The following is a 124,405-nucleotide window of genomic DNA, read 5'->3' as shown; positions in this document are numbered from 1 at the left end:
GCTTATGGTGAGTTTTGAACTAATGGTGGTCTGTGGATGACACTACTATGGGGGATCTGTGGATGACACTTATGGAGGGAATCTGTGGATAACGCACTGTTATGGGGGATCTGTGGATTACACTGTTATGAGGATCTGTGGAGAGCACTGTTATGAGGGGATCTGTTGATAGCACTGTTTTGGGGGGATCTGTGGATGGCACTGTTATGGGGCATCTGTGGATGGCACTGTTATGGGGGCATCTGTGGATGGCACTGTTATGGGGGCATCTGTGGATGGCACTGTTATGGGGGCATCTGTGGACTTATTTATTTATTTTATGCACTTATATAACGCTACTATATTCCGCAGCGCTTTACAGACATTAGCATCCAACTGTCCCCAATGGGGCTCACAATCTGTGGGAGGAAACCGGAGAACCCGGAGGATTCAAACCTAGGACCCCAGTGTTGCAAGGCACCAATGCTAACTATTGAGCCACCGTGCTGACACTGTTATTGGGGGGGTTTGTGGATTAGACTGTTATGGGAGAATCTGTTAATGACAATATTATGGGGGGATCTATGGATGACACATTTAGCATCTTATGCTATAGTGTCATCCACAGATCCCCCCCATACCAGTGTACCTGTGTAAATAGTGACCCCAGTACAAGGGGTGGAGGCCGGCAACTGGTGCTGAAATTGCGGCGGGGCCCGGTGCAGTCACTGTACTCTATTACACAGGGCCCCGCTCACACCAGTATTCATATGTAAAGTGTGGCCAATCCATATGTAAAGTGTAGGCAAGGTAGCGCAATCCAATACTCACTATGAAACTCCCATACTAGCAGGCATTGCAGACTGCCCGGTAACTCACTTCCTCACGCACATGCTCCTCCCATTTCATTAATGGCCACACTTTACAAATGGATTGGCCACACTTTACATATGAATACTGGAGTGAGCGGGGCCCGGTGTAATAGAGTACAGAGATTGCACTGGGCCCCGCCACGAGTTGCCAGCCTCCAGCCCCTCCTCCCTCCCCGCTGATACATCGCAGGCCGCACTGTGCAGCATCGCGGCTGGCGATGTATCAGTGTTAGCAGAGTAAAAATGGCAGCATTCGCCCCATAAGGCGTACTGCCATTTCCCCCCCCCCCCACACTTTTGGGGGGGGGGGAGTGCATCTTATGGGGTAAAAAATACGGTAATTTAGCATAGTTTGCAGAGCTAGTCTGTTCTCAAGGAGGTTCTGCACTACTAGCACAAATGCATCCCAAGCTACAAGACACACTCGCTTTGTCAGATTCTTGTGCTGATCATAAGTAGTGTATTTTCCACATATGTAGCAAAAATTGTCTGGATCGTTAACACGTTTGCATTTATCCATCTTAAGTTTCAAAACTGATAGCACTATAACAGATCACTTTATCTAAATCTGTCCAGCTTGCCTTATATACACTACGTGCAGAATTATTAGGCAAATGAGTATTTTGACCACATCATCCTCTTTATGCATGTTGTCTTACTCCAAGCTGTATAGGCTCGAAAGCCTACTACCAATTAAGCATATTAGGTGATGTGCATCTCTGTAATGAGAAGGGGTGTGGTCTAATGACATCAACACCCTATATCAGGTGTGCATAATTATTAGGCAACTTCCTTTCCTTTGGCAAAATGGGTCAAAAGAAGGACTTGACAGGCTCAGAAAAGTCAAAAATAGTGAGATATCTTGCAGAGGGATGCAGAACTCTTAAAATTGCAAAGCTTCTGAAGCGTTATCATCGAACAATCAAGCGTTTCATTCAAAATAGTCAACAGGGTCGCAAGAAGCGCGTGGAAAAACCAAGGCGCAAAATAACTGCCCATGAACTGAGAAAAGTCAAGCGTGCAGCTGCCAAGATGCCACTTGCCACCAGTTTGGCCATATTTCAGAGCTGCAACATCACTGGAGTGCCCAAAAGCACAAGGTGTGCAATACTCAGAGACATGGCCAAGGTAAGAAAGCTGAAAGACGACCACCACTGAACAAGACACACAAGCTGAAACGTCAAGACTGGGCCAAGAAATATCTCAAGACTGATTTTTCTAAGGTTTTATGGACTGATGAAATGAGAGTGAGTCTTGATGGGCCAGATGGCTGGATTGGTAAAGGGCAGAGAGCTCCAGTCCGACTCAGACGCCAGCAAGGTGGAGGTGGAGTACTGGTTTGGGCTGGTATCATCAAAGATGAGCTTGTGGGGCCTTTTTGGGTTGAGGATGGAGTCAAGCTCAACTCCCAGTCCTACTGCCAGTTTCTGGAAGACACCTTCTTCAAGCAGTGGTACAGGAAGAAGTCTGCAAGGTAAGAAAAACATGATTTTCATGCAGGACAATGCTCCATCACACGCGTCCAAGTACTCCACAACGTGGCTGGCAAGAAAGGGTATAAAAGAAGAAAATCTAATGACATGGCCTCCTTGTTCACCTGATCTGAACCCCATTGGGAACCTGTGGTCCATCATCAAATGTGAGATTTACAAGGAGGGAAAACAGTACACCTCTCTGAACAGTGTCTGGGAGGCTGTGGTTGCTGCTGCACGCAATGTTGATGGTGAACAGATCAAAACACTGACAGAATCCATGGATGGCAGGCTTTTGAGTATCCTTGCAAAGAAAGGTGGCTATATTGGTCACTGATTTGTTTTTGTTTTGTTTTTGAATGTCAGAAATGTATATTTGTGAATGTTGAGATGTTATATTGGTTTCACTGGTAAAAATAAATAATTTAAATGGGTATATATTTGTTTTTTGTTAAGTTGCCTAATAATTATGTACAGTAATAGTCACCTGCACACACAGATATCCCCCTAAAATAGCTAAAACTAAAAACAAACTAAAAACTACTTCCAAAAATATTCAGCTTTGATATTAATGAGTTTTTTGGGTTCATTGAGAACATGGTTGTTGTTCAATAATAAAATTAATCCTCAAAAATACAACTTGCCTAATAATTCTGCACTCCCTGTACTTACTGCTGACATCAGCCTGAGTGCGTCCGAACAGGTCTGGACATGTCCATTGGAATATCTCCAATATAATGCATTAATATTATAACTGATTAGGCTTTGCATGTACTTAACCCTTTAAGGACCTCGACCGTACATGTCCCCAAACATTGCGCCCGCTCGCATCTGCAGCGGGCGCCATAGGCGCCGGGTTTCTAATATTTTAAATAGCAGAGACCCGCGGCACATGTGTGCGGTCAGCCATAAGGCTGATTGCATACATTTTCCCTTTCAGATGCCGTGGTCAAATGTGACCACGGCATCTGCGCAGTCCAGAAGCAGAAGTCGCGCACTTCTGCTCCAGTAACAGCGTTCCCCGGCTGAGATCGGGGAACCTGTTATATTGATCTAATAGGCTGAAGCCTCAAGCAGGCTTCGGTGCCTATTAGATGACTATAACAATACAGGCCACTAGGTGGCAGCATTGTATTGGTATAGTGCAAATTAAGTGTTCAATGGTGTCTATATATAGACATCAATAAACACAATAGGAAATCTAATAATTGCCAGTTATTGTCACCCAAGGTGACTTAAAAAAAGTAAAAAAAAGTTTTTGCAAATATAAAAAAATAAAAGTTCAAATCACCCCCCTTTCCTTAAAATAAAAATACTTAAACAATAAAAAAATAAACACCATGGGCACTGCCCCGTGCGAAAATCCCCAAACTATAAAAATATAATAATATTAATGGCATACTGCAAATGGTGTAACAGGAAAAAAAATAAAAACAGCCAATTTGCCATTTGTTGTCACTTCAACTACCCAATCATTTTAGTAATAAAAAGTGATAAAAAAGTTGCACACACTTCAAATTGGTATCACTGAAAAGAACAGATCCTCCAGCAAAACATGAGCCCGTACACATAACTACAAAAATATTATAGGGGTCAGAATATGGTTATAAAAAAAAAAAAAAATCCTCAAAGGTTTTAATATTATTTTCATTATTAAAACGCAAGAAAAATTATATAAGTGTGGTATCGTTGTATCCGTACTGACCTGGGGAATGAAGATAACAGGTCAATTTTACCGCATAGTGTACAGTGTAAAAAAAAAAAAAAAAAAAAACTTTATCAGAATTGCGTTTTTTTCCAATTCTACCCCATTTGGATTTTTTTTACCGCTTCCTACTACATGGTATGCAAATGTAAATGATGACATTAGAAAGTAAAACTTGTCCCGCAAAAAATAAGCCCTCATAAGGCTATGTAAATGGAAAAATAAAAAAAGTTAGGACTATGGGAAGGCGGGGAGTAAAAAACGAAAATGCAAAAATGGAAAATCCCAGGGTCCTTAAAGGTTTAAAATCTAGACGTGTCAGGCAAATTCCGAGTTCATATTTGGAATCAGTGCGCTCATTTTAGTATAAATCACATGTTTTTCTCTCGGTGGCAAAATCATTGTTGCGCAGTGTATCTAATCAGTGGGGTTGCGACACCCCACCCCCTTGCTGATCAGCTGTTCCCGAGTAGCTCCGGCACTTTTGTTAATATAATTACATAGATGGCACGATGCCTGCCTCTACCCAGCTGGCAATGACTTCCAGTATTGGAGACTACACTCTTTATCCATCTTACAGACAAAATTCTGTGGTCATCAGTAGTGCCAGTTGGATCAGTAGTTGGATTATTTCCTATACATACTCCCACATAAGGCTCCATTCACACGTCCGTATCCGCAAAACATGGACAGCGGCAATGTGCGTTCCACATTTTGCGGCCCGCACATTGCCGGCACTAATAGAATATGCCTATTCTTGTCCGCAGTCGCAGACATGTTCTATTTTTTTTCAAGAACGGAAATGCGGACCTGGAAGTGCAGGTCTGCATTTCCGGAGCCGGGCCAAACATTGTGCAGCCCCATAGAAATGAATGGGTCCGCAAATTCCGTTCCGCAAAATTCGGAACAAAATTGCGGACGTGTGAATGGGGCCTAACTCTTATGTTATCATGGCCAGCTCGGGCTTCCTTCTATAGCCTTGGTTGAGGGGGATCTACAGAATGGCACTGTTCAGGTGGCCACAACTTTGGGGTCAAAGAAATCTCTAGAAACCATGCCAAAGCTGCAATCTTTCATGGTGTCTGGAGTCCAGACTTTAGTTTTAGTGATTTTTAATAGTCATTTCAGCGTCAAGAGGAAAATAAGTAATTACAGATACGGTCCTACAAGTAGACAGAACCCTTTAGTTGTTGACCAAGCCACAAAAATGTCACAGTAGGTGAAACATCTGGTCCACACACTGTAGTGTAGAGATGCGCTTTAGGACTCATTAACCACAGCAGAGCCATTTATAACAATTAGAATAGATATTATTTCTTAAAAGGACACTATCATCAGAAAGTGCAAACTAAAACACATTTCTCAGGAGCAACTGGAGAAATTAAGTTGATTACATTAAATTATATAAGGATCTTCTTTCCCTGAGATAATAAAAAAAATAATTATAATAATAGTTTTCATGCATTTTTAAGGTTTTGTCATATTTTATGTAGTTTAAAAAAAAAAAATTTGTACATTTAGGCAGCTAAACATTTAAGTTCATGTTTTCGAAGTGTTTACATTGAATTAAAATCAACTTACCTTGTAAATTCTAGTCCATTAGCTGTAAAGTAAATTTGCTTATACCTATATATATATATATATATATATATATTTACAGTACAGACCAAAAGTTTGGACACACCTTCTCATTCAAAGGGTTTTCTTTATTTTCATGACTATGAAAATTGTAGATTCACACTGAAGGCATCGAAACTATGAATTAACACATGTGGAATTATATACATAACAAAGAAGTGTGAAACAACTGAAAATATGTCATATTCTAGGTTCTTCAAAGTAGCCACTTTTTGCTTTGATTACTGCTTTGCACACGCTTGGCATTCACTTGATGAGCTTCAAGAGGTAGTCACCTGAAATGGTTTTCACTTCACAGGTGTGCCCTGTCAGGTTTAAGAAGTGGGATTTCTATAGAGCAGGCCAGGAAAATACAACTCAGATGGTACTTAACCCCAAATAGGTTAGCCCACTGTTCACCCGGCTACTCCCCGTTATGTTGGAGGAAATGTGGATCAGTTGGTACTCCCTTACACATGTGGTGGGACTGCCCTTACACCCGTAAATTCTGGCACGCGATGGAAGCTTTAGTTCAGCAGGTCACGGATTCAACAATCACTTTGACCCCCGCCCTTTCCATCCTGGGAATAGGCTTGGAAGGCATTTATTTCAAAATTAGATGGGTAACGGCCCATCTGATAAGCGCGGCGGTGGAAGTTACCTTGCACTCCGTCAATATCGGAAGTAGCTGAGTCCGTTAACCATCACATGCATTGTGAATTGATGTTTGCCTCCTCTGCTTCCATACGCATTCGCTGTCTTAATAACTGGATGCCTTGGTTATCTAGTCCTACGCCTTTGCCGGAATGTCTTTGGTGACTTGGGTACATTTGGAGGGTTTGGAGTGGGATTGGGGAAGGTGGGATGGGGACTTAGGTGGGGATTTCTATGCAATGTTACAATATTTGCTTCACCATGGGCAATTTTAACGTGAGCTTTGATGGGATCTCATTTGTTCCTTGTTATGTACTATATGTATGTTTTCTTTTCCTGAAAAATGTACTTTGCTATACCTCGCATTGTGATGTCACGTCATGATAGGCATGTATTGACTATATTATGCAAAGTATTCAATAAAAAATTATTGAAGATTAATAAGTGGGATTTCTTGCCTTATAAATGGGGTTGGGACCATCAGTTGCGTTGTGGAGAAGTCAGGTGGATACACAGCTGATAGTCCTACTTAATAGACTGTTAGAATTTGTATTATGGCAAGAAAAAAGCAGCTAAGTAAAAAAAAACGAGTGGCCATCATTACTTTAAGAAGTGAAGGTCAGTCAGTCCGAAAAATTGGGAAAACTTTGAAAGTGTCCCCAAGTGCAGTCACAAAAACCATCAAGCGCTACAAAGAAAATGACTCACATGTGGACCGCCCCAGGAAAGGAAGACCAAGAGTCACCTCTGCTGCGGAGGATAAGTTCATCCGAGTCACCAGCCTCAGAAATCGCAGGTTAACAGCAGCTCAGATTAGAGACCAGGTCAATGCCACACAGGGTTCTAGCAGCAGACACATCTCTAGAACAACTGTTAAGAGGAGACTGTGTGAATCAGGCCTTCATGGTAGAATATCTGCTAGGAAACCACTGCTTAGGACAGGCAACAAGCATAAGAGACTTGTTTGGGCTAAAGAACACAAGGAATGGACATTAGACCAGTGGAAATCTGTGCTTTGGTCTGATGAGTCCAAATTTGAGATCTTTGGTTCCAACCACTGTGTCTTTGTGCGGCGCAGAAAAGGTGAACGGATGGACTCTACATGCCTGGTTCTCACCGTGAAGCATGGAGGAGGAGGTGTGATGGTGTGGGGGTGCTTTGCTGGTGACACTGTTGGGGATTTTTTCAAAATTGAAGGCATACTGAACCAGCATGGCTACCACAGCATCTTGCAGCGGCATGCTATTCCATCCGGTTTGCGTTTAGTTGGACCATCATTTATTTTTCAACAGGACAATGACCCCAAACACACCTCCAGGCTGTGTAAGGGCTATTTGACCATGAAGGAGAGTGATGGGGTACTGCCCCAGATGACCTGGCCTCCACAGTCACCGGACCTGAACCCAATCGAGATGGTTTGGGGTGAAATGGATTGCAGAGTGAAGGCAAAAGGGCCAACAAGTGCTAAGCATCTCTGGGAACTCCTTCAAGACTGTGGGAAGACCATTTCAGGTGACTACCTCTTGAAGCTCATCAAGAGAATGCCCAGAGTGTGCAAAGCAGTAATCAAAGCAAAAGGTAGCTACTTTGAAGAACCTAGAAAATGACATCTTTTCAGTTGTTTCACACTTTTTGTTATGTATATAATTCCACGTGTTAATTCATAGTTTTGATGCCTTCAGTGTGAATCTACAATTTTCATAGTCATGAAAATAAAGAAAACTCTTTGAATGAGAAGGTGTGTCCAAACTTTTGGTCTGTACTGTATATATATATATATATATATATATATATATATATATATATTTATATATATTTAAAGCTTCAAGATATTTGATGATAGTGTTATTTTAACAGAACATTTATGAACATAACAGAAACATATAAATATAAATATTGCCTCAGTCTTTAAATACAAAACCAGTAATGTTCTGGTGTCATTGAGTCTAGTCTTCAATCCATAACATAGGGAGACAGAAAGTTCTTTTTGGCAATTATAAAATCTATTTTGCTTTCAATGTCAATGAGTTTAGAGAAAACCTCTGCATTACTTGGTTCCTGGCCTATCGATGGCTGTGGACTACAAGGGCCAGGAGTTTCTTCATGACACGCTGTGCTTACATCTTGTTCCAGTTCCTGTTTTTAAAGATATTACATTAGTATAAAAATGAAAAGTGGGTCAATCATCAGGAGCATGGCCACAAGCAAATTTTCTTGGCTCACCTGAAGAAAACGCTGTCTTTATATAGTACATTGGGGCCTCCGTTCTGCAGAAATTAAAGTTTTGACGTTTATGCAAATTAGTAGTCCTACTGACCGAGAGAGTTCGGTGCACATAAGAGCCACCCCTTCACCCCCAACCCTTCCCTATGAATGTTAATTGACAGGCTCAAGCATTGCATATGTCATCTTGCCTTTCCCTGTCTTTTTGTGCGAGCACCCTGGTGGAGATTTATCATACTGGTGTAAAGAAGAACAATACTCGGAGCAGATTGATAGGTCCAATCAAGACGTCTGGACCCTTCAATCAAAGGTGAGGGAGGAGTCTCTTAAGCAGCGGGAACATCACCTCAGTGCTTCAGGAAGCGGATTTTGAACACATTTGATAAGTTGAAATCTATTCACCCTATTCCCTCATCCCCTAACTGTTTCTCAGTTCTCCTGAGGATTGGCCATCAATGTCCTGATGCCTGAAAGCCTCATTAACTATCTAATCTTGTAGTGGGTGCATGATTGCCATTTATTACCACTTTTTTCTCTAATAATTATTCACTTGATGACACAAATTGATAGGCTAGCCTTAGGATAGACCATCAATATTAGATTGGTGGGGGTCTGACTCTCAGATCCCACCTTTCATTTTTAACATCTCCTTTGGAAAATGAAAGGTGGAATCTGGTTGCTATGGGCAACTAAGTCAGTTCTATTTTACTCCAGTAAGATAAATCTCCCCCCCCCCCCCTTGTTCACACAACGGCTCATACGCAGTACTGCCCAGAGGCTCTGATGGGATGGAAACAAGACTTGTATTTGCATCATTTTCTGAAGTCACTCCATGTATTCTACTTCCTGCCCTGGCTCTTCCTCGCACAGCAAACAGCCTTGCTTGACTTTCCCAGTCAGACCATTGAACTAAAGAGCGTTCGTAGGAATGCTCAATAGGCTGGGTTCACACCAGTTATTTGCATTAGTTATTGTGAGCCAATACCAGATACGGGTCAAAAACACAGCACAGATGCAGATCTTTACATTAGGCCTCTTTCACACGAGCGTGACGGATTAGGTCCGGATGCATTCAGTGAAACTCGCACTATTTTGCAAGCAAATTCAGTCAGTTTTGTCTGCGATTGCATTCTGTTTTTTCCGCCCGGGTGTAATGCGTTTTGATGCGTTTTTCACGCACGTGATAAAAAACAAACAACATCTTTTAGCAATGATCAATGAAAAACGCATTGTATCCGCACTTGCTTCCGGATGCAATGCATTTTTCAATGAAGCCCCATTCACTTCTATGGGGCCAGGGCTGCGTGAAAAACATAGAATATAGAACATGCTGTGTTTTTCACGCAATGCAGAACTGATGCGTGAAAAAAAACGTTCATGTACTCAGACCCATTGAAGTGAATGGATCAGGATTCAGTGCGGATGCTATGCGTTCACGTCATGCATTGCAACCGCGTGGAAAACTCGCTCGTGTCAAAGGGGTCTTACACCTGGTCTCTGAGGAGGCGTCACTACTGGTTTTGGCTTTGGCTCACAATAACTGATGGAAATAACTGACGAAATAACTGAAGTGCGAATTCAGCTTCAGCGATGATCTGGCAGTGTAATACTACTGCCTATTACCTGATAAACAAGCAAACGCTTGTCCATCGGGCAAATGGAATCTGTCAACAGGTTTAAAAATCATTGTTTGCTGGCAGCAGATCGTGCTGTGTAATCACTATCTCAGGGGTACTCAACTGGCGGTTGCTAGCTGTCCGGACCCCTGCATGCACCCGGGTTCCAGCTCTCAGGGGGTGCCACAGCCCAGAAGCAATGAGCGCTTCCATCAATACAGACGGAAGCGCTCATTGCTGGAACGCTGGGAGCTGCGGTCCTGTCACTTACCACTCTGCTCCCCGCGCTCCTCCCCTCCTTCAGGCCAGCGGCTCTCTGAATGGTGAAGCAGGAAGACTTTTTCCTGCTTCCTCATTCAGCCCGCAAGCACAGATCTGGCGGTTGGCGTGTGTGGGCGGAGCCTGAAGTCCGGAAATCTGCATAAGCCCCGCCCACACCATGCTGCAGAGTGATCTGTGTCTGCAGGGGAGAGAGGACTGTGAGCTTCAGGAACGGGACAAGGTGAGTAGGTACTGTGTTTTGTTTTTTTGTTTTTCAACACAGAGGGGGCAAAATAGGCATTTCTACTCTGAAGGGGGCACAATGGGCATTGTGAATGTGAAGGGGGCACAATGGGCATTTCTACTCTGGGGGGCACAATGGGCATTTCTACTCTGGGGGGCGCAATGGGTATTTCTACTCTGGAGGGGGCACAATGGGCAATTCTACTCTGGAGGGGGCATAATGGGCATTGCTAATGTGAAGAGGGCACAATGGGCATTTCTACTATGGTGGGGGCATAATGGGCATTTTTTACTCTGGAGGGGGCACACTGGGCATTGCTAATGTGAAGGGGGCACAATGGGCATTTCTACTATGGAGGGGGCACAGTGCACAGAGGGCATTACTACTCTAAAGGGGGCACAGAGGGCATTACTACTATGAAGGGGGCACAGAGGGCATTATTACTGTGAAGGGGGCACAATGGGCATCACTAGCACAGAGGGCATTACTACTATTAAGGGGCACAATGGGCATTATTACTTTGAAGGGGGTACAATGGGCGTTACTAGCACTGAGGGCATTACTACTATTAAGGGGGCACAATGGGGATTTCTCTTATGGAGGGGGCACAGAGGGCATTATTACTGTGAAGGGGCACAGATAGGGCATTACTACTGTGAAAGGGGCAAAGAGAGGGCATTACTACTATGAGGGGGTACTTAGGGTATTCATACTCTGTGGGGAGGAACTAAGGAGGCATTGCAAAGTGTCAGAGGCACTAAGGAGCATCGTAATGTGTGGGGGCACCAAGGGATCACCCTGCTGTGAAGGTGCACTTAGAGGTATCACACTCTGTGGAGCACTAAAGAGATATCATACTGTCTAAGGGGCATTCAAGGGGCATAATTATTGTTAGGGGGCACTGAAAGGACATTCCTACTGTTTGGTCGGCAGAAAGAAGATTAGGTGGGCTTGGAGGTGTGGATTATTGTAAAAAAAATTATAATAATGCAGCGCTACACGCCAATGGTGTTTTCCCTCCTTGTATTTTTTTTTGTTTTGCGGCTCGGACCTTCATCCTACGGCAGACTCGGCTATGTGGACCTTTACAAAAAGTACTTGAGTACCCCTGCACTATCTGTTGCTGGCAATCAGTGATCACTATGGGGAACAAAGATGGCATTAGCGATCACTCCTCCCTATGCTGAGGAGGAGATCGCTGCACGTAATAGCAGCGGTTTCCTCTGCTAACGAGCAGGCAATTGTCAGGAAAGAACGCTTCCCTTACCGACAATCACCTGCCCTATCTACAGGTGTAATACAGCCTTTACTGTCACCAGAGAGGGAAGTGGGTGAGTGGCTCAATTAAAGCATCACACATTACACTGATGGCATCTTTATTCAGGCCTATCAAAAGGACAAACAAGCTCATACTGTTATCTCAATTCTAATCATCTACAATTTTATGGCAGACGGGAGGCTTGTATCATTGCATTAACCTTCTTTAATGCTCAAATAGCAATATTAATATACAACTATAATAGGACACTTCAAAAGAGAAAAAAATATGTATGTGTACATCAGATTCTGCATAGAAACAGATATTCAAATGAGGAGCTGAGGCATCCAATCACGGTTTGATCCTTAGTCTATATAAACTTCTGTGCTGCGTAGCTCCACCTCTTTCTTTATTGCTCTTTAGAAGACAGATAAGTACAAAACTGTGTCCTCTCATATATGTATAATTGTACTCCTTTCTCTCCTGTCAGATGCCGAACATTCTGACAGGAGATACATAACTATCTAGCTCTATCCTATCCTAGCCTGCCACCTACAGCACCCAAATAGTAATACTCCTACTATAACTACTATTTAGTGTTCAATACAACATAAGGGTTGATTTTTAACTCTTATTAGATTAGGGTTCTTAATTTACCTCATTAATATATATATATATATATATATATATATATAACACTATATATACCTCTTCAGAACATGTCTGATGAGTGTGTGGAAACGAGGATGGAGCAGGAAATACATACACCTGCATTTGAAGGAATTTCAGTTAACGCTATTAAAGAGTTAGTTGACAAGTCTATAAAACAGGCCCTTGGATCGGCTATATAATCGCTTAAGGATAATATCAATAAATCTGTGGCCAGGGCGATGTCAAAAGCTAAACAGGTCTCTGAACCCAACACCCATCTTTCGACGCCTTCCGACCAATTTTGGTCAGCAAACAATTCGACCACACACAGACCTGGGAAGTCCACCCGGAAGCGTCAAATTACGGACAATGATGACTCTCCTACTAAATATATGGCAGGAGAAAGTATAAATATTTCTAAGACCCTGTCTCACCACGGTGGTCCAACCAAACAATCTCTCCCCTCACGTTCTAGACCCTCGGTTCCAAAGAAAGAATGTCTTAAGCGGGCACATACATCTTCTAGATGCAATAAACCGGATTCATATGTTGATTACTCTAGCTAGGAATCATCCGCAGCGTCTAATTCCTCAGATACGGAATATGCTTAGTGAGGAGGCTAAATATGATTGTTTGGATGAAGAATCCCCTATACCAGAAAATTCTGGTTCAGTTATATTATATAGATATATATAACTATGGGTTTACCCTTTTTTTTACACCAAGCCAAATAAAACACCCCAGATCAGGGGATTGGGCTCCGCTACCCCAATGTCATGGTCTTACCTTCTTGCTGCTCTCCTTCGTTTGACATGTGCTGGCGGCCATCTTGGTTTCTGGGTTTCTTGTAGCCTTCCACCCTGCAGCTTCTCCTTCCCACTGGGAGGAGCTGGATGCCTAGCTCATATATATAGGAGGTCTGTGGCTTCAGTTCCTTGCTTGGTCCTCCTGTGTTCACATGCTTCTAAGACTGCTGCTGCTTCTGGTTCCTGATCCTGGCCTCGTCTGACTACCCTGCTGGTTCCTGATCCAGGCTTCGTCTGACTACCCTTCTGGTTCCTGATCCTGGCCTCGTCTGACTACCCTGCTGGTTCCTGATCCAGGCTTCGTCTGACTACCCTTCTGGTTCCTGACCTCTGGCTTCGCAAGACCCTGCTTCGGTTTTGCCATCCGTTTGGACTTTTGCCTTACAGCTTGATTTTCAATAAAGCCTTCTTATTTCCACTTACCTCTTGTTGTACGTCTGGTTCATGGTACCTTGACATTAGGACCAAGCCATGAATTCTGACGGTACAGGGCCATCCTCGCTACCTACGCTGGTTGCCAGACTTGATCAGCAGGATCACCTGTTGGGTCGGTTCGCTGTGGCGTTGCAAACCCTGCTTGAACGCACGGCTCATTTAGCTTCCGTTGCCGATGGGTCGGTTGTCGCTCCTGGGCCCGCTCCTACTGCCGCTCCGGTTGTTGCGCCAGAGTCTACCCCGACACCTGTTGCTGCGCCTGCGCTGTTTCGGGGTATGACCGGTTCTGCCCCCCTTCCAGAGCGCTTTGGGGGAGAGCCAACTCAGTGCCGAGGTTTCCTTAACCAGGTGGGCATTTATTTCGAGTTGCTGCCACATGCCTTTCCTACTGAGAGATCAAAGGTGGGCTTCTTGATCTCGCTGCTCTCGGACAAGGCCTTGGCCTGGGCCAGCCCTTTATAGGAGAACAACAATCCGGTGGTTGCCGAGTTTTCCGGTTTTGTTGCTTCTCTTCGGAAGGTATTCGATGTGCCGGCTCGTGCTGCCTCTGCTGCGAAGCTCCTTATGTCCATCAGACAGGGTTCACGATCCGTAGCTGAATACGCCATTGAGTTTCGTACCCTGGCAGCAGAGGTGGGCTGGAATAATGAGGCTCTGGTCGCTGCTTTCTCTCATGGTCTCTCGGATGCCTTGAAGGATGAGGTTGCAGCTAAGGACCTACCAGTGGAGCTCGAGTCTCTTATTTCTTTCCTGATTTTGATTGACACCAGACTCAGGGAGAGACCTTCCTTTAAGGAGAGCCTGCGGAGGTCTTCTAACAGATTGGCGCCTACGTTTGCTGTCCCACCCGTGCCTCCCTCTCCTCCCACGCCTCCTGGGGATGACTTGTCTGGGGGTGAACCCATGCAGCTGGGGTTTGCTCGCCTGTCCGAGGGGGAGAGGGTACTCCGGAGACGCGAGGGCCGATGCATGTACTGTGGTCTCGGTGGGCATTTTCGGTTGGCATGCCCGAACCGTCCGGGAAACGCTCGCACCTGAGATCCTGTCGGGGGCAGATCTTGGGTGGAGTCTCCTCGTCCCCGGTTTCCCGTGTTGACAAACCACTGATTACTGTTGTCCTCTCCTGGGTCGGGGGCTCGGTGACGACCCAGGCGTTGGTGGACTCTGGTGCTGGTGGTTTGTTCATTGATAGTGTGTTCGCTGCCGCCAATTCCATTCCTCTGCAGCCTCGAGGTTCCCCACTGGCTCTTGAGGCGATAGACGGCAGACCCCTTCTGCCGCCACACGTGACTCATGAGACCCTTCCAGTGGGGATGGCCATTGGTGCCGTTCACAGAGAGTCGGTCTGTCTCCAGGTTATTTCGTCTCCACACTACTCGGTGGTCTTGGGGTACCCCTGGCTCCAGAAGCATAATCCGACTTTCGATTGGAGATCGGCCGAGATCCTCTCGTGGTCACCGCAGTGTGGGGCTAGTTGCATCCATGGGCCTGTCAAGTTGCTGTGTACTTCCTCGGACTCTCTGTTGCCTCCTGAATACGAGGAGTACCGGGATGTATTCGATAAGGTGCGTGCGGTTGCCCTACCTCCGCACCGCCCATACGATTGTGCCATAGAGTTACAATCTGGTGCCGTTCCTCCTCGTGGCAAAGTCTATCCACTGTCGGTAGCGGAGAATGAGGCCATGGAGGAGTACGTGAGGGAGGCGCTTTCACGCGGACACATTCGCAAATCCTCGTCCCCGGCAGGGGCTGGATTTTTCTTTGTGAAAAAGAAGGGCGGTGAGTTGAGGCCTTGCATCGATTACAGGGGTCTCAATCGCATCACGATCAAGAACGCTTACCCGATACCCTTGATTTCCGAGCTGTTCGATCGCCTCAAAGGGGCCACGGTCTTTACCAAACTCGACCTGAGGGCGGCATATAACCTGGTAAGGATCAAGGCGGGCGATGAGTGGAAGACCGCGTTTAACACCAGGACCGGTCATTATGAATCCTTGGTTATGCCCTTTGGGTTGTGCAATGCGCCCGCAGTCTTCCAGGAATTCATCAACGATGTTTTCCGTGACCTGTTGCAGCAGTGTGTGGTGGTCTATTTGGATGACATCTTGGTATATTCTGAATCCATGGAGGCCCACATTCTGGATGTCAGACGAGTGTTGCAACGGTTACGGGAGAACAGGCTGTTCGGTAAGCTTGAGAAATGCGAATTTCACCGATCCCAGGTAACCTTCTTAGGTTACATCATTTCCGCTGAGGGGTTCTCCATGGATCCTGAGAAGGTTTCGGCTGTCTTACAGTGGCCCCAGCCCAGTGGTCTTCGTGCCCTGCAGCGCTTTTTGGGCTTCGCCAATTATTATCGGAAGTTCATCAGGGACTTTTCCAGACTAGCCAAGCCTCTCACGGATCTGACCAGGAAGGGCAGTAATCCCCAGGTCTGGCCGCTCGAGGCCATCCGAGCTTTTGAGGCTCTAAAGTCCGCCTTTGTGTCGGCTCCGATTCTGTCGCATCCCAACCCTGGGTTGCCTTTTGTCCTCGAGGTGGACGCGTCTGAGACGGGAGTAGGCGCCCTTCTGTCTCAGCGTAGAACACCAGAGGGTCCTCTGCTTCCTTGTGGGTTTTACTCCCGGAAACTGTCTTCCGCGGAGTGCAACTATCAGATTGGTGACAGGGAGTTATTGGCCATCGTACAGGCCCTTAAAGAATGGAGGCACTTGCTCGAGGGCTCGGTGGTTCCGGTTCTCATCCTGACGGACCACAAGAATCTGACCTACCTCTCTGAGGCCAAGAGATTGACACCACGTCAGGCCAGATGGGCTCTGTTCTTGTCACGTTTTAATTACGTGGTCTCCTACCTATCCGGTTCCAAGAACATCAGAGCGGATGCCTTATCACGGCAGTACTCCGAGCTGTCCGGGGAGGAGTCGATTCCGACTTCGGTCATACCTCCGAATCAGATCCTGGCCGCCATTCGCACCAGCCTGACCTCTCCCCTGGGTGAGCAGATTTTGGCGGCTCAATCTGGTGCTCCCTCTGGGAGACCCAACGGCAGGTGTTTTGTGCCTGAGGAGTTGCGCACTCGGTTGTTGCGAACCTACCATAACTCCAAGGCCGCGGGGCATCCTGGAAAGAATCAGCTGTCCTGGGCTGTTTCACGTCTGTTCTGGTGGCCTTCTCTACGTTCCGACATCGCCGCATATGTAGCGGCATGCTCCGTTTGTGCCCAGAGTAAGTCCCCTCGGCACCGTCCGTTGGGCCTTTTGCAACCCATAGCCACCGGGGAGCGTCCATGGTCACACCTGGGGATGGATTTCATTGTGGACCTCCCTGCATCCCAAGGCCATACGGTCATTCTCATGATTGTGGATCGGTTTTCCAAAATGTGCCACTGTGTTCCTCTCAAGAAGTTACCCTCTGCACAAGAGTTGGCCACGATTTTTGCCAGGGAGGTCTTCTGGTTGCACGGTTTGCCCAAGGAGATTGTGTCGGATCGGGGGAGTCAGTTTGTGTCCAGGTTCTGGCGCTCCTTTTGCTCCCAGTTGGGGATTCATCTCTCTTTCTCCTCGGCCTACCACCCTCAGTCCAATGGGGCCGCAGAACGATCCAATCAGGCCTTGGAGCAATTCCTTCGTTGCTATGTCTCCGATCACCAAGACAATTGGGTTGACCTCCTGCCTTGGGCTGAGTTTGCCAGGAACATGGCGGTGAACTCTTCCTCTGGGACGTCTCCCTTCATGGCCAATTATGGGTTCCAACCTGCCGTGTTACCGGAGGTATTCTCTCCCCAGGATATTCCGGCTGTGGAGGATCACCTTTCCGTCCTACGTGCTTCTTGGGTACAGATCCAGAGGTCCCTTGAGGTCTCTGCGCAGCGCCAGAGACTCCAGGCTGATCGCAGACGAGCGCCCGCTCCTTCCTACCAGGTCGGAGACCGCGTATGGTTGTCCACCCGCAACCTCAACCTTCGAGTGCCCACTCCCAAGCTGGCGCCTCGCTTTGTTGGTCCCTTCCGAGTGCTTCGCAGGGTAAACCCGGTAGCCTATGCCCTTGCGCTTCCTCCTGGCATGCGGATCTCCAACGTGTTTCATGTCTCCCTGTTGAAGCCACTGGTGTGTAATCGTTTCACTTCCTCGGTTCCTCGGCCTCGTCCGGTCCAAGTGGGCAATCGTGAGGAGTATGAGGTGAGCAATATCCTGGACTCACGCCTGGTCCGCGGTCGGGTGCAGTTTTTGGTCCATTGGCGTGGTTATGGTCCAGAGGAGCGTTCCTGGGTTCCCTCCGCAGATGTCCATGCTCCTGCCTTGCTCCGAGCCTTCCACGCACGCTTCCCTCAGAAACCGTTCTGTACTCCGCGGAGGAGGGGCCCTTGAGGGGGAGGTACTGTCATGGTCTTACCTTCTTGCTGCTCTCCTTCGTTTGACATGTGCTGGCGGCCATCTTGGTTTCTGGGTTTCTTGTAGCCTTCCACCCTGCGGCTTCTCCTTCCCACTGGGAGGAGCTGGATGCCTAGCTCATATATATAGGAGGTCTGTGGCTTCAGTTCCTTGCTTGGTCCTCCTGTGTTCACATGCTTCTAAGACTGCTGCTGCTTCTGGTTCCTGATCCTGGCCTCGTCTGACTACCCTGCAGGTTCCTGATCCAGGCTTCGTCTGACTACCCTTCTGGTTCCTGATCCTGGCCTCGTCTGACTACCCTGCTGGTTCCTGATCCAGGCTTCGTCTGACTACCCTTCTGGTTCCTGACCTCTGGCTTCGCAAGACCCTGCTTCGGTTTTGCCATCCGTTTGGACCTTTGCCTTACAGCTTGATTTTCAATAAAGCCTTCTTATTTCCACTTACCTCTTGTTGTACGTCTGGTTCATGGTTCCTTGACACCCAAGTAGCAAAGTATATTGCATCCCTAGCAAATAAACCTCTGGATAAGGTTGATCGCAACAAACTTAGGGCGGAGTGCCCTTGCCTGACTTTACCTTCTAAAGCAGCCGTTACGCCAGATATTGATCCGGCCCTCTCTAAGTATTTATTGAAAACAGGAAATCACCCAAAAAAGGGGATAGATAGATCTTTCAAATATATCCCAGATAAATTATTGGATTTATTAGGTCCACTGACCAAAATAATGAATATGGCAGAACAATCTACATCTACTGGTGAACCAGTTAACACAGAAGTGTTATGTAGCTGGGCACAGAGCGCTATGTGTATTCTATGGAATACCAATGCAGTAATATGCTCTGAAAGGTGTAATTCTGTATTAATGCGCCTAGATCCACAGCTAGTCCACCTGGCACATAATGACCCAGATCCTTCAAGTGAGGGTGTTTTGTTTAGAGATCCTTTTTTAAAAGATCTCAATAAATATGTAGGACTTTTTAATTCCCTTGACAAAGCCGAGACATCTCTTAAAAGGATTTTTAATCCTTGTGTTTTTAGAAAGGATGGTAGAGAAAAGGACCGCTTTCCCGGCCGGACTCAAGTCCCCCATTCATACAACAAAGGCCCCAACACCCCTCAAGAGAGGGTTCAATACCAAACAACACCCTACCAGCCTCCCCCATTCTTCCCAACCAGAGGAAGACCTTGGAGAGCACGTGGTAACAGAGGATATCCCAGATCTCGCCCTCCCACAGGTAGGCCTTAAAGGTTTCTCATCTATCTAAGATAACACTAGGGGGCAGGATCCAATATTTTTCCCACGTCTGGTCCAAGATAACATCCGATCACTGGGTACTCAATACTGTAATGAGATATCAACTGGATTTCATTACAAATCCAATACACATACATCTGCCTCACCAGATACGTTTTTCCAAAATAGACAAACAACTGGTTCAAACAGAAATAGAGGAATTATTTAAAAAACAAGCAATAATTCCTGTCCCATACCGAACACCAGGTTTTATAAGCAACATATTCCTGGTTAAGAAAAAAGATGGCGGTCACAGACCGGTGATAAATTTACGAAATCTCAACAATTTCCTTACATTTCAACATTTCAAGACGGAAGGTATCCATCTTCTATGGGACCTTCTACTTTACAACGACTGGTTAGTGAAGATAGCTTTAAAAGATGCATATCTTACTGTCTCTATTCACATTCTTTCCACCATTTTCTCCAGTTTCTATGGAAGGACCAAAAACGGCAATTTACTTGCCTCCCTTTCGGCCTTTCTTGGGCCCCATTGTGCTTCACCAAAATGATGAAGCCTGTGGTGGCACTTCTCAGAAGTCGAGGGGTTTGACTGATCATATATCTGGACGATATATTGATCATGGCCTCTTCCCTCGAAATCATTTAACAACAGCTACATAGGACCATAACTCTCCTTACAGATTTGGGATTCCTTATCAACCACAAGAAATCAGTTTTGATTCCTTCAAAAGAACTGGAATTCTTAGGATTCCTTATAAATACTCGATTAGACCTATTAAGCCAATAAATTAGTACTATACTGTCCAAAGAACTAATATCTTTAGGAAAACTCACTCGCATCGTAGGGTTACTTTCTGCCTAAATCCAAGCAATTTTCCCTGCACCTCTCCACTACAGAGGTCTCCAGAGACTAAAGTCTCAACATCTCAGAGAAGGCCTGAATTATTCGAATCAGATTCTGTTATCTGCAGAGGCCAAGTAAGAATTAACTTGGTGGCTCCATCATGTTCAAGAATGGAACTGGAAAGCGATTTTCGCTTCCAATCCAGACTTGGTGATAGAATTGGACGCGAGTCTTCTCGGCTGGGGTGCTCGTTACGGCCCATTATCCACAGGAGGGAGATGGTCAGAAACCGAATCTTCACTCCATATCAATTGCCTACAGCAGGGGTCAGCAACCGGCACTCCAGCTGTTGCAAAACTACAATTCCCAGCATGCTCCATTCATTTCTGTGAGAGTTCTGAGATGAGCAGAGGAAGTATGCATGCTGGGAGTTGTAGTTTTACAACATCTGGAGTGCTGGAGGTTACCTACCCCTGGCCTAGAGCTTTTAGCCAGCTCTTTTGCCTTGAAGAGTTTCACAAAACACAAATCCAACGGTTGTGTTCTTCTCAGATTGGACAACATATCGGCGGTTCAATACATCAACCATCTGGGGGTTCCAAATCCAAAACCTTAGCGGATATTACCAGAGACTTTTGGCATTTTTGTTTGGACAAGAACATTGTCCTAAGGGCGGAATATATTCCAGGAATTTCCTATTCAGTGGTGGATTGGAAATCCCATTATCTATCCAACTCCAGCGATTGGAGATTAGATCCACTGATTTTGAGAGAGATAGACGCTCTTTGGGGTCCTCTCCAAATAGATATTTGCGTTCCGACTCAATTGCCAGATCCCTAATTTCTTCAGTTGGCGTCCAGATCCGGACACTCTGGGGGTGGATGCATTTCGTCAATCATAGCCTCAAGGAATTCTGTATGCTTTCCCTCCTTTTTCTCTCATACCGAGAGTTCTTCTTCAGGTCCTACACCAGGAGGCTACAGTGGCTCTCATTACTCCGTGGTGGACTACTCAATCATGGTTTCCTCAATTACTGGGAATGACGATAGACATTCCGAGGATCCTTCCATCCCACCAATTCACTTTTACAGACCCATCAGGGAATTACCACCCTCTCCTTCTTTCGGCTTTTCTTTCTCTAGTGGTTTGGTTGATATCCGGCCAACAACATCTAGTTCAGAACTTTCACAATCCGCTAAAGATCTCCTCACAGAAGCCAGGATCAGGAACCAGAAGCAGCAGCAGTCTTAGAAGCATGTGAACACAGGAGGACCAAGCAAGGAACTGAAGCCACAGACCTCCTATATATATGAGCTAGGCATCCAGCTCCTCCCAGTGGGAAGGAGAAGCCGCAGGGTGGGAGGCTACAAGAACCCAGAAACCAAGATGGCCGCCAGCACATGTCAAACGAAGGAGAACAGCAAGAAGGTAAGACCATGACAGTACCTCCCCCTCAAGGGCCCCTCCTCCGCGGAGTAAAGAACGGTTTCTGAGGGAAGCGTGCGTGGAAGGCTCGGAGCAAGGCAGGAGCATGGACATCTGCGGAGGGAACCCAGGAACGCTCCTCTGGACCATAACCACGCCAATGGACCAAAAACTGCACCCGACCGCGGACCAGGCGTGAGTCCAGGATATTGCTCATCTCATACTCCTCACGATTGCCCACTTGGACCGGACGAGGCCGAGGAACCGAGGAAGTGAAACGATTACACACCAGTGGCTTCAACAGGGAGACATGAAACACGTTGGAGATCCGCATGCCAGGAGGAAGCGCAAGGGCATAGGCTACCGGGTTTACCCTGCGAAGCACTCGGAAGGGACCAACAAAGCGAGGCGCCAGCTTGGGAGTGGGCACTCGAAGGTTGAGGTTGCGGGTGGACAACCATACGCGGTCTCCGACCTGGTAGGAAGGAGCGGGCGCTCGTCTGCGATCAGCCTGGAGTCTCTGGCGCTGCGCAGAGACCTCAAGGGACCTCTGGATCTGTACCCAAGAAGCACGTAGGACGGAAAGGTGACACAATCTCCTTGGGCAAACCGTGCAACCAGAAGACCTCCCTGGCAAAAATCGTGGCCAACTCTTGTGCAGAGGGTAACTTCTTGAGAGGAACACAGTGGCACATTTTGGAAAACCGATCCACAATCATGAGAATGACCGTATGGCCTCGGGATGCAGGGAGGTCCACAATGAAATCCATCCCCAGGTGTGACCATGGACGCTCCCCGGTGGCTATGGGTTGCAAAAGGCCCAACGGACGGTGCCGAGGGGACTTACTCTGGGCACAAACGGAGCATGCCGCTACATATGCGGCGATGTCGGAACGTAGAGAAGGCCACCAGAACAGACGTGAAACAGCCCAGGACAGCTGATTCTTTCCAGGATGCCCCGCGGCCTTGGAGTTATGGTAGGTTCGCAACAACCGAGTGCGCAACTCCTCAGGCACAAAACATCTGCCGTTGGGTCTCCCAGAGGGAGCACCAGATTGAGCCGCCAAAATTTGCTCACCCAGGGGAGAGGTCAGGCTGGTGCGAATGGCGGCCAGGATCTGATTCGGAGGTATGACCGAAGTCGGGATCGACTCCTCCCCGGACAGCTCGGAGTACTGCCGTGATAAGGCATCCGCTCTGATGTTCTTGGAACCGGGTAGGTAGGAGACCACGTAATTAAAATGTGACAAGAACAGAGCCCATCTGGCCTGACGTGGTGTCAATCTCTTGGCCTCAGAGAGGTAGGTCAGATTCTTGTGGTCCGTCAGCATGAGAACCGGAACCACCGAGCCCTCGAGCAAGTGCCTCCATTCTTTAAGGGCCTGCACGATGGCCAATAACTCCCTGTCACCAATCTGATAGTTGCACTCCGCGGAAGACAGTTTCCGGGAGTAAAACCCACAAGGAAGCAGAGGACCCTCTGGTGTTCTACGCTGAGACAGAAGGGCGCCTACTCCCGTCTCAGACGCGTCCACCTCGAGGACAAAAGGCGACCCAGGGTTGGGATGCGACAGAATCGGAGCCGACACAAAGGCGGACTTTAGAGCCTCAAAAGCTCGGATGGCCTCGAGCGGCCAGACCTGGGGATTACTGCCCTTCCTGGTCAGATCCGTGAGAGGCTTGGCTAGCATGGAAAAGTCCCTGATGAACTTCCGATAATAATTGGCGAAGCCCAAAAAGCGCTGCAGGGCACGAAGACCACTGGGCTGGGGCCACTGTAAGACAGCCGAAACCTTCTCAGGATCCATGGAGAACCCCTCAGCGGAAATGATGTAACCTAAGAAGGTTACCTGGGATCGGTGAAATTCGCATTTCTCAAGCTTACCGAACAGCTTGTTCTCTCGTAACCGTTGCAACACTCGTCTGACATCCAGAATGTGGGCCTCCATGGATTCAGAATATACCAAGATGTCATCCAAATAGACCACCACACACTGCTGCAACAGGTCACGGAAAACATCGTTGATGAATTCCTGGAAGACTGCGGGCGCATTGCACAACCCAAAGGGCATAACCAAGGATTCATAATGACCGGTCCTGGTGTTAAACGCGGTCTTCCACTCATCGCCCGCCTTGATCCTTACCAGGTTATATGCCGCCCTCAGGTCGAGTTTGGTAAAGACCGTGGCCCCTTTGAGGCGATCGAACAGCTCGGAAATCAAGGGTATCGGGTAAGCGTTCTTGATCGTGATGCGATTGAGACCCCTGTAATCGATGCAAGGCCTCAACTCACCGCCCTTCTTTTTCACAAAGAAAAATCCAGCCCCTGCCGGGGACGAGGATTTGCGAATGTGTCCGCGTGAAAGCGCCTCCCTCACGTACTCCTCCATGGCCTCATTCTCCGCTACCGACAGTGGATAGACTTTGCCACGAGGAGGAACGGCACCAGATTGTAACTCTATGGCACAATCGTATGGGCGGTGCGGAGGTAGGGCAACCGCACGCACCTTATCGAATACATCCCGGTACTCCTCGTATTCAGGAGGCAACAGAGAGTCCGAGGAAGTACACAGCAACTTGACAGACCCATGGATGCAACTAGCCCCACACTGCGGTGACCACGAGAGGATCTCGGCCGATCTCCAATCGAAAGTCGGATTATGCTTCTGGAGCCAGGGGTACCCCAAGACCACCGAGTAGTGTGGAGACGAAATAACCTGGAGACAGACCGACTCTCTGTGAACGGCACCAATGGCCATCCCCACTGGAAGGGTCTCATGAGTCACGTGTGGCGGCAGAAGGGGTCTGCCGTCTATCGCCTCAAGAGCCAGTGGGGAACCTCGAGGCTGCAGAGGAATGGAATTGGCGGCAGCGAACACACTATCAATGAACAAACCACCAGCACCAGAGTCCACCAACGCCTGGGTCGTCACCGAGCCCCCGACCCAGGAGAGGACAACAGTAATCAGTGGTTTGTCAACACGGGAAACCGGGGACGAGGAGACTCCACCCAAGATCTGCCCCCGACAGGATCTCAGGTGCGAGCGTTTCCCGGACGGTTCGGGCATGCCAACCGAAAATGCCCACCGAGACCACAGTACATGCACCGGCCCTCACGTCTCCGGAGTGCCCTCTCCCCCTCGGACAGGCGAGCAAACCCCAGCTGCATGGGTTCACCCCCAGACAAGTCATCCCCAGGAGGTGTGGGAGGAGAGGGAGGCACGGGTGGGACAGCAAACGTAGGCGCCAATCTGTTAGAAGGCCTCCGCAGGCTCTCCTTAAAGGAAGGTCTCTCCCTGAGTCTGGTGTCAATCAAAATCAGGAAAGAAATAAGAGACTCGAGCTCCACTGGTAGGTCCTTAGCTGCAACCTCATCCTTCAAGGCATCCGAGAGACCATGAGAGAAAGCAGCGACCAGAGCCTCATTATTCCAGCCCACCTCTGCTGCCAGGGTACGAAACTCAATGGCGTATACAGCTACGGATCGTGAACCCTGTCTGATGGACATAAGGAGCTTCGCAGCAGAGGCAGCACGAGCCGGCACATCGAATACCTTCCGAAGAGAAGCAACAAAACCGGAAAACTCGGCAACCACCGGATTGTTGTTCTCCCATAAAGGGCTGGCCCAGGCCAAGGCCTTGTCCGAGAGCAGCGAGATCAAGAAGCCCACCTTTGATCTCTCAGTAGGAAAGGCATGTGGCAGCAACTCGAAATAAATGCCCACCTGGTTAAGGAAACCTCGGCACTGAGTTGGCTCTCCCCCAAAGCGCTGTGGAAGGGGGGCAGAACCGGTCATACCCCGAAACACCGCAGGCGCAGCAACAGGTGTCGGGGTAGAATCTGGCGCAACAACCGGAGCGGCAGTAGGAGCGGGCCCAGGAGCGACAACCGACCCATCGGCAACGGAAGCTAAATGAGCCGTGCGTTCAAGCAGGGTTTGCAACGCCACAGCGAACCGACCCAACAGGTGATCCTGCTGATCAAGTCTGGCAACCAGCGTAGGTAGCGAGGATGGCCCTGTACCGTCAGAATTCATGGCTTGGTCCTAATGTCATGGAACCATGAACCAGACGTACAAGAGATAAGTGGAAATAAGAAGGCTTTATTGAAAATCAAGCTGTAAGGCCAAAGTCCAAACGGATGGCTAAACCGAAGCAGGGTCTTGCGAAGCCAGAGGTCAGGAACCAGAAGGGTAGTCAGACGAAGCCTGGATCAGGAACCAGCAGGGTAGTCAGACGAAGCCTGGATCAGGAACCAGCAGGGTAGTCAGACGAAGCCAGGATCAGGAACCAGAAGCAGCAGCAGTCTTAGAAGCATGTGAACACAGGAGGACCAAGCAAGGAACTGAAGCCACAGACCTCCTATATATATGAGCTAGGCATCCAGCTCCTCCCAGTGGGAAGGAGAAGCCGCAGGGTGGGAGGCTACAAGAACCCCAGAAACCAAGATGGCCGCCAGCACATGTCAAACGAAGGAGAACAGCAAGAAGGTAAGACCATGACAGCTTGCCAATCAATGGTGGGGTTATGTTTAGTGAGCCAGGGTAGCCCCAACACTAGAGAAGTAGGCAAACCGCTAAGGACGAAACATGACACATCCTCAACATGAGCATCACTCACAATTAAACGGATATTGTGAACTATGCCCTTTAATGATTTCTGAGAAAGTGGAGCGGAATCAATAGCAAAAACAGGAATATCCTTTCCCAAAGTGCGCACCTGGAAACCATGAGTTATTGCAAATTGATTATCAATGAGATTGACAGCTGCTCCACTATCCACAAAAATCTCACAAAAAATGCTCTTGCTTTCTAGCGCCACCCTAGCAGGCAGGACAAAACGGGAACTACAAGCAAACGGAAAACCTTCAATTTCCGCCTCAACCCTGCCAATAGTAACGGAACATTTTTAAAAGATTTTTTCCTGTTTGTTTCTTTATTACTCCCAGAAAACTGCCTGAATCTCCTAGAGGGACAAACATTTGCCAAATGATTTATACCTCCACAACAAAAACAAACCCTCCCATGCAAGCTGAATCTTCTATTGTCAGAAGCAATCAACCCCAGCTGCATGGGCTTCTGCTCAGAAGGGGCTGACAGCGACCGAGACCCCTGCGCACAGAATGAGACCGCTGCACTGTCCTGGGACTGAGTATGACAGGAAGGAGATATCTCTCCTCTCTCTCTTAGACGCCTGTCAATACGAACGGCCTGAGACATAGCAGAGTCCAAGGAAATAGGCCTCTCTCTGAAAGACCATGGCAAAATTGACTTCGGAGTGCAGCATCATTCCAACCAGTATCAGCTGCCCATCTCCGAAATTCTGAGCAGTATATCTCTGCGGATTGTTTACCCTGGCATAATAGACGTAGTCTAGACTCAGCCAGAGCAATACGATCCAGATCATCATATATCTGACCCAGGGCTAAAAAGAATTCATCCACTGAACGGAGAGGCCGTGCCCCCTCCGGCAGCGAAAAGGCCCAAGACTGAGCGTTACCCCTGAGCAGCGATATAATGATCCCCACCCTCCGTTCCTCATCACCAGAGGAATGGGGAAGAAGGCGAAAATGGAGTTTGCAAGCCTCTCTAAAACGCACAAAATTCTCACTACCCCCGAAGAACGTATCCGGGAGCGAGATCTTAGGCTCAGAACAAACTCCATGAACGCAAGCTGAACCGGTCACTTGAAGCTGAGAAAAAGTCTTACGGAGATCAGCTACCTCCAATGAAAGACCCTGGAAGCGTTCAGCCAAAAGTGAAACCGGATCCATGCTTGAGACGGTTTTGGCGGCTTATAATGTCACGGACGGTGTACACGAAACAAGACAATGCAACTTGCATATATGACTCACTGGATCCAAAGCTAAGGAACCAAAAGGGAGACCCCTGCACAAGAGCTGGCACTTTCCCTGGCTGCTCAGCCTATGCAAAAATCCCAAAGGTGGATGTTTGCATATCCACGTACCTCGACTATATAACACCTGAACACCCTACAATAGTGAGGGGACACGACCACCGGCTCCCTACACCAGACACGGAGGGAGTCAGGGTCACCTGGGATCCAGCAAACAGAAAATATACGGATAAATGTACAGCACTTAACTTAGTAGCAAAGTGGGAAAAAGGATCAGCATGCACACACACTCCAGAAAAGAAGTATAAGCCGCCCAGTAAAGCATTATGGGGAGGAATTTAAAGGGAAGCAATCAGTCCAACTACATGACAGCTGACAGAGGCTAACGAGATGAGGAACTGAATACCACAACAAAGAAAACTCAAGGAGGAGGTTCTGAAAGGCCTCTGTCAGAGCTTCTCAGCTGTCTGGTTGTGACACCAGGTACCAGATCTGCTTACAGATCAGCCTGGAAAATTTGGGTTCATTGGCGCTCACAACGGCATATGGATCCCATATCTGCCGCTTTATCCCACATCTTAAATTTCCTTTCTGAGTCTTTTGAATCCGGCAAGGCTTATCGAACAATAAACGTTTATCGTTCAGCCATCTCTTCTACCCACTTACCCATTGATTATCCCTGTGAGTAAACACCCATTAATATGCTGTCTCATGAAGGGTATTCGTTTCAAAAGACCTCCTTTGCCCAGATATCAGACTACATGGGATGTGTCTGTTTTAGTTAACTTTATTTCATCTTGGGATGATAATAACGATCTTTCTCTCAAATTTCTTTCTTTTAAACTGACTGTCCTTTTATGTCCGATATTCGGGTATTAGATATATCACAGAGACAATACTCACCGCAAGGAGTTCTTTTTTCCATTTTTCGCCGTACCAAAACTGGTCTTCACTCAATTTTTTACCCAGCTTTTCCCCTTCAACCAAAATGATGTAGTCAGATGTCTGAAAGCTTACAAACTAATGACTGAACCTTACCGTTCTTCTTCTTCTCAACTCCTGATTTCCTTTTGCCACCATTATTTGCCAGTATCCTCAGCCACTCTGGCCAGATGGGTTAAACAAACCATGTCACTAGCTGGCATTGACACTTCTATATTTGGCGCCCACTCTACTCGGAGCGCAATGACAACTAAAGCAGCCCAATCAGGAGGTTCTTTAACCGAAATACTTAAGACAGCAGACTGGTCGTCTGACACTGCTTTTAAAACTTTCTATTATAGACCTCAATCTCACATTTCTATGTCGGTGATATGATAATAATATTTAACTTGTCTTATATATTGTCTTGTAGCTTTAAAATTGCAATGGTGCGAGCCTCCTGTCTGCTATAAAATTAGTGATTTTTATAAAGATGGGAGGCGAGTATCATCCCTCCCAATTACCCCACCCTACACTTCTTTTTTCTATCATTACAGGATACTAAAGATTTACATTTCAAAGGAGATTCCTATTTATTTCCTATGATCGACCGATCATGGTTTCCAGTTCCTAAAGTTCTCCTCAATTGGATTATTATCTCCAAGTTTTTGTGTTCTTTCTGATTCGACACAGAAGTTTATATAGACTAAGGATCAAACCGTGATTGGATGCCTCAGCTCCTCATTTGAATATCTGTTTCTATGCAGAATCTGATATGTACACATACATTTTTTTGTTCTCTTTAAAGTGTCCTATTATAGTTGTATATTAATATTGCTATTTGAGCATTAAAGAAGGTTAATGCAATGATACTTGCCTCTTTATAAAATCAATATTTTCCGTCATAAGACTAGGACAATCACTAATTATACTAGCAGATAACATATTTCCCTCGCAGTAGCAGTAAACGAACAATGGGTTTGTTATTTATATAGGAATTTTATCTCCGTTTGCTGACTGAAGTGTAATAATATTACAGGTTATAGTTATTAGATTTCTGGAGAGGTCATTGATGCAGAGAGTTATTCTGACTGCCTGGTTGGAGTTAGGGAGGATTTTTTTCCCCTAAAATGAGGAAAATTGGCTTCTACTTCATGTTTTTTTTTTTTTACCTTCCTCTGGATCAACTTAATAGACGTATGTATTCTTTCAGCTTTACAAACTATGGGGGAGATTTATCAAACTGGTGTAAAGTAGAACTGGTTTAGTTCCCCATAGCAACCAATCAGATTCCACCTTTCATTTTTCACAGATCCTTTGGTGGAGTCTGATTGGTTGCCATGGTTTGCCATGGGACAGTTTGATAAATCTCCCCCTATTTTACTATGAAAATTAAATTTTTACAGCATCATATTGCTGAAATAAAAAAGAAACAAAGCCAATAATTCTTAAAATTGGTTCCCAAGAGTTGAGTCCCTTTTCTGACAGAAGTGTCCCTATAATTTTGATAAATTCACTATTTTACCAATTATTAAGGCCACACATATAGACACAATTCTGATGCATTAATGATACAGACCTGTATGAGGAAAACAATAAAAGGAAAACTGACTACTGAGAAGATTGTGCTGTACCTTTGAAGCGATAGTGTCTGTCTTAATGGTCCTGCTCTCTGTATCTGCGTTGTCCTCAGTAGGTGCAGCAGGAAGCATTTCTGATTCACTTGTCAACATCTTCACTAAAAAGTGTAAAAAAAAAAAAAGTAATTTAAAAAGTAGACCGTGTATAGCAATGTACACGTCCATCTACTGAGCCGAGTCCTGCAGGTCACACATGTTCATTCCCCCACACAGTCAGTTCTCTGCATAATGATCCCCGTTCACTGCAGAGCAGCTTTCTGCTGGGAAGAGAGCCAGTGAGCATGTGTAGGAAAGCAATGGCATGTAATGGAGGGACAGTCCTTTCAAAGGAACCGTACCTCAGCTCATTGAAAAACTGAACTATATCTATCAATTCATTCTTAGGTCCCATTCACACAACTGTATTTTTGGTCCACATCTGATCCGCATTATTTCCCGATAGGATATGGACCCATTTATTTCAATGGGGCCGCAAAAAATTCGGACAGCAAACTGTGTGTTGTCCGCATCTAAATATCCGTTCCGCATTCCCGTAAAAAAAGATAGAACATGTCCTATTCTTGTCAGTTTTGTAGACAAAAACAGGTATTGTTACAATCGGTCTGAAAATAAAAACGGATGCAACACGGACCTCAAAATACATAAGGTCGTGTGAATGTACCCTTACTAAAAGGTTTGAACTGTAACTTTTTTTGATTCTTTTTGGAGAGAGTAAAGGGATAAGGTGTGACCAATTTTAAAGCATTACAGTATATTTAACTTTTTCACTGCTGGGGCTACAGGACATTTTAAACCTCTGCTAGCTGAACATAGAAAATACAGAGAATGAAAAAGAAAAAAATATTCCAGCAATTCAACCCTTAAAGGGAATGTATCAGAAGATTTTTGACGTTTTCATGTTAAACACATTTCTTTATAAATTTTTGATTATGTCATTTTTAATTTTCTATGTCATTATTTATAGGTAAACAAAAACCATGACATCCTGCAGTTTTCGCACCGGGCCTAATTATAGGCGCCACTTCCCGGTCTGCACAGATCACTTTACTGCAGTTATCTCCTTATCATTATAGGCAAGTTTAGAATGACAGATAGCACCTCTGTGTATAAGATAACACAAGAACCACCATACACAATAGTGGATGGTCACATTACATGCCTAGAAAACTCTCCCACAGAAGTCAGTGAGGTCAGCTGCTGTCCACTGTTCCTATGGCCCACGTGGCTGCTGTAAATGCTATGTTAACAACAGCTCAGGCAAGATGGACGCCCCCAACAAATATTTGGTGACATATTCCCTTTAAAAGATTATATTCCCATCTCAGACATTATGTATATATACAGCTCCCCCAATCAGCCTGGTGTGGTGGGCGCTGCCTACAGGTGGACAGTGAAGCAAAGTTCTCAACATTCATTCTTTCTATACCTGGAACAGGAGGGCGGGAGGTTGAGGGAATCTGTGTATCTACGGAGATCAGTCATTTCCCCTCCTGATCCTTACACCCTATAGACATTTTAATGCAGCAGGAACCTCCCTCCACTGCTCTTGTCTGCGGCTGACAATGGAAGCTATCAGTAAGAAGTTAACCCCTGTCTTTCCAGCAGAATTTCTACAAGACTGCTTCAGAAAAATGTTAAACAAAAATAATTAAAAGAATAATAAATAAAATATAAATTACATGGATTTAACACACTTATTAGCAATCAATATACCCCTAAGTATTTTCCTCCTAATTGAGGCAAGGCGCCATTGTTCCCTTGTCTTCAGGTCAGAATAACGCTTCTGGATCTGCCGCTTGCTGTGCATGGTTCCATATTTTTCGTACAGCAGATTAGACAGCTGATTCAGGACTCCGGTCTTCTTCTGATGTACATGGCCCGCTGTTGTTTGTTCGTATCCCTGTTCATCCAAAAACTGGACCATATCTATCAATTCATTCTTACTAAAAGGTTTGGCCCGTAATTTTTTGGATTCTGTTTGGAGAAAAAAAATATGTTTGACCAGTTTAAAAGCATTAAGGTATAGTTAACCCTTATACTGCTTGGGGTTTCTAGATATCTTGTCCCTCTGCTAACCATATGCACTTTTCACATGTACAAATAAAACCTAAATTACAAAATAAAACATTTCTCTAAACTCGCATATGTATATATTTTCTCAAAGTATACACCTTGCACATTGTCAAAATCCTACTCAGTACTTTAGACATACAGGGACCTTCATGCAATTTTGCATAAAAGTGCACTTTTTCCTAAAAAAATACATAAAAGTTGATACTGGTGGGTAAAAGTGTGAACTAACCAGTAAGTAATATGCGCCATGACTCCTAAAAATAAAAGTTAAACGTGCAGTGTTCATACATATCACCTAAGCTTAAATTGACATGCATATATCTTCATAAAATCTCCAGAACTGGAAAGACCAAAAATCTGGTTTTAAGTTGGAATAAGAGCAACCTATAAAATAGAGGGATTTTGAAAACTAAGTGCACCCACAAAATCTATGTATTTCCTGAATGCAGGCAAGCTGATTATTGCACTTATCTTGAATCAACATTTGAAACAAACATTGCGCCTAAAACGCGCCAAAGTTTACAATAGCAATGTAAAAATAATATAAGGAGGTGGTGTATAGGGATTATCAGGAGATATTGCTTCACCAAATGTTGAGGATGTACTACACTAGTTTAAATGATGGTCTGCTGCTGAAGTCTGTGATGGAGGGCCTCAAGGGGTTGTGCAAGAATGGTATTTTACATGCAGATAAAAATCTGCACATTGTGGATTCATATATTTCCCTTTTGGCTTTTGATATTAAACTGCTGGCTATTGGGTCCATGGTTCACATTTGTGGCCAAGAGTAGGACATGTTCAATCACAACGGACACACGGATGCGGAAAGCACACAGAAGACAAAGTTACAGAAGCATCAGAGCTTGTTGAGAACGTTGCTCCCATTCACTACAAAGGGAGTTACGGAAACAGTGGAGTGGCAGCCCGCACAGGTGTTTCTGTACATCTGGCAACCTAGAACCGGAGCTTGGTTCCATCTCGCCATGGAAACTGTAAGATGGGACAAACCCTGTGATTTTGTAGTTCATAACGTCCAATGTGGGTTCATGCCAGGGAAAAGTGTAAGTGATAATTTAAGGCATCTTTTTCTACATTTTCACATGGTCAACTGGCCCCTTGTAATGATAATATTACATGCCTCCAAAGCACAATAGAGTGGAAATACCTTTGGCAAGTGCTAGGTAGGTTTGGCTTTGGTGCTAGGTGACTACAAATAAGGAGATACCACCATCTTTTAATCTGCATAGTGGGACCCGTCGGGGTTGCCCTTCATCACCTCTTTTGTTCGCCATGGCAATTAAATTCTCTTGAAGCAGATATTATTCTATATTTTGGTAATATCACAGTCGCACTTCCCAAGATTACAGATATTTTTTTTTTACAAAATTTGGCCATTCTTCCTCCTCTTGACGCTGGCGGTCTTCCTCTGGTCACTTCCCTAAAGGGGCTCTGACTTTTTTAACTGATAACCTATCCTCTGGCTAGGTCATCCATATCTGATAGTTGGGGTTCTGACACCTGGGACCCCCACCGATAAGCTGATTGATAAGGATGAGCTTGCTCGCAGCTTAGCTAAGGCCCGTTCATCGGTCATGTGGCCTAAAGACAGGTATCATTCAAAAAACCCATGGACATGGAGGATGACAAGTGAGTATATTTAGTTCATTGACAGCAGCGCATTTGGGGCCTTTATTAGCACAGCTGGGGGACAGTATATAGTCATGTGTGCTTACATGGAGCATACATGAGTGTTTCTGGCATTTTGACAAATGCTATGGGCAATCTCTTTAAAGGGGTTGTCTCTCCTCAGACATTGGGGGCATATCGCTAGGATATGCCCCCAATGTCTGATAGGTGTGGGTCCCACACCTATACTTAGAACGGAGCCTGCAAAGTAAAGAAGGGCACATCACGCATGCATGCCCGCACTCCATTCATTTCTATGGGAACCGAAAATGACCGAGCAGGCACTCGGCTATTTCCGTAAGCCCCATAGAACTGAATGGAGCGGTGGCTGCATTAGTGCGGTGAACTTCTCATTCATTTCAATGGGACTGCTCCCATTTTCCAACATAACATATTTCAAAAATTGCAAAGTATACATGGGCCAGGCCTTGGATTTTTAAAGTTGGGCAGGTTATAGAAAGAAATGGGTTAAAAACATATTAGCATTTAAAAATGTATTGTGGTTTAGCTAATTTTTCATTGTACAGATACTTTCACCTGAGACATGCTGTGGGACACAGCATAAAGATATTGGAGTTCTATCACAAGAAGAATGGAGTAGAATTTTGACTAGTATTAGTAATTTCACTTATGTTGGCTTCATTGAAAATTTCCCATTAGTTTGTTGTACATGGACTACACTATACGACATCATTATCCAATATCTGGTTGGTTTTAGATGTTGCCCCAAATCCCTACCAATCGATTCTGGAAGAAGATTTTAAATCAAATAATCTTTAAAGGGAAGTATTTACAAAAAAGGGAAATGGAAAAATTCCTTGACTAATGGAATATGTGGATAAGGGTGCATTCATATGACCATATGTATTTTGTATATGTATGTATTTTGCGGTCCCAAAAATGCAAAGCTGCAAAATACATATGACGTGTTGCATGTTTTCTTTTTTTTTTTTTGCAGACCAATTCACTTCCATGGTCCGCGTTTGCAGCCAAGACTAGGACATGTTCTATCTTTTGTGGAACGGACATACAGATGTGGAAAGCACACGGAAGAGATCTGCTGCCCAGAAACTATGAGTCTGTACAGATGAGAAGACTGCTACATGTTAATGCAGCTCTCATCTCCTCTGGCAGGCAGGCAATCAGGAACAAATGGCTCATTCCTGATAAGTGCCTGCACAGTCGGCCTTCCACTCAAACATAAGATGCAGTTAGTGATGACTATTGCAGACAGAAGGTGGTAAAGAAAGCTGAATACAATCCCATTCTGTGTTTTACTATGGTGCTCGATTGTCACTGCCTGCCCTGTGAGAAATCTGAGAAGATCGGATAGACTTGCAGCAAGTGAGTCTATCTAACAGACCTTTCTGTGTTTCCCTTCTGTTTGTTGTTGTGGGCAGGATCCCACTCTCTCCACAGGTTCTGCTCGTTTAACCCTTTGAGGACCATAAGATTACCGTCATCAATATAAAAATAATATATTTTTTTCCATTTAAGAATGTATTTGAACAATAAATAAAACCATTTCCACACTTGTGTCATTTTTGGGGGAGGAGTTATGACATGGGACAAATGTGACTTTTTACATTACTTTCAATGGAAGGTCAAAAGAAGCAAAATGTTTTTGTTACAGCAACTGAAGTTCGTACACTTCAGTTGCTGTAACTAAGCCATTTCATGAAATAACTGGCAAAAAGCTAGATCCATTTGTTGATAAGAACTAATATTTTGACTCAAACAAAAAAAATAGTATTTTAAGTTGTTAATCAGACAATACAGGCAATTAAAAACATGGGACAAATACGTCCCTTGGTCCTCAAAGGGTTAAGAGGCTCTATTTAAGTCCGCCTCTTACTGCTGACTTTGCGGTCGATATTTTCTTCTGGAGTTCTATACTGGTTGTTTGTGGATCCTCTACTTTCCGCTCGTCTCAAGCTAAGTCCTCCTGTTCACCCCTTTGTACATATTTTGCTTCTAGGTCTCAGGGAGACGCTGGTCTCTTCACGGTGGAAGGTACTGGCTGTCTCATTCCCTGCTCCCTAAGTTAGGGTTTGCTTCAATATCAGCAGGGCTTAGGTTCCAGAGTATGAGTTCGTTCACCATCGGAACTTGCTCATACTGTCAGCAGTCAGGGAGAGGCGTTCCTCTTATCCCCACTTGCCGTGACATTGATGGTTACCCCTGCCCTGTACTGGGACATCCTCTGTGCATTATAGCTGCGTGGCACATCATTATACAGTGGAGGAAATAATTATTTGACCCCTCACTGATTTTGTAAGTTTGTCCAATGACAAAGAAATGAAAAGTCTCAGAACAGTATCATTTCAATGGTAGGTTTATTGTAACAGTGGCAGATAGCACATCAAAAGGAAAATTGAAAAAAAAACTTTAAATAAAAGATAGCAACTGATTTGCATTTCATTGAGTGAAATAAGTATTTGAACCCTCTAACAAAAAAAGACTTAATACTTGGTGGAAAAACCCTTGTTTGCAAGCACAGAGGTCAAACGTTTCTTGTAATTGATGACCAAGTTTGCGCACATTTTAGGAGGAATGTTGGTCCACTCCTCTTTGCAGATCATCTCTAAATCCCTAAGGTTTCGAGGCTGTCTCTGTGCAACTCTGAGCTTGAGCTCCCTCCATAGGTTTTCGATTGGATTAAGGTCCGGAGACTGACTAGGCCACTCCATGACCTTAATGTGCTTCTTCTTGAGCCACTCCTTTGTTGCCTTTGCTGTATGTTTTGGGTCATTGTCGTGCTGGAACACCCATCCACGACCCATTTTCAGTTTCCTGGCAGAGGGAAGGAGGTTGTCGCTCAGGATTTCACGATACATGGCTCCGTCCATTTTCCCGTTTATGCGAATAAGTTGTCCTGTGCCCTTAGCAGAAAAACACCCCCAAAGCAAAATGTTTCCACCCCCATGCTTGACGGTGGGGACGGTGTTTTGGGGGTCATAGGCAGCATTTTTCTTCCTCCAAACACAGCAAGTTGAGTTAATGCCAAAGAGCTCTATTTTGGTCTCATCAGACCACAGCACCTTCTCCCAGTCACTCTCTGAATCATTCAGGTGTTCATTGGCAAACTTCAGACGGGCCTGCACATGTGCCTTCCTGAGCAGGGGGACCTTGCGAGCCCTGCAGGATTTTAATCCATTGCGGTGTAATGTGTTTCCAATGGTTTTCTTGGTGACTGTGGTCCCTGCTAATTTGAGGTCATTAACTAACTCCTCCCATGTAGTTCTAGGATGCTTTTTCACCTTTCTCAGAACCATTGACACCCCACGAGGTGAGATCTTGCGTGGAGCCCCAGAGCAAGGTCGATTGATGGTCATTTTGTGCTCCTTCCATTTTCGAACAATCGCACCAACAGTTGTCACCTTCTCTCCCAGCTTCTTGCTAATGGTTTTGTAGCCCATTCCAGCCTTGTGCAGGTCTACAATTTTGTCTCTGACATCCTTGGACAGCTCTTTGGTCTTTCCCATGTTGGAGAGTTTGGAGTCTGCTTGATTGATTGATTCTGTGGACAGGTGTCTTTTATACAGGTGACTAGTTAAGACAGGTGTCCTTAATGAGGGTGACTAATTGAGTAGAAGTGTCTAACCACTCTGTGGGAGCCAGAACTCTTAATGGTTGGTAGGGGTTCAAATACTTATTTCACTCAATGAAATGCAAATCAGTTGCTATCTTTTATTTAAAGTTATTTTTTCGATTTTCCTTTTGATGTGCTATCTGCCACTGTTACAATAAACCTACCATTGAAATGATACTGTTCTGAGACTTTTCATTTCTTTGTCATTGGACAAACTTACAAAATCAGTGAGGGGTCAAATAATTATTTCCGCCACTGTATGTTATAATCATCATTATATGGATAAATCAGAACCTTCACAGACATTATATGTTGTTGTATTTTTTTTTTACACTATGTTGTATACAATACTTATTTTTATGCTATGGTGACTTTTTTTTTGCGCGCATCATTGTTTATATTATACGTGTCCTCTTGTCATAGAATAGATTATCCATGTACTGTGACATAACTGTTTATTTTATTTCTGTGCTCTCATCCTAGAACAGATTATCCCTGTACTATGACATCATTGTTTATATTATTCCTGTGCGCTTGTCATATAATACATTATCCCTGTACTGTGACATCATTGTTTATATTATCCCTGTGCTCTTGTCATAGAATAGATTATCCCTGTACTGTGACATCATTGTTTATATTATTTTCCTGTACTCTCATCATAGAATAGATTATCCCTTTACTGTGACATCACTGTTTATATTATTCCTGTGCTCTTGTCATATTATAGATTATCCATGCACTGTGACATCACTGTTTATTTTATTCCTGTGCTCTTACATAGTAACATAGTATATAAGGCCGAAAAAATACATTTGTCCTTCCAGTTCGGCCTGTTATCCTGAAAGTTGATCCAGAGGAAGGCAAAAAAAAAAAAACTGTGAGGTAGAAGCCAATTTTCCCCACGTAAAGGTTTTTTTTCATCTCAGACAATGGGGGCATATCGCTAGGATATGCCCCCATTGTCTTATAGGTGCGGGTCCCACCGATGGGACCCGCACCTATATCGAGAATGGAGCCCCGAAAGTGAAGGAAAGCGCACTGCGCATGCTGGCTCGGCTATTGCAGTATGCCCCATAGAAATGAATGGGAGCATGGGCCGTGCATGCGCGGCATGCTCCCATTCACTTCTATGGGAGAGGCGAGGATTAGCGCTTGGTGATGGACGGACCCCGGCAAATCTGTGGTCCTTCAGCCATAGCGCTCCCAGCTCATTCTCAATATAGGTGCAGGTCCCACCTGCACATATGAGACAATGGAGGCATATCCTAGCAATATGCCACCATTGTCTAAGATGGGAATAGCCCTTTAAGGAGAAAAAAAATTCCTTCCCGACTCCAATTAGTCAATCAGAATAACTCCCTGGATCAACAACCCATCTCTAGTAGCTATAGCCTGTAATACTATTACACTCCAGAAATACATCCAGGCCCCTCTTGAACTCTTTTAGTGAACTTACCATCACCACCTCCTCAGGCAGAGAGTTCCATAGTCTCACTACTCTTACCGTAAAGAATCCTCTTCTATGTTTGTATACAAACCTTCTTTCCTCCAGACGTAGAGGATGTCCCCTTGTCACAGTTACAGTCCTGGGGATAAATAGATGATGGGAGAGATCTCTGTACTGACACCTGATATATTTATACATAGAAATTAGATCTCCCCTCAGGCGTCTTTTTTCTAAAGTGAATAACCCTAATGTTGATAATCTATGTTGATAAGCTCTGCTATGTCTGCCTTGTTCACAGGAGCCCAGAACTGTACACAGTACTCCATGTGTGGTCTGACTAGTGATTTGTAAAGTGGTAGGACTATGTTCTCATCACGGGCATCTTTGCCCCTTTTGATGCAGCTGCCCGACGCTGGATTTTACAGCTTAGTTTGCTGTTCACTAAAATTCCAAGGTCCTTTTCCATGTCAGTGTTTTACCATTTAGTATGTACGGGTGACTTGCATTATTCCTTCCTATGTGCATAACCGTACATATGTCAGTGTTAAACCTCATCTGCCACTTATCTGCCCAAGCCTCCAATCTATCCAGATCCATCTGTAGCTGTATACTGTCCTCTTCCGTGTCAATTACTTTACACAGTTTAGGGTACTTTCACACTAGCGTTTTTCTTTTCCGGTATTGATTTATCCTAATGCATTCTGAATAGAGGGCATTCCGTTCAGTATGCATCAGTTCAGTCCCTCTTATGTTTTTTGGCCGGAGAAAATACTGCAGGATGCTGTATTTTTCTCTCCGGCCAAAAATTCTGAACACTTGCCGGAATGCCGGATTCGGCATTAATTTCCATTGATTTTTTTTTATATTTTACTATGCAAGCCTTCTACAAGATCATTAATACATATATTGAAGAGAATAGGGCCCAATACTGACCCCTGAGGTACTCCACTAGTGAAAGTGACCCAATCTGAGTGTGTACCGTTAATAACCACCCTCTGTTTTCTATCACTCAGCCAGTTACTTACCCACATACACACATCTTCTCCAGTCCAAGCATTCTCATTTTATATACTAACCTTTTATGCGGTACAGTGTCAAATGCTTTGGAAAAGTCCAGATATACGACATCCATTGATTCGCCTCTGTCAAGTCTAGAACTTACCTCCTCATAGAAACTGATTAAATTAGTTTGACATGACCGATCCCTCATGAAGCCATGCTGATATGGCGTTATTTGCTTATTTTCCTTGAGGTACTCCAAGATAGCATCTCTAAGAAAACCTTCAAACTGTTTTCCCACGACAGATGTTAAACTTACCGGCCTGTAGTTTCCTGGCTCTGTTTTTGGACCCTTTTTGAATATTGGCACCACATTTGCTATGCACCAATCCTGTGCAACACTCCCTGTCAGTATAGAGTCCTTAAATATCAGAAATAAGGGTCTGGCTATGACATTACTTAATTCTCTTATGATACGAGGGTGTATGCCATCTGGTCCTGGCGATTTTAATCTATTTTAATCTTTTTTAGAGGCCGCTGTACTTGTTCCTGGGTCAGACAGGGCACTTTTAATGGGGAATTAACTTTTATATTCTGCATTTCATCTGACAGTTTTCCTCCACTGTATTCACTGAGGAAAATAAAAATATTTAATAACTTTGCTTTCTCCTCATCGCTCTCTGCAACCCCCGCTCATTACTCTGTAGAGGGCCAACACCTTCAGATTTATACTTTTTACCATTTATATAATTGAAAAACATTTTAGGGTTAGTTTTGCTCTCTTTGGCAATGTCTCGGTCTTTAGTTTGGCTGCCTTTATTTGTTTTTTACATATTCTATTTTTTTCCTTATAGTTTTTCAGTGCTTCCTCGCTGCCCTCCTGTTTTAGTGATTTAAATGCTTTCTTTTTGTAATTTATTGCTTTCTTTACAGTTCTATTTATCCACATAGTTTTTTTCTTGTTCCTTAACCTTTTATTCCCATAAGGTATGTACCTCTCACAATTAGATTTTAGGATGATTTTAAAATATCCTATTTTGTGGCTGTATTTTTATTTTTGAGGACTTTGTCCCAGTTAGTTAGGCCTATGGCCTCTTTTAGTTGGCTAAATTTAGCTTTTTTGAAGTTTGCTATTTTTGTTCCTCCCTGAAGAAACACTCTTGTCATAGAATAGATTATTTCTGTACTGTGACATCACTGTTTATATTATTCCTGTGTACCAATGTCATAGAATAGATTATTCCTGCTTTTACCACCAAATGAAGAGAAAACTAATTTCATTACATGAAATTTGCTCGTCCCTAATCACTGTTTATATTATTCCTGTGCTCTAATGTCATAGAACAGATTATCCCTGTACTGTGACATCACTGTTTATATTATTCCTGTGCTCTCGTCATAAGATGTATTATCCATGTACTGTGACATCACTGTTTATATCATTCCTGTGTTCTAATGTCATAGAACAGTTTATCCCTGTATTGTGACATCACAGTTTATATTATTCCTGTGCTCTAATGTCATATAATATATTATTCCTGTAATGTGACATCACTGTTTACATTATTCCTGTGCTCTAATGTCATTTAATAGATTATCACTGTACTGCAACATCACTGTTTATATTCTTCCTATGCTCTAATATTATCGAATAGATTATCACTGTACTGTGACATCACTGTTTATATTCTTCCTGTGCTCTAATATCATAGAATAGATTATTACTGTGACATCATTGTTTATATAATTCATGTGCTGTAATGTCATAGAATAGATCACCACTGTACTGTCCTAGCAATATGCCCTCATTGTCTGAGATGAGACAACCCCTTTAAGGTCTGATGATGATTGGGGGATCTGATCTGACATCTGATAAACTTTTTTCCCTTATTTTCCTCCTCTAAAAACTAGTTGCGTCTTATGGTCAGGTGCATTTTATAGAGTGAAAAATATGGTACTTTAAAAACCCCACTTACAGTGCTGAATGGATAAATAAGTACACATTAGTGGTGACAATATGTCTAATTGTGTACAGGGAGTGCAGAATTATTAGGCAAGTTGTATTTTTGAGGATTAATTTTATTATTGAACAACAACCATGTTCTCAATGAACCCAAAAAACTCATTAATATCAAAGCTGAATATTTTTGGAAGTAGTTTTTAGTTTGTTTTTAGTTTTAGCTATTTTAGGGGGATTTCTGTGTGTGCAGGTGACTATTACTGTGCATAATTATTAGGCAACTTAACAAAAAACAAATATATACCCATTTCAATTATTTATTTTTACCAGTGAAACCAATATAACATCTCAACATTCACAAATATACATTTCTGACATTCAAAAACAAAACAAAAACAAATCAGTGACCAATATAGCCACCTTTCTTTGCAAGGACACTCAAAAGCCTGCCATCCATGGATTCTGTCAGTGTTTTGATCTGTTCACCATCAACATTGCGTGCAGCAGCAACCACAGCTTCCCAGACACTGTTCAGAGAGGTGTACTGTTTTCCCTCCTTGTAAATCTCACATTTGATGATGGACCAAGGTTCTCAATGGGGTTCAGATCAGGTGAACAAGGAGGCCATGTCATTAGATTTTCTTCTTTTATACCCTTTCTTGCCAGCCACGCTGTGGAGTACTTGGACGCGTGTGATGGAGCATTGTCCTGCATGAAAATCATGTTTTTCTTGAAGGATGCAGACTTCTTCCTGTACCACTGCTTGAAGAAGGTGTCCTCCAGAAACTGGCAGTAGGACTGGGAGTTGAGCTTGACTCCATCTTCAACCTGAAAAGGCCCCACAAGCTCATCTTTGATGATACCAGCCCATGTCTCTGAGTATTGCACACCTTGTGCTTTTGGGCACTCCAGTGATGTTGCAGCTCTGAAATATGGCCAAACTGGTGGCAAGTGGCATCTTGGCAGCTGCACGCTTGACTTTTCTCAGTTCATGGGCAGTTATTTTGCGCCTTGGTTTTTCCACACGCTTCTTGCGACCCTGTTGACTATTTTGAATGAAACGCTTGATTGTTCGATGATCACGCTTCCGAAGCTTTGCAATTTTAAGAGTGCTGCATCCCTCTGCAAGATATCTCACTATTTTAGACTTTTCTGAGCCTGTCAAGTCCTTCTTTTGACCCATTTTGCCAAAGGAAAGGAAGTTGCCTAATAATTATGCACACCTGATATAGGGTGTTGATGTCATTAGACCACACACCTTCTCATTACAGAGATGCACATCACCTAATATGCTTAATTGGTAGTAGGCTTTTGAGCCTATACAGCTTGGAGTAAGACAACGTGTATAAAGAGGATGATGTGGTCAAAATACTCATTTGCCTAATAATTCTGCACGTAGTGTATATGTAGAAAGTTAAACTTACTTGGAATTTTATTTAAAAAATCAGAGCCGTAAATACTCACGTTTAATGCGCTTGTCAGATGAAGATGGCCCTGCATCCTTGAAAAATATACATATAAACAATTATTTAGAACCACAGGTAGGGGAAAACATGCACTCTGTCTGGAATATCTGTACTTACTGACATCCGCCTGCTTGTCTGCTTACTCTGCTGCAGTTCTTGTAAGTACTGATCAAATTGTTCTGCCCAAAGGAAAAAAGCAAAAGACCAAAATATACACGAAATATACAAGTTATTACATTTAACCAATAATAGCACATTGCATTAATCTGGTGGATATTCTGAGGTTTATATTTGCAACTTACATGTGCCATTTTTCATACCTGTACCATAGATGTTACATAAGACCCATTATTTTGCTTATTCACTCACCAGAGGTGATTTCTGTGGGAACATTTTCCTCTTTAATTTTAACCAAAAGCCAGTCCTCTTCTTCTTCCTCTTCTTCATCTTCTGATCCATCATGTGAATGGTCTTCAGGTTTCTGAAAATAAAACTGTTGTAAAGGAGGAACCCTTTCTGGCCAGTCCATATTCACACATATACCGATAATGATTTATTACTGACATCAAATATGATTTTATATGCACAGAACGGCACAATAAAAATTCTGAAACTGTTTCCTGCTACACAAGCAATGGCACTATTAGGGTATGTTCACAAGGCAGATTTTGGTATGTATTTTGTGGAGTAGAATTTGATTAAAATCCATGCTGTAGTATAGGATTTAAATCCAAGTTGCATAAAAAAGTGGCATGCTTCTGTGGGGTAGGCACGAGCAGATTAGCTCCACTGAACCTGCATATGGATCAGTAGCATGTACAGCTGGAAATCTATGGCAGAATGTAGAAGGTCAGCATCGGATTTCTGCCGTGAATTTCGTTGCTGATTTTAGAGAAGTTTACTGTGTTAACATACCTATGGTGTATTGTTTGCCTAATGGTAAATTAACAGGTGTTATAGAGCATCAGAATGCAAACTTTAGAGGCTATGTACACCTTCTGAGGCAATTTTTGTATTATTGCATTTTACTCATTTTGGGCTAAAAATATTTTTTTCAATTGATCTTTATTAAAAATATTGAGCCACTCTGTCACAAAGGGTAACTGTTTGTCTAGCTGTGTGAATCCTACTTTTTACATTCACTTTGTGCTGGTCATCTTATAACCCTCAACTCTAATTTACTTTATAATGTCAGTGCAGAAATGAGTCCGTCTGACAAGGTGGCTGATGGAGCAGAGAGAAAATTCAGATCCCTCTATTTAGAGCATCTCAGCTCTGTACAGAAAAAAGGGGTCCATATTTGTAATAAAGACCAATAAAAAAATTATATTTAGCTCAAATCAGTACAATGCATGTCACCACCAGACATCTGAGAAGCTCTGACAGACGTCCTTCAGAACCTCCTCCTTGAGGTTCCTTTTGTTTTGCTTTCATTTTCTCATCTCATTAGCCTCTCTCAGCTGTCATGTAGTTGCACTGATTGCATCCCTTTAAATCCCTCCCCATACTGCATCACTTTGCGGTTTATATTCCTTCCTGGAGTGTGTGCATGCTGATCCTATTACTGAGTCTTCTACAGATAAGTTTTGTTCGTTCATTTGTGTTTTCCTGTTTGCTGGATCCCAGGTGACCCTGACTCCCTCCGTATCAAGTGTAGGGAGCCGGTGGTCGTGTCCCCTCACTATTATAGGGTGTTCAGGTGTTATACAGTTGAGGTACGAGGATATGCGATCATCTACCATTGGGATTTTCGCATAGGCTGAGCAGTTAGGGAGAGAGCCAGGTCTGATGCAGGGCTCTCCCTTTTGTTCCTTAGTTTTGGATCCAGTCAGTCGGATCTTCATTTTGTGTCTTCTAGTTTTCTGTACACCTTCCGTGACATTATAAACTGACAAAACCGTCTCAAGCATGGATCCGGTTTCACTTTTGACTGAACGCATGCAGGGTCTTTCATTGGAGGTAGCAGATCTCCGTAAGACACTTTCTCAGTTTCAGGTGACCGGTTCAGCTTGCGTTCATGGAGTTTGTTCTGAGCCTAAGATCTCGCTCCCGGATACGTTCTCCGGGGGTAGTGAGAATTTTGTTTGTTTTAGAGAGGCTTGCAAACTCCATTTTCGCCTACTTCCCCATTCCTCTGGTGATGAGGAGCGGAGGGTGGGGATCATTATCTCGCTGCTCAGGGATAACGTTCAGTCCTGGGCCTTTTCGCTGCCGGTGGGGGCACGGCCCCTCTGTTCAGTGGATGAATTATTTTTAGCCCTGGGTCAGATATATGATGATCCGGATCGTATTGCTCTGGCTGAGTCTAGACTACGTCTTTTATGTCAGGGTAAACAATCCGCAGAGATATACTGCTCAGAATTTCGGAGATGGGCAGCTGATACTGGTTGGAATGATGCTGCACTCCAAAGTAAATTTTGCCATGGTCTTTCAGAGGGATTGAAAGATGCATTTGCCTTTCATGAGAGACCTACCTCCTTGGACTCTGCCATGTCTCGGGCCGTTAGTATTGACAGGCGTCTTAGAGAGAGAGGAGAGATCACTCCTTCCTGTCATACTCAGTCCAAAGACAGTGTGGCGGTCTCATTCAGTGCACAGGGGTCTCAGTCGCTCTCAATCCCTTCTGAGCAGGGGCCCATGCAGCTGGGTTTGCTTGCCTCTGACAATAGAGGATTCAGCTCTCATAGGAAGGTTTGTTTCTGTTGTGGAGGTATAAATCATTTGGCAAATGTTTGTCCCTCTAGGAGATTCAGTCAGTTTTTTGAGAGTAATAAAGAAACAAAAAGAAAAAAATCCTCTAAAAATGTTCCATCTGTTACTATTGGCAAGGTTGATGCGGAAATTGAAGGTTTTCTGTTTGCTTGTAGTTCCCGTTTTGTCCTACCTGCCAGGGTGGCGCTAGAGAGCAGGAACATTTTTTGTGAGATGTTTGTAGATAGTGGAGCAGATGTCAATCTCATTGATAGTCAATTTGCTATAACTCATGGTTTCCAGGTATGCGCTTTGGAAAAGGATATACCTGTTTTTGCTATTGATTCCGTTCCACTTTCTAAGAAATCGTTACACAATATCGTTCACAATATCCGTTTGATTGTGAGTGATACTCATGTTGAGGATGTGTCATGTTTCGTCCTAAGCGGGTTGCCTACTCCTCTAGTGTTGGGGTTACCCTGGCTCACTAAACATAACCCCACCATTGATTGGCAAGCGAGGCAAATAAATGGTTGGAGTGACTTTTGCAGAGAGAATTGCCTCACGACATCTGTTTCTGAGGTTTCTACTAAGACTGTACCATCTTTTCTCTTTGAATTTTCGGATGTGTTCTCCGAGAGTGGTGTTCAGGACTTGCCCCCGCACAGGGAGTACGATTGCCCTATTAATCTCACCCCAGGCTGCCAAGCTGCCTAAATCTAATTTATACAATCTCTCCCAACCTGAAAGGGTCGCTATGCGTGCTTATATCTCTGAGAGTCTGAGAAAGGGACACATACGACCCTCGAAGTCACCTGTTGCCGCTGTTTTTTTCTTTGTTAAGAAAAAAGATGGTTCTTTAAGACCATGTCTGGATTTCAGGGAGCTGAACAGTATCACAATTCGCGACCCTTATCCGCTTCCTCTGATCCCGGACCTGTTTAACCAGATTGTTGGGGCTAAAGTTTTTTCCAAGTTGGATCTAAGAGGGGCATACAACCTGGTCAGGGTCAGAGAAGGAGACGAATGGAAGACGGCCTTCAATACCCCTGAGGGCCATTTTGAGAATTTGGTTATGCCTTTTGGTTTGATGAATGCTCCAGCCGTCTTTCAGCATTTTGTGAACAGCATTTTTTATCATTTAATGGGGAAATTTGTATTAGTGTATCTAGATGACATTTAGATTTTTTCTCCTGATTACAAAACTCATAAGGAACACTTACGTCAGGTCTTGCTCATCCTGCGGGAGAATAAATTGTACGCTAAACTGGAAAAATGTGTGTTTGCGGTTCCAGAAATTCAATTTCTGGGGTTTCTTCTCTCCGCTTCTGGTTTTCGCATGGACCCCGAGAAGGTCCGTGCTGTGCTTGAGTGGGAGCTTCCTGAGAATCAGAAGGCGCTGATGCGTTTTTTGGGTTTTGCCAATTATTACAGGAAGTTTATTTTGAATTATTCCTCTGTTGTTAAACCACTCACTGATATGACCAGAAAGGGGGTAGATTTTCCCCCCTGGTCGGTAGAGGCGCGTAAGGCCTTTTCTTATATCAAGGAGAGTTTTGCTTCCGCTCCCATTTTGGTACAACCTGATATTTTCCACCCTTCATAGTTGAGGTTGATGCTTCTGAGGTGGGTGTGGGGGCGGTCTTGTCTCAGGGTCCCTCTCCTGCCAAATGGCGACCATGTGCCTTTTTCTCGAAGAAACTCTCCTCCGCAGAGAGAAATTACGATGTGGGAGATAGGGAGTTGTTGGCCATCAAGTTGGCTTTTGAAGAATGGCGCCATTGGCTAGAGGGAGCCAGACACCCTATTACCGTGTTTACTGACCATAAGAATCTGGCCTACTTGGACTCAGCCAAGCGTCTGAACCCGAGACAGGCCAGATGGTTTTTGTTCTTTTCAAGGTTTAATTTTGTTGTCACGTTCCGCCCTGGGGCTAAGAATGTGAAGGTGGATGCCCTGTCACGTTGTTTTCCGGGAGGTGGGAATTTTGAAGACCCGGGTCCCATTTTGGCTGAAGGTGTGGTGGTCTCTGCTCTTTATCCTGAATTGGAGGCAGAGGTTCAGGTAGCCCAGTCAGAGGCTCCTGATCTTTGTCCTCCTGGGAGGTTGTTTGTGCCTCTCGCTTTAAGACACAAGATTTTTAAGGAACACCACAATACTGTCCTTGCTGGGCACCCGGGGGCAAGAGCCACAGTGGATCTCATCGCTCGGAGATTCTAGTGGCCGGCGCTTCGTAAGTCGGTTGAGGGTTTTGTGGCAGCCTGCGAGACCTGCGCTTGTGCCAAAGTCCCTCATTCACGGCCATCAGGTCCTCTCCTTCCGTTACCCATTCCTTCCCGTCCTTGGACACATCTGTCCATGGACTTCATTACGGACCTGCCTCGTTCCTCAGGGAAGACTGTGATTCTGGTGGTGTCGGACCGTTTTAGCAAAATGGTGCATTTCATTCCTTTTCCTGGCTTGCCCAATGCTAAGACGCTGCCGCAGGCATTTATTGATCACATTGTCAAATTGCATGGTATTCCTTCAGACATAGTCTCTGATAGGGGCACACAGTTTGTTTCCAGATTCTGGAAGGCTTTCTGTTCTCGCTTGGGGGTTCGGTTGTCATTTTCTTCTGCTTTCCACCCGCAGTCAAATGGTCAGACAGAGCGCGTCAATCAGAATCTGGAGACATATCTGCACTGTTTTGTGGTGGAGAATCAGGAGGATTGGTGTTCTTTTTTGTCCCTTGCTGAATTTGCTTTAAATAACCGTCGTCAGGAGTCCTCTGATAAGTCACTATTTTTTGGTGCATATGGGTTTCATCCGCAGTTTGGGACATTCTCTGGAGAGGGGTCTTCTGGTTTACCTGATGAGGACAGATTCTCCTCGTCTTTGTCATCTATTTGGCAAAAGATTCAGGATAATCTAAAGAGCACGAGTGAGAGATATAAACGTGTGGCGGATAAGAGACGTGTGCCTGGTCCGGACCTGAATGTTGGTGATCTGGTGTGGTTGTCTACTAAGAATATCAAATTGATGGTTCCTTCCTGGAAGTTGGGTCCTAAGTTTATTGGGCCTTACAAAATCTTGTCCGTCATCAATCCTGTTGCCTACCGTCTTGATCTTCCTCAGACTTAGAAGATCCATAATGTTTTTCATAAGTCCTTATTAAAACCTTATGTCCAACCCATTGTACCCTCGTCTTGGCCTCCTACTCCGATTGTGGTTGATGGTAATCTTGAATTTCAGGTCTCTAGGATTGTGGATTCTCGTGTTGTCCGCGGTTCTCTCCAGTACCTCGTTCATTGGGAGGGTTATGGTCCTGAGGAGAGGATGTGGGTCCCAGTGACGGACATTAAGGCCACTCGTCTCATCAGGGCTTTCCATAAGTCCCATCCTGAGAAGGTGGGCTCTGAGTATCCGGAGTCCACTCGTAGAAGGAGGGGTACTGTCACCACCAGACATCTGAGAAGCTCTGACAAACGTCCTTCAGAACCTCCTCCTTGAGGTTCCTTTTGTTTTGCTTTCATTTTCTCATCTCGTTAGCCTCTCTCAGCTGTCATGTAGTTGCACTGATTGCATCCCTTTAAATCCCTCCCCATACTGCATCACTTTGCGGTTTATATTACTTCCTGGAGTGTGTGCATGCTGATCCTACTACTGAGTCTTCTACAGATAGGTTTTGTTCGTTCATTTGTGTTTTCCTGTTTGCTGGATCCCAGGTGACCCTGACTCCCTCCGTATCAAGTGTAGGGAGCCGGTGGTCGTGTCCCCTCACTATTATAGGGTGTTCAGGTGTTATACAGTCGAGGTACGAGGATATGCGATCATCTACCATTGGGATTTTCGCATAGGCTGAGCAGTTAGGGAGAGAGCCAGGTCTGATGCAGGGCTCTCCATTTTGTTCCTTAGTTTTGGATCCAGTCAGTCGGATCTTCATTTTGTGTCTTCTAGTTTTCTGTACACCTTCCGTGACAATGCGATCATAAAAAATTGCCCCCATAAGGTGTACATAGCCTTTAACGCTATTTTTACTTAAGCTTTTGTAGGAAAAAAAACAACTCCCATAAGTGCTTAAGTCCATGTCCAATATTCACTAAAGTCAACCTACCAAGATATCCATGTCATAATAAGGAGGTTCTCTGGTTAATAGGATGTCTTCTGGAGGCCTATACCCACTGTTATTTCCTTTTGTTTCTGCATCTGAAACGTATCAGAAAGTGTTTTGTATCTGCATCAAATTTCCAAGGTCTATAGATGCCATGTGAACAGGTCTTTACACAACCAAATTGCTGAAATTATATTCTGGATCAGTCTATAGAACACTAATGGTTAATATCTAGCGAAGACTACAAACCGGATTCCAAAAAGGTTCGGGACACTAAACAAATTGTGAATAAAAACTGAATGCAATGATGTGGAGATGGCAAATGTCAGTATTTTATTTGTAATAGAACGTAGATGACAGATCAAATGTTTAATCCGAGTAAATGTATCATCTTAAAGGAAAAATACTTTGATTCAAATTTTCACGGTGTCAACAAATCCCCAAAAAGTTGGGACAAGTAGCAATAAGAGGCTGGAAAAAGTAAATTTGGGCATAACGAAGAGCTGGAAGACCAATTAACACTAATTAGGTCAATTGGCAACATGACTGGGTATAAAAAGAGCTTCTCAGAGTGGCAGTGTCTCTCAGAAGCCAAGATCGGTAGAGGATCACCAATTCCCACAATGTTGCGCAGAAAGATAGTGGAGCAATATCAGAAAGGTGTTACCCAGCGAAAAATTGCAAAGACTTTGCATCTATCATCATCAACTGTGCATAACATCATCCGAAGATTCAGAGAATCTGGAACAATCTCTGTGCGTAAGGGTCAAGGCCGTAAAACCATACTAGATGCCCGTGATCTCCGGGCCCTTAAACGACACTGCACCACAAACAGGAATGCTACTGTAAAGGAAATCACAGAATGGGCTCAGGAATACTTCCAGAAACCATTGTCAGTGAACACAATCCGCCGTTGCCAGCTGAAACTCTACAGTGCAAAGAAGAAGCCATTTCTAAGCAAGATCCACAAGCTCAGGCGTTTTCACTGGGCCAGGGATCATTTAAAATGGAGTGTGGCAAAATGGAAGACTGTTCTGTGGTCAGACGAGTCACGATTCAAAGTTCTTTTTGGAAATCTGGGACGCTATGTCATCCGGACCAAAGAGGACAAGGACAACCCAAGTTGTTATCAACGCTCAGTTCAGAAGCTTGCATCTCTGATGGTATGGGGTTGCATGAGTGCGTGTGGCATGGGCAGCTTGCATGTCTGGAAAGGCACCATCAATGCAGAAAAATATATTCAGGTTCTAGAACAACATATGCTCCCATCCAGACGTCATCTCTTTCAGGGAAGACCCTGCATTTTTCAACAAGATAATGCCAGACCACATTCTGCATCAATCACAACATCATGGCTGCGTAGGAGAAGGATCCGGGTACTGAAATGGCCAGTCTGCAGTCCAGATCTTTCACCTATAGAGAACATTTGGCGCATCATAAAGAGGAAGGTGCAACAAAGAAGGCCCAAGATGATTGAACAGTTAGAGGCCTGTATTAGACAAGAATGGGAGAGCATTCCTATTTCTAAACTTGAGAAACTGGTCTCCTCGGTCCCTAGACGTCTGTTGAGTGTTGTAAGAAGAAGGGGAGATGCGACTCAGTGGTGAAAATGGCCTTGTCCCAACTTTTTGGGGATTTGTTGACACCATAAAATTCTGATTCAACATATTTTTCCCTTAAAATGGTACATTTTTTCAGTTTAAACTTTTGTTCCGTGATTTATGTTCTATTCTGAATAAAATATTAGAAGTTGGCACCTCCACATCATTGCATTCAGTTTTTATTCACGATTTGTATAGTGTCCCAACTTTTTGGGAATCCGGTTTGTACAAAGCAAACATAGTAATGACATAAAAGGCAGGTTATTCTAAATCTATAAGATGATATGTGGATTTACCCATCATGTTCAATCCCAACCTTAGAGAAAACAGAAGCAACTGAACATCTCTACACAGGTTATTCCTCACCTGGACTAATAACTGTAGGTGTTTCCTCTTCCTTAATCTTCACCCTGAGTAATTTATTCTCCTGCTTTGTCTTCAAACTGCTGGTGGCAATTTCCTATATAACACACCAACACTTGAAAATTCGATTCTACAACTTCCAAGCCCATTGTTATTTTGGGTGTGAGTATAAATAAAAGGTGTGGTTTAAGATATTTTAGTGATGTGATAATATAAAGGAGATTTCACAGTTTATGGATCTTTTCTACAAACTTACTCTTTCAGTCTGGCTATTTTCTACTTTGCAATCCCATGACAAAGTTTCACTTTGGAGTTCCTTTCTACCACGAAACTGTAACGAAGAAAGTGCCGTAAACGATTTTGGACCGCGAGGTCCCTCTGTAGAAGAAAAATAATGCATTTCAGTGATCTTCCTTAGTAATGGCATGAACTGCCTTCTCTTGTGGGGCTTCATAATCCTTGCCTCCATAAAGGTTCCTTCACAAACGCTTATTTTCCTGAGTTATAAAATACATGTAAAAATCCCATATAAGCATGCAAGAGCTTTTAATTGAATTTTTCTTTAAAAGGCGTTTTGGTAATTTTTTTATTTTATGTTTGACATTTTGCAAGACGTTTTTGAACTGTTGTGAAAAATGTCAGGTAAAAAAAGGTCATACGTAAGTGCATAGAGAATGCTGCATGTTGATATGTGCCACTGACCCCAAAAGGCTACAAACTATTAAAAAATCAAAACACTCTTTGTGTGGACTTTACAATATTTATTACAGACTTTAAAAGGAATATATGCCTACTGTTTTTTGATGAAAAAAAGGCGATTACTCACTGTAAGATCTTTTTCTTGCCATGTTCATTGGGGAACATAGGCACCTTGGGTACTAGAGTGTTTCCACCAAGAGGTTGGCAGCAAGCACAAAATAATTCTAGCTCCTCCTACCGGGTTACACCTACCCTATCGTCACTGCGCTAACTCAGTGTGTGTTAGGAGAGGCAGACACAGAAAAATAACAGTTCAGAATCTAATCTAGAGCAGGGGTGCACAACCTGTGGCTCACAGAGCCAAGGTTTGCGGCCACCACCCTGCTGGACAGAAACACAGCAGATCGCATGTTTATTCCTGGTGCACTGCATGATGCTGGATTACAGTTCCTGCTCCTGCATTCTGGCAGGAGCAGGTCGGGTCCCTGGCTGTCAGTGACAGCAGGGATCGGGGAGAAGATAGAAACAATTTATTACCGCTTCTGCCCTTCCTCAGATAGATGCAGTGAACGGGAAGCGGCACTGGACCCAGCAATCATGTAATCGCAGGGTGTCTTAGGAGCAGAGCACAGCAGTAGACCCTAACCAGCTCTGCCTTGTACAAAGCCCCCACAGGAGCGGCTGTAACTGGGCCTCCTGTGGGGGCCACAATGGTCTTTTAGTGACCTTTTGGGACGAAAAATATATATAAAACAAAATTTGAAGAAATAATAAAATTAAAAAGTCCATGTCCCCGAGAGATCTTTTAATGACCTCTTGGGGGGCATATTATGTGGCAAAAAATAAATAAATGAATGTAAATAAATAAATATATACAGTACAGACCAAAAGTTTAGACACACCTTCTCATTCAGAGTTTTCTTTATTTTCATGACTATGAAAATTGTAGATTCACACTGAAGGCATCAAAACTATGAATTAGCACATGTGGAATTATATACATAACAAAAAAGTGTGAAACAACTGAAAATATTCAACAACTGAATCATATTCTAGGTTCTTCAAAGTAACCACCCTTTGCTTTGATTACTGCTTTGCACACTCTTGGCATTCTCTTGATGAGCTTCAAGAGATAGTCACCTGAAATGCCTTTCACTTCACAGGTGTGCCCTGTCAGGTTTAATAAGTGGGATTTCTTGCCTTATTAATGGGGTTGGGACCATCAGTTGCATTGTGGAGGTCAGGTGGATACACAGCTGATAGTCCTACTGAATAGACTGTTAGAATTTGTATTATGGCAAGAAAAAAGCAGCTAAGTAAAGAAAAACGAGTGGCCATCATTACTTTAAGAAATGAAGGTCAGTCAGTCCGAAAAATTGGGAAAACTTTGAAAGTGTCCCCAAGTGCAGTCACAAAAACCATCAAGCGCTACAAAGAAACTGGCTCACATGCGGAACGCCCCAGGAAAGGAAGACCAAGAGTCACCTCTGCTGCGGAGGATAAGTTAATCCGAGTCACCAGCCTCAGAAATCGCAGGTTAACAGCAGCTTAGATTAGAGACCAGGTCAATGCCACACAGAGTTCTAGCAGCAGACACATCTCTAGAACAACTGTTAAGAGGAGACTGTGTGAATCAGGCCTTCATGGTAGAATATCTGCTAGGAAACCACTGCTAAGGACAGGCAACAAGCAGAATAGACTTGTTTGGGCTAAATAACACAAGGAATGGACATTAGACCAGTGGAAATCTGTGCTTTGGTCTGATGAGTCCAAATTTGAGATCTTTGGTTCCAACCACTGTGTCTTTGTGCGACGCAGAAAAGGTGAACGGATGGACTCTACATGCCTGGTTCCCACCGTGAAACATGGAGGAGAAGATGTGATGGTGTGGGGGTGCTTTGCTGGTGACACTGTTGGGGATTTATTCAAAATTGAAGGCATACTGAACCAGCATGGCTACCACAGCATCGTGCAGCGGCATGCTATTCCATCCGGTTTGCATTTAGTTGGACCATCATTTATTTTTCAACAGGACAATGACCCCAAACACACCTCCAGGCTGTGTAAGGGCTATTTGACCATGAAGGAGAGTGATGGGGTGCTGCGCCAGATGACCTGGCCTCCACAGTCACCAGACCTGAACCCAATCAAGATGGTTTGGGGTGACCTGGACCGCAGAGTGAAGGCAAAAGGGCCAACAAGTGCTAAGCATCTCTGGGAACTCCTTCAAGACTGTTGGAAGACCATTTCAGGTGACTACCTCTTGAAGCTCATCAAGAGAATGCCAAGAGTGTGCAAAGCAGTAATCAAAGAAAAAGGTGGCTACTTTGAAGAACCTAGAATATGACATATTTTCAGTTGTTTCAAACTTTTTTGTTATGTATATAATTCCACATGTGCTAATTCATAGTTTTGATGCCTTAAGTGTGAATCTACAATTTTCTTAGTCATGAAAATAAAGAAAACTCTTTGAATGAGAAGGTGTGTCCAAACTTTTGGTCTGTACTATATATATATATATATATATATATATATATATAGATACAAAAAATTGGACTGCACTTCCAGCAATTCGTGAAGAAAATCTGAGTTTATTCACCCATCTTGTGGCAAAGCAACGTTTCGGCTCCAACTGAGCCTTTCTCAAGGCTTGAGAAAGGCTCAGTTGGAGCCGAAACGTTGCTTTGCCACAAGATGGGTGAATAAACTCAGATTTTCTTCACGAATTGCTGGAAGTGCAGTCCAATTTTTTGTATCTACAAACGTGGGGTAAGCACCTGCTGCCGTCCTTGGATTTTGCACCCACATACTAAGGGTGGTGCCGCCTGTATTTTTCTTTTTATATATATATATATATATATATACACACACAGAGGTGAAACTCGAAAAATTAGAATATTGTGCAAAGTTCCTTTATTTGAATAATGGAACTTAAAAGGTGAAACTAACATATGAGATAGACTCATTACATGCAAAGCGAGATATTTCAAGCCTTTATTTGTTATAATTTGGATGATTATGGCTTATAGCTTCTGAAACCCCAAAGTCACAATTTTGAGGTACCCTTTGCTCAGGGGCTATGGATTAATTAGCTGACTAGAGTGTGACACTTTGAGCCTAGAATATTGAACCTTTTCACAAAATTCTAATTTTAAGCTGCATTAATGCAATTCCTTTTAATTTGCAGTACTAAAATAAATGGCCTTTTGCACGATATTCTAATTTTTCGAGTTTCACCTGTATATATATATATATATATATATATATATATATTTAATAAAAAAATAAAAATAAATATATATATATATATATATATAAAATACAAATAAAATAAAAATTTAAAAAGGAAACACTGCAAAATAAAAATAAAAAAGTGTCAGTGTCCCTTTATGGCTGTTGGGGGGACATATTATGTTCCACCAGAAATGTGAAATATGTTTTAAAAAAACTATAAAAAATGATATATATATATATATATATATATATATATATATACAGACGTGGACAAAATTGTTGGTACCCTTTGGTCAATGAAAGAAAAAGTCACAATGGTCACAGAAATAACTTTAATCTGACAAAAGTAATAATAAATTAAAATTCTATAAATGTTAACCAATGAAAGTCAGACATTGTTTTTCAACCATGCTTCAACAGAATTATGTAAAAAAATAAACTCATGAAACAGGCATGGACAAAAATGATGGTACCCCTAACTTAATATTTTGTTGCGCAACCTTTTGAGGCAATCACTGCAATCAAACGCTTCCTGTAACTGTCAATGAGACATCTGCACCTCTCAGCAGGTATTTTGGCCCACTCCTCATGAGCAAACTGCTCCAGTTGTGTCCGGTTTGAAGGGTGCCTTTTCCAGACTGCATGTTTCAGCTCCTTCCAAAGATGCTCAATAGGATTGAGGTCAGGGCTCATAGAAGGCCACTTTAGAATAGTCCAATTTTTTCCTCTTAGCCATTCTTGGGTGTTTTTAGCGGTGTGTTTTGGGTCATTGTCCTGTTGCAAGACCCATGACCTGCGACTGAGACCAAGCTTTCTGACACTGGCTAGTACATTTCTCTCTAGAATTCCTTGATAGTCTTGAGATTTCATTGTACCCTGCACAGATTCAAGACACCCTGTGCCAGACGCAGCAAAGCAGCCCCAGAACATAACAGAGCCTCCTCCATGTTTCACAGTAGGGACAGTGTTCTTTTCTTGATATGCTTCATTTTTTCGTCTGTGAACATACAGCTGATGTGCCTTGGCAAAAACTTCGATTTTTGTCTCATCTGTCCACAGGACATTCTCCCAGAAGCTTTGTGGCTTGTCAACATGTAGTTTGGCATATTCCAGTCTTGCTTTTTTATGATTCGTTTTCAACAATGGTGTCCTCCTTGGTCGTCTCCCATGTAGTCCACTTTGGCTCAAACAACGACGGATGGTGCGATCTGACACTGATGTTCCTTGAGCATGAAGTTCACCTTGAATCTCTTTAGAAGTCTTTCTAGGCTCTTTTGTTACCATTCGGATTATCCGTCTCTTAGATTTGTCATCAATTTTCCTCCTGCGGCCACGTCCAGGGAGGTTGGCTACAGTCCCATGGATCTTAAACTTATGAATAATATGTGCAACTGTACTCACAGGAACATCTAGTTGCTTGGAGATGGTCTTATAGCCTTTACCTTTAACATGCTTGTCTATAATTTTCTTTCTGATCTCTTGAGACAGCTCTTTCCTTTGCTTCCTCTGGTCCATGTCGAGTGTGGTACACACCATATCACCAAACAACACAGTGATTACCTGGAGCCATATATATAGGCCCAATGGCTGATTACAAGGTTGTAGACACCTGTGATGCTAATTAGTGGACACACCTTGAATTAACATGTCCCTTTGGTCACATTATGTTCTGTGTTTTCTAGGGGTACCATCATTTTTGTCCATGCCTGTTTCATGAGTTTATTTTTTTACATAATTCTGTTGAAGCATGGTTGAAAAACAATGTCTGACTTTCATTGGTTAACATTTATAGAATTTTAATTTATTATTACTTTTGTCAGATTAAAGTTATTTCTGTGACCATTGTGACTTTTTCTTTCATTGACCAAAGGGTACCAACAATTTTGTCCACGTCTGTATATATATATATATATTTATATATATACACACACACACAAAGTTGAGAACTCATTTTGATCATTTATTTTGCTAATTGCATATTTAAAGAATAAGGAGCTTTAGCTTGAAAAAATGACTTTTTAAAATGTGTTGCACCAAACAAAACTAAAAAAGAAAACTTCAAAAATTTCAACAAATAAAAAAGTTACAACCGTCTGAACCACCATGTTGCTAAATCACACTAAAAGTGTCTAGCCATTAAGGCCTTTTCAGGACTGGTCATTAAGGGGTTAGGCTACTTCCCCACAAGCAGTAGTTTGTCTGGCAGGGGAACAGCCTGCCGGATCTGTACTAATGCTGCACTCGTGTGCTGCGGGAAGTCCGGCCCGGCCCCATTCACTATAATGGGGACGGGCGGGAGTTGTGGCCGCAGCGCGGCAAACATGCTGAGAGGCGGGCGGACAAAAACCGTAGCATCAATCTCCATTGTAAAAAGTCCTATTCCTGTCTGCAAAACAGACAAGAATAGGACACGTTCTATAATTTGTGGCATGGCCGCATGGATGACATCCGTGTGGACACATAGAAATCAATGGATTTGAGTGCAATCCACAGAAAAATGCAGATAGGAAGTAGACCGAAAATACGGTTGTGTGAATGAGGCCTTATGGACTTATTCTTCCTTCACTCTGGATTATACTAAAATAACAGCTTGAGGGAAAATTAAAACATGAGACAGGGTCCAGAGACAAGTGGACCATCAAATGACACCAGGCTAACTAGAAAAAAGTAAAGCAGGAAAGCAAAGTTTTGGGTGGCAGCTGTGTCCCCCAATGACCTCACTAAGAAAATAAATTTATGTTGAGTACCCTGATAGCGTCATTGGGGAGCACAGGCACTTTGGGATGTCCCAAACAGTCCCAGGGAAGGGACAAGAACCAATATATCAACTGAGGTAGCCTAATACACCACTGACTGTAACTCCCTGCAAGAATGTCAATAAAGATTAGGGGTTCACTGCTTTTGACACAGTACGCCTCACCAGTGGCCAACTGAATCCATCAGTAAATGGCAGCTTTGGAGGATGACCCTCTGGAACAATGAAAAGGGAGATTTAACAGCAGAAGGAGAAAGTGAGGGACGGGCAGGTTTGTAGGGCCTGAACATATTGAGCTGGTAAAGGCAACATTACTATTTTAGAACTTATAATATAATAGAAATCTGTCACCATATACCTCAATAGTAAACCAAGTCAAGTGTTAGATGTGTTATGGTCTACTGATTCCAACATATTTGTCCCCATCCAGATCAATGCCTGCATTCCAGAGAAATCTTAGATTTTCTCATATGCAAATAAGCTGTTTGGTGCAAAGAAGGCATCACTGTTGCACCAAAAGCTCCGCTTCTTATCCCTGCTTGCCCCGCCCAGCTGAGTAAAGAGTCAGTCAGTGGAGATGTAATCTCGCCTTACCAAGTGTTCTTGCGCATGTGTTCTTGCTTTGGCAGTCGGCACACGAGCAGTACAGTCATAATGCTTGCCAGTGCTCAAGTCGTCTGTACTTGGCTGCCCTGGAAAGCATCGAGGCTGTACTGCGCATGCTCAGACAGCCGCAGCAACATCACATGCACGAGAACACAGGGCCAGACAAGATTACATCACCACTGTCTGGCCCTGTCACTCAAAGCTGCGGGGCAGGGCATGTACTGATAAAGAGAATAGCTTTTGATGCAACAGTAACATGGTACCATAGTAATATAGTTTAGAAGGCTGGAAAAAGACATCTGTCCATGCAGTTCAGCCTGTTATGCTGCAAATTTATCCAGAGGAAGGCAAAAACAAACCCCATGAGGTGGAAGACAATTTTCCTCATTTTAGGCAAATAAAATCCTTCCCCACTCCAATCAGGCAATCAGAATAACTCACATAGTCTCACTGCTCTTACAGTAAGGCCCCTTTCACACGGCGAGTATTCCGCGCGGGTGCAATTCATGATGTGAACGCATTGCACCCGCACTGAATCCGGACCCATTCATTTCTATGGGGCTATGCACATGAGCTGTGATTTTATTATTTTCCCTTATAACATGGTTATAAGGGAAAATAATAGCGTTCTGAATACAGAATGCAAAGTAAAATAGTGATCGAGGGGTTAAAAATAAAAACAATTAACTCACCGAGTCCACTTGATTGCGTAGTTGCGGATCTCTGTCTTCTTCTGTAATGTTGAGCTGCTGGCTAAGGACCTGTGGTGACGTCACATTACATGGTCCAATCACATGGCCCCTCACCATGGTGATGAACCATGTGATTGGACCATGTGATGAGCACAGTGACGTCACCACAGGTCTTTTGTCAGGCCTGAAGATAGAACAGAGACCGGCAGCTATGGAGCAGGTAAGTTAACTTTTGTATTTATTTTTTAACCCCTCCATCCCTTATTTACTTTGCATTCTGTATTAAGAATGCTATTATTTTCCCTTATAACCATGTTATAAGGGAAAATAATAAAATCTACACAACACCTAACCCTAACCTGAACTTCAGTGATGAAGTCCAGGTTTGGGTCTGTGTAACAAACATGGCGATTTTTCTCACGCGCGTGCAAAACGCATTAAAACTCTTTGCACTCGCGCTGAAAAATCACGCATTTTACCGCAACGCACCCACATCTTATCAGGCCCTCACACGCCACGCTTGTGTGAAAGTAGCCCAAACAATCCTCTTCTATGTTTGTGTACAAACCTTCTTTCCTCCAGGCGCAGAGGATGTCCCCTCGTCACAGTCACAGTCCTGGGGATAAATAGATGATGGGAGTGATCTCTGTACTGACCCCTGATATATTTATACATAGTTATTAGATCTCCACTCAGTCTTCTTTCTAAAGTAAATAACCCTAATTTTGATAATCTTTCAGGGTACTGTAGTCCCTCCATTCCAGTTATTACTTTAGTTGCCCTCCTCTGAACCCTCTCCAGCTCTGCTATGTCGGCCTTATTCACAGGAGCCCAGAACTGTACACAGTACTCCATGTGGTCTAACTATTGATTTGTAAAGTGGTAGGACTATGTTCTCATCACAGGCATCTATGCCCCTTTTGATGCAACCCATTCTCTTTTGGCCTTGGCAGCAGCTGCCTGACACTGGTTTCTACGGCTTAGTTTGCTGTTCACAAAAATTCCTAGGTCCTTTTCCATGTCAGTGTTACCCAATGTTTTACCATTTAGTATGTACGGGTGACTTGCATTATTCCTTCCCATGTGCATAACCTTACATTTGTCAGTGTAAAGCTACTTTCACACTCACGTTTTGGGCAGATCCGTCATGGATCAGCAAAAACGGATCTGTTACAATAATACAACCGCATGCATCCGTCATGAACGGATCCATTTGTATTATCTGTAACATAGCCAAGACGGATCCGTCATGAACTCCATTGAAAGTCAATGGGAGACGGATCAGTTTTCTATTGTGCCAGATTGTGTCAGAGAAAACGGATCCATCCCCTTTGACTTACATTGTGTGCCAGGACGTTTGGCTAAGTTTCATAAAGCGGACAGCAAAACGCTGCAGGTAGCGTTTTGGTGTACGCCTCCAGAACGGAATGGAGATGGAATGGAGGCAAACTGATGCATTCTGAGCAGATCCTTTTCCATTCAAAATGCATTAGGGCAAAACTGATCCATTTTGGACCGCTTGTGAGAACCCATGATGGATATCACAAACGGAAAGCCAAAATGCTAGTGTGAAAGTAGCCTAAATCATCATCTGCCACTTATCTGCCCAAGCCTCCAATCTATCCAGATCGCTCTGTAGCTGTATATTGTCCTCTTCTGTGTCAATTACTTTACACAGTTTAGTGTCATCTGCAAAAATTGATATTTTACTATGCAAGCCTTCTACAAGATCATTAATAAATATATTGAAGAGAATAGGGCCCAATACTGACCCCTGAGGTACTCCGTTAGTGACAGTGACCCAATCTGAGTGTGTACCACTAATAACCACCCTCTGTTTTCTATCATTGAGCCAGTTACTTACCCACTTACAGACGTTTTCTCCCAGTCCGAGCATTCTCATTTTATATACTAACCTTTTATGTGGTACAGTGTCAAATGCTTTGGAGAAGTCCAGATATACGACAGCCATTGACTCGCTGCTGTCAAGTCTAGAACTTACCTCCTCATAGAAACAGATTAAATTAGTCTGACGTGACTGATCCCTCATGATGCCATGCTGATATGCATTATACGCTTATTCAAACAGTTTACCCACGACAGGTGTTAAACTTACCGGCCTATAGTTTCCGGGCTCTGTTTTTGGACCCTTTTTGAATATTGGCACCACATTTGCTAAACGCCAATCCTGTGGAACACTCCCTGTCAGTATAAAGTCCTTAAATATCAGAAAAAAAGGTGACATTACTTAATTCTCTTAGGATACAGGGGTGTATGCCATGGACTTGGTGATTTGTCTATTTTAATCTTTTTAACAGGGCGTTGCACTTCTTCCTGGGTCAGACAGGGCACTTTTAATGGGGAGTTTATTTTCACACTTTGCATTTTATCTGACAGTTCATTTTCCTCAGTGAATACATTGGAGAAAAAAAAATGTAATGTGCACCATGACTACTGGGTCTTTGCCAGCCCCTCCCAGTAATCTGTCAACCCGATCCGTGATATGTCAAACTCGAGCACCAGGAAGACAACACACCATTCGATGATCCCGGTCTGTACCCCTAATTTCTCCCACTACCAGCACCTGTCTGGCCTCCTTGCTCCCCTGCTTACTGGAGCTGACATTCCCTGGCCTTGCAGAGGAATTATCTTGTTGCAGCAGTGTTATCCCTGAACTGATATCCCCCTCATCTGCCAACCTTGAAAACTTGTTGTGGTGTGTCAGGTCCGGACTCATCTCCCTGGCACTCTTCCCTCTACCCTGCTTTCTGTCATCCAGCTACCTACCTCACTTTCTTGAGCCTCCATGCTTCCACCCTCCCCAGCATCTACCCACAGTTGTGTCTGCTTACAGTGAGCAGCAAACTCCTTTCCATATTGCCAAGGTATCTCAATGCTGAAATTCGCTTGTATAAATACATGATGTGCGAGGGGCAATTTGCTCACATATTGAACAAATATATGCACCCTCAAACGGCTGTTCCAGGACTGCATACATTAGTCGAGATGCTAATGAGGATTACGCAAGAAAAGGGAAAGATAAAATACAATAATACAGTGCAATGAATAACAAATGACTTACTGTAGTTCCCTCCTAAAGTCCCTGAATCTAAAGTCACACACTCAAACACACGAACAGTTACAAACTCGCGTTCTTAGTCTTCTTATACAGGTGCTGCTCTCAGACAACTTCTGGACACAAAAAAAAAACAGTGACACCCTTGTTGCACCAAGCAGCTCATTTTCTTATCACAGAACCTAAGATTTCTCTGGAATGCAGACACTGATCTGAATGGGGACAAAAATTTGGGAATCAGGAGAACATAATGTATCTAACAGTTCACTTAGTTTACTATTGAGGCATGTGGTGACAGATTCCCTTTCAGAAGAACCTTAACCTAAAATTGAGCCTCTATAATATATCCTCCCTTTGGAACCATCATAATCATCAGCAGTTTTTTCAGAATAGGTTCTTCTTCCTCTCAAGAAAAAAAACATCATCTTTGGCTGCACAGAAAGTATGAAATGTGAGATATGTCAGAAAATTGTGTCTTAAATCGGTAATTCCAGGTTATTGTTACCGATGGCCATCTGCATCTGATCAGCAGGGGTACGACATTCTGCACCCCTACTGATCAGATGTTTCAGTGTAGCTCGGGCACTGGAAGTCATCGCCGGAAATACACAGCTCCATCCATTGTGTAGTGGACAGAACTGGTTACTGCAGCGCTGCTTACATTAAGCTCATGGCTTCTGGTGCAGGAGCTACATTGAAACAGCTGATTTGTGTGGGTGTGGGGTGTCAGACCCCAGATGATCAGAGGACTGAGGATAGGCCATCAAGAACAAGATCCTGGATTACTCCTCACAAAATGAACTGCACATTTACTGACCTGCAAAAGCATTTGCATGAATTCTCCCTCCTGGTGGATGCTCACAATAATTGGCAGATGGGTTCAGACCTCTTTTATATTCTGAGACCATTTTTCGATTTTCATCCCCACCTATATGCAAAATGATTGTATTATAAACACTGGATCATCTAAACATCTTACATTCTTCAGTCTGTCCCTCACAAATTGACTTTATTACATTTCTAATGTGAAATAAATCATTTCTCCAATAAAACACTGCTGTCTTCCTAGAAATAAACTAACCTTCACATTTAATGCCTTGTACTTTCCTAATTCTCAGTCTTTTCTCACATGTAAAGGTCGGTTTACTAGTCCAGATATAATAGACGATTGTCGGGAAGGAAACGTTCCTTCCTGAGAGTCGGCTGCTCGCTCAGTGAAGGAGATTGCTGTATTTACATACAGCGACCTCCTTCACAGTATGAGGACAAGGGATGGCTATAGCGATCCCTACTCCCCATACAGAATCATTGTTTCTGGGCGGCACGATGATCGGTGTGCCTGCATGAACGAGCGTTCCCAGGAACATTCATTCCCAACAATCAGCCTGAAAATTGGGCAGTGTAAATCCACCATTAAGCACTAGGAAGGGTACGTTTAGTTCTAGCTCTCATCATTTTTGTCTTTTTGATATGTATCCCAAAAAGCATTGTTCTGTTAACTCCTTTAAGGGGCTGTTTACATAACTTTTCTTATCTAAGTGTAGTGTGTATGTCAGGAAACCTCCCAATGTACATGTTTAACGTGTCCATCGACTTCCATTGCTATTCAAAATATCGTCCTTTTAGCCTCCGCCTGGCAAGCATACATCGGTACACCACTAGTATGCTGATCTGCAGTAGCATAGCAGACTGAGCTTTCCATCCCCTGGACGGGTAAAAAAAGGAAGCATACGTTTTTTTTGTTTACAGTGGCAGCCTATCGGTGACGGATGTCACTGTATGGCATCTGTCGCTGGCCTCCGCTTAACAGACCCCCATCAAGGAGTTCCAGTGGACAGCCTTTCAAGGAGCTCCCAAAGCAGAGAAGGCCCAAACAGTGTACGGTTGCCTGGGGGGTAAACCATTATGCTATCTTTATACTGATCAGGGCCGTCTTTACCAAGAGGCAAAAGGGGCAGCCAGTTGCTCCTGGGGGGCCCAAGGCAGCTGCCTCTTGAGTCCTGCTAGCTACTGCCCCAGGTGTCAGGCTGTCGGCTACACAGGCATCATGATCGTACTGTGTTAATGATCTTAATTCTAGGACCTTAATGAGTTTTGATCTAGGACCTTAATGACATCATTACCATGTGACCAGTAACCTAGCAATTACTGGTCACATGGCTATGAGGTCATCACAGGTCCTGTGGAGTGTTGCAAAAGTTAACTGTGGAGCTTTTTGGTGTAAAGATTACATCAGAAAAAGGTGACAGGGGCTGTTATGTTAATATACTGTAAACTACTGTATAGTGGGGTGCTGTATACTGTGTGGTGGGCTGTATACTGTGTGGTGGGCTGTATATTGTGTGGTGGGCTATATATTGTGTAGTGGGCTGTATACTGGGGGGGGGGGGGTGGCCTGTATACTGTGTGGGGGCCTGTATACTGTGTGGTGGCCTGTATACTGTGTGGTGGGCTGTATACTGTGGGGGGCCTGTATAGTGTGGGGGGGAGTGCTATACTGCTGTACTGTATAGTGTGGGGGGCTGTATACTGTGGGTGCGGTATAGTGTGGAGTGCTATACTGCTGTACTGTATAGTGTGGGGGGCTGTATCGTGTATAGTTTGGGGTGCTGTATACAGTGAGGTGTTGTATACCGTGAGGTGCTGTATACTGTGGGCTGCTATACTGCTCTACTATATACTGTGGGGTACTGTATAGTGTGGGGTGCTAAACTGCATACTGTGTGGTGCTGTATACTATAGGGTGCTATACTGCATACTGTGGGGTGCTGGGGTGCACTGTAACACTAGGGTGAGCCGAGCCCTGGTCTACTTCCTGAAGAGCGGTGCCCACTTCCAGCCTGAGCCCAGCTGCCCAGAGCACTGATCCTGAGCCGCTGGACTCTTCAGAACTGGAAGTATTTACAGTCATTCACTGGACTCTACCAGATGTGTGGATTTTTTGTGTGTGTGTTGTGGTGGAGGGCGTGATTGCCTGCTAAGGTGTGGGAAGGCGGGATCCAGGGGGCCCAAGTAAATTTTTGCCCAGGGTCCAATCAATATTAAAGACGGCCCGATGCGTGCATGGTTTAGCCTTTCCCCTCACATCTCTCATTTGCAGCCTATTTTATGTGCAGTATGTGGTAATGATTTAGCAACTGGGGAGGAGGTAAGTGTGTGTTCTGTAGGAGGGCCTGAGCAGGAGAAGTATCCCATTGTACTGGCATAGTTGCAGTCTTCCATCAGAGGCATATGTTAGGACTTCTGACATATAGCTCTGACGTTAGCTCCAAGTTTGATGTGAACAGCCCTTAACTCCCTGCAAAGCTCAATGTAACTGTCCGCTTATCATTGTGGATCTTGTTCAGCACTTACTGCTGGGTGGAACCTTTCTGCCTCCCTTTGGTTCCCTGGGGAATGTTTTGATCAGCAGGATTACAAGACCTCTCCTTCTTCCTGTCCTAAAAGAAAAGCCTTTTCCTGTATCTCAGATGCCACATGTTAGCTGTCTGCATAGGATTTCATGGAAGATGTCCGCAGAAAATCCCTAAAGCTTAAAGTTTGTACCCCCCTTGGCAAGTGGATCGAGGTATGCAGAAAAGTGTGCATTGTTATAAAAGGTGTATATGTTCTAGAGATAAACCCTGTTCATGCTGTTTGGTTTTAAATACGCTATACTGTATAATCCAAGGCACTTTGCATGTAACCATGTTTCTTTGAATGTTCAATGTAATTAGATGTGTGTGCAGACAACTGTAATTAACCCTGTAACCCCCTTTTTGGTGACAACCGTAAATAAGTGTGTTGTATGTCATTTACAGTTTTCACGGTGCTATGGTACTATGGTGCTTACGATATTCATGTTTACGGTGCTCAAGGAAATAAAGAAAATAATATTCAACCCTGCTGCGCACCTTTGTTCCGAAAGAATAAAACTACTGCACCCGTCAGAATCTCTCCTCTTGTTATTTATTCGATGCCAAAGGGGCCGTAACAGTGAAAACTCGTCGCTGCGGTGGAGACTCGACATCACCAGCTGCGTCGCTGTCTTCATCGAACTGTGAGTAAAGGCTTCCCAACGCCTCGCAAGACGCGTGCGGACGCCATCTTGGCAACAGAGACTTGGCTAAAAAAGTAAACGTGTCACGTGGACTTTTAAATATAGCGGGTTCTTTATATGTGATCCGGAAGCCGCCCTTAACTACTATGCGAGCCAAATAGTTAATATTTTGCTAAACCAGTAATCAAGTTATTATATTCGTGTTTAGAGGCCTAGTGTCAGATTTAAAGCAACGCTATCTTCCAAGTTCCTAATCCACTAAACTGCAGTTATTTACAGAAAGGGTTAATTGTCTGGTTAGAAAGTGTCAGCAGTATATTCGTTTAAAACTTTTTGTAGTACTGTATGCATTGTTTGCTAATCTTTAGTTACAAGTGTGAACACCTGTTATCTGTCGTAGCCCTTAGTAGCAAGTTTGAGCCAACACTCATTCAAGTTAGGTTTCAGGCACACTCACACTTGAAAGGCAAAGGCACACTAGAACAACATGTTGTCACCTGCTGAAGAAACAGACAAACCCACAGAGTCACAACAGGTACGATCCAGCTCTAGAGAGCGAAGCCTAACAGAAAAGGGCAAAGAAATGCACGAAGAAACAGTTAAGAAAAATGAAAAGGCATTCAACAAGGTGTACAACTCTTGGAAGGAGCTAGCAAAGGAATGTAGGACAAAGTTAAAAGGTTTCTGCTCAACCGAAGACCTTAATACAAGATTGAAAGAGATTAAAGCCAAAGAAGCGTTAGTGCACCAACAGTATGAGTCCATGTGCCGAAATAATTCCACTACCCCGTACGTTGTTAAGAAAATGGATGCATGCACCGCGTAAACGGCTGAAATCTGCAACCTCATCAGCAAGCGGCTAGAGAATGTAGATGAAATCTTTAACGATCAACTTGAGAAGGAAAGGGTGAGGATGGTGCTTAATAAAGAAGAGCATGAGTCAGTCTTTGGAAACTCAGAAACAGAAACTGTCCTCTCAGAGCCATCACCAGACTCCAACGCAAGCTCAAGAGCTACTTCCAGATCTAGCAAACGCGCTGACGCAGAAGCAGATCTTGCAGCCAAAATAGAACAGGCAAAGGTGACGCAACAGATGCGCGAGGAGCAAGCTAAGCTGAACAAACTAGAGGCAGAAATTAAACTGAAGTTGGATGAGGAAAAGACAAGACTACAACAGCTACAAGCAGAAAATGAAGTCAAGGTAGCTGCAGCAAGAGTGAAAGCCTACAACGCTTATGATAGTCTCGAAATTTACGAACAGGAGACAGACCACAATGTGCAATACCTCTGCCAAAATAATGAACCACGAAACTCATTGAATCCAAAGGCTGTGCCATTTCAACCTTCAAATACACCACTTGGGGTGTCAAGACCAAATGAAGAAGTTAGTCTAACCCCAGGACTTGCAAGTCTGCTTATCTCCAACCGTCTCCCTATACCTGAACCAACTGTATTCACAGGTGATCCTTTGAAGTTCATAGATTGGAAGATATCCTTTATGGCGCTGATTGATCAGAAACTACTCCCTGTGTGCGAAAAAATGCTGTACTTGAAGAGGTATCTCGGTGGTGAAGCTCGTAAAGCAGTGGAAGGGTTCTTCTACCGAAATTCAGAAGATGCCTATCTAGGTGCTTGGGGAATCCTACAGGACAGGTATGGAGGTCCATTCATAGTGCAAAGAGCCTTCAGAGAAAGGTTGGCTAAATGGCCAAAGATATCAGCAAATGACCCTGTAGCATTAAGAGAGTTTGCAGATTTCCTTCAAGGTTGTGTGGAGGCCATTCCTCATGTTAAAGGCCTGGCTATTCTAAATGATTGTGAAGAAAACCACAAGCTTCTCAAGAAACTGCCTGAATGGATCGTGCGCAGATGGAGTCGCATCGCCGTGGACGAGCTGGACAAGTCCCAAGAATACCCAACCTTCGCTCGTTTCACAGAGTTCCTGCAAAGGGAAGCTAAGATTGCATGCAACCCCATTGCCTCTCCTTTTCTCCTCAGTACCAAGACGACAGATGAGAGAATTCCCAAGAGAGCCAAGGCCCTCAACACAAGCACTCAAATGAAGCCCTCTACCTTCAACGTTCCAAATATCTCAGCTTCAAGACCGAAACCACCTTGCCTAGTCTGCAAAGACGAAACACACGGTGTCGCTAAATGTCAGATTTTTGCGGTAAAGACCATCGATGAAAAGAAGGCTTTTATTCACGAAAACCATCTCTGTTTTGGTTGCTTAAGAAAGGGCCACACTACAAAAGACTGCAAGGGAAGACACACGTGTAGCATATGCAGTCGACGTCATCCAACCTGTTTGCACATACAGAGAGACACTGAGCCTGTCAAGGCATCAAACGATGATTCAGTAGGCATGAGAAATAAGGCAAACGACAACGTTCCCAAAGTTATGTCCCATACTTTGACAAGACATACGTCTGCCACATCCTGCATTGTTCCAGTTCTGTTGTCAGCTACTACGGAGCTTCAGAAGGAAATCCTCACTTATGCCTTACCTGACACACAGAGTGATTCAACCTTTATTCTGGCAGACCTGGTATCGAAGTTAAGTGTGAGCACCAAGCCATTACAGCTAAGGCTCAGCACAATGACAGCGGTTGACACAGTTATTTCAAGTCAAATTGCTCATGGTCTGCAAGTGCGTGGCTTCAACTCCGAAGTTCAAGTCCAACTCCGTCAAGCCTATACAAGAGATTTCATTCCAGTAGATAAGTCTCACATCCCCACTAAGGAGACTGCACTCCAGTGGTCACACCTCAAACACTTGGCAAACAAGTTACAGCCACTTCAAGATTGCGAAGTAGGACTACTGATCGGTTATGACTGCCCATCAGCACTGGCTCCCTTGGAGGTTGTTATCGGCTCCGAAAATGAACCCTTCGCTCAAAAAACTATGCTCGGCTGGAGCATTGTAGGATCAGCAAATCCACATCTTGATAGACAGGGTAGCCAGAGCTTCGTACACAGAGTCGCAGTGAAGGAAATGCCAATGCCGCCGGTCGCTGATGTGTTAAAGGCTTTAGAAATGGACTTCATTGAAAGAAATTATGAAGATAAGTACGTGTCTCAAGATGATGTTCGCTTCGTGCAGTTTCTCTCGGAAACTATAATGAAAAGGAAAGATGGACACTACGAGATGCCGTTACCCTTCAAAGACAACAGTCAACTGGCACTACCAAACAATAAGAGGCTGGCCCTTATTCGACTTCATCATCTAAAGAAAAGATTAAAGGGAAATAGACAGTACCATGAACACTACACTGCATTCATGGAAGAAACAATCAGAAAAGGTGATGCAGAACTAGCCCCTTCATTATCAGAGGAAGAGACAGTGTGGTACATCCCACATCACGGGGTTTATCACCCCAAGAAGCCAGACAAGTTAAGAGTTGTCTTTGATTGTTCGGCAAAGTTCAAAGGCATCTCCCTAAACGATACCTTGCTGACAGGTCCCGACCTGATAAACTCTCTAGTGGGAGTCCTCTGTCGCTTCAGGAAGGAAGCAGTTGCTGTGACATGCGACATTGAAAAGATGTTCCATCAGTTCTATATCCCCTCAGAAATGCGCAATTACTTAAGGTTCCTTTGGTGGGAGAACGGTCAGTTGGAAACAGAACCGAAAGAATACAGAATGGCAGTTCACCTTTTCGGTGCCAGCTCCTCTCCAGGATGTGCCAATTTCGGCCTTAAGTATCTTGCACGACAACACAAGTCAGAACATCCCTCAGCATCAGCCTTCATCGAGAAGAACTTTTATGTCGACGACGGCCTAACTAGCGTTCCAACAGTCAGCGAAGCTTCGAATCTAATCCTCGAAACTCAAGGATTATGTAAAAATGCCGGCCTACGACTGCATAAGTTCAACTCTAATAAAAGGGACGTCCTGTCCTGTATTGCTCCGTCAGAAAGAGCAACAACTAGTGTACCTGTCAAACTTAGCCCAGACTCAACAACAGAAGGACAAGTACTTGGCATTCAGTGGTCAATTGAAAACGACACCTTCAGTTTCAGTGCTGACATAAAGCATCAACCCTCAACTCGTCGTGGTATCCTGTCAGTCGTAGCCTCCCTTTATGATCCTCTAGGCTTCATAGCCCCCTTCATACTGAGTGGCAAGTGCGTTCTCCAAGAGCTTTGCCGCAGAGGCATCAGTTGGGATGAAGCACTTCCTGAGAGCTTATGTCCACGGTGGGAGGCTTGGAAGAGTAGTCTGCAAGCTTTAAGGGAAATCAAGATACCCAGATGTTACCATCCCCCAGACTTTGGTAACAGAATGAAAGTGGAACTACACCACTTTTCCGATGCCAGCAACATAGGATATGGTGCCTGTTCGTACCTTAGGTACAAAAATGACAGAGATCAAGTCCATTGCAGCTTCGTAATGGCCAAGGCAAGAGTTGCACCAACGAAGATTGTGAGCATCCCAAGGCTTGAACTCTCAGCTGCCGTCACTGCAGCAAGGTTGAGTGTCATGTTGAAGGCAGAACTTGAAATAGAAGTTGACAAAGAGTTCTTCTGGACAGACTCCCAAGTAGTCTTAGCCTATATCAATAACGAAGCAAGAAGGTTTCACGTGTTTGTAGCCAATCGTGTTCAACTCATAAGAGAGATTACAGATCCAACCCAGTGGCATTATGTGGATACGACACAAAACCCAGCCGACCATGCATCCAGGGGTCTACATGTAGCGGATATCTCCACCTCAAGTTGGTTATCTGGGCCTAGTTTCCTTTGGAGATCTGAAGTGCACGCATCTTCAAGCTCTTCAGCAGAACTAATTGTAGGCGACCCTGAAGTCAAACCTGTTACAACCCTTGCATCACAAGCCAATGAACAAACTGATACTCTAAATCGTCTGAGCAGGTTCTCCAGTTGGTCAATGCTCATTAAGGTGATTGCAAGAATCAGGAGAATAAAAACGAAGACGTATCACTGCAGCAATCTTGTGTCTGTGGAGGAACGTAAGGAGGCCGGGGAGGTAGTGATAGGTCTAGTTCAACAGCAAGTTTTCCCCCAAGAGCTAAAACTCCTTCAAAGAGGAGATAGTCTCCCAAGTTCAAGCCCTCTTAGCTGCCTTGACCCCATTCTGGTTCAAGGACTTCTTCGTGTTGGTGGAAGGCTGTCAAGATCAACTCTTAGTCAAGAAACAAAGCACCCAGTCATCCTCCCAAAAGAAGGGCACATTACCCAATTAATCCTGTCCCACTATCATGCAGCCATTCATCACCAGGGCCGCAGCCAAACTCTAACAGAACTCAGAGCAAATGGATTTTGGGTGCTTGGTGGAAGCAAGTCAGTTGCCAAGTTAATACATAAATGTGTACAGTGTCGAAAGCTCCGGCGTCCCACAGAGGAGCAGCGTATGTCAGAGCTCCCCGAAGAACGCATAGAAGTTTCAGATCCCTTTACATACTGTGGTATGGACTGTTTTGGTCCCTTTATCACCAAACAAGGTCGAAAGGAATACAAGAGGTATGGTCTAATCTTCACATGCTTCTCCTCACGTGCAGTCCACATCGAAATGCTTGAAGATTTATCTACAGATTCCTTCATCAATGCCTTAAGGTGTTTCATCAGTTTAAGAGGAGCCGTTTGCCAACTTCACTGTGACCAAGGCACAAACTTCACAGGAGCAAAGAACGAACTTAAAGAAGCCCTGAAGCAATGTGACACAAAGGCACTAGAAACTTTTCTAGCTGATAAACAGTGTGAGTTTATCTTCAATGCTCCTTCCGCAAGTCATGCAGGTGGAGTCTGGGAACGTCAAATTAGAACCATTCTTAATGTGCTAAATGCTACAACAGTCCAATGTTCAAGTAGACTAGACGATGCTTCTCTTAGAACGCTATTTTATGAAGCCATGGCCATTGTTAACAGCCGTCCTTTAACTGTCGATGGAATCAATGACCCCAAGGCGCCAGAACCTCTAACTCCAAACCACCTCATCCTGATGAAATCCAAGGTTGCATTACCTCCACCTGGGAAATTCGTAAAGGAAGACGTATATGCAGCTAAACGGTGGCGTAGAGTGCAATATTTAGCCGAACAATTCTGGAGTCGGTGGAAAAGAGAATACCTCATGAGTGTTTCCACAAGACAGAAATGGCACACACCTCGACGTAACCTCAAAGTAAATGACATTGTCATAATCAAAGATGATATGTCTCCCAGATGCCAGTGGCAACTAGGACGTGTAATTGAAACTACAATAGAAAAGGATGATCTAGTTCGTCGAGTCAAGGTGTTAGTAGGTGACAGAAGATTGCAAGATAAGAAGGACTATGTATCAAAACCTTCAATTATTGAACGTCCTATTCAAAAGCTAGTAGTCCTCATAGAAAGCAAATAAGTTCAGTTTTAGTGATACACTAGCATACCACCACAAGACAGTAGCCAGTTACAGAGGTACCTATAAGCTAAATTGTGTATGATGTACCATGTTTTATAGCGGCCAAGGTTATGTTCTGTAAATTATGTATGACTTTTAGGTTATGTTCATTCATAACATAATTTGGTGGGAGTGTAACTGTCCGCTTATCATTGTGGATCTTGTTCAGCACTTACTGCTGGGTGGAACCTTTCTGCCTCCCTTTGGTTCCCTGGGGAATGTTTTGATCAGCAGGATTACAAGACCTCTCCTTCTTCCTGTCCTAAAAGAAAAGCCTTTTCCTGTATCTCAGATGCCACATGTTAGCTGTCTGCATAGGATTTCATGGAAGATGTCCGCAGAAAATCCCTAAAGCTTAAAGTTTGTACCCCCCTTGGCAAGTGGATCGAGGTATGCAGAAAAGTGTGCATTGTTATAAAAGGTGTATATGTTCTAGAGATAAACCCTGTTCATGCTGTTTGGTTTTAAATACGCTATACTGTATAATCCAAGGCACTTTGCATGTAACCATGTTTCTTTGAATGTTCAATGTAATTAGATGTGTGTGCAGACAACTGTAATTAACCCTGTAACCCCCTTTTTGGTGACAACCGTAAATAAGTGTGTTGTATGTCATTTACAGTTTTCACGGTGCTATGGTACTATGGTGCTTACGATATTCATGTTTACGGTGCTCAAGGAAATAAAGAAAATAATATTCAACCCTGCTGCGCACCTTTGTTCCGAAAGAATAAAACTACTGCACCCGTCAGAATCTCTCCTCTTGTTATTTATTCGATGCCAAAGGGGCCGTAACACTCAATATTCTCCTTGATATTTGTTAATCAAGATTCACTGTCTCCCAGACAGCCAAAACTCATGGGCCATTGTTTACGGAGGACCTATCAGAGGCCCACTGTACTTACCCAAAAGCTTGGTTCCTACCACCAAATGAAGCAGGGGTCATTCCATAAACACCGCTGATCACCTATCCATTCAATAGGTGATAAATGTGGATTGCTTGGACTATGACTGCTGAGACTCCCAGTGACCCCAAAAACGGTGGCCCAGAGTTACCTGTCTGAATCGAGCCGTAGTGCGCATGTTGGTCAGTCCCGCAGAATCAATTGAAGTAAGCTGACAGGCACATACTAAGGGTAGTAAAATATAGGGTGCACTAACATGCATACAGTGGATATAAAAAGTCTACACACCCCTGTTAAAATGTCAGGTTTCTGTGATGTAAAAAAATGAGACAAAGATAAATCATTTCAGAACTTTTTCCACCTTTAATGTGACCTATAAACTGTACCACTCAATTGAAAAACAAACTGAAGGTTAGGGGGGGCGGAGCCTGACTGCGCTAGATGGTGGAAGCTTGTGTGTAGCGCTCCCGCCACCAAGCCATTCTAAAGCCTTTATTCAGCACACTAACCCATCGGGATGGTCAAGATCCAACCGAAGAACTCCCAGGGTCTCACTGTGTCCCTTTCAGAGGGTTCCCCTCATCAGAAAGACATGGAGAAGTTTGTAAGCCGGCAGTCGCTTTCACAGACCGGGCGTGCTAACAAAATGGCGCCGCAACTAAAAGACTCAGCACACTCTCTCCCTGACACCCAAGCGCCAGATACTGGCGAAGCGGAGGACACGTCTCCTGAGAGACAAGAGGTGAGCGTCTCTACCACTATTACCAGATGTTATCTGGACGAGGCTCTTAAAAGGGCTCTGGCCCCGATAGCCGCTGACCTAACGGTCATCAAAACGGAGGTCCGCCATATTGGAGAGAGAGTAGAGTCTTTCGAGCAGAACCAGGAAGCACTGCTCACATTCAGTTCGGCAGTCAGAGTCACTTTGGACACTCATCGCACGGCAGTTAATAATTCTCTGCTGCTTCTTGAGGACCAGGAGAATAGGAGTCGCAGGAAAAACCTGCGAATCAGGAACCTGCCTGAGGCTGCGGATAAAGAAGACCTATTCGCAGTCATGAATGAGCTGTTTGGGCTATTGTTGGGTCCGGAGCGGGCGGCACAAGTGGTAGTTGAAAGAGTACATCGAGCATTGCGCCCTAGACCTCCCTCCTCTGATAACCCCAGGGACATAATATGTGGCTTGTTAAGCTTTCGGGACACTGATGCTATATTACAGAAATCCAGATCCATGTTGGATATACAGCTCCTGGATTCCAAAGGACTAATCTTCCAGGACATTGCATCCTCTACTCTGCAGAAAAGGAGAATGTTAAAACCTCTCACTGATGCATTACGTGCTTCCAGGATAATTTACCGTTGGCTGTTCCCCTTTGGCCTCCTCATCACACATGGGAATAAAAGGTACACTATCCGTACACCAGAGGACTTAAGGCAAATATGGGAACCCCTGCGTCTAGAACCTATGGCTCTATCTTCCTGGATGCCGATCCCTTTGGAAGTGGACTTACCTCCATTTCAAATATCTACCAAGTGGTCCACTGTGAAGAGACAGAAGAACAGGAGACACAGCGGTCCCTCCCAGGTGGACTCAAATGATTGAAATGGATTATGTCCCGCACCAGATGGCTTCATTTCTTTTCTCTTAACAGAAAGTATACTGATTATAACTTGTGATGTCTGTCCTTCATAACGCCCCCCCCCCCCCTTACTTCTCCTAATGTACCTGGTAGTATTTGCAAACTCCCTTAATATAATAGTAATCAGATGTTAGACCTCCCTGGTTAGTCCATATGCTATGTTATTACTTTTATGGGCCTAGGAACAGAGGCTTGGGCAGATCAGGCTATCTGATGTTGTTACTCCCCCTATCCATGTGTTCCTACATACATTCAGAACGCATACTTGTGGAGCTTTAAGTTTTACATTGCTCCTTCTTGTTTATGTTAAGTTATTACTATTGGATCACAGATCGTATGATACACTAATTTCTGGGGCCTTTGTACAGATATGATGGCTGCACTAAAATTGAATGTCACCTCGTTTAATGTAAAAGGGTGTAACAATCCTATCAAGAGGAGTCGCGTTTTTCAGATTCTATGGTCAAGCAATTCTCAGATAGCGATGTTACAAGAAACACATTTTAAAAAAGATAGGGTCCCTAACCTGGCTCGCTCTTCTTTCCAGACGTGGTTTCACTCTTGCTATGATTCTGCTTCTTCTAGAGGAGTTAATAATGGTCTGCATAAAAATGTTCCTTTCTGTGTGCAGGCGGAGATGTCTGACCCCGAGGGGAGGCATTTGCTTCTGAAGGGTAAGATGAGTGGTGTAGAGGTTACCTTGTGCAACCTTTATGCCCCTAACAGAAACACTGTTAAATGGCTGAAAAGGATCTTGCAAAAAAATTCTATATTTTCCTCTGGGTTACTGGTTATTGGGGGAGATCTCAACCTCACACTCAACCCTGTATTGGATGCCTTCTCTCGCAGGTCCGCGGTCTCTCAGGGTGCACTGAGGGGTATTCTTAGCAAATTAAGCGACATGGGTGTATGTGATGCTTGGCGATCCCTGCATGCGGATAGAAGGGATTATTCTTACTATTCTCATCCGCATAAATCCTATCAGCGCCTCGATTTGCTCATTTCCGAAAGGATATTGCAACAAGTCCACATGGCTGAAATCCACAGCATCACTATTTCAGATCATGCTCCTGTTTCCCTATCTTTTAATGTTCCAGGGGTGGCTGGTAGGGAATGGGTTTGGTCACTAAATCCTACACTCCTTGATACCCAGGCTGAGTCCAAGGCTTTTAATGACATTTTGACAAACTACTTCTCTTCGAATATGGGCTCTGAAGCCTCCCCGGCTTCGATCTGGGGATCTCATAAAGCTGTAGTTCGTGGTGAGTTTATAGCTCTGGGTTCCCACTTAAAGAAATCGCGTGAAAAACGTTTACACTCCTTACTGTCCCAAATTGCAGTGTCGGAGCAGGCTCATAAAAGATCCATGGCCACCAAGGATCTGGATACTTTATCGACTCTTAGACAGGAACTTAAGGATTTACTAAATGTAAAAGCAGCCAAGGCACATGTAAAAATCAGGCACAAACAATATGCCCATGGGAATAAAGGGAATAGAATGATGACGGCCCTTATCAAAAAACATAAAAATCAGTCCCATATTGCCAAAATGCGCAGTGACAAAGGGGAACTAGTTTCTGATGCTCAGGGTAATGCTCAAACTTTTAATGCATATTATGCCTCTTTATATAATATACGTGCGGACGAGCCCTCTGACTCTAATCAGAAAAGGTCTGACCTTACTAATAGGTTCCTGAGGTCTCTCAATTTACCAACACTTTCACAGGTGGATAGAGATTCCCTATCTTCTCCTATAACACTTCTGGAAGTTCAAAAAATACTAAATTCTACCCCCTCTGGGAAAAGCCCAGGACCTGATGGTCTACCGATCACATATTATAAAAAGTTTTTCCATCTACTAGGTCCACATTTGGTAACATATTTTAACTCTTTATTGAATGGTTCTCCAATGGCAAGACAAGCGTTAGAGGCCCATATAGTAGTCCTCCCTAAGCCTGACAAGAATCCTGAACTTCCGTCTAACTATAGGCCTATATCCCTTCTAAACGCGGATACCAAGTTTAGGGCCAAGTTGTTAGCACATAGGTTCACTCCATTCCTGCGGACCCTCATTTTCCCTGAGCAGACTGGCTTTGTTGGGGGGAGGGAGTGCAGGGACAGCACCTTCAGAGTCCAAATGTTAATACAGCATGCTATGCGAAAGAGAAGGGGCCTGACTCTATTGAGTACAGATGCAGAAAAGGCTTTCGATCGGGTGGATTGGAAATTTATGGAAGCTACTTTACACAGATTTGGTTTTTATCCTAATTTTATTGGAACGGTGCTGTCCCTGTACTCGGCTCCTCATGCGAGAGTGCGGGTTAACGGTATACTCTCCCCACATTTTGATATTTCCAATGGAACTCGCCAGGGTTGCCCTTTGTCCCCTACTATTTTTATACAATGCCTGGAGACCCTTATTCAGGCCATTAGGCAGAATGATAATATTAAAGGGGTAAAAATTGGTTCTATTACTCACTCAGTGGCAGCTTTTGCAGATGATATGCTGCTGATCTTGGCAGACCCTGTCACCGCCTTCCCAGAAATATTAAAATTACTACAGGAATTTGGCCAGATGTCCAATTTTAAAATAAATCTCCCAAAATGCTCAGCCATGGGTATCAACGTTCCTCCTAATATAATTTCCTCGCTGTCTTCCTCCTTTCAATTTAAATGGGCAACGTTGCATATTAAGTACCTAGGAGTCAACTTGACTACGGATCCTAATCAGCTTTTTCACTCAAACTACTCAACCCTGTTATCTGAAATTCAGGCACAACTGGTAGGCTTAAAAATCCCATATATGTCTTGGATAGGCAGGAAAAATCTGTTGAAAACCTATGTTCTCCCCAGACAGCTCTATCTTTTTCAGACCCTGCCGATCCCCCTTCCCAAATCATATCTGCTTCAGATATGTAGACTTTTCTCTTCTTTTATTTGGAAGAAGACTAGGCCTATATTAGCATACACTATCCTATCTCAACCAGTCTCTAGAGGTGGTTTCGGTCTTCCGGATGTGCAGGTATACTATCTAGCTAACCTATTGAGGTTACATACAGAATTATTGAATCCCTTTTCTAGTAAGCTGGGATGTCACGTAGTTAACGCTACCTGGGACCCTTCTGAATTAGCAGGACTTTGGGCATCCCCGCTACCTGGGGACAATGTGAGCCATAAATCAAACTCTATATTTTTAGGTATCAGTAAGGCCTGGAACACGGCTTCCCCTCTCCTGAAACTGCCCAGAGGTCCACCCCCCTTCATGCCTATCCGTTTAGTTCCTTATTATCTAAAGCACAGCTATAGAGACGACCTTAATGTGTGGCCTTGTTTCAATAGTGCAGTTGTTGGAGATGTGTTAAAAGGTGGTGTGATTCCGGAGCTGCATAGGTTAAAAGAATCTTACAATGTGAAAAATTGGACACCCTTGCACTATTGTCACTTTAGTAACATTTGTAAGGATTATCTCGCCAGGGTTCAAAAAGATTATATCCCCTCTTGGTATGATATTCTCCTTTAATCCCCTGTCCCCAGGCGTAAACTGCTCTCCAGTCTTTATAACAAGTTAATTGATTCTAAGGCGTTAGAGAGGCCTTCCTATATCAAACAGTGGGAAGTAGACTTGGGAGAAAGTCTCACAGACTCCGAGGTCGATAGGATACTCAGCCACTCACATGGATATTCTCGCTCTATAACTATACAGGAGAATTCCTTTAAGGTGGTCACTAAGTGGTACCGCACCCCAGATGTATTGCATAAAATGTTTCCCTCAGTGCCTGAGACTTGCTGGAGGTGCCATGTAGCCAAGGGAACAGCTTTGCATGTTTGGTGGTCGTGCCCTGGGATTCGTCCTTTCTGGGAAAATGTGGCTAATGAGATTAAACGGCTATGTCCGGGAGGCGTGGTTTTGTCGCCCAAAGCTGTTCTCCTAAACTTACCAGAATTGCATTGCCCTCTCAGCAAACACTCGCTTCTTTCGCAACTAATAGCTGCGGCAAAACTGTTGATCCCTCTCAAATGGCTATCTGATGAGGCCCCTACAATACAGATGTGGAAGGATAAAGTTCGGGAGATTTGCAGGTTTGAGGAGTTATCCAGCTGGGAGACCCTGTCCCACGAAAAGTACTTAGTTACCTGGTCACCATGGCTTAAAAGCCAGACGGGTGCTTCCTCTTGATAGGTCCTTGGCCTTTGTCTCATCCCTTCATTTGCTATTTTGGGTTTACGACTGTATGAGTTTACTACCCATTCACCGTAATATTGGATTACCATAAATTCTAGTAACTTATTTTCTGATTGTATCAAGCAGCCTAGTGTGCAATTTCAAAGGCTTTTATCGACAATTAACAATTACATGACATTTATGCAAAGAGTCAGTATTTGCAGTGTTGGCCCTTCTTTTTAAGGACCTCTGCAATTCGACTAGGCATGCTCTCAATCAACTTCTGGGCCAATTCCTGACTGATAGCAACCCATTCTTTCATAATCACTTCTTGGAGTTTGGCAGAATTAGTGGGTTTTTGTTTGTCCACCCGCCTCTTGAGGATTGACCACAAGTTCTCAATGGTATTAAGATCTGGGGAGTTTCCTGGCCATGGACCCAAAATGTCAACGTTTTGGTCCCCGAGCCACTTAGTTATCACTTTTGCTTTATGGCATGGTGCTCCATCGTGCTGGAAAATGCATTGTTCTTCACCAAACTGTTGTTGGCTTGTTGGAAGAAGTTGCTGTTGGAGGGTGTTTTGGTACCATTCTTTATTCATGGCTGTGTTTTGGGGCAAAATTGTGAGTGTGCCCACTCCCTTGGATGAGAAGCAACTCCACACATGAATGGTCTTAGGATGCTTTACTGTTGGCATGACACAGGACTGATGGTAGCGCTCACCTTTTCTTCTCCGGACAAGCCTTTTTCCTGATACCCCAAACAATCGGAAAGAGGCTTCATTGGAGAATATGACTTTGCCCCAGTCCTCAGCAGTCCATTCACCATATTTTCAGCAGAAGAGCAATCTGTCCCTGATGTTTTTTTTTTTTAGAGAAGTGGCTTCTTTGCTGCCCTTCTTGACACCAGGCCATCTTTGAAAAGTCTTCGCCTCACTGTGCATGCAGATGCGCTCACACCTGCCTGCTGCCATTCCTGAGCAAGCTCTGCACTAGTGGCACTCCGATCCCGCAGCTGAATCCTCTTTAGGAGATGATCCTGGCGCTTGCTGGACTTTCTTGGATGCCCTGAAGCCTTCTTAACAAGAATTGAACCTCTTTCCTTGAAGTTCTTGATGATCCTATAAATTGTTGATTGAGGTGCAATCTTAGTAGCCACAATATCCTTGCCTGTGAAGCCATTTTCATGCAACGCAATGATGGCTGCACGCGTTTCTTTGCAGGTCACCATGGTTAACAATGGAAGAACAATGATTTCAAGCATCACCCTCCTTTTAACAGGTCAAGTCTGCCATTTTAACCCAGTCAGCCTGACATAATGATCTCCAGCCTTGTGCTCGTCAACATTCTCACCTGAGTTAACAAGACGATTACTGAAATTATCTCAGCAGGTCCTTTAATGACAGCAATGAAATGCAGTGGAAAGTTTTTATTGGGATTAAGTTATTTTCAAGGCAAATAAGGACCATGCAATTCATCTGATCACTCTTCATAACATTCTGGAGTATATGCAAATTGCTATTATAAAAACTTAAGCAGCAACTTTTCCAATTTCCAATATTTATGTAATTCTCAAAACTTTTGGCCACGACTGTGTTGAAGCACCTTTTGATTTTATTACAGCACTCAGTCTTTTTAGGTATAAGTCTATCAGCATGGCACATTTTGACTTGGCAAGATTTGCCCACTCTTCTTTGCAAAAACACTCTAAATTTGTCAGATTGCGAGGGCATCTCCTGTGCACAGGACTCTTCAGATTACCCCACAGATTTTCAATCGGATTCAGGTCTGGGCTCAGGCTGGGCCATTCCAAAACTTTAATCTTCTTCTGATGAAGCCATTCCTTTGTTGATTTGGATGTATGCTTTGGGTCGTTGTCATGCTGAAAGATGAAGTTCCTCTTCATATTCAGCTTTCTAGCAGAAGCCTGAAGGTTTTGTGCCAATATTGACTGGTATTTGGAACTGTTCATAATTCCCTCTAGCTTAACTAAGGCCCCAGTTCCAGCTGAAGAAAAACAGCCCCAAAGCATGATGCTGCCACCACCATGCTTCACTGTGTGTATGGTGTATTTTTGGCAATGTGCAGTGTTGTTTTTGCGCCAAATATATCTTTTGGAATTATGGCCAAAAAGTTCAACCTTCGTTTCATCAGACCATAACACCTTTTCCCACATGCTTTTGGGAGACTTCAGATGTGTTTTTGAAAAATGTAGCCTGGCTTGGATGTTTTTCTTCATAAGAAAAGATTTTCGTTTTGCCGCTCTACCCCATAGCCCACACATATGAAGAATATGGGAGATTGTTGTCACATATACCACACAGCCAGTACTTGCCAGATATTCCTGCAGCTCCTTTAATGTTGCTGTAGGCCTCTTGGTCGCCTCCCAGACCAGTTTCTTCTCGTCTTTTCATTAATTTGGAGGGACGTCCAGTTCTTGGACATTACACTGTTGTGCCATATTTTCTCCACTTGATGATGACTGTCTTCACTGTGTTCCATGGTATATCTAATGTCTTGGAAATTCTTTTGTACCCTTCTCCTGACTGATACCTTTTAACAATGAGATCCCTCTGATGCTTTGGAAGCTCTCTGTGGACCATGGCTTTTGCTGTGGGATGCGACTAAGAAAATTTCAGGAACGACCAACTAGAGTAACATCCCCAGTTATAAGAGGGTGTGCAGACATATGCAACCACATTATTTTAGTTTTCTTCACCTAAAAGATTTCAGTTTGTTTTTGAATTGAGTGGTACAGTTTATAGGTCACATTACAGCACAGAAACCTAACATTTTAATTTGATCAGAGCAAAAAAGACACATGCAAAGACAATTTGAACACCTAAAATATGCATAAAAATATCCATCTTTATTAAAGAATCTTATCATAAAACAGTTAAATCAGTTACATAAGGGGCCGACGTGAATACAATAATGTTGCCTACCACAATATAAGCCCGTCATACAGCTAGATAGCGAAAGACTGAGAATGCAAAATATATATATTCAAATAAAAATGCAGTGCCGAGAAACACATCTAATATTAGTGCATAAATAAGTGGGTCTGATGATACAAAAAGTAAGCAAAAGCACTAGTGCAAAAATGAAAGGGACATAAATCCCTAATACACATCTATGAATATGAATAATTCACAATAATTAACAGGAAAATAAAACTCCATACAAAACCCAAGGACAGTTGCAACAGAGGCCCAGGATACCACTTAGCACTTCACCACGCAGATCACTGCTAAGCATGCAGCCTCATCAGGGGCTGTGTGAGAAGTAAGTGGCTACTTGTGCTCGGATCGGATCATGTAAGAACACACCCTACCTAACTCTACCTAATAGCATCAGGATTATGCCGGAACTGCTGTAGAAGGGCACCCTAAAGGGGCCAAAAATAACAGACCATAGATATAGCAAAAGGTATCTTTATGACATATAATTACATAACCAAATCTCGAAAGGCAAGTGACAGTAATAGACAAAGAGTTAACCCCTGAACTGTCCAACAATATGCGGATGAACTTAAGGAACGTATTAATATTCAAGGGAGCATCTCCCAACTCGAGCAAGGGGGAATCAGCTGGCTCAGCTTTGATAAACTGCAACCATTGATGTAATATACTCACCGGACACCGCTCCTTACCGGTGGCAAAGTACTTGACCGCTACTGGTTCCCCTGGCCGGGTTGTCTAAGGTAAGGACATAGCAAGAGCTACTCCAGCACAACCGACCCTTGCGTAAGTAATTTAAAGATGTGTTGGCACAGGAAAACTCACCCGGCCTGAGGAACCCATAGAAAGCCGGGTGAGTTTTAAAACGGTTTATTCTGCAACATGTCTGATAAAGACCTAAACATGCTGACAGAAAAAGGCTGTCGAGTGGGTTGTTTCTTAACGGACACCTTCTGAATACCCTTTAACAGGGCCTTAACTGGGTGGGCTGAGAATAGAGACGGTTGATCGGGATACTGGCAATACCAATAATGTTGAATACCAGCTAGGTATAGTTTAATAGTGCTATGGGCCAAGTGTAGAGGAGAGTGGCAAAAAGCAACAAATGCAAGTATGTAAGTTATAGGCCCCTCTCCCGCAGGGGGGTAGGTATGTTTAAATCTACTAAATAAATGCCAGACCGTCTTATATGTCCTAAGGGTATTAGTGGACAATGATTTGGCTATAAGGCTTCTGGCTACCGCGATATATGCTACTAATCCATCAGCAACTGGAAATGATGAGGAGTTGGCGTCGGCAAACCATCGGCGCCCGGAAAAGCTGAAAAAGAGTTGAAGATTAAACCGGGACAGAGCATCCGCTGCAACATTACACTGCCCACTAATGTGTGTGCAAATAAAGTGAAAATTATGTTGTAAAGACAGCCAAACGAACCTCCTCACAAATGACATTATCTATTTTGACCCAGATCTACCCTACATAAGGATGTCAGCCACTGCCGCATTATCAGTCAGAAATAACACTGTATGATTCCTCCACTGTTTAGCCCAACCTAGCGCCGCCCCCCACTATAGGATAAATTTCAAACAACAGGGGAACACTGAGAGAAGCCTGGAATAATGGCAATCTCTGGGGGCCAAGAACCAGCAAACCAAAGCTTATCATAGATGGCGGCAAAACCTACTGCCGGAGATACATCTGTGTACACCATCGGAGATTGATTAGCAATCACTGCAATAAAGAGCGAGACTCCATTCCATTGTGACAGAAAGCTATCCCACATTAATAAATCAGCAAGGCCTCTTGATCCAAATAAACTGGACTGTCCTGACTTGGGGCACAAGGGAGGAGTCTAGAAATATACCAGGAGTCTAGAAATAAAGGACGTTCCTTGGGGAATGATGCGCATAGCGAAATTGAGCATACCTAAAAGAGACTGGAGATCCGCCTTGGTAGTAACGCAAACCTGTGCCAATCTATGTACTACCTCCCTGATGCTATCTAGCAGTAGACTAGGAAGGTTCCGTTGTGTGGTTAATATTGGAACAACAGCCAGCAGTATGGGTATATGAGTTACAAACCGTTCAGGTTGGGGCTTTAAGACCCGCAAAATGGCGACAAAATAGCTCTGTATCAATGATGAACCAATCAACCGTATGCTGACTCTGTGCAAGAGCGGCTGTTGCCCTAGCCAAAAATGAGCGGTGATAGTCGTAGAATGCACTATATCCATATTTGTACCCCAAGTTTACGACTTTACACATATAGAGGTCTAACTCCTCCCTCCTAGGTCAGCTAAGCGTACAAACCAAGTTCCAAAACAAGCTAAATGCCAACACAAACTCTGCAATATTGAGCTGCCTATTCAATCTAGCGTCCCTAGACTTTAATATCACCGAGATCTCACCGCAGGTTATGGTTTTGTTATCTGGGACCTCATGAGTAGCTATGAGAAGAGATGCCAGATTAACATCTCTCCCTGCAAGCATGTCTTGTCGTATGTTAGCGGGTATGAAATGAGAAGGTGCAATAGTGGAGTAAGACTCGACCCACCAGGAGCACTAAACTGTGGAACAGTGGCTAACGCCGGTGTATGCCCCATCAAGCCAGAAGCAGTACTGGCTTCGACTGTGTCCAGTCTATCCTGAATGTCAGACATTGAAGAAGCCATCGTATAAATGAGCGTGTAGCTGAGTTAGTGACGTCTGGGTGGTATTCATGGAAACCATTTCCTGGCTTGGTGAAGCTGAATCTGTAGAGAGAAGATGGTAAAGCATTGCCTTTCTAGCTGAGGCTGAGAACGGAATTCCTCTTTTAACAATACTGCAGTCAATTCCGAGATGGTCCATGACCTCAACAATGGTACAGTGTCTCGTACTGATTGCAGATCACCACTGAGGGCTCGTCGCGAGAGGAGGACGAGCCCTCAGCGAGAAACTCTTGAGACATCTCCCTACTAAAAGAGATAGCTAAATCAAGAGACCAACTACCACCCTAAACAACAAACATAGTGCAAACCCTGAAAAACCGTATACCAATACCTTAGTATTAATGAAGTATAGACAACCGCCAACTACAGCCGTAAGTAACACTTGAACCTACCGTTGTGCAACACTATACCCCGATCCTGTAGTCGTGACAGGACTAGTAATCGAGTCTGCAGTCGTGACAGACATTGCCCCGTTGCCTGTAGTCGTGACAGGACTTGAAATCGAGTCTGTAGTCGTGACAGACATTGCCCCGTTGCCTGTAGTCGTGACAGGACTTGAAATCGAGTCTGTAGTCGTGACAGACCTTGCTTTGCAAAAAATATAATTTTTATTTTTCTTCCTTCCTTCTTTTTTTTTTTTTTTTTTAACACTATACCTTAATCGTAATGCCATAACAGTGGGCCCGACTGCAGGTCCAATGACCCCGATACGTGAAATGTGAAACTACTAGTAGGGCCAACAGGAAGTCTAGGCCTGTGGATGAGGTGTAAAAATGATGCATTCATGACGAAAAAGGAAAGAACTGCAGCGCACACCTAGTGTAGCTGACTGTACTACGAAAATGAAGGAGAAAAAGGCAACTTACTATCCAATAAGTAGAACCCAACTAACACCCCAATTATAGGCATGACAGAAAATGCACCCTTATATTATACACAAATTATTTATTAATTTATTTATTATTACATTTTTAAAAAAAATGTTTTTTTTACTAAAAGAGGACTTATGGGCCCCAACCCCCCCTAGCAACATCAAGCCTTACATGGACAACACAACTGGCAGCACTTGGATGTGCTGGCGATGCTGCTGAGCTACACTGCCAAGAATGCCCAGCAGATGGCGCCTCCCCCCCCCCCCCCGACAGCTGCAACGCGCACGGAGAAGGGCCGAACACGCTGGCTGTGACCCCACTGCGCAACGCTCGAGATAGGTAAGAAATGAATGTAGCTACCGCCAACCCTTGCCCCCGGATACCAACCCCCGATCAAAATATGCCCCAGGCTGCCTACTAGCCCCAGCAGCCTCCATCCTACCATGAGTAGCAGCTCCTTGCTGTTGAAAAAATGCCTCACTGCCGCTAGCGCACAGTGTCTGAAGGTGACCCAGCCGACCCGGAAGTGCTGTAACGCCGACGAACCGTACCTGTGGCTGTGTGCCTGCAGGTATAAATAGGCAGTGGGGCCCCGCCTCCCCTCTCACAAATACGGCAATCACATTGCCTAATACTATTATACACAACTGTCTCTTCTACACAGTAAATCAATAGCTACTATATTTTACAATACATTGGTAGTGTTACCGGCAGCATGCTCTATGATGTGGAATGGGTTGTGCATCTTCAAATTGGTACAGCACAGATTCTCCAAAAAGGGAAAAGTTCCTTCACAGCGAAGTAGAAGACTCATTGCAGGTTATAGCAAACATGGATGGCCCAACCAGTCATTAGGTTTAGGAAATTACTTTTGGATATAGGTAATTAATAAATATTCGATAATTAGATTTATTTATACATACATTTGGGCCACAATGGAAGTGCTCATCTCCCTGTGCCCCACCGCCGCCGCCCGCCGCCAGCTCGGGGGGGACAATTGCCCCGTTGCCCCCCCCCCTGGATCCGCCATTGCGTCAACCTGAGAAGAGTCATGGTTATTCATGAATTCTTGCTCTCCCTGCCCACCTGCTGATGATTGAAAAGCTTCTACCTAATTTTCTCTCTTTCTCTCTAGGAGAGAACTGCCAATGATCAGTAGATGGGTGGGGAGAGCAGGAGATTAGGAATAACCATGACTCTTCTCAGGTAGATTTGACTCTTTTCAAGGCCTGTGCCGTATTGATTATGATGCTGGTTCTCAGCAACCACTTACTATTAGCTCATGAGTGACACACCGCTGAAATCTGCATAATGGTGATGACAGGTTCCCTTTAACCCCTTAAGGACTGGGCTCATTTTCACCTTAACCACCCCAGGACCGCCGTACGCAGTATTGCGTCCTGGCGACGGCCCTGTTATTCCGAGTGGACGCGCTGGCGTGTTCTCTCGCGAGAGGCGAGATTTCCTGTGAACGCGCGCACACAGGCGTGCACGTTCACAGGATCGGCCGGTAAGCGAGTGGATCTACAGCCTGCCAACGGCGATCGTTTGCTGGCAGGCTGTAGATGCGATTTTTTAACCCCTAACAGGGATATTAGACGCTGTTTTGATAACAGCGTCTAATATACCTGCTACCTGGTCCTCTGGTGGTCCCTTTTGCTTGGATCGACCACCAGAGGACACAGGCAGCTCTGTAATAAGTAGCACCAAGCACCACACTACACTACACCCCCCCCCCCCCCCCCGGGTCACTTATTAACCCCTTATTAACCCCTGATCACCCCATATAGACTCCCTGATCACCCACCTGTCATTGATCACCCCCCTGTAAGGCTCTATTCAGACGTCTGTATGTGTTTTACGGATCCACGCATCCATGGATCGGATCCGCAAAACACATACAGACGTCTGAATGGAGCCTTACAGGGGGGTGATCAGGGAGTCTATATGGGATGATCACCCCCCTGTAAGGCTCCATATAGACGTCCGTATGTGTTTTACGGATCCACGCATCCATGGATCGGATCCTCAAAACACATACGGACGTCTGAATGGAGCCTTACAGGGGGGTGATCAATGACAGGGGGGTGATCACCCCATATACACTCCCTGATCACCCCCTGTCATTGATCACCCCCCTCTCATTGATCACCCCCCTGTAAGGCCCCATTCAGATGTCCGTATGTGTTTTACGGATCCACGCATCCATGGATCGGATCCTCAAAACACATAAGGACGTCTGAATGGAGCCTTACAGGGGGGGTGATCAGGGAGTCTATATGGGATGATCACCCCCCCTGTAAGGCTCCATTCAGACGTCCGTATGTGTTTTACGGATCCACGCATCCATGGATCGGATCCTCAAAACACATACGGACGTCTGAATGGAGCCTTACAGGGAGGTGATCAATGACAGGGGGGTGATCACCCCATATACACTCCCTGATCACCCCCTGTCATTGATCACCCCCCTCTCATTGATCACCCCCCTGTAAGGCTCCATTCAGACGTCCGTATGTGTTTTACGGATCCACGCATCTATGAATCGGATCGACATACGGACGTCTGAATGGAGCCTTACAGGGGGGTGATCAATGACAGGGTGGTGATCACCCCATATAGACTCCTTGATCACCCCCCTGTCATTGATCACCCCCCTGTAAGGCTCCATTCAGACATTTTTTTGGCACAAGTTAGCGGAAATTGATTTATTTTTTTTTATTATTTTTTTCTTACAAAGTCTCATATTCCACTAACTTGTGTCAAAAAATAAAATCTCACATGAACTCACCATACCCCTCACGGAATCCAAATGCGTAAATTTTTTTAGACATTTATATTCCAGACTTCTTCTCACGCTTTAGGGCCCCTAAAATGCCAGGGCAGTATAAATACCCCACATGTGACCCCATTTCGGAAAGAAGACACCCCAAGGTATTCCGTGAGGGGCATATTGAGTCCATGAAAGATTGAAATTTTTGTCCCAAGTTAGCGGAAAGGGAGACTTTGTGAGAAAAAACAAAAAAAATCAATTTCCGCTAACTTGTGCCAAAAAAAAATGCTTTTTGGAATGTCGGCCCCTTTGCCCACCTAGGCTGCAAAAAAGTGTCACACATGTGGTATCGCCGTACTCAGGAGAAGTTGGGGAATGTGTTTTGGGGTGTCATTTTACATATACCCATGCTGGGCGAGATAAATATCTCGGCAAAAGACAACTTTTCCCATTTTTTTTATACAAAGTTGGTATTTGAATGAGATATTTCTCTCACCCAGCATGGGTATATGTAAAATGACACCCCAAAACACATTCCCCAACTTCTCCTGAGTACGGCGATACCACATGTGTGACACTTTTTTGCAGCCTAGGTGGGCAAAGGGGCCCACATTCCAAAGAGAACCTTTAGGATTTCACAGGCCATTTTTTACACATTTTGATTTCAAACTACTTTGCACGCATTTGGGCCCCTAAAATGCCAGGGCAGTATAACTACCCCACAAGTGACCCCATTTTGGAAAGAAGACACCGCAAGGTATTTCATGATGGGCATAGCGAGTTCATGGAAGTTTTTACTTTTTGGCACAAGTTAGTGGAATATGAGACTTTGTAAGAAAAAAAAGAAAAATTCATCATTTTCCGCTAACTTGTGACAAACTTTTATAAACGGCGTTCATCCTTTAGGTGTTCCACAAGAATTAATGGAAAATAGAGATACAATTTCAAAATGTCACTTTTTTGGCAGATTTTGCATTTTAATATTTTTTTTCCAATTACAAAACAAGGGTTAACAGCCAAACAAAACTCATTATTTATGGCCCTGATCCTGTAGTTTACAGAAACACCCCATATGTGGTCGTAAACTGCTGTACTGGCACACGGCAGGGCGCAGAACGAAAGGAATGCCATACGGTTTTTGGAAGGCAGATTTTGCTAGACTGGTTTTTTGGACACCATGTCCCATTTGAAGCCCCCCTGATGCACCCCTAGAGTAGAAACTCCATAAAAGTGACCCCATCTAAGAAACTACACCCCTCAAGGTATTCAAAACTGATTTTACAAACGCTGTTAACCCTTTAGGTGTTCCACAAGAGTTATTGGCAAATAGAGATGACATTTCAGAATTTAAATTTTTGGGCAAATTTTCCATTTTAATCCATTTTTTCCAGTAACAAAGCAAGGGTTAACAGCCAAACAAAACTCAATATTTATGGCCCTGATTCTGTAGTTTACAGAAACACTCCATATGTGGCAGTAAACTGCTGTACGGGCACACGGCAGGGTGCAGAAGGAAAGGAATGCCATACGTTTAGTTTTTTTTACACCATGTCCCATTTGAAGCCCCTCTGATAGAAACTCCCAAAAAGTGACCCCATTTTAGAAACTACAGAATAGGGTGGAAGTTTTGTTGGTACTCGTTTAGGATAAATAGGATTTTTGGTTGCTCTATATTACACTTTTTGTGAGGCAAGGTAACAAGAAATAGCTTTTTTGGCACAGTTTTTTTTTGTTTGTTATTTACAACATTCATCTGACAGGTTAGATCATGTGGTATTTTCATAGAGCAGGTTGTCACAGACGCGGCGATACCTGATATGTATACAATGTTTTTATTTATGTAAGTTTTACACAATGATTTCATTTTTGAAATGAAAAAAATCATGTTTTAGTGTCTCCATAGTCTGAGAGCCATAGTTTTTTTCAGTTTTGGGGCGATTATCTTGGGTAGCGTATGATTTTTGCGGGATGAGATGACGGTTTGATTGCCACTATTTTGGGGTGCATATGACTTTCTGATCGCTTGCTATTACACTTTTTGTGATGTAAGGTGACCAAAAATGGTTTAATTAGCACAGTTTTTATTTTTTATTTTTTACTGTGTTCACCTGAGGGGTTAGGTCATGTGATATTTTTATAGAGCCGGTCGATACGGACGCGGTGATACCTAATATGTATACTTTTATTTATTTATGTAAATTGTACACAATAACAGCTTTTTTTAAACAAAAAAAATGATGTTTTAGTGTCTCCATATTCTGAGCCATTGTTTTTTTTTTTGGGCAATTATCTCAAGTAGGGGCTCATTTTTTGCGGGATGAGGTGACGGTTAGATTGGTACTATTTTGGTGGGCATACACCTTTTTGATCGCTTGCTGTTGTACTTTTTGTGATGTAAGGTGACAAAAAAATTGTTCATTTAGCACAGTTTTTTTTTTTTTTTTACGGTGTTCATCTGAGGGGTTAGGTCATGTGATATTTTTATAGAGTTGCTCGATACGGACGCAACGATACCTAATATGTCTATATGTCTTTTCCCAAAAGATTTTTATTCACTTATTTTTGGAAAAGGATGGGGGTTTTTTTACATGAAAATTAGAATTTTTTTTGTAAAAATTTAATTTTATAAACTATTTTTTTCACTTTAGTTTTTGTCCCACTATGGGACAGGGTCTGATCCTTGTTTCAATACAGCACAATACATCTGTATTGTGCTGTATTGAACTGTTAGTGTCTTACACTGTAAGACGCTAACAGTTGGCTAGGAGACCCAGCCTGGGGGCTGGGCCTCTTAGGCTTCCGTAGATAACAGGCCCCAAGCCTCAGAATGGCTTGGGGCTGCCATGGCAACGATCGAGTCCCTGCCACAGCACAGCGGGGACCCGATGCATCAGGTGAGGGAGCGCAAACCTCCCATATGCCACGGTCAGCGCTGACCGCGGCATATGAGGGGTTAATCCACCAGCATCGGTGGATGCAGCAGGGATCAGGCGGTCAGTAACCGCCGGGTCTCTGCTGCTGACCGGGGAGACCGCACACGGGGGGAGGAACGACTGCAGGACGAGAGTGCTCGTCCTCAAGCTCTAAGTGCCGGCATTTGAGGATGAGCATTCTCGTCCTGGGTCGTTAAGGTGTTAAGCCACACTGTTATCAGAACGGAGCTATAATGATTGTTTATAATGTCAGAGAGAAGAGATAAATTATTTTTATCTGCAATAATAAAAAATAGCCTTTAAAGGCGTAGCCTTTGTATTGCTTTATCCTATTTTACATGAGTTGGCTCTGAAAAATTAAAAGGGGTTGTCCAGGTTTGTTTTTATTTATTTATAAAAAAAAAATCAAATTTCCCCCTCACCCATTGGTACCTGTGAAGAAACTCATACTTGCCTGCTCCCCTCAGCTCCATGCTGGTGACATGACGCTCTGACTTCCAGTCCCCATCTGTCAGCATCTGCATTGACAGTGCCACATGGGCCGCTGCAGCCATTGATGGGCCTCAGTAGTGGCATGTCCCCAAGTGGCACATCACTGCTGGGTCACATGTGATTTGGGTTCACATCACTGATGAGTTCATTGGCTGCAGTAAAACACGTGAACTCTCCTCTACAGAAACTGTCAGACGGAGAGTGGAAGTCAAGTGAAGAGAGCCCTGGAGCCACAGAGCTGGAACAGAGCGCTGGGGAGAGTATTGGTACCGATGGTTTGGGGAAAATAAAAAAATTAAGGAACAGACAATGAAATAATGGTAGTGCCAAAGCAGTCATATGATGGTAATGAATGGCGCCCAACAGATCCCATTGACTATAATGGGATGTGCTGGGCTGCATTATAAAACCTGGCATTTTACTAGAAAAAATGGTGCAGCATGCTTTGCTATTTAGTCCCATATTTTTTAAATGAATCTGCGACAAAGGCCGACAAAATCTAAATGTCACAAATCAGCATAAATAGAAGAAATCAGGTGTGGGCATATACTTTTTGACAGCTCTGTATACTGTATCTGAATTTGCAAACGTTGACCCTTTTGCTATCTAGCCATATCAAGGGTTGAACTGTGGTAGGGAACATAATTGTGCTTACAATGGTAACTAGTGTGACTGTTTTCATTGTTTTATTCTATGGCTCTTTCAATAAAGGTGGATATTTTTGAGTAATACACTGCCTGTCCCAAAAAAGTCACCACCTGGATTTAACTAAGCAAATAGTTATGAGCCTCCTATTGGATAATTACTGCATGGACAATTATCTTTCAGCTGGCAATAAGTTATTTAACCCCAACTGGTGCAACGAGTTGCTTCTCATTTCTTAAACAACCATGTCAAAAGATACATCTAGTGGTCGTGGAAAAGATGTTAGTCTGTTTGAGAAGGGTCAAGTCATTGGCATGCATCAAGCAGAGAAAACATCTAAGGAGATTGCAGAAACTACTAAAATTGGGTTAAGAACTGTCCAACGCATTATTAAAAACTGGAAGGATAGTGGGGACCCATCGTATTCGAGGAAGAAATGTGGCGGGAAAAAAATCCTGAATGATTGTGATCGGCGATCACTTAAACGTTTGGTGAAATGAAATAGAAGAAAAACAACAGTAGAACTCAGGGCTATGTTTAATAGTGAAAGTAAGAGCATTTCTACAGGCACAATGCGAAGGGAACTCAAGGGATTGGGACTGAACAGCTGTGTAGCCATAAGAAAACCACTAATCAGTGAGGCAAACCATAAAAAAAGGCTTAAATTTGCTTGGGAGCATAAAGATTGGACTCTGGAGCAATGGAAGAAGATCCTGTGGTCTGATGAGTCAAGATTTACCCAGTTCCAGAGTGATGGGCGCATCGGGGTAAGAAGAGAGGCAGATGAAGTGATGCACCCATCATGCCTAGTGCCTACTGTACAAGCCTGTGGGGGCAGTGCTATGATCTGGGGTTGCTGCAGTTGGTCAGGTCTAGGTTCAGCAACAGTATGTGCTCCAAAAATGAGGTCAGCCGACTACCTGAACATACTGAATGACCAGGTTACTCCATCGATGGATTTTTTCTTCCCTGATGGCATGGGCATATTCCAAGATGACAATGCCAGGATTCACCGGGCTCAAATTGTGAAAGAATGGTTCATGGAGCATGAGACATCATTTTCACACATGGATTGGAGAGACCTTAACCCTATTGAGAATCTTTATTTTTATTTTTTTGGTGGCAACTTTTTTTTTGGACAGGCAGTGTATTTTAGGTGTACAGTTTCTTGGCATGTGTCTTTTTTCTGGCCAGTCCCTCAAAAGTGAATTGAGCAGTGGACCTATATGCACACTACTGCTCCATTCAAAGAGAGATTCGGGGACCCCTGTTCTCTGGATCACTGGGGATTTCAGTAGTCAGACCCACAATGGTTTGATATTTATCACCTATCCTATGGATTGGGATAATCCCTTTAAATAATATTTGCTATGGAATAACAAATTACTTACTGGGGTACTGATGATTCTTCAACGTTTCATTGTGATGATCCTCAAAATTATCCTGTGTGGAGAAATAGAGACCTTATAGACCCTGAAATAATGATACAGTCGTCATACAACTCACATGGTGTTAGTATAGTATCCCCCAGCATTCTCAGCAGCACCCACCTCTTCAGCCAGCAGATGAATGATCATATTGGTGAGTTCCAGGATCTTCTGATCATTTTTTCGATCATGTATCAGTGAGTGAAATGGAGGCACCGCAATAGGGTCCCGAGTTATGCTCCATCCCTCGGACATACGCTCCCTTGACTTCTTAATCAGTATATAATCCTGCATTTGTGGAAATACAAGGAAAGTAATCAAGTAGATGAATACACGTCCAATTCTTGTCCGCAATATGGACAAGGATAGGACTGTTCTATTAGGGGCGGCTGTCCCATTCCGCAAAATGCAGAATGCACATGGCCAGTATGCATGTTTTGCAGATTCGCAATTAGCAGACGCAAATCATCCAACGGTCATGTACATGAGCCCGAAGAGAGAGTTTGGGAGCAAAATCTGCCGTCTCCGTGTCTATTCTATGGGCAGGCGCGATGAGCAGCTAGCTACTGAGAATTAGACATGCAGCACGCAAACATGCGAACTGCCAGATACAAGTCATAATGGCCAAATATAATGCTATCACTCAAATATACACACAACGGCTCATTCTGAAAAGTTATCTGAAAATTTAAGTACGCTTTAAAGAAGCATTCTAAAAAAAAAACACGTATTCTATGGTCTGTTAGAAAGGTGCATGATGTAAATTGGAGTAAAGGCAATCTTTTTACCAATGGCTGTAGTTGTGAGTTGCTGTTTACACTGCCTGGCCCTGTTAATCAAAGTGCAGAAGGCACAGCATTTGCAGAGAGAGCTGAGCCTCTAGGTGTAACGACAATGCCCCCATTGCTCCTAGAGGCTCATTTGCATATATCAAAACATCATTTTTCTCAGCAATGTGGACACATTTGAACCAACACAGAAGCCTTCAGCTGCCAAGCACATATGTAACAGGTCATCTGGGCAGACTAGATGGGCCAAATGGTTCTTATCTGCCGACACATTCTATGTTTCTATAGTAATATCAGGAAGTATTACTTTACTGAGTGAGTAGTGGATGCATGGAATAGCCTTCCTGCAGAAGTGGTAGCTGCAAATACAGTGAAGGAGTTTAAGCATGCATGGGATAGGCATAAGGCCATCCTTCATATAATATAGGGCCAGGGGCTATTCATAGTATTCAGTATATTGGGCAGACTAGATGGGCCAAATGGTTCTTATCTGCCGACACATTCTATGTTTCTATAGTAATATCAGGAAGTATTACTTTACTGAGAGAGTAGTGGATGCATGGAATAGCCTTCCTGCAGAAGTGGTAGCTGCAAATACAGTGGAGGAGTTTAAGCATGCTTGGGATAGACATAAGGCCATCCTTCATATAAGATAGGGCCAGGGGCTATCCATAGTATTTAGTATATTGGGCAGACTAGATGGGCCAAATGGTTCTTATCTGCCGACACATTCTATATTTCTATGTCACCCAGTTTCATAGATACAAATCTTCTGACAGGTGCCCTTTAAAAAGAACCTGTCACCATGAAAGCATGTTATAGAACAGGAAGAGCAGAGAGGATTACCGTAATATATCGTTTTGTGAGAACAGATTTAGTATAACTTGTATTTCATTTATAAAGATGTAGTTTGTAAGCTCAGTAGCCACATGGGCAGTCCTACTAGTGACTGACAGCTATCTATGTATACCCAGTCATACCAGGAAGGCTGTCATTCTCTGGTAAGGTGAGTCTGCTCAGCTCCTCCTGCTCTATAACACGCTGCCTGCAGACTGCACTGCATTCCATGGTGACAGGACCTCTTTAAGACGCTGTGTCAGTTGTAGGTTTATCATAGCAAACAATCGGATTCCACCTTTCATTTTTCACAGCTCCTTTGGAAAACTAAATGTAGAATCTGATTGGTTGCTATAGGCAATTAAGCTAATTTTCCTTTACACCAGTTTTGATAAATCTCCCTCAAAATGTTGGTCACATGACACAGGTGAAGATCAGCGGTCTCTACGGAGTCTACCCTAAAATTTACCAAAGCATTTTCTCTGTTTTATGCAGTGTCATCAATATGTTTTGCATGATCTAAGAATATGGGTTAAAGGGGTTGTCTCACTTTAGCAAATGGCATTTATCATGTAGATAAAGTTAATACAAGGCACTTTTGTATCCAGGGTCCATGGCCACCGCTGCCTACACATGCTCCCACAGTCCTGGCCACAGAGAGGCTTATTCCTACAGTGTGCAAGCATCGTAGGGTGGTCATAACCCCTGGAAATGAGCAGTATATGATGTGATGGAAAAATGATTCAAGCCATAAAAAGGAGGCAATATGGACAATCACTAATGACTAATGGACTAATAACTGCCATTAGCTGGAGTGAGAAAACCCGGTGAGGGAGAGTTATCAAAACTGGCTTAGTTGCCCAAAGCAATCAATCAGATTCTACCTTTTGTTTTTCAGAGCTCCTTTGGAAAATGAAAGGTGGAATCTGATTGGTTGCTTTGGGCTACTAAGCCAGTTCTACTTTACACCAGTTTTGATAAATCTCCCCAATAAAACGCAATACTGGATGTTTCTAAACACAAGTGAAAACCCGGTAGCCATTGCAACCAACCCAATACCAACTAAGGCTTTGCTAGAAAACAGAAGACTATGGGCCAGATTTATCATGATCTCAAGTCAGAATAATGAAGTGAAAAAGTCGCAAATTATTGTGCAATCGCTTAAACTGCGCACAAATTTGCAACTTTTATTGGCTCTGCACTATGCTCGCCAGTTTTCTTAAAGTGGGCCTGTTTTCTTATGTAAATGAATCTCTAGACAGATTTACTATTGCAACTATTTAAAAAGTTGCAAAAAAGTCGCAATAAAATGCACAATTTCACTCCAGTGAGCACATGCTTAACTTATGCGACTATTTAATAGAACGTGCAACTTTTTCGTAAAGACATGCGACTTTTGCAAAGCTTCTTACTGACGGATAAACTGCTACCGTCAAACCACATTTATTACAGTCTTAAAGGGACGATCATAAATCTGACTTGGCTAAAACTGACTTTAGCCTTATGTGAAAGTGGAGTGAGCTGTCAGTCATGATAAATCTGGCCCAATCTTTCTATGCAAATTTAACCCAAGTACTGTAAAGGTGAAATAATGAGAAAAGTCTCTGGAGACAACAAAGCTATGTCAATCACAGAGAAGAAAAACTATTCCACAAAAACATTATTCACATTTGAAAATATATTCCATTTCATTTTCCAGAGTCCCTCACCTCGCCGGTCAGCAGGTAGATGATCTCTAAAGTGAGGTTCAGTATCCTCTTAGTTATCTTTTCCTTCTCCATCCGGAAGTTGTATTATGGCCTCTGGCCCACTAGAAAGGCACTGGCTGAGAGGTGACCACTGTAAGAAGAAATAAATACCGTATTTTTCGCTTTATAAGACGCACTTTTTCCCAAAAAAAGTGGGGGGAATGGCTGTGCGTCTTATAAAGCGTATACTTCGCTGGCTGCTATGCGGAACAGCATGGCCAGCGAAGTATCAGTGTGGAGGGAGGAGGCGGCGACACTCATGGCGGGGCAGGTGCAGTTGTAGTGTCCCACTAGGTATGGGTGGGCACTACACAAGGGTCAATTGGTGTGCGCGTTACTCCTACTCACAAGGAACAGAAATGTCATATTTAATTCTGCATTTAATGTATGTTTTAATGTGTTGTTATATGCAATGTACCCCTGTCTAATGCAGCAGCAGGCCTAGTTGGGTGTAGTTAGACATCCCAGACACTAGAGGGAGATAGGGAGCCCCTAGTATAAATGTCCAGGCCCAGATAGGGAGTGTTAGTGCAGAGTCAGGAGTCTGAGAAGACAGAGGCCAGTAAGCCTGCTCCTGACATGCAGCTGGATAGCCCTGGCTGCTAGTGATGTCCAGGAGGCTGTTGAGAAGCTCCAGCCTGCCTGAGAACAAGAGAGCCTAAGTTAGCTCTGAAGAGATACCCCAGTTGCAGGATTCAACCTCCTGGGAGAAACCAACAGTTACCCACCTGATAGGAGGAGGCGACCCAGGGTAAGCAAAGTGACCCTGATGGGCAGAGGAACTTAGGAATCATAGCAAGCAGTATAATACCTGAGGAAGGAAGTAACCAAGGATATAAGCCACCCTTTTAGGCATCCGGGCCTTGGGAGATATAAAGCCAGAGCAGGAGTTCTATAGAGGACATGGTACAGTGATTCTGGGAAAAGTACAACCTGCTGCTGAGTGCTTGTGGAATTTACCCTCAGTGTAACTTGCATGACTATTGCCTGCCATATTTGTGAATAAGCCCCTTTTGTGGAACTGTAATACAGAGACTATACTACTCCCTGCTGTACAAAGTTGGATTGTCCAGTAAAGTTTCCGTTTGGTTCACTGCATACTTGTGTACCTTCATCTTTCCAACCATCAACCGGCGTGCCACCGGCCAAAGGCACTGGCGTCACGAATACCACAGGGACCTTGCCCCAGGCACACAAAATACCTGTAACATCCAGGGCACCTCAACTACCATCAGGCCTGGTCCCTATCTACAGAGCGTGCCCCAGAGGAACTGTGTCTACCTCTCCTTCACTGCCACGCGCCTGCCCAGGGTTCTTCAAATATAGTGAGTACCCTCGATTGCCCATAACTGTGACCTCACTTCGGCATACCCTGCAGGTCTGGCGTGTTGCACAGTGACTCTACTCTAATACACCAGGCCCCGCAACTGTTAAATACATTCAATCCGATCTATATCTAAATGTATACGCTGTTCGGTACTTACTGCACATTAAGACGGCGCAGACCAGCAGCTCCCTCGGTCATGCGCCGCCTGCCCCGCCTGCCACAGCTCCCTCCTCATGCGCCGCCTGCCCCAGCTCCCTCGGTCATGCGCCGCCTGCCCCAGCTCCCTCCTCATGCGCCGCCTGCCCCGTCTGCCTGTTCATTCATAAAGTGAGATGGGCAGGCGGCGCATGAGGAGGGAGCTGCAGCAGGCGGCGCATGACCGAGGGAGCTGCTGGTCTGTGCCGTCTTAATGCTATACTTACGGTACTACAGTAAGTACCGAACAGTGCGTATACATTTAGATATAGATCGGATTGAATGTACCGGCATTTAACAGTTGTGGGGCCTGGTGTATTAGAGTAGAGTCACTGCACCGGGCCCCACCATGAGTGTCTCCGCCTCCTTCCTCCACACTGATGCATCTGATGGGGGAATCTGTAGATGACCCTTATGGGGGATCTGTGGATGACATAAGTGTCATCCACAGAGCCCCATAAGTGTCATCCACAGATCCCCCATCAGTGTCATCCACAGATCCCCCATCAGTGTCATCCACAGATCCCCCATCAGTGTCATCCACAGATCCCCCATCAGTGTCATCCACAAATCCCCCATAACAGTGCATCATCCACAGATCCCCCCATAACAGTGCGTCATCCACAGATCCCCCATAACAGTGCGTCATCCACAGATCCCCCATAACAGTGCGTCATCCACAGATCCCCCTATAACAGTGCGTCATCCACAGATCCCCCCATAACAGTGCGTCATCCACAGACCACCATTAGTTCAAAACCTACCAAAAGCACACCTTTTGGTTAAAAATATTTTTTTCTTATTTCCCTCCTCAAAAACCTAGGTGTGTCTTATAAAATGAAAAATACAGTACATTTTACTTCTATGAATACTGCAAGGTATAAATGTCACCAACTGTGGTCATACAGTGGGCTATGAGCCTCCTCAGCCATAAACGAATCAAGAGCAGCCACGTACCCAGCTTCTAGAACTTCATAAAGGACTGATGGAGGATCAGACTACTTCTGGTCCCATGACCATTCAAGAGATTTATTTAGTGTTGGAATGGTCCTTGCTAGTACTCCATGACTACCCTCTGACGAGACATTTTGCTGTTAAAGGGGTTGTCTAGCCTTGGAGATGGAAAACCCTATTCTACGAACCAGTGCCCCTAAACCTAGAAAAGAAGATTCACTTAGCCGCTTCTGGTGTTTAGGTTGTTGTGACCACTGAGGACTATGACTGGCTGCAGCATTGACGGGTGGGGAATGAAGCAGCAGTGGGACCAAAGACAGGAGAGTCTATGTGGCATAGGGGTTGTCAGCTGAAATGACTGGCTTTAGCCAATCCTACATGACTGATCAGCCATATTCTGTCCGATTATCATCTTATGTACATGGCCTCTGTACACGCACAGTGCTGTACAGAGATTGTCACCAGTTACATCTGTCCCCTTCCCATCCCAGATACACACCAGGGTTAATGTGACAGGAAGCCAATAGCTCATCAGTGTGCTTTTGAATTGTGAGTAACCCCACACAAACACAGGGAGAACATACAAATTCCATGCCAATGTTGCCCTTGGTCAGATTGGGATCCAGCATCCCAGCGTAAAGCATGTTAGTAGGGATGCACAATACGGGGTCATTCAGACGGTCGTATGAATGAGTCCGCATCCGTTCCGCCATTTTGCAAAACGGATGCAGACCCATTCATTTCAATGGGGCCACAAAAGATGCGGACAACATGTATCTGTGGTTCTGTTCCGCGGTTCCGCTGAAAAGATAGAGCTTGTCCTATTCTTGTTCGCAATCAAGGACAAGAATAGGCATTTTTTATTATGGTTGCGGCCATGTGCGCTCTGCAAATTGCAGAACGCACACGGCCAGTATCTGTGTTTTGCAGATCCACAATTTGCGGATACGCAAGGCACTACGGCCGTCTGATGGGCCCTAAATCAAATTAATTCAATTTCTTTCAACCCGAAGATGTATATTTTGAAAAAATATTGTAACATCGATTTTTTTTCCCTTCTGGAGCTCAATCAGCACATCAAATGCAGGTCTTTTAAGTCCCTGCTGCCAGTGCTATTATCCAGGTGTGGGCTGCAGAGAGCCATACATGCTGAACCGATACAGCGCTCCAGATCACAGCAGGAGCCGGCATTGGCTGCAGTCAGGATCCCGCTGTAATGGCCCCTTGGGCGGGGGAAGGGTGGGTTGGGTCAGTGGAGAGAACACACTACTGTAATCCCTACCAGTTCCCTGAGCAACATGGGAGCACTGAGTCCAGGTCTGCACATGGCTGCCAAAAGCCGGAGCATCAGTATACACTCACCTAAAGAATTATTAGGAACACCTGTTCTATTTCTCATTAATGTGATTATCTAGTCAACCAATCACATGGCAGTTGCTTCAATGCATGTAGGGTTGTGGTCCTGGTCGAGACAATCTCCTGAACTCCAAACTGAATGTCAGAATGGGAAAGAAAGGTGATTTAAGCAATTTTGAGCGTGGCATGGTTGTTGGTTCCAGACGGGCCGGTCGGAGTATTTCACAATCTGCTCAGTTACTGGGATTTTCACACACAACCATTTCTATGGTTTACAAAGAATGGTGTGAAAAGGGAAAAACATCCAGTATGCGGCAGTCCTGTGGGCGAAAATGCCTTGATAATGCTAGAGGTCAGAGGAGAATGGGCCGACTGATTCAAGCTGATAGAAGAGCAACATTGACTGAAATAACCACTCGTTACAACCGAGGTATGCAGCAAAGCATTTGTGAAGCCACAACACGCACAACCTTGAGGCGGATGGGCTACAACAGCAGAAGACCCCACCGGGTACCACTCACCTCCACTACAAATAGGAAAAAGAGGCTACAATTTGCACAAGCTCATCAAAATTCGACTGTTGAAGACTGGGAAAATGTTGCCTGGTCTGATGAGTCTCGATTTCTGTTGAGACATTCAAATGGTAGTGTCCGAATTTGGCGTAAACAGAATGAGAACATGTATCCATCATGCCTTGTTACCACTGTGCAGGCTGGTGGTGGTGGTGTAATGGTGTGGGGGATGTTTTCTGGGCACACTGTACGCCCCTTAGTGCCAATTGGCCATCGTTTCAATGCCACAGGCTACTTGAGCATTGTTTCTGACCATGTCCATCCCTTCATGACCACCATGTACCCATCCTCTGATGACTACTTCCAGCAGGATAATGCACCATGTCACAAAGCTCGAATCATTTTAAATTGGTTTCTTGAACATGACAATGAGTTCACTGTACTAAAATGGCCCCCACAGTCACCAGATCTGAACCCAATAGAGCATCTTTGGGATGTGGTGGAACGGGAGCTTCGTGCCCTGGATGTGCATCCCTCAAATCTCCATCAACTGCAAGATGCTATCCTATCAATATGGGCCAATATTTCTAAAGAATGCTATCAGCACCTTGCTGAATCAATGCCACGTAGAATGAAGGCAGTTCTGAAGGCAAAAGGGGGTCCAAGTATGTAGTATGGTGTTCCTAATAATTATTTAGGTGAGTGTATATACGGATATCTAATGTATATAGATAGAGGACTAGAGAGAGGTATATTATTAAAGGGAGGAGTGGAGGAGGGTATATTATTAAATAAAGGGAGGAATGGAGGAGGGTATATAATGTATATAGAGGGAAGAGTGTATATAATGTAGGGAGGAGTGGAGGATATATGATGTATATAGAGGGTGGACTGGAGGAGGGTATATAATGTATATAGAGGGAAGAGTGTATATAATGTAGGGAGGAGTGGAGGATATATGATGTATATAGAGGGTGGACTGGAGGAGGTTATATAATGTATATATAGGGAGTAGTGGAGTAGGATATATAATTATATAGAGGGAGGAGTGGAGGAGGGTATATAATGTATATAGAGGGAGGAGGGTATATAATGTATATAGGAGTGGAGGATGGAGGAGGTATATGATGTATATAGAGGGAGGAGTGGAGGAGGGTATGATGTATATAGAGGAGGACTGGAGGAGGATATATAATGTATATATAGGGAGGACTGGAGGAGGGTATATGATGTATATAGAGGGAGGAGTGGAGGAGGGTATATGATGTATATAGAGGGAGGACTGGAGGAGGGTATATGAGGTATATAGAGGGAGGACTGGAGGAGGGTATATGAGGTATATAGAGGGAGGAGTGGAGAAGGGTATATAATGTATATAGAGGGAGGACTGGAGGAGGGTATAGAGTGTATAAAGGGAGGACTGGAGGAGGGTATATAATGTATATATAGGGAGGACTGGAGGAGGGTATATGATGTATACAGAGGAGAGGGAGGAGGGTATTGATATATAGAGGAGGAGTGGAGAAGGGTATATAATGTATATAGGGAGGAGTGGAGAGGGTATATAATGTATATAGAGGGAGGACGGAGGAGGGTATATGATGTATATAGAGGGAGGACTGGAGGAGGGTATATGATGTATATAGAGGAAGGACTGGAGGAGGGTATATGATGTATATAGAGGGAGGAGTGGAGGAGGGTATATGATGTATATAGAGGGAGGATTGGAGGAGGGTATATGATGTATATAGAGGGAGGAGTGGAGAAGGGTATATAATGTATATAGAGGGAGGACTGGAGGAGGGTATATAATGTATATAGAGGGAGGAGTGGAGGAGGGTATATGATGTATATAGAGGGAGGATTGGAGGAGGGTATATGATGTATATAGAGGGAGGAGTGGAGAAGGGTATATAATGTATATAGAGGGAGGACTGGAGGAGGGTATATAATGTATATAGAGGGAGGACTGGAGGAGGGTATATGATGTATATAGAGGGAGGAGTGGAGAAGGGTATATAATGTATATAGAGGGAGGACTGGAGGAGGGTATATAATGTATATAGAGGGAGGACTCGAGGAGGGTATATGATGTATATAGAGGGAGGACTGGAGGAGGGTATATGATGTATATAGAGGGAGGAGTGGAGGAGGGTATATGATGTATATAGAGGGTGTACTGGAGGAAGGTATATAGTGTATATAGAGGGAGGAGTGGAGGAGGGTATATGATGTATATAGAGGGTGTACTGGAGGAAGGTATATAATGTATATAGAGGGAGGAGTGGAGGAGGGTATATGATGTATATAGAGGGTGTACTGGAGGAAGGTATATAATGTATATAGAGGGAGGAGTGGAGGAGGGTATATGATGTATATAGAGGGAGGAGTGGAGGAGGGTATATGATGTATATAGAGGATGGACTGGAGGAAGGTATATAATGTATATAGAGCGAGGAGTGGAGGAGGGTATATGATGTATATAGAGGGTGTACTGGAGGAAGGTATATAATGTATATAGAGGGAGGAGTGGAGGAGGGTATATGATGTATATAGAGGGAGGAGTGGAGGAGGGTATATGATGTATATAGAGGATGGACTGAAGGAAGGTATATAATGTATATAGAGCGATGAGTGGAGGAGGGTACAGTCATGTGAAAAAATTAGGACACCCTTTGAAAGCATGTGGTTTTTTGTAACATTTTTAATAAAAGGTTATTTCATCTCCGTTTCAACAATACAGAGAGATTAAAGTAATCCAACTAAACAAAGAAAACTGAAGAAAAGTCTTTTCAAGATCTTCTGTAAATGTCATTCTACAAAAATGCCTATTCTAACTGAGGAAAAAGATAGGACACCCTCACATGTATTCCCTCTTAAATTGGCTCAGATCTCACACAGGTATATCACACCAGGTGCACATAATTAGTAGATCGTTACTCTGCATGTTGAATGAGGCTTGCCCTATTTAAACCTCAGACATTTAGTTTGGTGTGCTCCTGACTGTTGAAGTGAGAGTGAGCACCATGGTGAGAGCAAAAGAGCTGTCAGAGGACTTCAGAAAAAAGATTGTAGCAGCCTATGAGTCTGGGAAGGGATTTAAAAAGATCTCAAAAGATTTTGAAATCAGCCATTCCACTGTCCGGAAGATAGTCTACAAGTGGAGGGCTTTCAAAACAACTGCCAACATGCCCAGGACTGGTCGCCCCAGCAAGTTCACCCCAAGAGCAGACCGCAAGATGCTAAAAGAGGTCTCCAAAAACCCTAAAGTGTCATCTCGAGAACTACAGCAGGCTCTGGCTACTGTTGATGTAGAAGTACATGCCTCTACAATCAGAAAGAGACTGTACAAGTTTAACTTGCATGGGAGGTGTGCAAGGAGGAAACCTTTGCTTTCCAAGAGAAACATCGAGGCCAGACTGACATTTGCCAGAGATAAAGTTGACAAAGACCAGGACTTCTGGAATAATGTTCTTTGGACAGATGAGTCCAAAATTGAATTATTTGGACACAACAGCAGAGGACATGTTTGGCGTAAACCAAACACAGCATTCCAAGAAAAGAACCTCATACCAACTGTGAAGCATGGAGGTGGAAGTGTCATGGTTTGGGGCTGCTTTGCTGCAGCAGGACCTGGTCAGCTCACCATCATAGAATCCACGATGAATTCTACTGTGTATCAGAAGGTGCTTGAAGAACATGTGAGACCATCAGTTAGAAAATTAAAGCTGAAGCGGAACTGGACCATGCAACATGACAATGACCCAAAACATACTAGTAAATCAACCAAAGATTGGCTGAAAAAGAAGAAATGGAGAGTCCTGGAATGGCCAAGTCAAAGTCCAGATTTGAATCCCATTGAGATGCTGTGGGGTGACTTGAAAAGGGCTGTACGTGCAAGAAACCCCTCAAACATCTCACAGCTGAAAAAGTTCTGCATTGAGGAGTGGGGTAAAATTTCCTCAGACCGATGTCGAAGACTGGTAGATGGCTACAAGAATCGTCTCACTGCAGTTATTTCAGCCAAAGGAGGTAACACTCGCTATTAGGGGCAAGGGTGTCCTATCTTTTTCCTCAGTTAGAATAGGCATTTTTGTAGAATGACATTTACAGAAGATCTTGAAAAGACTTTTCTTCAGTTTTCTTTGTTTAGTCGGATTACTTTAATCTCTCTGTATTGTTGAAACGGAGATGAAATAACCTTTTATTAAAAATGTTACAAAAAACCACATGCTTTCAAAGGGTGTCCTAATTTTTTCACATGACTGTATATGATGTATATAGAGGGAGGAGTGGAGGAGGGTATATGATGTATATAGAGGATGGACTGGAGGAAGGTATATAATGTATATAGAGCGAGGAGTGGAGGAGGGTATATGATGTATATAGAGGGAGGATGGTATATGATGTATATATAGGGTGTACTGGAGGAAGGTATATAATGTATATAGAGGGAGGAGTGGAGGAGGGTATATACAGTGGTCTCTCAAGTTACAATATTAATTAGTTGCAGGGCGACCATTGTATGTTGAGTAATTGGTTCCAAAGCCCCAAAATGTCATCCAATATAAGATAAAATAAAGATTTAAGGAAAATAAGCAGATAACTAAGACAGATAAAACATGTCCTTACACAGAAACAGCTGGTAACTAGCAACTAATCCAGCTAGTTTACCAGAGAAGTGTCCTTGATTGGTTGCATCTGAGTCTGAGACATTGTATGTTTCAATAAGGCCTCATGCACACGACCGTTGTGTGCATCCGTGGCCGTTGTGCCGTTTTCCCTTTTTTTTTCGCGGACCCATTGACTTTCAATGGGTCCGTGGAAAAATCGGAAAATGCACCGTTTTGCAGCCGAGACTGTGATCCGTGTATCCTGTCCGTCAAAAAAATATGACCTGTCCTATTTTTTTGACGGACAGCGGTTCACGGACCCATTCAAGTCAATGGGTCCGTGAAAGAACACGGATGCACACAAGATTGGCATCCGTGTCCGTGATCCGTGGCCGTAGGTTACTTTCATACAGACGGATCCGAAGATCCGTCTGCATAAAAGCTTTTTCATAGCTGAGTTTTCACTTTGTGAAAACTCAGATCCGACAGTATATTCTAACACAGAGGCGTTCCCATGGTCATGGGGACGCTTCTAGTTAGAATATACAACGAACTGTGTACATGACTGCTCCCTGCTGCCTGGCAGCACCCGATCTCTTACAGGGGGCCGTGATCCGTACAATTAACCCCTCAGGTGCTGCACCTGAAGGGGTTAATTGTGCTATCATAGCCCCCTGTAAGAGATCCGGGGCTGCCAGGCAGCAGGGGGCAGACCCCCCTCCCTCCCCAGTTTAAATTTCATTGGTGGCCAGTGCGCCCCCCCTCCCTCCCTCTATTGTAATGATAACATTGGTGGCACAGTGTGCGCACCCCCCCCCCCGGCCCCCCCTCCCTCCCTCTATTGTAATAATAGCATTGGTGGCACAGTGTGCGGCCCCCCTCCCTCCCTCTATTGCATTAACATTGGCAGCAGTGTGCGCCCCCCCCCCTCCCTCTATTGTTTTAATACATTGGTGGCAGTGTGCGCCCCCCCCTTCCTCCCTCTATTGTTTTAATACATTGGTGGGAGTGTGCGCCCCCCCTCCTTCCTCTATTGTTTTAATACATTTGTAGCAGTGTGCGCCCCCCCCCCCTCCCTCTATTGTTTTAATACATTGGTGGCAGTGTGCGCCCCCCCTTCCTCCCTCTATTCTTTTAATACATTGGTGGCAGTGTGCGGCCTCCCCTCTCCCCCCCCCCAGATCATTGGTGGCAGCGGAGTTCCGATCGGAGTCCCAGTTTAATCGCTGGGGCTCCGATCGGTAACCATGGCAACGAGGACGCTACTGCAGTCCTGGTTGCCATGGTTACTTAGCCTTAGCAATAGTAGAAGATTCATACTTACCTGCTGGCTGCTGCGATGTCTGCGTCCGGCCGGGAGCTCCTCCTACTGGTAAGTGACAGCAATGCGCTGCACAGACCTGTCACTTACCAGTAGGAGGAGCTCCCGGCCGGACACAGAGATCGCAGCAGCCAGCAGCCAGGTAAGTATGATGCTTCTACTTCGCTGCCACCAATGATCGGGGGGGGGGGGGTGCACACTGCCACCAATGCTATTATTACAATAGAGGGAGGGGGGGGGGGGCACACACTGCCACCATTGCCATTATTACAATAGAGGGAGGGGGGGGGGGGCGCACACTGCCACCAATGCTATTATTACAATAGAGGGGGGGCGCACACTGCCACCAATGCTATTATTACAATAGAGGGAGGGAGGGGGGGCGGGGGCGCACACTGCCACCAATGCTATTATTACAATAGAGGGAGGGAGGGGGGGCGGGGGCGCACACTGCCACCAATGCTATTATTACAATAGAGGGAGGGAGGGGGGGGGGGGGCTGGGGGGCGCACACTGGCCACCAACGAGTTAACTACAGGGGAGGGAGGGGGGGAGCCCACTGGCCACCAATGAGTTAAAAACAGGGGGGGGGGGGGTCTGCCCCCTGCTTCCTGGCAGCACCTGCCAGGCAGCAGGGGGCAGTCATGTACACAGTTTTTTTGTATATTCTAACCTGAAGCGTTCCCATCACCATGGGAACGCCTCTGTGTTAGAATATACTGTCGGATCTGAGTTTCACGATGTAGCTCATATCCGACAGTATATTCTAACATAGAGGCGTTCCCATGGTGATGGGGACGCTTCAAGTTAAAATATACCATCGGATTGGAGAAAACTCCGATCCGATGGTATAAAAGGGACTCCAGACTTTACATTGAAAGTCAATGGGGACGGATCCGTTTGAAATGGCACCATATTGTGTCAACGCCAAACGGATCCGTCCCCATTGACTTGCATTGTAATTCAGGACGGATCCGTTTGGCTCCGCACGGCCAGGCGGACACCAAAACTACTTTTTTTTCATGTCTGTGGATCCTCCAAAAATCAAGGAAGACCCACGGACGAAAAAACGGTCACGGATCACGGACCTACGGACCCCGTTTTTGCGGACCGTGAAAAAATACTGTTGTGTGCATGAGGCCTAAGTCTGGTTTCAACTTACGATGGGTCAGAAAAGACCATTATATGTTAAAAATATTGAGACCTGAGGGATCACTGTAATATCTCTAAAAGGAGGAGTGGAGGAGGGTATACTGTATAGTATGTATAGAGGGTAGACTGGAGGAGGGTATATAGTATATATAGAGGGTGGACTGGAGGAGGGAATATGATGTATATAGAGGGAGGAGTGTATATAATGTATATAGAGGGAGGAGGGTATACTGTATAGTATGTATAGAGGATGGACTGGAGTAAGGTATATAGTGTATATAGAGGGAGGAGTGGAGGAGGGTATATGATGTATATAGAGGGAGGAGTGTATATAATGTATATAGAGGGAGGAGTGCAGGAGGGTATACTGTATAGTATGTAAAGAGGATGGACTGGAGGAGGGTATATGATGTATATAGAGGGAGGAGTGGAGGAGGGTATATGATGTATATAGAGGGAGGAGTGTATATAATGTATATAGAGGGAGGAGGGTATACTGTATAGTATGTATAGAGGATGGACTGGAGTAAGGTATATAGTGTATATAGAGGGAGGAATGGAGGAGGGTATATGATGTATATAGAGGGAGGAGTGTATATAATGTATATAGAGGGAGGAGTGGAGGAGGGTATACTGTATAGTATGTAAAGAGGATGGACTGGAGGAGGGTATATGATGTATATAGAGGGAGGAGTGGAGGAGGGTATATGATGTATATAGAGGGAGGAGTGTATATAATGTATATAGAGGGAGGAGTGCAGGAGGGTATACTGTATAGTATGTAAAGAGGATGGACTGGAGGAGGGTATATGATGTATATAGAGGGAGGAGTGGAGGAGGGTATATGATGTATATAGAGGGAGGAGTGTATATAATGTATATAGAGGGAGGAGGGTATACTGTATAGTATGTATAGAGGATGGACTGGAGTAAGGTATATAGTGTATATAGAGGGAGGAGTGGAGGAGGGTATATGATGTATATAGAGGGAGGAGTGTATATAATGTATATAGAGGGAGGAGTGGAGGAGGGTATACTGTATAGTATGTAAAGAGGATGGACTGGAGGAGGGTATATGATGTATATAGAGGGAGGAGTGGAGGAGGGTATATGATGTATATAGAGGGAGGAGTGTATATAATGTATATAGAGGGAGGAGGGTATACTGTATAGTATGTATAGAGGATGGACTGGAGTAAGGTATATAATGTATATAGAGGGAGGAGTGGAGGAGGGTATATAGTGTATATAGAGGGAGGAGTGGAGGAGGGTATACTGTATAGTATGTAAAGAGGATGGACTGGAGGAGGGTATATGATGTATATAGAGGGAGGAGTGGAGGAGGGTATATGATGTATATAGAGGGTGGACTGGAGAAGGGTATATAGTGTATATAAATTTAAATGGATAGGTAAGCACTCAACCACCGTGGAGCAGGCACAATATTTAATATAGGGTATAGGTACAATAAAATACACTCTAAAATTACTAAAATAGAATAAAACTAAAACACACTGTAAAACTGGCTGGAAATAAGGTGCAAATTTGAATTCACGTTACAACAGATAATGTCCTTTTCAACTGATATCAATGTTGAATGGCCGACACCTGTGTCCTTTGATGTAGCGTTACATCCCAAAAATCGCGAAAAGATTCGCGAAAAAAATCGCAAGCAGCAATAGTCAGTTGGTATATAGCGAGTCAGTGGTTGCTACTAGACACCCGCCTAACCTGTTGATAAGGAATCCTCACATTAGCTAGTGTGCATTCAAATATATTTTCGGGTGGGTTGTTACTTATATTGGCAGCAACCTTTACGTTTGGATATAACGTTGCATCCACCAAAATCGCATCTGAAGGGGGCTGAAATTATTATGTTGCCGCACTATAATGGTATTATGGGGATAATCGATTGCTCACTGAGCACTCACCCCACCTGTTGATATGTAGTCTTCACACTGGCTGGTGTGCGCTCCGGTGTATATTCTCAGGGTGGGTTTGTACCTGTGTTCCCGTGAAAACTTTCTTGCAATTGCCTTCACTGCCTCTCTGTCCCAGATCGTATCCTTAGATAATCGTAGAGTTAAAGTCTCTAATGGTGCTGGATACCGATGCTATGAAAGATTCCACAAACAATTGAAGCATGGCCATGCGACTTACGATTACCTAAGGATACGATCTTTCAATAATCTGAACAGCAAAGGCAAGGAGAGACCTGAATCGGTGAACCTGTACTCCAACTCTCGCAGAAACTGCATGCAGAGTGGGACAGAGAGGCAGTGAAGGCAATTGCAAGAAAGTTTTCACCCTTCGGATGCGATTTTGGTGGATGCAACGTTATATCCAAACGTAAAGGTTGCCGCCAATATAAGTAACAACCCACCCGAAAATATATTTGAATGCACACTAGCTAATGTGAGGATCCCTTACCAACAGGTTAGGCGGGTGTCTAGTAGCAACCACTGACTCCCTATATACCAACTGACTATTGCTACTTGCGATTTTTTTTCACGATTTTTGAGATGTAACGCTACATCAAAGGACACAGGTGTCGGCCATTCAACATTGATATCAGTTGAAAAGGACATTATCTGTTGTAACGTGAATTCAAATTTGCACCTTATTCCCAGCCAGTTTTAGGGTCCATTCACACGTCCGTTTTTTCTTTCCTGATCTGTTCTGTTTTTTGCGGAACAGATCAGGACCAGTTCTGGACCTATTTATTTTCAATGAGTCCTGGAAAAAATCAGACAACACAATGTGTGCTGTCCGTTTCCGTTGTTCCGTTCCGCATGTCCGATTAAATATAAAACTTGTCCTATTCTTTTCCGCAAAAATCGAATCCTGGTACAATACAAAGTCAATGGTTCCGCAAAAAACGAATGACATTCGTATGTCATCACGTATGTCATCCGTTTTATGCGGAATCCGTTAGTGGAAATTAAATCCTGCCCACAGAAATCACTTATTCACTTTTTTTTTTTTTTTTAAGGAAATCCAAACAACTTTATTTGCTTTGTGAAATTTATACATGTTTCCGTTTTTTGCGGATCCGCAAAAAACGGATGACATACGGAAACATTTTCAGGAACAACGGATCCGCAAAAAACGGACCGAAATTCGGGATATAGAAAAATACTGACGTGTGAATGTAGCCTTACAGTGTGTTTTAGTTTTATTCTATTTTAGCAATTTTAGAGTGTATTTTATTCCATTTTATTGTACCTGTACCCTATATTAAATATTGTGCCTGCTCCACGGTGGTTGAGTGCTTACCTATCCATTTAAATTTGTTTAGTGTTTATGTATTGAATAGGGTGATTCAATTTTAGGTTCAAGCACCTATCCACAGTCATTGGGGGGTGAGCCACTCTATCGACTCTTTCTTAAAATATAGTGTATATAGAGGGAGGACTGGAGAAGGGTATATAGTGTATATAGAGGGTGGACTGGAGGAGGGTATATAGTATATATAGAGGGTGGACTGGAGGAGGGTATATAGTGTATATAAAGGGTAGACTGGAGGAGGGTATATAGTATATATATATAGAGGGTGGACTGGAGGAGGGTATATAGTATATATAGAGGGTGGACTGGAGGAAGGTATATAGTGTACATACAGTCAGGTCCATAAATATTGAGACATCTACACAATTCTAACATTTTTGGCTCTGTACACCACCACAATGGTTTTGAAATGAAACGAACAAGATGTGCTTTTAACTGCAGACTGTCAGCTTTAATTTGAGGGTATTTACATCCAAATCAGGTGAATGGTGTAGGAATTACAACAGTTTGTATATGTGCCTCCCGCTTGTTAAGGGACCAAAAGTAATGGGACAGAATAATAATCATAAATCAAACTTTCACTTTTTAATACTTGGTTGCAGATCCTTTGCAGTCAATTACAGCCTGAAGTCTGGAACACATAGACATCACCAGACACTGGGTTTCATCCCTGGTGATGCTCTGCCAGGCCTCTACTGCTACTGTCTTCAGTTCCTGCTTGTTCTTGGGGCATTTTCCCTTCAGTTTTGTCTTCATCAAGTGAAATTCATGCTCAATCGGATTCAGGTCAGGTGATTGACTTGGCCATTGCATAACATTCCACTTCTTTCCCTTAAAAAACTCTTTGGTTGCTTTTGCAGTATGCTTTGGGTCATTGTCCATATGCACTGTGAAGCGCCGTCCAATGAGTTCTGAAGCATTTGGCTGAATATGAGCAGATAATATTGCCCGAAACACTTCAGAATTCATCCTGCTGCTTTTGTCAGCAGTCACATCATCAATAAATACAAGAGAACCAGTTCCATTGGCAGCTATACATGCCCACGCCATGACAGTACCACCACCATGCTTCACTGATGAGATGGTATGCTTAGGATCATGAGCAGTTCCTTTCCTTATCCATACTCTTCTCTTCCCATCACTCTGGTACAAGTTGATCTTGGTCTCATCTGTCCATAGGATGTTCCAGAACTGTGAAGGCTTTTTTAGATGTCGTTTGGCAAACTCTAATCTGGCCTTCCTGTTTTTGAGGCTCACCAATGGTTTGCATCTTGTGGTGAACCCTCTGTATTCACTCTGGTGAAGTCTTCTCTTGATTGTTGACTTTGACACACATACACCTACCTCCTGGAGAGTGTTCTTGATCTGGCCAACTGTTGTGAAGGGTGTTTTCTTCACCAGGGAAAGAATTCTTCAGTCATCCACCACAGTTGTTTTCCGTGGTCTTCCGGGTCTTTTGGTGTTGCTGAGCTCACCGGTGCGTTCCTTCTTTTTAAGAATGTTCCAAACAGTTGTTTCACACCTAATGTTTTTGCTATCTCTCTGTTTGTTTGTTTTTTGTTTTTTCAGCCTAATGATGGCTTGCGTCACTTATAGTGACAGCTCTTTGGATCTCATCTTGAGAGTTGACAGCAACAGATTCCAAATGCAAATAGCACACTTGAAATGAACTTTTATCTGCTCATTGTAATTGGGATAATGAGGGAATAACACACACCTGGCCATGGAACAGCTGAAAAGCCAATTGTCCCATTACTTTTGGTCCCTTAACAAGCGGGAGGCACATATGCAAACTGTTGTAATTCCTACACCGTTCACCTGATTTTGATGTAAATACCCGTAAACTAAAGCGGACAGTCAGCAGTTAAAGCACATCTTGTTTGTTTAATTTTGAGGAGGGTATATAATGTATACAGGAAAGGACTGGAGTAGGGTATATAGTGTATATAGAGGGAGAAGAGGAGGAGGATATATAATGTATATAGAGGGAGAACTGGAGAAGGGTATATAGAGGGAGGAGTGAAGGAGGGTATACAGGTCCTTCTCAAAAAATTAGCATATTGTGATAAAGTTCATTATTTTCTATAATGTACTGATAAACATTAGACTTTCATATATTTTAGATTCATTACACACCAACTGAAGTAGTTCAAGCCTTTTATTGTTTTAATATTGATGATTTTGGCATACAGCTCATGAAAACCCAAATTTCCTATCTCAAAAAATTAGCATATTTCATCCGACCAATAAAAGAAAAGTGTTTTTAATACAAAAAAAGTCAACCTTCAAATAATTATGTTCAGTTATGCACTCAATACTTGGTTGGGAATCCTTTTGCAGAAATGACTGCTTCAATGCGGCGTGGCATGGAGGCAATCAGCCTGTGGCACTGCTGAGGTGTTATGGAGGCCCAGGATGCTTCCATAGCGGCCTTAAGCTCATCCAGAGTGTTGGGTCTTGAGTCTCTCAACTTTCTCTTCCCAATATCCCACAGATTCTCTATGGGGTTCAGGTCAGGAGAGTTGGCAGGCCAATTGAGCACAGTAATACCATGGTCAGTAAACCATTTACCAGTGGTTTTGGCACTGTGAGCAGGTGCCAGGTCGTGCTGAAAAATGAAATCTTCATCTCCATAAAGCTTTTCAGCAGATGGAAACATGAAGTGCTCCAAAATCTCCTGATAGCTAGCTGCATTGACCCTGCCCTTGATAAAACACAGTGGACCAACACCAGCAGCTGACATGGCACCCCAGACCATCACTGACTGTGGGTACTTGACACTGGACTTCAGGCATTTTGGCATTTCCCTCTCCCCAGTCTTCCTCCAGACTCTGGCACCTTGATTTCCGAATGACATGCAAAATTTGCTTTCATCCGAAAAAAGTACTTTGGACCACTGAGCAACAGTCCAGTGCTGCTTCTCTGTAGCCCAGGTCAGGCGCTTCTGCCGCTGTTTCTGGGGAATGCGGCACCTGTAGCCCATTTCCTGCACACGCCTGTACACGGGGGCTCTGGATGTTTCTACTCCAGACTCAGTCCACTGCTTCCGCAGGTCCCCCAAGGTCTGGAATCGGTCCTTCTCCACAATCTTCCTCAGGGTCCGGTCACCTCTTCTCGTTGTGCAGCGTTTTCTGCCACACTTTTTCCTTCCCACAGACTTCCCACTGAGGTGCCTTGATACAGCACTCTGGGAACAGCCTATTCGTTCAGAAATTTCTTTCTGTGTCTTACCCTCTTGCTTGAGGGTGTCAATGATGGCCTTCTGGACAGCAGTCAGGTCGGCAGTCTTACCCATGATTGCGGTTTTGAGTAATGAACCAGGCTGGGAGTTTTTAAAAGCCTCAGTAATCTTTTGCAGGTGTTTAGAGTTAATAAGTTGATTCAGATGATTAGGTTAATAGCTCGTTTAGAGAACCTTTTCATGATATGCTAATTTTTTGAGATAGGAATTTTGGGTTTTCATGAGCTGTATGCCAAAATCATCAATATTAAAACAATAAAAGGCTTGAACTACTTCAGTTGGTGTGTAATGAATCTAAAATATATGAAAGTCTAATGTTTATCAGTACATTACAGAAAATAATGAACTTTATCACAATATGCTAATTTTTTGAGAAGGACCTGTATAATGTATATAGAGGGAGAACTGGAATATGGTATATAGTGTATATAGAGGAAGGACTGGTGGAGGGTATATAGTGTATATAGAGAGAGGAGTGGAGAAGGATATACAGACGTGGACAAAATTGTTGGTACCCTTTGGTCAATGAAAGAAAAAGTCACAATGGTCACAGAAATAACTTTAATCTGACAAAAGTAATAATAAATTAAAATTCTATAAATGTTAACCAATGAAAGTCAGACATTGTTTTTCAACCATGCTTCAACAGAATTATGTAAAAAAATAAACTCATGAAACAGGCATGGACAAAAATGATGGTACCCCTAGAAAACACAGAACATAATGTGACCAAAGGGACATGTTAATTCAAGGTGTGTCCACTAATTAGCATCACAGGTGTCTACAACCTTGTAATCAGCCATTGGGCCTATATATATGGCTCCAGGTAATCACTGTGTTGTTTGGTGATATGGTGTGTACCACACTCGACATGGACCAGAGGAAGCAAAGGAAAGAGCTGTCTCAAGAGATCAGAAAGAAAATTATAGACAAGCATGTTAAAGGTAAAGGCTATAAGACCATCTCCAAGCAACTAGATGTTCCTGTGAGTACAGTTGCACATATTATTCATAAGTTTAAGATCCATGGGACTGTAGCCAACCTCCCTGGACGTGGCCGCAGGAGGAAAATTGATGACAAATCTAAGAGACGGATAATCCGAATGGTAACAAAAGAGCCTAGAAAGACTTCTAAAGAGATTCAAGGTGAACTTCATGCTCAAGGAACATCAGTGTCAGATCGCACCATCCGTCGTTGTTTGAGCCAAAGTGGACTACATGGGAGACGACCAAGGAGGACACCATTGTTGAAAACGAATCATAAAAAAGCAAGACTGGAATATGCCAAACTACATGTTGACAAGCCACAAAGCTTCTGGGAGAATGTCCTGTGGACAGATGAGACAAAAATCGAAGTTTTTGCCAAGGCACATCAGCTGTATGTTCACAGACGAAAAAATGAAGCATATCAAGAAAAGAACACTGTCCCTACTGTGAAACATGGAGGAGGCTCTGTTATGTTCTGGGGCTGCTTTGCTGCGTCTGGCACAGGGTGTCTTGAATCTGTGCAGGGTACAATGAAATCTCAAGACTATCAAGGAATTCTAGAGAGAAATGTACTAGCCAGTGTCAGAAAGCTTGGTCTCAGTCGCAGGTCATGGGTCTTGCAACAGGACAATGACCCAAAACACACCGCTAAAAACACCCAAGAATGGCTAAGAGGAAAAAATTGGACTATTCTAAAGTGGCCTTCTATGAGCCCTGACCTCAATCCTATTGAGCATCTTTGGAAGGAGCTGAAACATGCAGTCTGGAAAAGGCACCCTTCAAACCGGACACAACTGGAGCAGTTTGCTCATGAGGAGTGGGCCAAAATACCTGCTGAGAGGTGCAGATGTCTCATTGACAGTTACAGGAAGCGTTTGATTGCAGTGATTGCCTCAAAAGGTTGCGCAACAAAATATTAAGTTAGGGGTACCATCATTTTTGTCCATGCCTGTTTCATGAGTTTATTTTTTTACATAATTCTGTTGAAGCATGGTTGAAAAACAATGTCTGACTTTCATTGGTTAACATTTATAGAATTTTAATTTATTATTACTTTTGTCAGATTAAAGTTATTTCTGTGACCATTGTGACTTTTTCTTTCATTGACCAAAGGGTACCAACAATTTTGTCCACGTCTGTATAATGTATATAGAGGGTGGACTGGAAGAGGATATATAATGTATATAGAGGGTGGACTGGAAGAGGATATATAATGTATATAGAGGGAGGAGTGGAGAAGGATATATAGCGTATATAGAGGGAGGACTGGAGGAGGGTATATAATGTATATAGAGGGAGAACCGGAGGAAGGTATATAGTGTACATAAAGGGAGGACTGGAGGAGGGTATATAATGTATATAGAGGGAGAACAGGAGGGGGGTATATACAGGTCCTTCTAAAAAAATTAGCATATTGTGATAAAGTTCATTATTTTCTGTAATGTACTGATAAACATTAGACTTTCATATATTTTAGATTCATTACACACCAACTGAAGTAGTTCAAGCCTTTTATTGTTTTAATATTGATGATTTTGGCATACAGCTCATGAAAACCCAAATTTCCTATCTCAAAAAATTAGCATATTTCATCCGACCAATAAAAGAAAAGTGTTTTTAATACAAAAAAAGTCAACCTTCAAATAATTATGTTCAGTTATGCACTCAATACTTGGTCGTGAATCCTTTTGCAGAAATGACTGCTTCAATGCGGCGTGGCATGGAGGCAATCAGCCTGTGGCACTGCTGAGGGGTTATGGAGGCCCAGGATGCTTCGATAGCGGCCTTAAGCTCATCCAGAGTGTTGGGTCTTGCGTCTCTCAACTTTCTCTTCCCAATATCCCACAGATTCTCTATGGGGTTCAGGTCAGGAGAGTTGGCAGGCCAATTGAGCACAGTAATACCATGGTCCGTAAACCATTTACCAGTGGTTTTGGCACTGTGAGCAGGTGCCAGGTCGTGCTGAAAAATGAAATCTTCATCTCCATATAGCTTTTCAGCAGATGGAAGCATGAAGTGCTCCAAAATCTCCTGATAGCTAGCTGCATTGACCCTGCCCTTGATAAAACACAGTGGACCAACACCAGCAGTTGACATGGCACCCCAGACCATCAGTGACTGTGGGTACTTGACACTGGACTTCAGGCATTTTGGCATTTCCCTCTCCCCAGTCTTCCTCCAGACTCTGGCACCTTGATTTCCGAATTACATGCAACAGTCCAGTGCTGCTTCTCTGTAGCCCAGGTCAGGCGCTTCTGCCGCTGTTTCTGGTTCAAAAGTGGCTTGACCTGGGGAATGCGGCACCTGTAGCCCATTTCCTGCACACGCCTGTACACGGTGGCTCTGGATGTTTCTACTCCAGACTCAGTCCACTGCTTCCGCAGGTCCCCCAAGGTCTGGAATCGGTCCTTCTCCACAATCTTCCTCAGGGTCAGGTCACCTCTTCTCGTTGTGCAGCGTTTTCTGCCACACTTTTTCCTTCCCACAGACTTCCCACTGAGGTGCCTTGATACAGCACTCTGGGAACAGCCTAGTCGTTCAGAAATTTATTTCTGTGTCTTACCCTCTTGCTTGAGGGTGTCAATGATGGCCTTCTGGACAGCAGTCAGGTCGGCAGTCTTACCCACGATTGCGGTTTTGAGTAATGAACCAGGCTGGGAGTTTTTAAAAGCCTCAGGAATCTTTTGCAGGTGTTTAGAGTTAATTAGTTGATTCAGAGGATTAGGTTAATAGCTCGTTTAGAGAACCTTTTCATGATATGCTAATTTTTTTAGATAGGAATTTGGGGTTTTCATGAGCTGTATGCCAAAATCATCAATATTAAAACAATAAAAGGCTTAAACTACTTCAGTTGGTGTGTAATGAATCTAAAATATATGAAAGTCTAATGTTTATCAGTACATTACAGAAAATAATGAACTTTATCACAATATGCTAATTTTTTGAGAAGGACCTGTAGTGTATATAAAGGGAGGAGTGGAGTAGGGTGTATAATGTATATAGAGGGAGGACTGGAGGAGGATATATAGAGGGAGGACTGGAGGAGGGTATATGATGTATATAGGAGGAGGACTGGATGAGTGTATATAATGTATATAGAGGTAGGACTGGAGGAGGGTATATAATGTATATAGAGGGAGAACTAGAGGAGGGCATATAGTGTATATAAAGGGAGGACTGGAGGAGGATATATAGTGTATATAGAGGGAGGACTGGAGGAGGGTATATAATGTATATAGAGGGAGGACTGGAGGAGGGTATATCATGTATATAGAGGGAGAACTGGAGGAGGGTATATAGAGGAAGGAGGGTATATAATGTATATAGAGGGAGGACTGGAGGAGGGTGTATAGTGTATATAGAGGAAGGAGTGGAGGAGGGTATATAATGTATATAGAGGGAGGACTGGAGGAGGGTATATAGTGTATATAGAGGAAGGAGTGGAGGAGGGTATATAGTGTATATGGAGGGAGAACTGGAGGAGGGTATATAATGTATATAGAGGGAGGACTGGATGGAGGGTATGTAGAGGAAGGAGTGGATCAGGGAATATAATGTATATAGAGGAAGGACTGGAGGAGGGTATATAGTGTATATAGAGGAAGGACTGAAGAAGTGTATATAGTGTATATAGAGGGAGGACTGGAGGAGGGTATATAGTGTATATAGAGGAAGGACTGAAGAAGTGTATATATAGGGATGACTGGAGAAGGGTATATAGTGTATATAGAGGGAGGAGTGTATATAGAGGGAGGACTGGAGAAGGGTGTATAGAGAGGGATGAGTGTATATAGAGGGAGGAGTGGATGAGGGTATATAGTGTATATAGAGGAAGGAGTGGAGGAGGGTATATAGTGTATATAGAGGAAGGACTGGAGAAGGGTATATAGTGGATATAGAGGGAGGAGTGTATATAGTGTATATAGAGGGAGGACTGGAGAAGGGTATGTAGTGTATAGAGAGGGAGGACTGGAGAAGGGTATATAATGTATATAGAGGAAGGACTGGAGAAGGGTATATAATGTATATAGAGGGAGGAGTGTATATAGAGGGTGGACTGGAGAAGGGTATGTAGTGTATAGAGAGGGAGGACTGGAGAAGGGTATATAGTGTATAGAGAGGGAGGACTGGAGAAGGGTATATAGTGTATATAGAGGGAGGAGTGTATATGATGTATATAGAGGGAGGAGTGTATATAATGTATATAGAGGGAGGAGTGTATATAGAGGGAGGACTGGAGAAGGGTATATAGAGGGATGAGTGTATATAGAGGGAGGACTGGAGAAGGGTATATAGTGTATATAGAGGGAGGAGTGTATATGATGTATATAGAGGGAGGAGTGTATATAATGTATATAGAGGGAGGAGTGTATATAGAGGGAGGACTGGAGAAGGGTATATAGAGGGATGAGTGTATATAGAGGGAGGACTGGAGAAGGGTATATAGAGTATTTAAAGGGAGGAGGGTATGCAATTGATATAGACACCCACCTCCAGTCCTCCCTCTATATACATTATATACCCTCCAGTCCTCCTTGTAATGGATATGTGCACACCCTCTATATACAGTGTACCCCTTCAGAGAAAAAATTATTGAGATGATAATGGTCCATAAAGTTGAAATGATCAAGATGATTCTTTTTGCCATAATCGCCCAGCCCTATATGTATGTCAGTGCTTTCCATCAGTCATTGTGATCCAAAACCAGGAGTGGAGCCTCCACTGACATAAGGGAAGGACCTGCACCAGGTCTTGGCTCCCAGTCATTGATGGCATTACAGGGCCCACCCACCACACTGCAGTTACACCCCCTGAGCCCCCTGCTGTCATTCACTTGTCGGCCCTTTGCCCGTGTACTTATCCCCCTCAGACCCTATGATGCTGTGCCAAATATCCTTCCTAAACCCCTTCTGTCCCGGCACTGCCCCATTCATCCCACACTAATTGTAACCCAGCAAGAGGCCACTAGCACCTCCGCCAGCATCCACCGCTACACCCCACACCTACCTGACTAGCTTCAGCCCAGACACCCATTATGCTTCCCAGTATAGCCTCCTATATCTGCCCACTACGCCCCTCTCTCTGTGTATACCCACAATGAAGGTACACTACGTATGACTGACAACATGCAGGAACTGACGCTACCTGTCACTCCAGCACATATAAAGCAGCTGTAAATGATGGTGTGTGTGACGTCACCAGCCGCGGCCAGTAGAGGGAACCCTCCAATAGAACGCACTCCAGTTGCCATTACCCAAAATGGCCGAAGGAAGCGTCGCCCTCAATGACGTCAGCGTTAGAGTACACGAGGGGATGCATGCGCAGATGAGTGGCCGGCTGTCATGTATGACAGGTAACCTATGCTGTAGAGCAGTACGCCTCCTCATGTTCTGTGTGAGTAGCTCGCCTTTAGTAGCCCCAAATCTTCCCTGAGTGCCAGGGGGATGTGCATGGGGAGCGCAGAAGGAGATTAGTGCTGCTCCCTTGTTTAGAAGAGGGGACATGTAAATAAGTTCTCCTACCCAATAATATCAGGTTGAGCCTGCTGAAAAAGAAAAACACAACAACCCTCAGTACAAGTCTCGTTCAGTGGAAGACCCCTGTAATCATGGCTGACAAATACCCTACCTGCTTTTTCCGTCTTCTGCAGATAATAGTGCAGCGTAAAATGCCTTCCGTTTACCTCAGACCGGAGGCCTGATCGTAACTAGTCTCGGTGCCTCCTTAGGCTACTTTCACACTAGTGTTAATATTTTGCAGTATTGAGATCACTCATAGGGTCTTAATATCGGGGAAAAAAACGCTTCCGTTTTGTCCCCATTCATTGTTAATGGGGACAAAACGTAACTGAACGGAATGCTCCAAAATTGATTCCGTTCTCATACCGGAGAGCAAACCGCAGCATGCTGCAGTTTTATTTCCGTCCTGGGATGTGGAGCAAGACGGATCCGTCATGACCCACAATAGAAACCTTGACTTTCAATAGAGTTCATGACGGATCCGTCTTGGCTATGTAAGGGTACTTTCACACTTGTGGCAGAGTGATCCGGCAAGCAGTTCCGTCGCCAGAACTGCCTGCCGGATCCCCAAACGTATGCCAACTGATGGCATTTGTAAGACAGATCAGGATCCTGATCCGTCTTACAAATCCATTGAAATGCCGGATCCGTCTCTCCGGTGTCATCCGGAAAAATGGATCCGGCATTTATTTTATTAAACCTTTTTTTTTGGTCTGCGCATGCGCAGACCGGAAGGATGGATCCAGCATTTTGCACTAATACATTGCTATGAAGAACAATGCAGTATCCGGCATTCAGGCAAGTGTTCAGTTTTTTGGGCCGGAGATAAAACCGCAGCATGCTTCGGTATTATCTCCTGGCTGTGTGTAACAGGTTGCTGCCATGACGAACCTGTATGTCATAGAGCAGTGATGGCTAACCTTGGCACTCCAGCTGTGGTGAAACTACAACTCCCAGCATGCTCCATTTATTTCTATAGAGTTCTGAGAGCAGCCAAGCAAGCGGGGCATCTTGGGAGTTGTAGTTTTACCACAGCTGGAGTGCCATGGGTTAGCCATCACTGTCATAGAGGCTTAAGACAGTCCAGTCCATGACGTACAGGTACGTCATGATGGCTTAAGGGGTTAAACTGCTGCTCCACAATCCTCAGTGCAATCCACTTTATTTCTCACTCCCATGACCAGAAACTACAGGGTTGTCTAAAAGTATGCAGACACCTGAGTAAATGGAAAATGGTGGCTGGGAATGCCATCCTATGTGTGGCATGTTGATAAGGGGAAGGGTGCAAACAGGGGCGGACTGGCCATAGATCCTACAGGGTAATTCTGCCCAGGGGGCCGCCCAAGACCTCCTGATGGCATCGGATCTGATGCACTCAACATTAATTAACGCTAGAAACATCAGGTACTTATGGCCCTGGCTGGCGGACATAGGTCCCCTCCTGAACT

General features: G+C 44.0%; 1 protein-coding gene across 1 annotated transcript; it reads right to left on the bottom strand.

The window, feature by feature from the left end:
* Positions 1–8,306: 8,306 nt before the first annotated feature.
* On the bottom strand, positions 8,307–122,609 carry LOC122939801. Its single transcript, XM_044295956.1, has 15 exons — positions 122,584–122,609; positions 98,455–98,584; positions 95,244–95,408; positions 95,085–95,136; positions 63,981–64,091; positions 52,358–52,479; positions 52,105–52,198; positions 50,141–50,232; positions 43,723–43,834; positions 43,471–43,532; positions 43,352–43,388; positions 31,841–32,101; positions 30,122–30,225; positions 8,523–8,566; positions 8,307–8,435 (listed from the first exon to the last, which is right to left on the bottom strand). Exons 2-15 carry the CDS (start codon positions 98,524–98,526, stop codon positions 8,417–8,419), a joined length of 1,347 nt encoding a protein of 448 aa, XP_044151891.1. The 5' UTR covers positions 98,527–98,584; positions 122,584–122,609; the 3' UTR covers positions 8,307–8,416.
* Positions 122,610–124,405: the final 1,796 nt, after the last annotated feature.

The sequence above is a fragment of the Bufo gargarizans genome, chromosome 6, assembly GCF_014858855.1.
Source record: "Bufo gargarizans isolate SCDJY-AF-19 chromosome 6, ASM1485885v1, whole genome shotgun sequence".
Classification (NCBI taxonomy): domain Eukaryota; kingdom Metazoa; phylum Chordata; class Amphibia; order Anura; family Bufonidae; genus Bufo; species Bufo gargarizans.
The sequence above is the reverse complement of the archived record's forward strand: the minus strand, read 5'-3'. Positions and strand labels throughout refer to the sequence as shown.

Coding starts and splice junctions, on each gene's coding strand:
- LOC122939801 (XM_044295956.1), bottom strand. CDS start 98,526: ATGGAGAAGGAAAAGATAACTAAGAGGATACTGAACCTCACTTTAGAG. Junction 52,480..63,980: donor TCATGCAAATGCTTTTGCAG/GTCAGTAAATGT, acceptor TTTCTTCTACAG/AGGGACCTCGCGGTCCAAAA. Junction 52,199..52,357: donor AAAATAGCCAGACTGAAAGA/GTAAGTTTGTAG, acceptor TGTGTTATATAG/GAAATTGCCACCAGCAGTTT.